The sequence below is a fragment of the Sus scrofa genome, chromosome 1, assembly GCF_000003025.6.
Source record: "Sus scrofa isolate TJ Tabasco breed Duroc chromosome 1, Sscrofa11.1, whole genome shotgun sequence".
Classification (NCBI taxonomy): Eukaryota; Metazoa; Chordata; class Mammalia; order Artiodactyla; family Suidae; genus Sus; species Sus scrofa.
The window spans coordinates 81,996,380-82,140,558 of NC_010443.5; the positions used below are offsets into that span (position 1 = coordinate 81,996,380).

Below are 144,179 nucleotides of genomic sequence, written 5' to 3' on the forward strand. Positions count from 1 at the left end.
GGTTGCAGATCCTCTACTTGAAGAACTCAGCTGGATGGAGGGTGTTTCATCCGCCCAGGCCTAGGGAATAAGGTAAATTAAATTTCCTCTTGGGAGCGTCATATAATTCATTCAGTTTGCAGGGTTCATTGCTTTTGGATTTAGAGTAGTTTGTTACCACCGCGGCTAGTTAAGGCGAGAACTGCTTCTAAATAGGTGATTTCCTCCCTTCTTTCTGAGAAGAGCGTAAAATCAAAATCGGTAGAAACGGAGTAACAATTTTGGAAAAGGCGAGGGGAGTGGGCAACAGCCCGGGTAGAAAAGATCTCAACGCTTTCCTCTCCCCGAACTGTCCGGATGCATCGCTCCTCCCCTCGGGCCTCCAAAATGTTCTTCAGTTGGGGCGATTCTAGAATCGAACCCGAAGCCTTTGGGATCTTTAGAAACTAGAGCAAGTGAGCAAATCTGAGTCAGAGAGGCCTGGCAGGGTAGGGGTGCGTGGAGTCAGGGCCGGGAGGAGGGGAAGGCCGAGCGTTGCGAGTCCGGGGCGAGGAGGAGGGGGAGAAAGAGGGGCGGGCCGGAGGTCGGGGTCCCACAGCGGGCGGGGTCCCAGTTCCCCCTTCCCCATCCTCGCCTCCCCGGGCTCTGGTGACGTTGCGGTTCCCTCCTCCTTCCAGCAGAGCCTCAGCGCCCGCCGAGTCCCGCCCTCCTCCCCCTTCGCCCACACCCCACCCGCCCGCGCCTGCCCGGCTCGCAGTAGCGCCGCCCGAGGCTGCAGCGGCGCATCCCGTGGCGCTGCGCCCACCCGCACCCATGGCGCGGCGGGTGCGCCGAGGGTTCGGCTCAGAGGGCGCCGGGGACCCGGGAGCCCTGGAGTGAAGGAGGCTGGGGAGGGGTTCCAGAGCCTGGGCCCAGGCTGGAGAGGCGACGCCCGAGAGGACGAAGCCGCGGCGGGGAGCAGTAAGTGGAGCGGCGCACGAGTGGTAGGCAGGGGCGCGCGGCGGGCGCCGCAGTGGGCCCCGCGCGGCGCAACTTGGCAACTTTCTTCCGGAGTCTCGGGTGGGTCGCGGGCCGGGGTGGCCCGGCGCGGGCGAGAGGCAGGCGGAGCCACGTCCCCGACCAGGCGCGGAGCGCCGCGGGCTGGGCGCCCGAGTCCAGCTCGGCTGGGCTCCTGGAGGGCGCGCGAGGCGTGAAGCCAGAGCCGTGGGTTTCCCCGGCGGCCAGGCGGCTTTTCGTCCCTTCCCACCCCTCGAGCGCCTAGCGCAGAGCCAGGCGCACCGGCAGAACCGGGACATCACCTTCAGTGGGTCGGCTTCGGCCGGCCCAGCCGAGATTTCCCGGGCGGCCGGCGGGGCTTCGGTTTCCCTCTGCCCGGTAAGGTGGCACAGCTCTGCGCCCTCCTTTCCCTGCGCTCCCTGCTAATCGGGGTGGCAGTGGTCGTGTGTGGCGATCTAGGCGCTGGCAGCCCGCCTCTGTGACTGCGGAAGCCGGGGAAGAAAGTCCCGAGCCGCCCCCAGACGCTGGATTCCAGAGCCGCCGGGCTCCGGCGACACTTGGAGAATTTGTTGGTAAAATCTCACTCCCAGGCAGCTCCTGGTGGTGGAGTCGAGGGGCTGGGCGGACGAGGGGGGTGGGGGTGGGGGCTTGACTCACAGGCTGGGAAGCTCTGTGAGACCTGCCACATGGGCTCAAGATCTGTCACGGCTGCAATCTGAGCTAAGTTTGTGACCGGAGAACTTTCTCATTTTCATCGCTCATTGGAGGCATCAGCCTCCGCTAGGACTTGCTGGCATTTCAGGCTGAAACCGAATCCATGGCTTGAAACTAGGAGGTGAACCTCATTTACCTGGAATTCCTTAGAGCAGGAAATTACACTTTTAGTTTCTATGGTTCTCCATGTGATAAAGTTCTTTTAAATAGTTGTTTCGTTAGTCATGGACTACAGAGTCATGGTTTAATTAGTATTACATTAAATTGAAGAATGGCCGTTCTCACTGAGAAACAGTTTGAAAATAGTTTTTTTTTTTTTTCCTCCGGTATTTTATTTTTCACCTTATAGAACGTAACCTTTCAGGAATTTACTTTTCTTCAGTTTTTTTTGAAAAATTTCTCAATAGGAGTTCCCATCGTGGCTCAGAGGTTAACGAATCCGACTAGGAACCATGAGGTTGAGGATTCGATCCCTGCCTTCCTCAATGGGTTAAGGATCCGGCGTTGCCATGAGTTGTCGTGTAGGTTGCAGAGGCGGCTTGGATCCTGCGTTGCTGTGGCTCTGGGGTAGGCTGGCAGCTACAGCTCCGATTGGACCCCTAGCCTGGGAACCTCCATATGCTGCAGGAGTGGCCCTAGAAAAGGAAAACAAACAAACAAACAAACAAAAAAACCACAGTAAATGATGACCTCTATGAAATAAAATGTGATATACAATATTTTATAGAATATTCAGACAGTACTTCTAAAATGAGATCCCAAAAATGTTTGTAATGTGCATGGGAGAAATAAGATACAGGATTATTAGAGTATTTGTGTATCATATGCTACTTTTTTTTGATAATGTCCCCATATGGAGATATGGGCTCCTTTTATGATGTAGGTAAGATGTGTTCCAGTAAAAATGGAGAAGAGAAAATACTGAATTTGATGCCTCCATCATCTAGTGACCCTTCTCTGTGGGTTCAGCAAAAGGTGCAAGACAGTGCTAGCTGCTAAGGAGACACACAGAGGGGTTTAACTGCTCTTGCTCTCCGGAAGCTATTAATGTACAAAGGGAGAAACCATAAATTAGCAACACCTGGGAGTTTGAGCTTGGGCAGCTCCTTTTTCTGCGATTGATGTACTATGTCCCTATCAGTTTCATCAAGTTTTCCTTAAATACAGTGGCCTGCATGGTACATTTAAATATTGATAGTACAGTTACCAAGTAAGATGGGATTCTTGAAAAAAGAAAAAAGAACTTAGATAAAGAGGGAAATTTGCAGCAGAACACAGTATAGACCTTTGTCACCGTGGGGATTATTAGGACCTTCGTGGTCCTGCCGGGTAGAATCTGTTTGGAATTCCTCCCTCTGAGATTAGGGGACTGGCTATTTATTACAAGACACTAGGTAAAAAGTTAGGTTTGCCACATTAGGGCAGAACCATCCTAGTGCCTCATGTTTGTGTGTGCATCTGCTTTAGTGTTTATAAAATTAGTCTGCAAATTAGCTATTGACAGGTTTTCAGTGAGATTTGTTGTCCAGTCCAATATCCTTGAGAGGGCCTAGTGATCATCCAGGAGGTAAAATTCTTAACTTCACTGATGTTGCCTCCTCCTTCCCAATACCTCAATCTAAAGATGTTCTTTTAGTTTCTGAAATAGTGTTTAAAGACCATAGATGAAAAGGCATTCTGCAACTCAACAATAAAATCTTTTGTTTATACATTTCTTAATCTACTATTTTTGTAGTAGAATATTCTGGTACTTATTTCTGTTTGGCTTGGATTACACTGTGTTGCATAAAAGGAATTACATGATTTCTACTCAATATTATGATTTTAGCAAATGATGGGAGAGCAATAAAGATACAATGTTTAAATTGGGGTTTTAATATATCAGTAACTTCAGTAAAGAAATTGGTAGAAAACTAGCATTTTGTAGTTGCAGTATGTATTAAAAATTACTTAATCATTAGCATGTTTGAGTCCTAAATACAGTAAATATTCTTATTCTTTTTCACCCTCCTCCCCCATTAAAAAAAAGGAAGAGATACTGTTAATGTCCTGGGAAGTGTTTGTGGCAGGTCTTGGGGAAATTGAAAACCTCTGATAGAGGGAAGTTTATCATGATAGTGGATACTTTTATTCCATTTATTGAGACGGGCTGGATCTTTACTGCTATGAAGGCATGGGTAGGGCAGAGAGTCCATGCCCCAAAACGCTGGATACAGTTGCTGAAAAATGCATCCAATCAGAGGACAGACCAGTTCTTATTACTGTATTACATACCTTAGAATTTTCTCATTTTGGAATTAACATTATCTTCCCCTACAGTGGTTTGTAGAATAAAACTCTTTGGGGGTCACCAGATTACCAGTAGCTATTTTTTTGTTGGTTTGGGGTTTTTTGCTTTCTTTAGGGCTGCACCTGCAGCATATGGAAGTTCCTAACCAGGGGTCGAATCAGAGATACAGTTGCTGTCCTACACCACAGCTACACCAGATCCAAGCCGCGCCTTTGACCTACACCTCCGCTCACAGCAACGCCCAGATCCTTAACCCACTGAACAGGGCCAGGGATCAAACCTGCATCCTCATGAATCCTAGTCGAGTTCATTAACCACTGAGCTGCAAAGGGAACTCCACCAGTAGCTATTTGGATGACACAATGCAATCCTCTAAACCTAGAGTCAGTGCCCCACATGGCATTTAGGCCAGTGCATAAGCCCAGAGTACCAAAAAGAGAAGTTATTTTCCAGTGAAATTCATATGGTGAATTAAGGACAGAATGGGAAGTCGAGATTAAAGCCCTAGATTCCAGAGGCACTGATGCTAATAGTTTGCTATTTGCTGATAGCAATAATTAGAAATGGATGAATTTCAGAAAGTCTTGTCAACACTAAAGCCAAACTCTAATAGCAAATTCTTTTTTAAAAATTAAACGTTGAATCATGTGTATAATATTTTAATTAATTTTTCTTTAAAGAAAATCTTTCCATATATGTTAGTAAATAAATGCAGTCCTAGGTTCTGACCCATCTAACTTTAGTGTTTCACAGCTTCTAGTTACATATGAAAAAGTGGTTTGGTTAGGGGATGGTGGAGAGAGATTGCAGGAAAGAATCATACTAGAAAGAAAAGTAGAAAGTGTTGGGTTGGAATAAAGAGGGGCCATTAGGAAACTCTTGCTTATGAATTCGTATGCATTTAGACAGCTGAAGGAAGGAGTCTTAGCTCATACAGCTACATGAACGCTTGCATTTTAAAACTGCCTAGTAATTTAACATTCTTTTTCAAATAATTCTAATATTTTGATATTTTAGCCTAGGAAATGGAGAGTGATATGGAGCAGGTGTCTTATACTCATTTTAGGGGTATAGAAATGGAAATACTGTGAAGGTAAGAGAAAACTTGTCTATCATTTACAAATAATTAGTGCCTACCTTATGTATGAGGTGAACCTAAATAGCATATTTAATTCTACTCTGCTCCATTCATGTTGTTAAAGATGCCCACATTTCATTTTCCTACAGATCTAATTTATTATCCCTTTTACTACTCATTACGGCCCATGAACTGTCAGCTGCCTGGAATGTTTATGTGCTTCCCAGGCTTCTGTAAATGGACTGTTGTACAGACCAAAGCTACCACCTCCCACTCTGCCTGTCTCTTCTCATCCTCATCAGGATTCCATCATGAGGCCTCTTCTAAGTCCCAGGGGTCCTAGTTGGCTTCAGGTCTTTGGTGCTTTACCAGGAAACTTGTTGCTTCCTTCTGCATGTCTGTGTATTTCAAAATCTCCAATCTATGGAGTGTGTGGATTTCAGGTCCTCTGTCAAATGTCTAGCAGAGTATAAACCTGCAGGAGGTGGGTGTTCAGAGTTAATTGAAGATCACACACACACGAAAAAGAAGTATGGTTTTACTTTGGAAAGAGAAGAACAGATTGTTAAGGGCTTCTTGAATGGAGTGGTGGGTTCAGTCCTTAATTCCAAATGACACTGAATTTTCATGTGCTTTAAGATTACCCTGGATTTCCTTCTAGGTTTTTTTTTTGTTTGTTTGTTTGTTTTTGCTTTTTAGGACTGCACCCATAGCACATGGAGGTTCCCTGGCTAGGGGTTGAATCAGAGCTGTAGCTGTTGGCCTACACCACAGCCACAGCAACACCAGATCTGAGCTGAGTCTGTGACCTACACCACAGCTCAAGGCAACGCCGGATCCCCAACCTACTGAGCCAGGCCAGGGATCGAACCCTCATGGATACTAGTTAGGTTCATTAACTACTGAGCCACGAAGGGAACTTCCTCCTTTTAGTTGTTTCAACTCCCTTGGGATATTCCATAAACACAGCCTTGGTAAGTGTTGTCATCTGATGTTAGTAAACAATTTCTGAAAGAACAGGATTTGCCTCTTGAGTAATATGGAGTAAACATCCTGATAATAAGCATGACTTTAGCATTTTTCTCATGTGTAACAAACTTAGCTCATGAGCAACAGGCATTTAATGCAAGCAGAAGTTATACCACAACCAAGTTGACTCAGCATTTCATAGCTCTTAAAAGGAATTTGTAAAGGAAATGGGCTCACCAAGCTTGTGGGTCTATAATATTTTTATTAATGAAGTACACAGGCAATATAGTGGCTTTACTGTTGGAGTCTAATGGCTATTGCCAAAAAAAAAAAAAAGGAGGGGGGGACATTTCTTAGCAATTCCTGAGGTGGGAGTTAGCAACATGAGGTTAGATATATAAATTTTAGTGTAAAATGTTAGTAACTGCAGATGATGTTGTGAAATTACTCATTTAAAGAAATAACAGACTACAAGTTGACACCTTCATTTAGAGTATTCCTTTACATTGTATTGAAAGTGTTATTGCTTTTTTTTGGTCTTTTTGTTTTTTAGGGCTGCACTGGTGGCATATGGAGGTTCCCAGGCAAGGGGTCGAATCAGAGCTGTAGCCACTGGCCTGTGCCAGAGCCACAGCAACACAGGACCTGAGCTCCCATCTGTGACCTACACCACAGCTCCTGGCAATGCCAGATCCTTAACCCACTATTCGAGGCCGGGATCAAACCCCAGTCCTCATGGATGCTAGTTGCGTTCGTTAACCACTGAACCAAGACGGGAACTCCAGGTTATTGCATTTCTAAAGTAAGCTCACATCCAGAAAGTTGGATCAGTGATAAGAAACTCAAGATTGCATGATACAAATCATCAGGTAGTTTAAAAATGTTGCAGGTCAAAGTGCACTCAAGACCTTGACACCCAGGAGCGCAGTAGTGAAGACGTCCTGACTGCAGGATAGCACTGCTTACCTTCTTTACAGTTCGGTCAGCTTTTCTTCTGGAAACAGTGCTGTGTTTTTGCTGTTTGGATGGATCTGAGGACAGACTATAAGTAAGGGATTTCTGGAATTCCACAAATTCTGGTCAAGAACTTTTCTTGGGGCCTTGGCAGTTGGATGATATCATTCTAGGAGCTACCAAGGGGGCCAGGCTCACTAGCCCCGTGGATAATCAAGCTGGGCCAGCTGGATTTAGGAATCACCTGCAGTGTTTACACTTCTCCCATGGGGTGGGGGGGGAGGGGGGTGGCAGGAAGGGAAACAGAGCCTGAAAGGGAATGTCGAACAGCTGTTTTCCATCTTCCCTGAAGAAAAAGAAGAGGAAATCGACTTACAGCAAGCATCAAGAGGGATTTATGCTAAATACAGGGAAGTTTTTCTGAATGTTTTAACCTTCAGAATGGCTTTATGAAGGAGGCCTTTGAGTTCTTGTCTGTTTAGAAAGGTTTAAGTGAGGTGGTCCAGCAGGGAGGTTAGTGTTTGTCTTCTGGGGTTCTAATTTCATGACTTCTGCTCATCTGGATTTGAACATCTTAGAAATTAAAAGTGACCTAGTTGTACGAATGTAGAAGAAATGACCAGTTTGGGTGTTGGAAATACAAGTTGTCTATAGTTTTGACTTCGTTCTTAGAACCAAGTATTTATGAACTACTTATATATTGATCTTATATAAGATTGCTTCAACCTTTCATTCTGGAAGCTCCTCTCCTCTGCTTAAGCTATATTCTCCCCAAATAGGTCACTTTTCTCCATATTTCTCTTTTATTTTAGAAAATTCTTAAAAAAGAAAAAAAAAAAGACTTGGCACCAGACTGTGGTGTTCCACTTGGACTTTTAGTAATATATTTTACATTTCTCTGCTCCATTTTTTATGGTAGAAGGAGACTGGCAACGTGGTCCCGTGAATGTATGGGGCATTCATTAGCTGTGTGGTCAAAACATACAGAGGTTGCCCATGTCAGAAAGAATCTGGAAACGTCTCTCATATTCCAGACTTCTTAGAGCAGTATTTTGGGTTAAAGTAATAATGGTATTTCAAGAAACAGAATGTGAACTTTGTTTCATTTTTGCATGGGAAGATAGAATCTCTGATAGAATTAGTTGGTGGTTTCAGGCCAGTGTTTTTTTTTTTTTTTTTTTTTCTCAGTAATAAACTCAGGCAGGACTTAAGATGTAATTGTCTTCAAAGCAGGTTCATATTGTTGCTGCAGAGGTGTTGGAAAATGCACACACAGCCAATACTGTGTCACTGGTTTTGGGGGATGCCAAGAAGTGGGCCCAACAAGGTCAGTGTCTTAGGCAATTGGAATTAAATGTTTCTACTTAGTTTTTTAGCCTGTAGTTTTAAAACGATGTTGAAGTGCTTTTCGCAATTACCTTTCTCAAAGGAAACTGATTCTTGGAATCACTGCAAAGCCTGCCCAGTTAACTTAGGTAAAAGTGTCTTTTGCTGTCTCCCTTAGTTGTGAAGTTAATTTCTTCCTCTTTCTTTACCATAAGTCTTCTACAAGTTAGAGCTTGTTGGTTTTATGAAAACCCAGGAGCAGTAGAGTGCAGAATAACTGAGCAGTAGCTTTTGTGCAGTCGTTCAGTTTGTCCTTTCTTCAACTCTAGTGTGAAATTTTAAGATCCACCTTTTTGTCTAAGGAAACTCATATTGTTTAGACAGGATTCATCCCCTTAATCATGTACCCTGTTTGGGTTCTAAGAGTTTCCTCATTAGATTTTTTAGACTTACTGTGAATCGCATAGAATTATTCCGTATAAAATCCAAATTGACAAGCAGTGTTTGAGTATCTACTGTGGAAAACTTAAAAATTCAATTTTACCTCTACTTGTTAAATTGAATCTGGGCAGTTTTAGGTTAAGCTGGACCACTTTCAGTCTCTCTTTCTTGGAGAAGAAATGTGTTGGCAGTATTTATAGTACTAAATTGCCATAAAATGATAAATCCTGTGCCTAAAGAAGTTGAATGGTACTAGCAGTGTTAGGGTGGTTATGTAACAGACCCTTCTTTGTGTGGTTGCAGTTTTTTTTCTTGTTGGTGAAGCCACTGAAGTTTGGTTCAGTGATTGCAAGTTTTAGAAAAGATAAATCTGTGTTACTAGGAATGAATGCTTTGATATAGAACTTTTTCCAATGTACTTTTGAACCTGGAGAGTCGGATGAAAGAACAGTATACTCTCACGGTAGAAATACTGAAAGGGTTTAGTCACTCAGCAAGTATTTGCCAGGTACTTCTGTGTTTGAGGGGACGTCTGGGTGGAGGCAGAGAGGAGCGGCAGGCAAAAAAACAGGACATGGTTTCCAGCCTTTGGGAGCTGTAATATCTGGTTGGAGAAGGATAACTGAGTGTGAAACTTTATGAGCACTATTGAGTGTTGAACAGAGACAAATGCATGCAGCAGCATTGCAGGAAGAAAGACGCCTGTGAGGATTGCACGGACAGAGAATGCTCAGCTAGGAGGGGAGTCTGAATTGGGCCTCTGAGGATTTTATGCCAAAAAGGGGAGGGGAAAGAACCCAGCTAAGCAAGGCAAGAGGAGTGAGCAGAGGAATGGAGCGGCTGCCAGGTCCAGGTCGAGGAGAATGTCTTAGAAAAACCATGGGGATTCCCTTACCTCCTGTAATGACATTCTTTCTTCCTTATCTCCTTCATATAGTCTATCAGTATTTTCCACAAATATTTTTGGAAAGCTTGTGTTGCATGTAATCATTGGTACATGACCTGATGGGAAAGACAAAGAGACTGAGACCCCCTGCCTCCAGGAGCTTATACCTGAGCAGGTGAAATCTGCCTCAAATCCCTTTGGGATCCAGAGGACACCAAACAATAAATGTGAGAAAAGAAGATCACAGGTCCTTCAGATCACTCAGTATGCATGTTATTAGTACTCAGTACATAAATTTGTAGAGATAATTAAAGCTGTAACCATTCTTATTGACCCCCTTTTAGGGCCCAGTCCAGTGAATTCTTCCTTCTTCAGTGCAGCCGGAAGTATTTACTTCTCTAAATTACAGTAGTACTCTGTCATTCTATGCCAACTTCCTTTTTCTTTATTGCTTTCTGTAAACATTATATTTCCATTTTATAAGATGGCATATGCACTTTCTTGGTCAGCAGCGTCTCTGAATTTGCAAAGAATAATGAGAAATGCATATAAGGGGCCACCAGGAAGACCACTTATGGCTGGAGATGCTTGGGAAGGCTTCATAAGCAGTACCATGTCCTAGGAGGTCGGTGCAGAGCAGGTAGAGGGAATCTCACAAAAGAGAGTAACAGTGGGAATCAAGGACACATAGAACAGTTGTTGTGCTCAAGCAAGGATGAGGAGATAAGTGGGAAGGGAGAGTTTGTATAGGGAGGAAATGAGTGGCAGTGTTGAAAAGATAAGCCAGAGGTAGGCTGTAGAAGCTCTTAGAGGAGGAAGTGGTTCATTTTGCTGTGGGAATGGAGGCTCTTGAGTAGGGAAGTGACGTAATGATGGTGATTAATTTGGAAGGAACTTTATGGTTTATAAAGACAGTTATTTCATGGGTCATATTGGCAGGCTGCCTGGGTTTACCTCCTGGCTCCTTCACTTTCTGTGTGACCTTGGGTAACTTGCTTATTCTGTCTGTGCCTCAGTTTCCTCAGCTGTGAAAAGGGGATGATATGAATATCTCCATGATGGGGCCATGGCAAAGATTAAATGAGTCACTCTTGTGATGTGCTTAGCATAGTCCCTGGCACTTGTAAGCTCCGTATATGGTTACTGTTTATAGCAGCCTTTAGTGTGGATAGGAAAAGAATTACTGTCCCTACTTTAGAAATGAGAAAATTGTAGAGCCAGGAGTCTGTATAGTTTGTTAGGGCTGCCTGACCATCAGTTCAGACATAATTGGCTTGTTCTGCACAGCCTGCATGGTCTCCAGCAGTCAAGTAAAACTTTTCCTCAAAAATTGTTTCCCAACTAGTAACAGTTTTATAGACAGATCTTTAAAAACTCATCATGAGACATTTTGAGCACAAAATAATAGGGACAAGATAGGAGTGAAAGGAAGAGTAATTCATTAGAAAGCATCCTTAGTCTTCTGAAATCTCTACATGAAAGAAACGTTGGCAGGGCAGAGGATGTTTTTAAAGGTTTCTGAATAAAAGCACTCATAACACCTTTATGTCCAACCATTAAATCATGATAATAATCATTGAGAATGTGGATAAAAGTGGGGACAGGAAGGGACTCACTTTAAATTTCAAAACATAACAACCTCAGCGAAATTCTTAACACTGAAGGGAACAGCCACCCAGCAGAAGGGGAGGCCTGGCTGGTCTGGGCTTGAGGAGAGAGGGGAGGGGTGGGCTGGACGTTGTGAGGTGGCATTTAGGAAAAGACTATGAGAAAACTCATTTGAGGGATGTTGGGAATCAGCATGGGAGGCCCAGGGAGTGGACTGCGGTGAGAGGCAGGCCAGGTATGTTAACAGGGGCTTGGTGGGCGTGGGGGCATTGCGTACCAGCCTCAGCCTGGAGCAGACACGGAGCTTTGCACCTGAGAGAGCGATGGGAGGGCTGAGCGCAGTGGCCACTCTCAGAAAACTCTGTAATATTCACTCTCAGCAACCTTGAAAGGTTCAAGCACTGTAGTACCTTTTATTTCCAAAAGGTTTATCTTGATACATAAAAGATTTTTTTTTTTTTTTTTTGCTTTTTGTTTTCGGTCTTTTTAGGGCCACACCTGTGGCACATGGAGGTTCCCAAGCTAGGGGTTGAATTAGAGCTGCAGCTGCTGGCCTACACCACAGCCACAGCAATGCTGGATCCATAACCCACTGATCGAGGCCAGGAATTGAATCCATGTCCTCATGGATACTAAGTTGACTTTGTTACCCCTTTTTACAGTGGTAACATTGGAAACTCCCATAAAAGATTTTTATTGTTTCTTTTTATGTAGTTATATTTATGTAACTATCTAATTATAGATATAGTTATGTCTGAGTAGTTTACATAGTTCACACATTAATTATTCTATAAATTTTCTTTGTTTCTAAGTGCTAGGCACTCTTCAGTGTTGAGGATATAGCAGAAAGCAAAGTGCCCTCTTGAAGCTTACATTCTAGAAGGGGAGCCAGGTGTATGAAAGAAATAAATAAATTATATAGTAGATTAGAGGGCTGTAAGTGCCACAAGGGAAAAAAACAAACAAACAAAAAACAAAAAAAAAAACAGCCCCAGAAAGGAGTTAGGGAATGGTGGTGGTTGGGCATGGTAAGGGTATAACTTAAATAAGCTGGTTCCATCCAGCCTCACTGAGAAAGTGCATTTGAATGAATCCTTGAAGGAGGTGAGAGAACAAGCTATGGGGATGCCTGGGAGTAGCTTTCTGGGCAGAGGAGAGAGCACACCCATGTGTACAAGAACAGCAAGGAGGCCACGTGGCTAGGATGGGGAAGGGGATGGGAGAGGCATAGGACGTGAAGACAGAAGTAACACAGCCAGGCTGTGTAATGACCTGAGAGCTACTGTCAGTCCATTGCTGCTGACTCGAAGTGAGATGGGACACCACCGAGGGTTTTTAAACACTGTGGTGACACAGTCTGAATTAGGGTTGAAAGGATTGTTCTGGCCCGTGTTGAGAATGACTGCTGGAGGTGAGGGTGAAGGCAGAGAGACTAGTTAGGAGGCTGTTGCAGTAATTTGAGCAAGTGTATGATGCAGCTTAGGCTGCGATGGTGGTGGCCAAAGTGGCTGGATTCTGGACGGATTTTTGACGGTAGAGCCAACAGAATTTGCTGATGGTCTGGATGTGGAGACGGGGGCGGGGGTGGGGGGGAAGGAGGGGAAGTTTGGGTCTGCTTGGTTGCCAGGAACAGGGCCCGAGACGGGGAATTCTGAGAAGGCTAGTGCCTGGTTTTTTGGGTTAATTACATCTCTGGATCACTGTCTTACACACTGAGTCAGTGGTATTCTGAGTTTTGATTATGATCATAGGAGGGCATTTGGAAAGTACTCAGGGATGTTGATGCCAAAGAACCATGATCTGTGTGACAGAAATGAGAATCAACAAATGTACATGTAAAAATGTTTGAGAATGTGAAAGGCAGCAAAAAAAAGGGGGGGGGTAAAATTTATCATTGGTGAGTATTTAAAGATTGAAATAATGGGAGAATACTTGAATGTAAATAAGAAATGAAAAAGAACTTTGTAAAACTTTCCAATAAATGAAATTTTAATTGTACTCCAATGAACTGGAATTGCATGTTTAATGCCAGCAAATTACTTTCCTATGAAAATCTTTTAAGGCTTTTGCCTCACAGCAATGTATTGCATTTTTAGACAGTATCTGTAGCTTTTAAGTGGCCTGTAAGTCCTTGGCTTCAACAGCAACATTTTTGGACAGGATCATTTTTTCTGGGTTTAAGATGGAAAAATATCAAACGTTGAGAAAGATTTGGTGAAAAGTATCACAACGTTTTCTTTTCTAATAGGACAAAGTATTATGGTAAGACTCTCAGAATTCTAACAGGAATTTAGATGATTGAACTAAAAGGCCAGAGAGTCCCCAAGACCACTAGTGGGCTCAGTGATTCACTAGAAGGATTAAAAAACTGTTATAATTGGGAGTTCCCGTCGTGGCTCAGCAGAAATGAATCTGACTAGAATCCATGACACTGAGGGTTGAATCCCTGGCCTCGCTCAGTGGGTTAAAGATCCAGCATCCGCGTGAGCTGTGGTGTAGATCGGAGACGTGGCTTGGAACCCTTGTTGCTGTGGCTGTGGTGTAGGCTGGCAGCTGTAGCTCTGATTCGACCCCTAGCCTGGGAACTTACATATGTCTCGAGTGTGGCCCTGAAAGGCCAAAAAAAAAAGATATGTGACAACACATACCAGCCAGGGACGTTCACTGGAGCCTTGGTGTCCAGGGCTTTTATTGGGGTTTAGTCTTGTAAACATGCAGCGCCCGCATGACTGACTTCAGTTGTTCAGACTCTAGCCCCCAGAGCAAGGACAGGAGCTCATCATGAGCCACATCGTTAGTATAACCTTTCTGATGAAACAGGTACCACATGGCCCAGGACCTTCAGCATACAACACACTGCTATCAGGAGAATATTACAGGGGCCCAGAACTCACCTCCCATGAGGTGGACAAGGGCCAGTCCTGAAGATAGGCCTTTCCTGGAAATGTGTAGGGTTTGAGCAATAGTTTGCTGAGTACCTTTCTTGTGTAACTTGGTAGGACCTTGGATGTAGTACTCATGCTTCTTAGAGTCATTATCATTAGAAGGTAAACTTAGAGGACCTTATGCTGGGGAAGATAAGGACACACAAAATATACATCGTTTTAGCTAAATTCATAAATGACTGAACCAGAGTAGATCTCCAAAAGGTTAAGTGTGTTTTGTGTGTGTTTCCCTGCAAATCTGTAAATGATGTTATGATACATCGCACAGAAGTTTGCAGATACTGGGCTAAAAGAAGAGAGGAACTGACGTGCAATTCGATGGCATTGACTGGAATCAGGAAAGAGGCGGAAAGGAGGAAAGGTAGCCTAGAAGTTGATGTTGAGGCAGAGGAATTGACTCATGAAACTCTTGAGACTAACTTGCCATCTGCAAGCTGGAGCCCAGGAGAGCTGATGGTGTAAGTTCCAATCCAAGGGCAGGAGGAGACTGATGTCCCAGCTCATTTGATCAAGCAAAAGAGGGAGATGGAGGGAGGGGGAGAGGGGGCATCGAGGGAAGGGGGATGCTCCCTCTGCCTTCTCGCTCTGTTCAGACCCTCACTGCATTGAATGAGGCTTATCTGTATCTGAGAGAGCAGTTTATTCTGTCTATCAATTCTAATGCTAACTCTTCAGGAAACCTTTCCACAGACACAACCAGAAATAACATTGAACCAACTATCTGGGCATGGCCAGTCAGTGGCGAGTCAAGTTAACACATAAAATTAACTATCACTGCTGAAAAGAAAAGAAATCGCATCTCTCAAAATTGAAGGGGAAGATTTGGTTACAGATTTAAAGGTAGTTTTATTGCAGTTCCCATTGTGGCTCAGTGGTAGCAAACCCTACTGGTATCCATGAGGCTGTGGGTTTAATCCCTGGCCTTGCTCAGTGGGTTAAGGATCCAACTTTACTGTGAGCTGTGGTGTACGCCGGCAGCTGCAGCTCCAATTCAGCCCTGGAATTGGAAACTTCCATATGCTGCAGGTTCATCCTTAAAATGAAAAAAAGAAAAAAAAATTTTTAAATGGTAGTTTTATCCACAAATTCAAAGAATTACATTACCAACTGAACGTTAATGTATAATGCAGGAAATATAAAATATATTTCAATCAACATCAGATTTAAAAAAATTTAAATTCAGGAGTTCCTGTTGTGGCTCAGTAGGTTAAGGACCTGATGTTGTCTTTGTGAGGATGCGTGTTTGATCCCTGGCCTCGCTCAGTGGGTTAAGGACCTGGCATTGCTATAAGCTGTAGTGTGGGTCACAGATGTGGCTAGGACATGGTGTTGCTGTTGCTGTGGCATATAGGTCAGGAGCTGCAGCTCTGATTTGACCCCTAGCCAAGGAACTTCCCTAGGCCACAGGTGAAGCCATAAAAAAACAATAAAAATTTAAAGTCATAAGTTTTTTTATCTTTTAAATTTCATCAAGATGGATGTTTCTATGTTTAGGATATTTTTTTTGTCTGTGTAAGCACATCTGTATCAGCATGGTGTTATCAGTGAGCTTTATCTCTATAACATTTGGTGGATGAGGAAATACTATTAAACTTGGAAAGGTCTTTTCTCTTCAGACTCATTCACTTAGTAAGAATATGTAGCCTGAAAGTTATAAATGTGCAGTTGAGCAGGAAGAAGAAAGATCAACTTCTTGGCTCAAATCCTTTACGTTTGTCAAAATATTTGGTCTCTTTCAGCTCTTTAAGAATCTTCAAGGTTCTGAATATACTGGGCGTTGTACCTATTTTAAAAATAAGCTTCTGTGAGTGATGGTTTTTGAGCATTTCCTCCCGATGTCACGGTGCACTTCCTCTCCGTTGAACTGACCTTGGTGTTCTCCTTGACAAGATGATGACAACCGCTAGCATTTAGTGAACGCTTTCTAAATCCCAGGCACCCTTTTAATGCTTGAAGCTAACTTAAGTTCGCAGAAACCCTGTGAAGAAGGTTTATTTTATTCATTGGAGAGGAGGAAGCAGAGACACAGCTGAGGATGTGGTGGGATTCTAGCCCTGGAAGTCTGGCTCCAGCCTGTGCTCTCAACCACCAAAAGGGTCCAGAGAGGAATGATAAACAGCATTTGGGGGGAACACCTACCCAAACGTGTTAAGTACTTTATAGGTGTTATGTCATCTAATCTCCCAACCAATCTGTGAGACAACTAACCATTTTTATTTTCATTTTAAGTAAGGGAGTAAGTTTAGAGAGTTAGCTTGTCCAGGGTCGTGCAGTGGTGAAAAAAAGCCACCCTGACCCCCGGTGCCAGCCCTCTTGCTACCTCACCCATTCGGCCTCATGGAGCTACGGCAGGAAGAAAATTTTTGCTTTAGTTTTCATAGGCGTTTCATGGGGTTTCGTTTAACTGTTGTTTGAAACTGTATGAGTTTATATTTAGCTCTTGGCTTCATTATTTTTATTCATCATCTTTTCATGCTTTATATTTCTAGACAGTAATGCCAGAAAAGAATGTTTTCATGGTTAAAGCTATTGCTGAGAAAGCCAAAGCTGATTTTTCAGACCCTTCCAGAAAATCTTTGATTATGTAATGTTTAGAAAAATTTTGAAAAAAATTAATGGTCTTTTGGGGCAGGTACAAGAAGTTAAATAAACTGCTTGAGACTAAGGGAGAATTCTTACTCACCTTTATTGGCAGATAGTAATAAAGGTACTGCAGTTTCAAAAAGATCATCAGAAACACCAGTTTCTTAGATTGTTATCTAATAGTTATTTGGGGCAGAGCTTAGCTTTTCTTGTTTACTTTGTGTTTTCCTACCTAGTTCACTTTGTAGATTAATAGCTGCTCAATAGATAGCTGAATTACTTAATATTTATAAGAAATTCTTACCCTGGCACATATAGATAGGGAATTGATATTCCAATTCTGAAAAACAATGCAGTGGGAAACTTAATGTGTGTAAATTACTACTTTAAAAAGTTTTTCTCTTTAAATTTTTTTTTTTTTTTTTTTTTTTTTAAGGGCTGCACTCTCGGCATATGGAAATTCCCAGGCTAGGGGTCGAATCGGAGCTGTAGCTGCCAGCCTACACCACAGCCATAGCAACACTGGATCTGAGCTGAGTCTGCAACCTACACCACAGCTCACAGCAGCGCCAGATCCTTAACCCACTGAGTGAGGCCAGGGATCAAACCCATGTCTTCATGGATATTAGTTGGGTTCGTTACCACTGAGCCACGATGGGAACTCCCGGATGACTACTTTTAAAGGATTCAGAATACCAAAAAAAAAAAAAAAAAGAAAAGAAATGTACTTAGTTATATTTGCTGTTAAGTTATTCTGAAAATAGTATCAAAGTAAAAAATTCTGAAGCCAATTTTGAAGGAGCGCACACCAGGCAAAACCCTCCTCCTGCATTATGCCTTGAGGTTGACAGCCACAAACTTACTCATTCAAGTATCTGGCAAATGGGGAGTTACCGTCGTGGCGCAGTGGTTAACGAATCCGACTAGGAACCATGAGGTTTCGGGTTCGGTCCCTGCGCTTGCTCAGTGGGTTAACGATGCGTTGCTGTGAGCTGTGGTGTAGGTCGCAGACGAGGCTCGGATCCCGCGCTGCTGTGGCTCTGGCGTAGGCCGGAGACTACAGCTCCAATTGGACCCCTAGCCTGGGAACCACCATATGCCGCAGGAGCGGCCCAAGAAATAGCAAAAAAAAAAAAAAAAAAAAAAAAAAAGGCAAGTATCTGGCAAATGGGAGAATGGTGCCTTCAGACTTGACACCAGGAAGTATCTGTGGCCATTTGAAACATAATCTAGATTAGTTATCCTTCTCATATAAGGAAGTTATACAGTTATCATTGTTGTGTAGGAAGAAAGTGAGCTGTAGATTACGAGAAAAGGTGGCGTCTTCACAAAGTCCTTCCTGGGGAGAATGTAGAAATGTTCTTTGACTGCACAGAGCTGCACTTCACTTATAGACCTGACCTAAAGTTTCTCCAAAGTTGAGTGGGAAGGTGATGAACACCATTATTATACATAGTGCGGTTTTGCTGTGTGGGTTCACGGTTTTAATTACTCCCTTAGCAGTGTGAGTAAATTCTTGGGGGCACCAAACATTATAATTTCATGTGGATTTTTGTTTGGAAATGACTTTGGGAGGAGATAGATTTTATTCCACCCTACAAATGAGGGAACAATAAGCCCTCAGTAAAAAGAACTTTCATTTTGATTAAGAGCCTTTGGGTTCCTTTCTTTCTTTCTTTCTTTCTTTCTCTCTCTCTCTCTCTCTCTCTCTCTCTCTCTCTCTCTCTCTCTTTCCTTTTCTTTTCTTTCTTTTTGCTATTTCTTGGGCTGCTCCCGCGGCATATGGAGGTTCCCAGGCTAAGGGTCGAATCGGAGCTGTAGCCGCCAGCCTACGCCAGAGCCACAGCAGCGCGGGATCCGAGCCTCGTCTGCGACCTATACCACAGCTCACGGCAACGCCGGATCATTAACCCACTGAGCAAGGGCAGGGATCGAACTCGCAACCTCATGGTTCCTAGTCGGATTCATTAACCACTGCGCCACAACGGGAACTCCCGAGGCTTTGGTTTTTAAATTTTTCTTCTTTTGGCTGCGTCCACAGGCTTTACACATTAGGGAGTATAAATGTAGGAAATGATTGTGGAGTACCCAAACTGTATGTTTTCTTAACATTTGACATATTGAAGAATAATATTAGATTTATTTCATGACAAAACGTTACCAAGGACATGGAAGGCTTTATTTTGAAATTGAGGAAACAATATTTAAAAAAAAATTTATCCTAATTTTATGATTAATAAAATGGAGATAGGAAAGTCAGGAGAACTTTAAAAATATGTGTATTCTGTTACCTAAAATATGTGGAAACAGTGAAGTAGTATGTGTGAGGCCACAGCAAGATGTTTCTCAAATACTTAGAAATAGATTTCTTTGAGAGTTAAATCCTGAAATAGACCAGAGAAGGAAATATGTACTCTGCTAGGATGTTAGTGCTCTAGGGCCATTAGTTTGCCAAAAACCTGATTGGAGGACTCAGAGGGAGGGAACTTGGGTTTCCATGGAAGCACGAACAAGGAGAAGTTGTAGTTGCTAACTTCTGCAGGGTCTACACATTTTCCAGGGGAGAGGGTTCAATATTAGGGACATTCAGTTGTCTGATCTGCTGGGCTGTTTTAGCCCTTCCTGGATGAGGGTGCATTGGGTTCTAATGTGAGAGGTTTAACTGCCCTATCAGATGATCACCTTTGGGCCCTGGCCTCGCTGTCAGGTTGGGTCACCTGGAACAGCTACTGTTGGAATGAGCATGGTGGGGATGTACATTTTGCTCTTTCTTTCTAAATATCATTTACAATTCACATTTAAAAATGTATCTTTGGAGTTCTGTTGTGGCTCAGCGCTGCCGTGAGCTGTGGCATAGGTCGCAGGTGCGGGCTTGAATCTGGTGTTGAATCTGGCTGTGGTGTAGGCCAGCAGCTGCACATTCGGTTTGACCACTAACCTGGGGAACTTCCATATGCTGCAGCTGTAGCTGCAGCTGTAAAAAACAAACCAAAACAAAAAAAACATCAACTCTGGCATTGGCAGCATATGTCCTCCAAGTACTCATGCACCCCTTCCTTACTATAAACTTGTGACTAGGACGTATCTCCCCAGCCAGAGATTGTCTTTTCCAGCCCTTATTGTATTGCTGAGGCTTTCTTTCTGAAAGATGCAGTAAGAAGCGGTCGCCTTTTATACACCAAGACTAACTAACTGGCCTTGGGAAACAAACTCAGATAATAGTTTATTTGGTGTTTATGCTTCTTTGCGGGCAAACTCGCCAACAAATACTTGAAAAATCTCAAGGGTTTTCACATGCTTCCCTTTCTAGTGTGCGTTGAGCTTACTAGGAGTGATTCCTAAAAGGGGAGCATTGTGTTGGAGTTTCAGTAAAGCCTCTAACATGTGGCATGACCTTGACCTAGTCAGTTGACATCTCTGGTTCTCATTATAATATTTTGTTTCTTTCAAATAAAATATTAAAGGGGGTAGGTTAATCTTGCATGTGTGAAACATCTTCTCTTTTATTAAAAATAACATTTATTGAGCTCTTCATGTCACGTTCTATGCTAAGTGCATCCAGAATATTTAATTGCCCCAGGAAGTTGGGATCATCTTTTGGATGAGAGAATGGGGCTCTGAGAGCAGAAATCAGTTGATTTAAACTAGTAGGCAGGAGTTCCCTTCATGGCTCAGCAGGTTATGTGAGGATGCGGGTTCCATCCCTGGCCTTGCTCAGTGGGTTAAGGATTCGGCATTGTTGCAAGCTGTGGTGTAGATCACAGATGTGACTCGGATCCGGTGTTGCCATGGCTGTGACATAGTTGCGGCTGCAGCTCTGATTCGACCCCTAGCTGGGGAACTTCCAATATGCCATAGGTGCAGCCGTGAAAAGAAAAAAAAAGAAAGAAAAAAGGCAGCAGAGCTGGGATTTATAATCATGTATGCCCAACTCCAGGCCCAGAATGTTAATCATAATGCTATACTTAGACGTGGCACACATAAGAGTGTTTTTAACCCATCTTAATTTGGGATATGGTTTACTTTCTATACAGTGACTTCTCACTTCCATCCTTATGCTTTCTATGTTTATAAAGCCAGGAGAATTGAAAGAACTTTTGTACTACCATGTGTTTCATTTATAAATAGTCCCAGACTATTTTGGAAACCTACTTCATTTTTCAAACTCGATATGCTATTCTAGTTTTCAATTCTTTTCCTTCTCAGCAGACTCTTTCTGTGCTTCTTTGTGCAAGGATGGCAAAAATGGAACCTTTAATGTTGTTGATGTTAAAATTTTGGCTGAAGGAAAGAACCATGGTTTATGATTTAAGAGATTCAAGTTCTAGTTCTGCCTCTGAAATTTAGGCTAAGATATTGTTAGCATAACTCTTTTTTTTTTTTTTTTTTTTTTTGTCTTTTTGTCTTTTTAGGGCTGCACTCGAGGCACATGGAGGTTCCCAGGCTAGGGGTCTGATCGGAGCTGTTGCTGCTGGCCTACACCAGAGCCACAGCAGCACGGGATCCAAGCCACATCTGCGACCTACACCACAGCTCATGGCAACACCAGATCCTTAACCCACTGAGCGAGGCCAGGGATCGAACTCGCAATCTCATGGTTCCTCATGGAAGCCACAAACCTCATGGATTTGTTTCCGCCGCGCCACAATGGGAACTCCTAGTGAAACTCTTAATACTATTTTACCATGGTAAGTTATTGTGAAGGAAAGATCAAATATATTAAAAGCATTTCACACAGAATTTCTCTGTGTATCAGCAATTATAATAGCTGCAGTGGATTGTTGGAATGAGAATTAAAGCAAAACAACTTTAGGCTTATCATTGCTTTTTGAGGACCTACTTAATTAGAATTGGGCATCTTGTTAAATCATTTTTACCTTATTTGGCTTGGCTGAAGCATAATACCAATTGGACTGCTGCAGCTGTATGAAAGACATATAGGTAGAGAAGTGATTAAATTGCTACCTGAATTATCTCGATAATACTGTATTCATTTTGTTTTTGTCTTTTTTTTTTTTTTTTTTTTTTAGGGCCACATATGGACCTAACCTTCAGCACATGGAGGTTCCCAGGCTAGGGGTTGAATTGGAGCAGTAGCCACTGGCCTACACTACAGCCATATCCACATCAGATCTGAGCCATGTCTTCGACCTACACCACAGCTCATGGCAACACCGGATCCTTAACCCAGTGAGGGAGGCCAGGGATTGAACCTTCGTCCTCAAGGATGCTAGTCAGATTCATTTCCACTGAGCCACGATGGGAACTCCCCAATAGTGTATTCATTGATTAAGTCAAAATTGAGGAATGTTTTGCTCTCTAAGCTATGTAGATTGAGGCAAAAGAATGGGAAGGAAACCTGGGTTAGGAAAATTGGTGGAGGAGAAGGGAAAATAAAGACATTCAGGGGAAACCAGGCTTAATTGGGTCATTGAGAACTGAATTATGGGTAAACTGTATTATTAAGCAGTAGCTGAGGGTAGGTAATTTTGCCATTCAAAGTGCCATGCTCTTAAACTGGGCCAAGTGCAGCTTAAGGATTTAAGGAGCTGACATTGCTCTGCGTTGTTTGTGGCACAATGAACTAGGGGGAGAATGGCTTGAGAGATCATCCACAAACATATGAAAGTACAAACTTATTTGTCCAGGGTGTGTGTGGTGTGTGTGTGTGTGTATGTTTTGCAGTAGGGGGAGCAGAGAGTCCAGGTTGATCATTTTGGTAAACTCATTAGCCTTTAATGGCCATTGTTTCACAGATGTTTTTCAGCATCTTCCAGACTTTAGTCATTCAGTGCCACCTTCATCAGTTTTTTCCTCATTCATTTATTTTCTTTTTTTTCTTTCTTTCTTTCTTTTTTTTTTTTTTTTGTCTTTTTAGGGCCACACCCATGGCATGTGGAAGTTCCCAGGCCAGGAGTCCAATTGAAGCTGTAGCTGCCGGCCTACACCACAGCCACAGCAACACTGGATCCTTAACCCACTGAGCAAGGCCAGGGATCGAACCCTCATCCTCATGGATGCTAGTTGGGTTCAGTAACCACTGAGCCACAACGGGACCTCCTTACTTTTCTTTTTAATGTACTCTTTTTTTGCCGTACCCACAGCATGTGAAAATTCCCCAGCCAGGGATCTAACCTGAGCCACAGTGGCAACCAGAGCCACTGCAGTGACAATGCTGGGTCCTTAACCTGAGGTGCCACAGGGGAATTCTTAACTTCTCTGTATTTTAAATAAGAACTTTATACTTCTGTTGAAATCTCAGATTTGATATGATAGTTCTAATTTTTCCTAATGTACATTTACAAAATAAGTATATAAAATTAGAATGAAACCTGTCCATCTGTGGTCTACCCAAAATTATCTTGAGAAATGTTCCTTTCATCTACTTTCACTCATTCTCTTTACGAAATGCTGAAGGTAGAAGGTTAAAGGAAAAAGCCAAGCACTGGATATAGGAGCTCTCCTATGGAATTTTCTAGACAGATTTGAGATGTTTCCTTTTGAGAAAGTCTACCTTTGGGTTAGCCAAAAGCAAGTTTGGGTTAGACTTTGTTTCATGTCTTTCCCTCTTCCATTTTTTTTTTAAACTACTAAGTATTTTTTAGGCTACAGAACTTTCTAGGCCATGTGAGTGTTTTTGTTTCCTGGCAGAAATTTTTTTTTTTTTTGAAAATTCTGAACTTGCTTTGGCTTCAAATAAAAGGGAATAAGGTTTCTCCTTGCTCATTTTAGTGATGAGATTCACTCTATCAGCTCCTAAGCCCCAGGTTCAGCCAGTGACTATGAGCTGCTTTTTATATGCCAGGCAGGCACTGCTAATCCCTGTGACGCCAAGAAGAAGCCACGGTCCCCTCTTTTGGGAGGTATGGTATAAACAGCTGAAACAGTCCAATGTGATACAGGTATTTGCCAGAGACAGGAGACACAAACTCTTGGGGTAGATCAGCAAAGACCTTAATAGCTGATAGAGCAGGGAGGGCTGGGCATATTGAATGTATGCTATTAGGAAGGTAACACAATTTGTTCCACCGTAAGTGCCATGGTCTTTTCTTCTCAGGCAGTCATCATAAATGATGTTTTGGCAGAATTTCCGTGGGTTCTGCACTGGCCCATGTGTTCCGACAAGAATATTTCAAACGTGCGGTAACTCACAGCCTCGCTGCCCTCACACCCTCACATGAATTTGAAGTAATAACTAGGAAACTTCAGTAACAGTTGGCATATTGAGATGGCATCATTCCCAAAACAACATCTTAATGAGGTCTGTGCTTCAGGAGCAAGCCTTCTTGTTTCAGTAGACTCAGGCAGGTCCTGTGTAACTGGGAGCCAGGTGGCAGAAGTGGCTGCGATCACAGTATGAGGCAGTCCTGCATTATGAGGGTCGCTCTGGAGCAGCCCTGACCATCTCAGGGACTCCAGACCTGGGTAGGAGGGTGGTGTATGCATAAGGCAGGAGACAGATCATAAAACCAGGCAGCCTTGGCCCCTTTTAGGGAGTGTGTGTTCAGATGCTGAGATGGAGAGTCTGGTCTCCACGTGGCATCTAAGCCATCCCTCCATAATCCAGGCCACTGCCAACCACCTAGAACTTGAGCAACACGTTCAAAGACTAGCAGTTGAGAGAAAATCTTCAACTCTAGGCATACAGGAGTCAATTAAAGGAGAAACTTCCAAGCCACCCTCACCCTGGGTGTCTAAAACCTCCACAGTGCCAATTACACTGATGGCCGAATCCAGTCTTAGGCCTTGGGGGATTTAATAGATGTAGGCTTAAAAAAAAAAAAAATTGGCATACGTGTTCTCTGAAAAGAGCAAAAAATAAACCCTGGGGTTGGGGTGGTGGGGCCTGTGTATTACTTCAGACCCAGCCATGTCACTGTTGCCAGAGACCGCACCCCTCTTCAGACATAACCACAGAAGACTATTGCTTTTGGCTGGGTCTCTGACCTTGAAGGGTCCAGCCAACTGCCTGGAAGATTTGGGTGCTAGACATAATATGGGTAGAGTCCAAGCGTTATTTCTATTTTATATATTTTATTGAGCATGGCTGTATTAATTTTTTTATTCCCCACAAGTTCTGCTCTTGAAGGAAATCTAAAATGCTTCACAAAATCACTGCCACCGAGTTTTATATAGTCTAAAGCTAAAGCACGTTCAGAAATATAAATAATAGTACAGTTTGTGGCCACATATGCAAGTGACACTATCTTGCCTTTCTCTTGGACATACACCAAATTGAGAATGTGGATTGTTCTTCAATTTGTGTTAAATCCTTAGTTTTCTTTCTTCTGAATGTGATGAGGCAGATTTTCCTTGGAAAAAGAGTTTGCATTCAGCTGGGGAGATTGATTTTTCGCCATCAGTTTCTCCCTTTAATAATTGAAAACTACTGTTCATTATTTACATAAAACTGTCTTTTTCTGGTCTGCTTTCTATAACCTTTCCCCTCTAAAGAATTTTAAGAATTGCCTGACTTTCCTCTGGGGGATTTTATGCCTGCTTTATCCCAGATGTGGGACACAGACGAGGCTGAGGTTTTTTTTTTTTTTTTTTTCTTTCTTTTTTTTTTTTTTTTTTTTTAAATGTTCCTACATTTAAAAGACATTCTTTTAACTTGTGAGCAGAGCCGCCACTGAAAAGAAAGATTTTCAAGAAAGTTAAGTAGTTAAGGAAATATGTGAGCTTGGTTTAAATGTCTCACTTACTGAATGACACCAGAATCCCACATGCAAAATGAAAAAACAGACAGTAGTATCAGATCATAAGGGGAAAATGCACACGTGTTCTTTCAGCCTTTTAATTCTGGATTTTATTTTCTGAATGAAGGCATGTCAGTCTCTAGTCCCAGCAGTCCTGTGTCTGATCTTGCCCGGAACGCCTGCAGATGACAGTCCAGAGGACACATGGGCTTAGCAGATGTTCACCCTGCTTTTGTCTTCCTCCTCCCCACCTTCTGCTGACACAGGATATTTAGCCTTCCCCAATATTTTGTCTGCTCCCATTCTTATAGATGCCTTGATCCTAATCCCTGGTTCAGAATGGAGGGTGTTAGAGAGAAGGGAGAATTGAGAGTGAAGGAAGCTGTATTAAGAAAGAAGATTTTCTTTTTTGCCTTTTAGGACCTCACCAGCCCATGGAAGTTCCCAAGCCAAGGGTCCAATTGGAGCTGTAGCCACTGGCCTACACCACAGTCGCAGCCGCACGGGATCCGAGCTGTGTCTGCAACCTAAACCACAGCTCAGGGCAATGCCGGATCCTTAACCCACTGAGTGAGGCCAGGGATCGAACCCATATCCTCATGGATACTAGTCGTCTTTGTTTCTGCTGAGCCACCACAGTAACTCCAGATTTTCATTATTTTTTTCCTAGCATTCATTCCGATTCCCAGACGACATTTCAACACCAGCTTTTGGTTATTGTGGTTTTCATGTTAACATCCAAAAATACCATAAAATCGAAAATTTTTATGTGAGAAAAATGTGAGAAGAATGCCAGGAGAGTTTTTCTTCCCTACATGAGCTAAGAATACCGTTGTTCCCAAGTTCAGAGTTCTGTTTTCCACAATGAATACGTGTCCGAGGTAGCATGTGTAATTAATTAATGAAACGGTTAGGTTTGAGTAAGTTTCGTCCAAGTTCAAAATTTTGTTTTATTTCTGAAAGCTCTCCACTCGTAGGTTTAATTTTCATAGTAATCCAGGTCGGTTTTCCTTCTAAGCCAGGTCTCTACCTGCCATAAGGTTCCTCCTTCACCACGGCCCCCTGGTTGACATAGGCTTCTCTTTTCCCTCCTGTAGGATCTTTCGAAGATGGTTTGGCTGCCTTGGAGATTGAGAGATCTGATGCCACGATGAGGACTCACACACGGGGGGCTCCCAGTGTGTTTTTCATATATTTGTTTTGCCTAGCATCCGCCTACGTCACCGACGAGAACCCGAAAGTCATGATCCCCTTCACCAACGCCAACTACGACAGCCACCCCATGCTCTTCTTCTCCAGGGCGGAGGTGGCCGAGCTGCAGCTCAGGGCCGCCAGCTCACACGAGCACATTGCCGAGCGCCTCACTGAGGCCGTGCGCACCATGCTGTCCAGCCCCCTGGAGTACCTCCCTCCCTGGGATCCCAAAGAGTACAGCGCCCGCTGGAATGAGATTTACGGCAACAACCTGGGGGCCTTGGCAATGTTCTGCGTGCTGTATCCTGACAACATTGAAGCGCGTGATATGGCCAAAGACTACATGGAGAGGATGGCAGCGCAGCCTAGTTGGTAGATTTTTGTCTTTTTCTTCTTACTGCATTAACTGTGCCCTGGCGAGAAATGAATGCATAGTCAGATGAAACCTCAGAGGCCAGATTTTCCCATCGTGTGTGTGTCTGGGTGTGTGTGTGTGTATGAGAGAGAGAGAATGAAAGGAGAGGGGTTACTAACTGTTAGTGGCCTTGTGGTCAGTGGCTTATGAATGGTCCCTGGTTGCAAAAGACCTAGTAACTTCCATGTTTAAAGTTAGGAGGAAAATATTTAGACATAACCTAACCAAAGGAAAAATAATTTGCTCTATTGAGTAAATAGCATCATCTTGATTGTTAAGATTTCTTCCTTCCTTGTTTAACCACCAAGTGACCTCAGACAGGTATTACCACCATCTGGCCTTAGGTTCAGTTTGAGCCTCAAGTGGGTAAAACCTTTTGCCATCAAGAGATCTCAACCAATTAAAATTTATCGGCATTTTTGGACAGTTAGGAACTAAAGTAAATGGATAGGATTAACTGGCGATTGACGTTTATCTTGTTTAAGATCTTATCCAATAACCAGCAAATTGCCCAAACCTGTAGGAAAACCAACATCAAGTAGTATAATTATGTGAGGAATTCTAATTATGTCATAATTTCCTTTCAGAAGTTTCAAGATTTGAGCACGAACTTCCTGCCCCTTCTTAATTAGCTAAATTTATTTTACTTGTTTATAATTATTGTCTCTACCTGTTTCTGAAAGTTATGGGATGGATTAACTAAACTAGGGATTCTGTGGGTATTCTTATTAAATCTATGTTTTAATACACATTCATGGTCCAGTTACACTAAAAAAATTGCAAGGATATTTGGAATATCCTCTTAAAATTCCATGAGCTGATACTTGTCATGGAGTTGGAGAGAGCTCTTTTTTTTTTCTTTTCTTTTCTTTTTGTTTTTTTTTGGCTGTACCCATGGCATATGGAAGTTCTCTGGCCAGAGAGTGAATCCTAGCTGCAGCTGCAACCTACACCACAGTTGTGACAGTGCCAGATCCTTAACCTACTGTTCTGGGCCAGGGATCAAAACTGAGTTGTTGCAGAGACAATGCTGGATTCTTAACCTGCTGTGCCACAGCAGGAAATTTGAGAGTTCATTTTTAAATGCTTATAAAAATCAGAGAATGCTTCTCATTTTGTGATGAATTATATCTCACATATATGATATAGGAGTGTAGCTTGCAAGCATCTTGAATTCTGCCATATGGTAAATAAATTTAATTCTTTTCCAGTTTCTGCCAGTATGGTAAAGAATGTTTGCTTATGGGGCTTGAAGGATTTTCTGGAATTTCTTAATTGAAAAAATTATGGAAGAGTTGGCCTTAAATCCATATCAGAGCTTATTTTTTTAGGGGTTATCATTAGATATGTATAATCATTTTGAAGCTTATAATAATTTAGATTGAAAAGGTTGAAAACCATTTCATTTGGTTTGTTGCAAAGCTGAGCCAGGTTTGCCATAGATTCTGTTCTTGACTCACCTCATGCTATTCCTAAAAGAAATATTACACCAAAATTCTACATCAAGAAATAAAAGAAGTGTGAAAATTGAATATCTGAACTGTAGGTTTCCATTATCAAATGTGTCTATAAGGGTATTTTTAAAGTTTTGTTTTGTTTTGTTTTGTTTTAGGTAGATAAGTAAAATTTGACAGATTAAGATACTGATGAAGGAGTTCCCATTGTGGCTCAGTGGTTAACGAGTCTGACTAGCATCCATGAGGATGCAGATTCAATCCCTGGCCTTGCTCAGTGGGTTAAGAATCTGGAGTTGCTGTGGCTGTGGCGTAGGCCAGTGGCTACAGCTTGTATTGGACCCCTAGCCTGGGAACCTCCATATGCTGCGGGTGTGGCCCTAGAAAAGGCAAGAAGACAAAAAAAAAAAAAAAAAGCAAAAAAGAAAGAAAGAAAGAAAAATATCCAGGCATATAAATACCAACTTGAATGAATGCTGTCACTAGCGAGGATTAGACCCCTATGATAAAAGAAGGAAAATAAATAAAATTATTATTTTCGTAGTTTCTACAAGTTCAGAAATACTGGTTATTGGACGTGTGTAGAAATTTACTAGAGGACTAGTACTTTATTCATGGCAGTATTGATAAACAGAATTATAACTCTGCCACTATCCAGTAACCCAGAAGTTAGTCTGTGATTTAATAGAGCTGAATAGTTAACTTCTTTCTCTTGACCTCTTTGAAGCTGAAGGTCAGAAATTGAGAATTTACCTTGACCTGGTTTCTTGTTCCAGAAGTGATCCTAGCATAAAAAGTCGAGCTATTGAAACGTTTTGTCTTGGCAAGTACTGTTACCAGGTTGTACTTTTAAATGATTTTATGGAAGCTTTAACTTTTTAAGAGCTACTACACCCAGCCCCTAGACTCTGAAATTTTTATTAAATTGTAGTTGAACATAATCAAATCACTTTTTGACAATTTGAAACACTGCTAAATGTTTTCATAGTTCAACCATCCCTATTTAAATCAATTATGTCATGTATATGTCCCTACTATGCCCAGAGAAATGTACTGTGGGTATTGTCATTGTCTTAGGATATAGTTTACATATGTTTGGTTTCAGGGCAAAATAAAAGACTTACTGTTATGTGTAAAAGAGATCAACAATTACTATTGTGAAATTTTAAAAATGGTTTCATCAGCCTCAATGCATTTGCCATATTTTGTGAGGCTCCTTTCTACTCTTTTGAAAACCAGTGACTAAATTCATTTACTTATTCAATTAACAAACAATTTACTGAGCATGTGTTATGTGTCATGCACTATGCTAGGTCCTAGGGATTCAGTGATGAAAAGATTGCCTAGTAAATTTAAAATTTGCACCTAGGGTAAAGACTGCTAACACTGGGTATTTGAAACCTAAGATGGGACTATATCCTCTGCTCAGAATTAAGTATAAGGATCACTTAATAGGATGTTCATTAGTTTTTATTGTTAACTTACTTAAAATTTTGAGGATTAAATGAGATAGTGTAAAATACTTAGCACAATTCCTGTCACACAGTAAACCTTCAGGAAATAAGAATAATGACAATATTGATAATCATTCTTGTTGATATTTGCTTAGTACTTAGACACTGTTTAGTTTATAATTTGGTATATGTAGGCTCTAAGGAAATAGTATTTGTTTGGGATTTATTTGGAGATTTTACTTATCTTTGTTCAAATTCCTCTCAAAACTAGAACATCTGTTTAACTCATAACATGTTCCTTTTGGCTTGTTTCCATTAAAACTCTCAGCGATACTCCCCTGGGCCCTTTTTCTTAGCATATAAGAATCTGGTGGTAACAGCAACCAAGATGGCTTAGGGGAGAGTAACAAGGATATGTCTTTTGTCTGATATTAAAAAGAAATACATCTGAGATACACATGCATACAGATTTATTAATGTGGTTCATTTCATTTGAGTATTTTGTAAATAAAGAGCTAAAAGGTCACATCTATAGAGTCACTTATTTAAGAATCTAGGGCTGTTGGAAAAATTAAATGGCGAATATTATCTAATTATTTACTGATCTTATGGTATCCATCTGATATAATGTACCACAAAATAGAAAGGAATCTCATAGCTTGATAATGATGATGGTGGTGATTAAAAAAGAGTAACATGAAAAACTTTCCTCTTTTAACATTATAACACTATGTGTCAACAAGTACCCAGACGATTGGGTACCATAGAAACATGAGACATATCTCCTTTTGCAGTGATGTCCACATTCTCTCTCAGAAGCTCTCTCGCTTCTTTGTTCTTCCACCTTCTGTTAATGTCATATTACAGTAAAAATAACAGTAATTTAAAAGGATATTATTTTAACCTATATATAAAATTTCAGGAGTTCTCTTCCTGGCTCAGTGAGCAGTTAATGAATCTGACTAGCATCCATGAGGATGCAGATTCGATCCCTGGCCTTGCTTAGTGAGTTAAGGATCCGGCATTGCTGTGAGCTATAGTGTAGGTCACAGACACAGCTTGGATCCCAAGTTGCTGTGGCTGTGGCATAGGCCAGCGGCTGTAGCTCTGATTTGACCCCTAGCCTGGGAACTTCCACATGCCACAGGAAAGGAAAAGAAAGAAAAGCAAAAAAATGAAATAATAGTAATAATAAAAATAATAAATAAAATGGCAAATTATTTTCAGCATCACCAATTATGTCTTTTTTTCCACTCTATATCTCATCTTCCCAATAAAAGCTACAATTTAGGTTATAGTTGGCTCTCTGTCATGTAGAAGCTTTATTAGAACTAATTTATACATTGGAGAAAGTTTAATGAGCTGAGTTCATAAGTCTGGAGCAGGTAACGATAGAAAATGCATTTTATTATACTTAAATTCATTTTTAAATACCCTATCACCTAGTCATTAGAGCAAGTTCTCTGTATGTCAGTTGGCACATGAGGGTACTCTCATATATAAATGGTTGTTTTCTGCATTCAGTCCTTACATAGTTAAGAACTCTATTGGATTCCAAATAACTAAAAATTCTCCAGCACTTTTTTTTTCCCTCCAGGAGCTTAGCTTTAAGGTAGGAAAATAATAAAAATAGTTCTTAGTAGAGATTTAAAAAGATTTCCAAAAAGCTAATCTTTGGAGTTTTTGGAGTCAACTTCACATTGCTCTACTGTCCTAAATTTTTCATTTGTTTATATATTTTATCTACTTATTTATACCTTTTTTCTGATATACCTTTCTCCCAAAAGATTAAGAAAACAACATGCAGTATTCACATGAGTAGCTGAGAAAGAAAGTAGGAAAGAAAAAGAAAAAAGGTTAGGGACATCAGCTGGACTAGCACTGAAACAGTTGCTGATATGCATCTTACATCCCATAAGTGGGCCACATAGGGGCCCTGAGGTTTCTTTTTTTTTTCCTTTCTTTTTAGGGCTGCATCTGTGGCATATGCAAGTTCCCAGGCTAGGGGCTGATTCGGAGTTGCAGCTGCTGGCCTACACCACAGCCACAGCAATGCCAGATTTAAGCTGCATCTGCTACCTATGCCACAGTTCATGGCAACGCCAGATCCTTAACCCACTGAGTGAGGCCAGGGATCGAACCCTCTTCCTCATGGATACTAGTGGGATTCTTAACCTACTGAGTCACAAAAGGAACTCCTAAGGGTTGTTTTGTTTTGTTGTAATAGCAATGAAAGTAGGCTGTTTGTTTGTTTTGAAGTATAGAGAGTGTCCATGGGATTAAAAACAGATTCTTTTTTTTTTGGTTTTTTGTTGGTCTTTTTGTCTTTTTGCCTTTCTAGGGCAGCTCCTGTGGCACATGGCAGTTCCCAGGCTAGGGGTCTAATCAGAGCTGTAGCTGATGGCCTACGCCACAGTCACAGCAACGTGGGATCCGAGCCGCGTCTGTGACCTGCATCCCAGCTCACGGCAATGCCGGATCCTTAACCCACTGAGCAAGGCCAGGGATCAAACCTCATGGTTCCTAGTCAGATTCATTAACCACTGAGCCACGACGGGAACTCCCGGCAAAGACATTTTTAGATTAATCAAGTAGAGGGAACTCCTAAAAACAGATCCTTTACTCTGTAGGGGTACTACTCTTATCTTAATGATCAGAAAGAAATTTCTCCTGGGTTTTTTTTATTCCAGACTAGACTGAGGGCAGGACCAGGGCTGTTTTGCTCATGCATGTACCCTCCACTACTTAGCATGGTATCAGGTAGATTTCTGCCCAGGGAATGAATGCTGAGCCCTTTAGCATCCCTAGATGGAGGCTCTCCAAAGTGAAGTTCTCTACAACCAGGGTGGGCATATGGTTTTGCCCCAGGCCACTTTCTTTCCCCTAGTCTAGCCTAGTCCTTCAATAGAATTTTGCATATGTAGAGAAATGAAATTATTTCTCTCTGGCAGCCTCTGTGATCATTGTGTATCTCAGTGAGCTCATGATAGATGGGTGGTGGTGAACTTAATGCTCCACTGCTCTGCCAGACCTTATAGTGATCTTCTATAGCTAAAAACAAAGCAAATTTAAAAACTCACTGAAGTGATTATTAGAAAACACTACTGGCCTTGAACCACTTAAGAACAGTACAAGTAAGAGGACCATACTTCATTTACTATGGAGAGGTGAATACATTGAGCAGAGGCTTAAGATAGGATAGTGACAGAGTTTGCTGTTCAAGATGTATTGACAGCATGTGATTAGCCCGTATACATTTCTGGGCAATGGGGCTTTTCCAGGCTTGCTTCTAAACATTGTAAAGCCTGGGGAAGGGGCCCAACATACTGGTCCTTGGATAAGAGCTGCACTTGCATCTTAATTCTTCTGTTTTATTAGCCTTATGTCCTTTGGCAGGTTTTTTTAAAACCTCTGTGAACCTCAGTTTCTTCATCTGTACATTGAGGATGATTCTTCCCCTACAAGCCATTTTGTTCCAGGATTAAATGAGATGATGGATGTAAAGCCCTTAGCACTGTGTCTACACAGTTTTACTAAAATGTTCATTTTCATTCAAGTTTCTTCATACGCAGTATTCCATTTTACCCACTCTCACTCTGGAGTTGTGTTTTTGAGAAGTGTTTATTTTGTATCATTCTTCCCCCCCTTCTTTATTGTATTTTTGCGTACTTATTATCAGAAAATAAATCACCAAGGAGAGAAATTACTTCACTCTTGCCTTGGTGCCAATCAGCTGCAGGAATTCAGAACTGGTAAGAGAAACAAAGAAAGTTGAACTTTTGGACAGGGAAGTAATGGTAATTTTATTTGCACCAGACTGTGTATTAAATCCTTGCCTGTGGATTGCAAACTTCCGAAGAGTGAGATCTGAGGGTGTATTTGCAAAATAAAATATGAACAAAATAATAAAGAGGAAAGAAAGGAGAAAGAAAAGCCCCTGGCATAACAAAATGCACCAATCAGTTTCAGTCCTGTGTATTCCGAAATGAAGAGCGTGCCTGCTTTTCTCAGCATAGCCTGCTGGGCTCCAAATGCAGTTTCCTACAGCTGTTTCACAGGCTTTTTACTTCTTTAAGTTGCACATTAAGGCTAGGAATCAAAGAGGGGGAGGATGTAGCTGGGCCCCAACATGTGGAGCCATAGCACCATAAGTAAAAAGATCAGGTTTTCCTCTCCTGACCTTACAGTAGAAAAGACCGGGAGGTGTAGCCCTGAGCACACCTGGAATCCATTGGATTCAAGGAAACAAACCCAGTGGACTTGTGAAACAAATGCTGCCTCTCAGAAAATACAGTCCCCAATTCCCCTGGCTTTTTCTCTTTCATGCTTTCCCTTGCTTCTGCCTTTCTGCCTCCCTTTTCTGCCTTTTTTTTCTCTCTGTTCCTTTCATCCTGTGATCTAAAGAAAGTGACTGCTTGTACTGTGCTGCAGATCCTGGGAAACAGAAGGCTCAAACTGATGACAGCAAGGCTTTGGGGGGAGGATCAGATTCTTTGAAATGAACAGAAACACATGTTTTAGGAACCTAGCCGAAGGGAAATCCCTTCTTGAACGCCACTTAGGCAGGTTGTTGCCAGCATCCTTCCAGATGAAGATATAGGGTAAGGATTGGTGTCAGGTGACCCAAGGCAGGAAGCAACAGGTGCTTTGGGAGAGGCCAAGTCAGATTGTGCGAGTTAGCTCAGCATCTCAGTGGGTTTTCATACACAACCAGCAAACTGTTCTCCATCTACTTCAAGTGCGGGTGAGGAAACTTTTAGTAATGCTTCTTTCTGTCAACAAATTTGCAAGACACCACTAATTGAAAAGAAATCCAAAGGTTTTTTTTTTTTTTTTGTGGGATCTTTTTGTGATTCTGACATTCAGTATTGGTACAACTCTCAACTGTCTCTGTGTTGAGTAATGCTCTTGCCTGCCTCAGCCTTTGAGTGTCATTTATTGCCTTTTTAATAAAAACTTCAACATGGGATTTCAGAGTCATCTGAAAGAGCTGTGCATAAGGTCAGAGGAATCCTCATCCAGTTTCTGATGGGGTTCTAAGTCTGTGCCCCTTGCCCCATGTGTACAAAGATACAAATATGGTGAGTTCCACACAGTCTTTACAATCTGGCTCTTATATTTTTTCTAACATTAAAAACTTGCCAGACACGTTGTTTAAATTTTGTGCATTCCTTGTCCTCTATCCTGAGAGAAAATCTTCATTGCAAGTGCTGCATATATGTCTATATCTATTTCAATTATGCTTTATTATTATTTTTCTTTTATTTTCTTAAAGTCTAGTTGATTTATAGTGTTATGCCAATTTCTACAGCATAGTAACCCAGTCATACATATACATTCATTCTTTTTCTCATACTATCTTCCATCATGTTCTATCCCAAGAGATTGGATATAGTTCCCTATGCTGTAAAGGGCTTTTTTTTTTTTTTTTTGCTTTTTAGGGCCGCACCCATGGCATATGGAGGTTCCCAGGCTAGGGGTCCAGTCATAGATGTAGCTGCCATCCTAGGCCACAGGCACAGCAATGCAGGGTCCAAGCCTTATCTGCGACCTACACCACAGCTCAGGCGATCCTTAGCCCATAAGCGAGGCCAAGGATCAAACCCACAGTCTCATGGTATTAGTCGGATTGGTTTCTCCTGCACCACAATGGGATCTCCCAGTTTTATCATTGTTTTTTTAAAGGTGGCTTTTATCTATTAAGTGAAATACGTATTCAGTTCTAATACCACTTAAGATGTCAGGGCTTGCTGGCGTTAAGTTCTTCCTGATGCTATATAGATAGATATTTATAACTCCTGGAGAACAGAAATGACATGAGCATGTCCGTGGAGTCTCTTGTAAAGCTAGGTAGTTCTTTTTACCTTAGTTATCTTCAGAATAGCTTTCTATTTCATCTCCTTCTGCCGCATCCGTCAAGGGAACATATTTTAGCCATATTTAACACAGTCTCTCTCAACAATCATTCCTTTTTTTTTTTTTTTTTTTTTTTTCCCTCCAGTGTCAACATGTGGGCTAAGGATAGCAGGAGGAGCCATAGTCAAGGGCCAGATCATTGTTTATCCCACATAAGCCTGTGGTTTAGAAGCTTTGTGTGTGGATGCCTTGGAGGAGAGGAATCAGCCATGGAGCTAGGTGGAAGCTTATGATATTAGTCTAGGGAGGAAATGAAGACCACAGTTAAGCCAGTGAGAGTGGGAGGAAGAAGGGATGAAGAGATACTTAGGACAGAATCGCCACAGAGATTGATTGGATATGGGACACTATATTTCAAAGTATGATTCTTTCACCAGACTCATGGATATTCTTAAAAAGACAGATTCTTGGGCCTGGCCCAGACTCAGTGAATCACAATCATTCGGGGTAGGCCAAAGAACCTGCCCTTTTAACGAGTCTCCCATGTTCTAAAATTTAAATAATGAAGGGAAGGGAGGTATAAAGCACAGGTCTTGGTTTTTATTTTGGGCAAGTGGCTGCACAGTGATGCCCAGGTGATAGAGGGAATATAGAGGAGAGAAGAGAGTTCACTGTTTTATGTGACTTTTCTTCTCTCCACTTTGTCTGTGTCACTTTGTTGACATCACCAACTATGTAGACAGATGAATTTCAAAGCCCACGGCCTGATTATCATTACAAGAGCTCATAGATCCCCTTGGAAAATATCTTGGCATATATTTATTAGTATAATTTTTAGGTCCTGGCCACACCTGTTAATTTTTATGCATTCATCACCTTCCACTTTCTCTGTTCTGTGGCAGTTACTCCTTACTTACCTCCAGCTGTTTTTCGCCTCCTTCCCTTTTATTCAGTGCTTCACTCTTAGTACTCCATGAATGCATTTTCCATTGATGGTGGTGTCATTGTTGCATGTGGGTGAGCCCTTCAGGAAGAAGAAGTGGTTTTTTAAAAAAAGAGAAAAAGGTCAGGAGTTCCTTGGTGGCTTAGCAAGTTGAGGATCTGGTACTATCACTGCTGTGGTTCTGGTCACAGCTGTGGCAGTGGTTTGGCCAGGAAAGGCCAAAAAAGAAAAGGCAGCCTCAGCCCCCATCCAGAGCTTATGGATTCTTGAAGCGTTTTTATTTCCTAGTGTTTCCTTAAAACACTATAATTGGAGTGTTTTAAGCTTTGTCCCTATAGGCATTGATGTCCATTCCCAGTGGTCCACATGGTCCATGTGTACTGGCATTTTCAACTCTGCCCTGAGTCTGGATGCTAAGAAGTTTACAGACCAGCCCTAAGCTGAGCTTTCTGCTTCAGGCTCATCTGCCCTTTTCCATCCTTCCTTTCCTCCAACCCTACCCAGACTTCAGGATCCCATTTAACTGTTTAACTTCTCCTTCCTCCATAGCATTTTCTCTAGCCACTTATCTCTCTCAATTCTCACAGGTATTATTTTTCATGTGACTGGTTGGTCTGCAGTGGTAACGTGGTTACTTACATGGCTCTCAGATCAAGAGTGTATATGCCTTCACGATTCAGCCCAGAAAAACTTCTTTGTAGCAACCTCATAGATTCCAACTTCTACCCCACCCCTGGCCAGTGTGGTTCCAGTGTGCCAAGGAATCCATGCAAAGCTTTTACAGGATGTTTTGCCTGTTCTCTAATTCTGCGAATTCTATCATCTGTTTGCCTCCTCCACTGGCACAGAAGCTGATGGAGAGAAAGTAGCACCATTATCATGTTGTGCCTTTGTGTCCTGAGAGCCACCATGGTGGACTGACCACCAAGACACCATGAATTATTTGAATGAGTGAATGATCCTGTTTAGATTGGTGGTCTAAGCTTACCAAGAGCAGAAGTCACAAATCGGTGTACAACTTTGAATTTTATTTGGTGCCTTGTGTGCTATGGGTTGTTCATATTTGTCTGGCTTCGCTTTCACTCTGAAGACGTACCTGTTGTCAACCTGTCATCATAGAGGTGTTGTACCTTTGACCCACTTGGACCCTGGCAGGAGATATTCAGGTTTTGACATCTCCATGCATAGTTCACCATAGTCTCCATACATAGATCACCTGTTCTTAGTTCCTCCTGCACCTGGTATTTGTCCTCCCCAATCTCTTGAATTTCAGTGTCCATCATCTTAACTTGTATGCAGTATTCATGGGTGCTCCCTGTCAGCTAACCCCCATTGAATTTGGTTTTTATTCATTTTAAAGCCACCTGCTTCTATATTTGAAATGAATAGTAGTGACATGAGTGGTGGGAGGTGATACTTTTACTGGAATTAAGATCAAGGACTGTGGAGCCAGATTGCCGGTTTTCTAATCCCATTTATGAGCCATGTGACTGGAACTTGTTACTTGGCTTCTTGATGGCTTGGTTTCTGCAGCTGTAAATTGGTGATAAATATAATACTGACCTCATAGTGTTTAGAGTATTAAGTGAATTAATGAGACAGTAACTGGCATAAGGTGTTAGTTATGATTTTTATCTTTATTTGCTTTTATTTTGTGTTCTTGTACATTGATGCCAATAAAGGCCATTTTCATCTGTAAATAAATGTGTGCACATATTCAGTTTGTATAAGTGTATTGTGTGCTTATTCTGTTCTAGGCATTGTGCTAGGTATTGGGATATAAAAATTTGAAGGGCAAGTTATACATCTTGCCTAGAGTTGTTCATCTCTGGAAAGTATGGACTCATAGACAATACTAATGCAGATGATCAGTGCTGAGATTGAGAAAGTACAGCCTGTGATGGGATGACGGAGAGGTACCTCAGCCAACATTGGAGAGTTGGGAAGGCTTTTTCCTCCTGGGGCCTGAAGGACAAATAGGAATCAGCCAGATGAAGGAGAAAGAGAGCATGTTTGATTGTTCCAAGCAGAAGTAACTGATGTTCAGAGGCCATGACATAAGGAAGCAGAGTGCTTTTGAGGAACTGAAAGTTTAATAGGGAGAATACAAGCAAGCATTAAGGCTTTGAGTAGAGAGCCTTGTCCACCATGTGAAGGAGCTTGGACTTTTCTTTGCAAGAATGATGGGGCTGTTGAAGGATTTTAACAAGGCAACAATGTCATCAGATGTGTGTGTGAACTTCATTGTTAAATATAAGTAAGACTCCCTATGAACAAATGTGTGGCTTGGTAAAGTATTTTAATGGAAACGCCCTGGTAACCACAGCACAGCTCCAGAAATAGAACTTTGCCAGCCACCTGGAAAGCCCCTCGGGGGCCCACTCCCAATAACAGCTCCCTCTGTCCCTACAAAAACTACCCAGAGTCATCAATCACGCCCTTGTGTTTCTTTATAGTTCATGCAAGTGTGCATCCCTAAATCCCTAGGTGCAAGTTTAGTCTTGCCCATTTTTTTAAATGTCTTTCAAGTCTTTTTTTTTTTTTTTCATCCAAAGTTTCTCTTCCATTCTTTATTTTTGTTACAACTTATCTGTGAAGGAACCTGGGCCCTTTGACCTGCTCAGATTCCTGCAGTCTAGATGGTGTTGACTGCAGGATCAAGATGCAGCCCAGCGAGGCCCCCCACCTTTGATATTTCCTACACACTGACAGCAGGGTGCCCAGGTTTCTCTTCCAACACGGTTTTGATCACTTTGACCTAAGCTGAGGTGGTGGCTGTCTTCTCATCAGGAGACGCACAATGGCAGCTGGTTTTACCACGTGGCAGGTTTGTGTTTTAGGAAGACTCTCTGATCACATGTGGAGAGTAGATTGCAGAGGTCAAACCAGGAGGACCAGTTAGGCTTCTTGTGTTTATCCAGATGAGAGCCTGGAAGAGGGGCTCTGAGAATGATTTGAGAATTAGCATGTATAAGACTTGACAGTTATATTTGAGGATCAAGGGACAAAGAACTGTCTTTATGGAGAGGATGGTGGGGTCTTTCAGTGCAATTCATAACTCATGGAACTGTGGGGGAATGCTACTAAAGAGTTTGGTTTGGGATCTACAGCGTTTTTAAAGTGCCTGTGGACTCAAAAGGCGATGTTGAGGTTGCATGTCTCAAGCAGTATTTTTAGCTACCTCCTGTTTGCCGGACGTGAACTGTAACTTAAAAAAATGTTGTCATAGGAAAAAAAAAAAAGATTTACCCAATATAAAATATGTTTTCAAGTAAATCAACTATAATAGAAAAAAGAGCTAAAAAATAAATAAAATCTACTTTCAAGTGTGACAACATAGTTTCTGTTGATGATAGGAAAATGTAGAAGGGAAGTTCAAAGAAGGTCAGATTTAATTAAAGTAGGCTTACCCTAATAAATGAATGAATAACAGCAAGGAGAATGAGAAGAAAAGAGAAAGTGTTCATAGGACATCACAGCCACTTGGGTGTCCTCAAATCACTTTCTGGATATGAAGCCAGAAGGAGACATGCAAGCAGTGCTCCTAGAGGAAAGCATCAGCTTGAGTGAATTATGCTTCTGAAGTTTAAGGGGGAAAAAAAAAAGAATCTTGATGAGATGTGGATGGCAATTTTGAACTTTTAACAAATGAGCATTTTGAGTTCTTTCTGTGATTCATTTATAGGAAGTTCACTATTCTAAGGGGAAAAAAATCTAAGGAAAAAAAAGATAAGAATAAATCCACACATACTGCTAAAATTTTATATTAACTTTATTATCTTCCTGTCCTAAACTTTTGCTGTAATTTTGAAAAACCATGTGGAGTTTACCATTTTACTTTCTTTGGAGAACCTGTTGACATGGGAAAGATTTTAAAGTATTATTAAAGCCAGTTTGACTCTTTTGCTCTTTGCTTTTCTGCCATAGCCTGTCACTTGGTTAAAGAAGATGTGATTTGCATTCACCCTTTGGGGTGGGGTCAACTTGTATTTTCAGTACAACAGACAATTCTACATCTCATACTTGGGGAAGTGTTTCATGCCCATGGCATGTTGAAGATAGCTTACAAGTTTGGCTTGTACTTTAATCTAAATCCACTTGCTTCATTAATTGTTTTATGGCAAATAGCCCAACCTCCAGATTTTTATGGTTCACAAAGAAAAATCCTAAACCAACTTCTTCCACTTTAAAACTGTGTTCCTAGAACAGGAAATAAAACCAATGTTTATTTATTAACAGGGTGCTGTTCAGGCATTATTTCATTATCTCTCTTGAAAATAAATGGCTTCAAAGCTAAACAAATTGTTTGGGGGAATGAGAAATGTTTTCTTGTTGTTTCTCTACACAGTGATAAGTTATTTTTCATCCTCAAATGCAGAGTGTGGACCCATTTGATGTTTCACATCTGCCTCTGTCACACACCATCTTCTGCCCTCTTTGAACGTTCTGATCGTCTCTGATGGTCTGGGTCCTTTCGTGATGATCTCATGATGGAGTTTCCCTTATGGCTGGTTCCAGATCCTCTGCTGGAAAGTGCTTTGTGAAAGGCAGGTCTCAACCTAGCTTCCCACGCTGAAGCAGGCTCTGGGCCTGGGTCCTCTGGGCCTGCAGGATGCATCTGATGGGTTGCCTATTTGGTGGTACATTTACCTTTAAGACAGAACTTTCATACTTTTTCTTGACCTTGACCCACAGTAAGAAATAAAGTTTACATCACAACCCAATATACACATAACTTTTTCTCTGCAGATATCAATATATAAGTCGAAGTTGCAGGGATCAGCCCCTGCTTTTAAATCACACTTTGCTCTATGCTATTTTCCATTCTATTGCGTGTCATTAAATTCTACTAAAAATGTACTGGTCACAACCCATTATATTCATTCCACAATCTATTAATAGCTTGCAATTTATAATTTGAAAACTCGGCTGAACATTCTGATAAATACATGATTCCTCTTCAGAGAGTCCCTTTTTAATACCCTCTTCTTGAATACCTCCAGGGACTGCTTAACTCTTTGAGGTGGCCTCTTTATTCCATAATTCTAGTGTGTAGAGTCCTTGTTCCTAAAATATATTAGGAAGCATCTTTTTTTCATTAGGAAACAGTGCAAGTCTGTGATTAATGTCTGTATTTCAGGTTTCCAGGGCTGAGTGGAATAAATTCTGCAGCCCATTATTTCCAGTTGGCACCCAGAATAAAGTCAACCACAGTTCATTCACTGTTTTAAAAAGGCAACCTCAGCAAAATCTTGAAAAAAGCATATTGTAAAAGAGAAAAATTCTGATAAAGCATTAAAAAAGTGGGAATCTTGTGTAAATATTAACCTTACTGAGAAAACCATAATAGAAAGTAAAATATTGTTTCGTGTATCCTAGCACCTTAAGGTTGGCCTCATTTTGGTTTTGATATTTTCATACCCTCAGGGTGGCAAGATTTAGCAATTTGAGTATGGTTTTTGCCAATTTAAAGTGTCCCTTGCTTTTTTAAAATTTTTACATCTTTAAAACATTTTTATTTTTTGCTTATTTGAGCCGCACCTGTGGCATAGGGAAGTTCCCAGGCTAGGGGTCAAATCAGAGCTGCAGCTGCTGGCCTAAACCACAGCCACAGCAACATGGGATCCGGCCACATCTGCCACCTACACCACAGCTCACGGCAACACCAACCAGATCCTTAACCCACTGAGCAATGCCAGGGATCAAACCAGCATCCTCATGGATAACTGTTGGGTTCATTACCACTGAGCCACAATGGGAACACCCATCCCTCACTTTTTAAGTCGATATCACAGGTAATTCTTCGCCCTTTTGCATGCATGGTAGTGTCAAAATATTAGAGGATTGCATTGAAATAAATGGGAGTGCCCACATGTTCAGCAACAGCAGGAAGATGGTGAATACCAGATGGCCATGATGGCAAGTCAGAGTCTTTGAAGTTAGTGTATTACTGCTAGGGCAGCTATAACAAAATACCCTAGATAAGGTGGCTTAAAACTAACAAGTTGGTTATCTCACAGTCCTGGAAGCTAGAAATCTGAAATCAAGGGATCAGCAGGGTTGGTTCTTTCTGGAGTCTTTGAAGAAAAACTCTCTTTCCAGGCTCCTAGCTTCAGGTGGTTGTTTGGCATCCCTTACCTTGTTGCTGTATATACTCATCCACCTCTCACGCATACCATCCACCACCAGCACATACAAACTTCTTGTCCCTCCATCCTTCCAAGATAGATATATTGTGATTTTAATTGAATGAATATTGTGTTTGCAGATTTTAACGGGGCAAAAGCTGTCGACAGCTGAACCATTTCATATGATTACTTTTAATTTGTATACAATTTTTGTTTTCTCTAGGGTTGTTAACAGCCTTTTTGTTTTATTTGCTTAGTTTTCTATATGTTAATCATTAGCTACCAACCAGACTCTCACTCAGTTATGTAAATCTTTTAATCCATTCAAACAAGATGTTCTTAATGACATTCTAAACAGTTCATCCTCTTGAAGAGATAACTACCAGAGCCTTTAACTGGCTATGATCTAGGTCTATGGTAGATCTATGCTATATGGTCTAGATCTGCTGTATAGCTGTTGACTTTTTCTCCTTTTCTCTCTTGTGGTGGATCCCCTGAGCTATGAATCTCATGTTGTCTTTGGTATATATCCTAATTTGGGTAGAGAAATTCTCCACTGGTTTCCAGAGGAGGTATTCATGAGAGGTAACATGTGAAACCTTGGGTGTATGCGTGTGGTTATTCAACTCTGGTGCTTAAATGGTAACTTGGCTAGGTATGGAATTATAGTCTGGAAATTGTCTTGAGTTTTGGAGGCATTGTTCCATTGTCTACTAGCTTCTCCTGTGCTGGTGAGATGTCTGGTCCCATTCTGACTCTTGCTGGTTTGAACAAAACTGATTTTTCTCTCTAAAGCTTTTGGGATCTTTCTTCATGTCATTTCATTTTGGTTTGAACAAAACTGATTTTTCTCTTTAAAGCTTTTGGGATCTTCATGTCATTTCTTCATGTTATGAAATTGCAGGGTGGTGGTTCTTGGTTTGGGATGTGTCTGTTTTCATACATGTTCTGTGCACTCAATGGACCCTTTCAGCCTGGAAACTCATCCCCTGTAGTTCTAGGACATTTTATAGATATATTTGAATTTTTTTGGCCCTTTGTTTTTCTTTGTTTTCTTTTTCAGTTCTTTTTTTTTTTATTCAGATGTTGAGCCTCTTGGACCAGTCCTCTAATTTCTTTTCTTTCCTCCCCTCTTTTCTATTTTATTGTCTCATTTTCTGCCTTCCTGAGATTTCTTCAACTTTCTGTTAGCTTTTCTGTTAATCTTGTCTTCCTCATGTCTTGTTCTTCATTTTCAAGAGCTCCTTTTTGTTTTGAAAATTTCTTCTATCTCTGTGATTAATTTCCCTAAAGCACATTTATCATTTGGTTCTTTGGGGCCTCTTCTTTCCTATCTGGGATTTCCTTAAACCTTTAAGTCCTAGATAATGTGTAAGAGTGGAGTTTTATGTTAATTTTCTGTTGTTGCTGTAACAAATTACCACCAACTTAGTGACTTAAAACAATACAGACTTGGAATTTCATAGGTTACAAGTCTCACACAAGTCTCAATGGGCTAAAATTAAGTTGTTGGTAGGACTACATTCCTTTTTGGATGTTCTAGGTCAGAATTTATTTCCTTGGTTTTTTCTGGTTTCTAGAGGTCACATGCATTATTTTGCTCTTGGCTACCTTCCTTCATCTTCAAAGCCAGCACCATTTCATCTCTCTGATTTTTCCTTAATAGTCATATCTCCCTTTGGCCACAATCAGGAAAGGTTCTTTGCTTTTATGGACCCATGTGCTTAGATTGAGTTCACCCAGATAATCTCCCCCTGCCCCCCCACCACACGGTCCTTAGTTTAGTCACATTTGCAAAGTCTCTTTTCTTATGGAAGATTGTATATTCATAGATTCTGGGATTTAGGAGTGGACATCTTTGGAGGGACCATTATTTATTTTTTTATTAGTGATGAAATCTTCTTACTAGTAATTAGTCTGTTCAGATTTTCTATTTCTTTATGATTTAGTTTTGGTGGGTTGTATATTTCTAGTAATTTATTTCTTCTAGGTTATCTAATTTATTGGTATATAATTGTTCATAGTAATTTCTTATATCCTTAGTATTCTGTTATCAATTGTAATGGCTCCTCTTTCATTTCTAATTTTATTTAATTCAGTCTTTTTTTTTTCTTAGTCTAGCTAAAGCTAATTTTGTTTTATCTTTTCAAAAACCAATTCTTAGTTTTATTAATCTTTTCTATTGTCTTTTTAACCTATTTCATTTATTCATTGTGTCTTTAGTATTTTCCGTCTATGGACTTTGGTCTTGGTTAGTTCCTCTTTTTTTCTAGTTCCTTGAGGTGTAAAGTTAGCTTTGAGATCTTCTTTCTTGACGTAGGTATTTATTGCTTGAACTTAGCTGCATCCCATATGTTTGGTATGTTGTGTTTCCATTTTCATTTGTCTCAAGATTTTTTTAATTTCCCTTTTGATTTTAACTTTTGATACATTGGTTATTTAGGAGCATCTTCTTTAATCTCCACGTATTTGCGAATTTTCCAGTTTTTTCCTTGTAATTTATTTCTTATTTCATACTGATGTGATTAGAAAAGATGCTTGCTATGATTTCAGTCTTCTTAAGTTTTTTAAGGCTTGTTTTGTGACCTAACATATGATAGGTGCTGAGGAATATTCCATATAGGCTTAAAAAGAAAGTGTATTCTTCTGCTATTAGATAGAGTGTTCTGTATATGTCTGTTAGGTTCATCTGATCTAATGCGTAGTTTAAGTCCAGTGTTTCCTTACTGATTTTCTGTCTTGTTGATCTATCCATTATTAAAAGTGGAGTAGTGAAGTCTCCTTGACTGTTATTTTGAACTCTCTTTCAGGTAAATCACTCATCTCCATTTTAAGATTAATTTCTAGAGATTTATCTTATTCTTTTTTGGAACATAGTGACCTGTTTGTTCATTTGTATTGAATCAAATTCCAAACATAGCATTTCATTTCAGTATTTATTTCTGACTGATGTTTAGTTTTAAATATTTGAACATTTACGTGGTTCATACGGCGCAATGTCAGAATCATATTACAAATCACACCATCATAAATAACCATATGCATATATTGTTTTGTGTTTGTGGAAATGTATCTTTGAGGTAGATTACTATAAGTGATATTACTGGGTCAAAATAGAAAATGTCTATAAAATTTGTTGGATGTTGCCAAACTCTATCTCATAAGATTTGTACTACTCTGCACCCCCAACAGCATTTTAAGAGTGTGCCTCCAGTTTCTCTACAGCTTTCCCTAGAGTGTTTGTCATACTTGGGATTTGTACTGATCTGGATGTTAGATTATTTGTATATTTAAATTTCTTTTAAAATAAATAGAGATGAGAATTTTGAATGAAGGATGTTTGCTTTTCTTTCTTTCTCTTTCTTTCTTTTTCTTTCTTGTTAACTCTCTTGTTTGTCATTTGGTCATTTTTCCAATGAGATTTTGATCTTTTTCTTAAATTTTATGAGCCTTTTGTATGTTACAGTAAGTCTAACTGTATTCAAGATATATGATACAAATATTTTTCCCCAGTTTGCTCATGTTTACTTGCATTCTTTTTTTTTTTCCCTATGCAAAAGTTTTTTTTTTTCCTTTTAAGCTTTGCATGGCCAAAATGATCTATCTTTTCTTCTTTTGCTTCTTGTTTTCAAATCATAGTTGGAAAGTCTTTACCTTTTTCAGGTCACAAAGGGATTCATCCATGTTTTCTTTTAAGATTTATTATTTCATACTTTACATTTAGATGCCTATCCCAAATGCCCTTCTGTCTAACTCAGAGTAGGTCTACTCACTATAGCACTTTCTCCTGGCTGTGTTCTCATTGCAAAGTTGGTGAATTTCTTTAAAAGCACAGTGATTTTGGAGTTACCGCTGTGGTGCAGTGGGATTCAGCAGTATCTTTGCAGCACCAGGTCACAGGTTTGATCCCTTGCTTGGCACAGAGTGTTAAAGGACCAGGCTGCAGCTGCAGCATAGCTTGCAACTGTAGCTTAGATGTGACCCCTGGCCCGGATCCCTCAGGGCAGCCGAAAAAAAGAAATAAGAGGGGGAAAGACAAGCACAATGCTTCCCCTCACCAGGAAGAAGTAAAAACAATTCTGAATTTAGATAGGATTCCATTTTTTTTTAATGGCCATACCCATGGCATATGGAGGTTCCTGGGCCAGGGATTGAATCTGAGCCACAACTGCAGCAACGTCAGATCCTTTAGCCCACTGTGCTGGGTTGGGAATTAAACTACTTATACCTCTGCAGCAACCTGAGCTGCTGCAGTTGAATTCTTTTTTTTTTTTTTTTTTTTTTTTGCTTTTTAGGGCCACTCCTGAGGTATATGGAGGTTCCCAGGCTAGAGGTTGAATTGGAGCTACAGCTGCCAGCCTATACCACAGCTACAGAAGCGCCAGATCCGAGCCATGTCTGTGACCTACACCACAGCTCATGGCAACACCAGATCCTTAACCCACTGAGCGAGGCCAGGGATCAAACCCATGCAGTCAGATTCTTAACCCACTGTGCCATGGCAGGAACTCCTGGATTCTATTCTTGGGTCTACCATTTAACTTAACGAGTAGTTAATCTTGAACCGAGTAACTTTCCTATCCAAATACTGCTTCTACAATCTGTAAAATGGGGATGTAATGTGAGTTTTGAAGATCTAGTGAAGTAAAATATGTAAAGGGCTTGGCACACACTCTGGGCTTAATTAATATGAAGTACATCCTTTCTCTTTCCTCCCACCTGTAAATAATTAATTTTGCTTCATAATGCAAATGCCGCTCCAAAGGCACCTGATCAAACACCTGGAACATGGACTCCAAGCTGCACCAGAGTTTAGTTCAACATGCCCCTTGGCTACCTTGCTACCATCCAGAGGCCCCTAAATCGAGTTTCTCTATATTCTAGGCTTACTCTGCTCTTCCTGGCAAATTACTGTCAGGGTCCCACTGTGCTTCACAAGCAAGGCCATGTGGGTTAGAAATCCACTTCCTTAGGCTAAATGCTATAGGAATTACTTACAAAATTTAACATATTACTGACATTTAGCATTCATGGTTAGTCTTCACATTTAACTTACAGAGGGAAAAAAGATGAATCACAACTGCCATTAGTCATGTTTGTAAAAGCAGTGGTAACACATGCCTCTGCTAACTTACTGGAGGTTGTTTCCAAGCACACAAAGGCATTTGGTTGAAAATTGAATGTCTTTCTCTCTGATTACTGTCTTCAGATTTAGATTTTAAAAATTAGAATTGATTTAGATTAGATTTTAAAGATAGAATTGACCTTATTAGATTTTAAAAATAGAATTGACCTTATTTTGGCACATTTTGGTGATGTGCCCAGGTACACACTGGAGGCAGAGGTATAGCTATGTGCAGTAGGCACAGCTGCAGTGAAACTGGCAGTGTGAAGTTGGTGCTGCTTTACCCTATAAAGTTGTACTTGGCAATTTCTGAAGAGTTCATTGCTGTGTTCTACATTTAAATCCTTTTTTTTTTTTTTTTTTTTTTGGCTTTTGCAGCATATGGAGGTTCCCAGGCAAGGGGTCTAATTGGAGCTACAGCTGCTGGGCCTATACCGCAGCCACAGCAATGCCAGATCCAAGCCTCATCTGCGACCTACACCACAGCTCACAGCAACACTGGATCCTTAACCCACTGAGTGAGGCCAGGAATCAAACCTGAAACCTCATGGTTCCTGGTCGGTTTCATTTCCCCTGCACCATGACAGGAACTCCATACATTTAAATCCTTGATTCCTTTAAAGCTTATTTCATTTTCTTTTGAATTTATATTTACATAAAACACCTAGTGTCTAAAATAAACCAGATTTCTAAACATGAATCTCACACTTGATGAATTAACTAAGTAAATATTTTATGGAGTTAAAAAAAACTGTGTGATCTCAAAATGAGAAAAAGAAGGATTGTTTTGAGTTCTGCTTTTTTGGAAAGGTTTTACAAACAATAGAACCTTATTTAAACATGCTTTTGAAAACCCATAGACTTGCCTAGGATCAAACCATGACCTTCAAAATAAAGTTATATATGGATACTTCTGGTATAAAACTGTTAAGCTATAAAAAGTGCCTGAAAACAAGGCTGAAAACTTTAACAGTATTATCAAGGGAGTCTTGAGTTGTCCCACTGTTTCTAGTAATTATATTTTGTATTCTGTTTATTCATTTAAAATAAATACCAGTGATCTCTTGACACCTCTTAGATTTTTAAATACAGAACTTGTATTATTTCAAGTATTTATTTTAATAGTATTTGTGTAAAGGAAATATATATAGTCTGTGAACCTTGTAATACTAAGTATTAATCTTTTCACAGATAACCATTTTCTATAGACTATATATCTATTAAACTGTAGGAAAATAATTTTAAATATTTGATCATTTTAAACTCAAACATATGCAAATAAAAACAGATGCTAACAATGTTATGCTTTTTAAAATTGGTTATTTCATGAAGTAAGCTATCAAATTTTAAGCTAACAGATCTCTTAGATTGTCTGCTGTTGTACTCTGTACATAATAGATAATTCAAATCATTTATGATAATGGAAGGGGCCTATCTATGTCACATTGTTATAAAAATTTGGGTTAATGAAGCTACTAAACTTTGAAAAGACTTTTAGGCCTCTTTTCTTTTTACAGCCACAACTTGAGTCGTGGCAGCAGTTATATATGGATTTATCATGTTATAACATGATAAATCCTAAGCCTTTCCCCACCAGCAGCCTGCACCTCAGCCCAGGCAGTTAATAGTTCATTTCTGTATTTACATCATTCTGTTTCACTTAAATTCACTTAAGCTCATCTCTGGAAATATTCTAGGCAGCAGCTTTTAGAATTTTGGGACTTAGAACTCTTTTACACTCTTAAAAATTAATGAGGGTATCAAACATCAAGAAGCTGTCTGATCAGGCTATACTTACTGAAATTTACCATACTAGAAACTAAAACTAAGAAATTTTCAAAAAACATTTATTCATTCATTTAAAAAATAAGTCCATTTTGTATTACCATTTATAACCCATTTTTAGGAAAAAAAAAAAAAAACTAGATTTTTGAAAACAAAGTATTTAGTGTGAAGGAGGTCACTGTTTTTACATTTCGCCAGTCTTGCGTGTCTGCTTCTGGATTCAGTCTCTTGCAACGCAGTGTTTAGGTTGAAATTTGTGAAGAACATCCAGCTTCCCACAGACATGTGACCGAAAAGGGAGGAATATTTGAAGAGTCTTTTCAGATAATTGTGGATAGTCTTCTTTGATACTATTTCAGAACTTGACAAGCAAGTTTTGTAAAAGTTTTCTGTGCAATGTGGATCATAGAAGTTAGTTTCAGTGCAGAATCTGAAACCACATTAGTTCGTGAACTCCTTGTAATCTTTTAATTGGTAAAAAAGAAAATCCAGTGGTATTTTTTGCACTTTTATCTGTGTATGGTTTTGTAACATCACGCCTTTTTCATTTTGGATGTTTGCTGAGTTAGTCCCATCTTCCAAATGTTGACGTGTTTAATTGTGCAGTATAAAACATAAATCACTTGTTGTCATTGACCTCATCAGGAACGTCTTAAAGTATTCATAGGCTTTTGAGCTTATAAGAGCAATAAAAGTTTTCCAAAATTCTTTTTTTTTTTTTTTTTGCTTGAAAGCTCAAGTTTTGTCATTGTCAACAAAAAGCTTTTAGTTTTCCTTGAATTGGCAGGCTTCCTTGTTTCAAGAAAACGCCCACTTAAATAAGTCAAAAAAACTATAATTTGTCAGTTGATCATTCTATCTTGTAAAAGTGATGTTTCATGAAATAAAAAGAGCTAGTTCATCTCTCAACTTAGTGCACAATTTTTTTTCCTCATGACAGTTCCTCATTTTCCTGTTCAGTGCTATTTACATACTTCCCATTTCATCGCACAGGGTATGAGAAAGATATACACTAAAAAGGTTGAGATTTTAGAAAAGTAGTTATTTTTATCACCTTATCAAGGATATTCTTAAGTGAAATTGGCTTTTTTTAAAAATTTGACTTAGAGTGTATGGCAATAATACAGACTCATCCAAGGATTACTAGAGCAGTTCTGTCTCTGCGCCTGGATTCTAACTAAAGTTTTTTAACCCACTAGTGCCTTTGCACCATCAGTGCAAGTATCAGCATATAACACCTTTTTATTATTATGAGAATAATTTTTATTTATGAATAATTTTTACTTTATATCTGAAGCTGGGAGCAAATTTAGATAACCTCTTAGAAATGTAGCTGTTACAGGTTGGATTTCATAATGGTATAGCAATGCATCTGATGGTACCATGAAGTTGCATTTTTTTTTTCCTTCAATTAGTGTGCTAGTATTTTGTGGAATTAGAAACTGCTTGGAATATGCAACAGTATGTGGGAGCTTGGAAATTTTCTCAGAAATTGCATAGTAATATTTCCCAAAGAATGAGAATTATATTGTGTTCTATAAAAATAAGGTCAGAGTCAGGATTCAGAAGATGGTAACCGTTCATTGATGTCAGCCTTATCAAGGCTATGTGTACATGCTGTCTTTTGTTTATAGATGCACGTAGAGGTGGTGCAGAGACCCAGGGCTGAGAAACAAATGACTTGGATTCTCTGCTTGGGTCCCCAGTCACCATGAGTCAGTGAAGATTGTGTTTCTAATACCCTGGCAGTGAGCTTGCACTGGAAATTTTTTTTTTTTTCCCTAGAAGTAGGAAATTAATTCACACTCTTCACTGTTTATGACCAGTATATGCACTAGCAAGCTGACTGGCAAGGCGGCTTTCTCTGTAGCCAGTTGGTGAGGAAGCCCATCAACTTTAGTCATTTTAGAACCAGGCCGTATCGCTAGCACGACTAACCAAACACTAAAATTATTGCTAAATACCAAGGGATTCTTTCCAAATTCCTGATTTCTTCATGATCACATACTCATTGTCAACAGCGTGGCCTCGTTTTATAGGCGTGTTCCTTCACTTCTTTCTTTCTTCCCCCAAATATTTATTGAAAGTCTCCTGTGTGCCAGACACTGTTGTAGGACTGGGGAATATCCAGTAGTGAATACAGCAGAGGAGAAAAGATAACCCTACACTTGTTGAACTTAAATCCTAGTAGAGGGTATGTATATGTACACATACACATATACATACTTCAGTGCTAAGAGGACAGAAAAGTGAGAAAGTCAGTGAAATATTGTAGGTTGGGGAGTGATGCTGAGAGTCTGACAGAGTGAACAGAGATGGTTTTAGTAAAATTTCAGGTCTTTAACATAAATTCCTAAAGGAGGAACACAGTCTAGAAAATGTAGTCTCTCAGGACATTTTTTTTTTTTTTGCCACACCCACAGCATGTAAAAGTTCCTGAGCCAGGAATCAAACCTGCACCACAGCAGTGACCCCAGCCGCTGCAGTGACATTGCCAGATCCCTAACCCACTGAGCCACAAGGGAACTCCAGGACATTTTTAAGTATCCTTAACCTCAGGTCTATGGGGTTTGTAAGGGAAAAGTATTGCATCTTAATTTTCACTGTATCTAACTGAACTTTTAGCATGTTTTCTAAATCAAAAATCTGGATAACCAATTATGGTAATATCAGGAGAACCAGTAACTTTGAGACTAGTACCTATGAGGATGCAGATTTAATCCCTGACCTTACTCAGTGGGTTAATGATCCAGTGTTGCCATGAGCTGTGGTATAGGTTGCAGACGTGGCTTGGATCTGATGTTGCTGTGGCTGTGGTGTAGGCTGGTAGCCATAGCTCCAATTCGACCCCTAGCCTGGGAACCTCCATATGGTGTAGGTTTGGCTCTAAAAAGACAAAAACAAACAAAACACATATATCACAGTTTTTAAAAGTATCTGTAAATACCTGTACTGATAGTTATATTTCAAAGTAATACATTTCTTAGTACCCCTCTGTGTCATATCTTATGAGTTTTAAAACATACTGAGAAAGAGGCTAAGGCTTCACTGGTTTGTCAAGAGAGCCTCTGGCACGGAAATGTTAAGCTTTAGCTTAATCCCTAATTGAGAGCTTTCTTCCACCTCCCGCAAGTACAGCACACCCTTCATTTGTTTCCCTCTCTTAAAGGTTACTCAGATACATCCTGAATTCCATAAAACTGTGATTGTGAAAGATCCTTTGTAGCTTCCTGCTTAGTGCCGGTCACATACTGTTAATGCACTTGCAGAGTAATACAGCAAGTCAAGCAGAAATCTGGCTTCCTAGAAGATGACAGTTTACCACTTACCAGATTAGCTTTTGGACTTCACTGAAAAGTTTCTGAAGGACCTGAAAGGCAGTGCAATTCATTATGTGGTAAAGAATGAGGTATAGGAATCTGACTTAGAATCAGCTCATTTCACTCACGTGCCCCCGCTTTTTAGCCGCTCTCCTCATTGTGGCATTGACCACATGGGTCAGTCTGGATTGAGAGATCTAAACTATACCCCATGATCCCTTCACCCAGACCAGCCTGTGGGAAATAAGATAGGGTGTGTGTATATGTTTCATTGTTTTAGCTCAGCAGCCATAAAAGACAACTGAGAATTCTAACGCAGGTACAAAGGGGAAGATGCATGCTAGTTAAGTGAGTATTCCAGAGATTTTGCTCCGCTACTACATGTTATGTGCTTTAGATCTCTTTGAATATATTCTTCTCATCATCAAGAGTTAAAAAAAAAAAAAAGTAAAAATTCTTTACATCTTTTTTTTTTTTCTTTTTAGGGCCATATCTGTGGCATATGGAAGTTCCCAGGCCATGGGTCAAATTGGAGCTGCAGGTGAAGCCACAGCAACACAGGATCCGAGCCACATCTGTAACCTATGCTGGATCCTTAACCCACCGATCGAGGCCAGGGACAGAACCCACATCTTCATGGACACTATGTTGGGTTCTTAACCCACCAAGCCACAACGGGAACGCTCCAGATTCTTGACATCTTGATGTTGCCAGAAGCTGGAAAGAGAAAAGTGTTAATTCAGCAATTTTCACATTATACAAACTTTATGCTTGTGTCTTTTGTGGAAGGAAATCTATTTTTGTGTCATTAAGCCTCTTGGACTGTCTCTTTACTTGTGCCCTTTTGTTTTAAAGAGTAGACCCTTAAAAAGCATGCTGAGGGCAGTGAGCCTAATGGCACTCACTGGCGTGGCTTGTTTTTCTTCACAGGTTGGTGAAAGATGCCCCTTGGGACGAGGTCCCTCTCGCCCACTCCCTGGTTGGTTTTGCCACTGCCTACGACTTCTTGTACAACTACCTGAGCAAGACACAACAGGAGAGGTTTCTTGAAGTGATTGCCAATGCCTCAGGATATATGTATGAAACGTCCTACAGGAGAGGATGGGGATTTCAATACCTGCACAACCATCAGCCCACCAACTGTATGGCCTTGCTCACTGGAAGCCTCGTTCTGATGAATCAAGGTGCGTGTGGACACAGATGAGGGGAGGCCCGAGCCAACAGCCGTCATAGTTACCAGGTTGTGAGCCAAGATTTTATATAACTATGCCAAGTACATGTTCCTACTTGGCTCCTAACTGAGCCTGTAAGGTGAAGTCATACCTAGGGCACCTGTGGGAGCGTTAAGAGACATCTCTTTCCTCATCTATGCTTGTTACATTAGCCTGCGGGTGGTTTAGTGTGGCCTTTGATTGTCCTAAGCCATATCCTGACAGCCCAGGGTCGGTGGTGTATGCTCTTTTTTCCAAAGATTATTGACAGTGAAGGCAGCCAGCTTGTATAGAGTTTTTAAAAGCTGAATGGGTGGTTTGTTATTTGAACTAACTATTCCTCACACACAGCTGTGTATCATTACACCACTACTTTTTTTTTTTTCTCCAAAGACTTTAAAACAATCTCTCTAGATTATTCAGGTCAAATTTGGAATTGGCTTGCGGATTGTATAGCTGCTTTGCCTTCTTCCCCGTATTACATAATTGATAATATCACATATTCTTTGTTCTTGTATCCCTGACTTAATTACAGTCCCTGTGGCAGTCTATAAATGACTAAATAAGATTGAGTTTAAGAAAGAAAGCCCTAAGGTCATAGTGAATTATTAGACTCTTAAATATATACTCGTGGAGTTCCCATTGTGGCTCAGCAGGTTAAAAGCCCGACATAGTGTCCGTGAGGACATGGGTTCTATCCATGGCCTTGCTCAGTGGGTTAAGGATCTAGTGTTGCCACAGGCTGTGGCACAGGTTTGCGGATGTGGTTGAGATCTGGTGTTGCTGTGGCTGCAGTGTAGGCTTGCAGCCATAGCTCTGGTTTAACCCCTAGCCTGGGAACTTCCATATGCCGCAAGTGCAGCCCTAAAAAGAAAAAAAATTTTATACACACACACACACACCACACACATATATACTCGTAACTGGCAAATCTAAGAGTTTAACTCTTGATTATATTCCCCATAAGCATTAGTAAGCCTGTTGTTATAGGTTATCCAGCATCAGAGTTTGCCCAAACCTAGCTTTCTCCCTTGTCCTAGCAGCCATCACTTTTAATTAGTTCTTAAAGGAAAAGAAACTAAAATTAATTGAACATAGAACATGTGCTAATCCTCGTCTGTATTTTATTTAATTCTCATATCAACTATATAAGGCATCTGGGATTTGAACCCAGTTCTTTTTTTTTCTGGTCTTTTTTGTCTTTTTGAGGGCTGCATTTGCGGCATATGGAGATTCCCAGGCTAGGGGTCTAATCGGAGCTATAGCTGCCAGCCTACACCAGAGCCACAGCAATGCCAGATCTGAGCCACATCTGCGACCTACACCACAGCTCATGGCAACACCAGATCCTTAACCCACTGAGTGAGGCCAGGGATCGAACCCAAAACCTCATGGTTCCTAGTCAGATTCGTTTCTGCTGCGCCACGGCGGGAACTCCTGAACCCAGTTCTAGGCAAACTCAGACCTTGTTGTCCTTCCACTGTATTTTATTGCCTCTCTCTGAATAGAAATTCAATTTACAGTAACTTAAGGAAAGCTTGATTAAGAGGATGAATTTTTGTCTTTTTAAAAAATTTTTTTATTAGAGTATATAGTTGAGTTACAGTGTTGGGCCAATTTCTGCTGTACAGCAAAGTGACCCAGTCATACGTATATCTACATTCCCTTTCTTATATTATTTTCCATCATGGTCTGTCCCAAGAGACCAGATAGAGTTCCCTGTGCTACACAGTAGGACCTCATTGCTTATAAGAGGATGCATTTTTATGCTAACTCCCTTTGCTCTCAACTCTCACAAAAATGAACCAAATTTTAGAAGTCAAAAGGCAAGCCATGTGAACACCTATCATCAAACCATTTATAAATTTAAAGGTCTATGAAAAGACAACATCATGAAGTGGTGTAAAGAACCCTGGAGTGAGCTGAATCTCAGCCCAGGGCTGTGGGTTTTAGTCTAGTTTTATTCCCTTAGATAAATTTTTAGTTCTTTACCAGCAGGACTAGTGCTTATTTCTTTATTCTTCACAGTAGATAAAATGTTCCAGATAATAAGCAGGCACCTCAAATATTGGCCCAAATTGGATCCAAATTTTTATTTTCCTCTGGTGGGTTTTACATGCATGGATTTTCCTATGCATGTCATGGGTTACCCTGGGATATACCCTTCCAGAGCCATTCCGTAAGGAGCACACATGTTTATAAGAAGATGGAACAGAAGAAGGAGTGAAAGCACTGATCCTTCACATCTTAGTTAATACTCAGACTTCCAGCCCCAGTTTTATTGACAAACTCACTCTGACTTTTGGAGCTACCTCAGCCACACTGTTCCAATAATCCCATGTTCTCAGACCTGTCTTGTAGGCACTGACTAAGGTGGCTTAATTAGTATTCATAGCTCCCTCTGGACCCCGTCAAATCTCAACAGTGGAGGGGGGTGGGAATTAGAATTTTCCTCTATTCCACTAACCCTGCCTCAGGCTTGGTACCCAGAGCCCACAGGATCACATGTAAGTGGTTTATAGTTGGAAAGAAGACAGGTATGAAATGTTTAAATGATTACACCATACTTAGAATTGTACCAGGGAATGAAATAAGCAGTATCATGAAATTATGATTAAATACCAAATGAGAATATCAAGTTTGAAATCGTGATAACAAGATTCTTTAGGTGAGTTTGAGATGGTTCATGGAACTTTGAAGGATCGGCAGGATGTGGATAAGTGAAAATCATGAACATTCCAGGCAAAGTATATGAATGATGGAAAAAATACAGGGCAGAGTATCAATGACAATATCAGTACCTCATATTGACAGATCTGAAATTTACAAAGGTGTGCATTGCATCCTCTCTCCTGAGTAGGGTTGTTATAAGGAAAGAATAAGAAAAATCAGGCAATATCTGGGGAGCAGTGAGTAGCAGTCCCGATTTTGTTAGTCGCATTGATGTTTGGAGATAGGGGATGCAGAGAGGAAAGAGATGAAGGTGATTGAATTTGGAATCCTAGTGATTAGAGAATGGAAATTAAAAACCATCCAGAAATCAGACTGACATGTCAGGTATGGAGCTGGGTGGGAGGAGCTTTTGTATAAGTAATAGTAACCTTTTGCACAGCAGAGCCTGGGACTAGTGCTGCCCTCTTGAGATGAGGGTTGGGTCTTAGCCTGGTACCTCGGATTTAGGCTCGGGGTACCCAGTGCTTAGGAGCCCTCATACCTAACACAACTAGTTAGGCCACCATAGAGCCTTCAGCATCATTGATCACACACATGTCCATGGGAGTGATACAACAAAAGACCACTCAAATTAGGAGGGAGTGAGCTTAATTTTATCCTTAGGGGTTGTGTGTTTTAAATGCAAGCAAACAAAACAAAACCTAAAGACCTAGGTTCAGATCAAAGTTCTAGTCATCTTGAGTCATGTGTCAGAGGTCTTGGGCAAGTCAACCTTTCTGTAATTTTGGAATAAAAATGCATAATTGAGTTGTTAAAAGGATTAAGTAAGATTATGTTCAGTGCTCTGTAAATTTTCAGTGTAAGAAAATGTGAGGAATTGTTATTGTTGCGAAATCCTGGTCTCACAAGAATTACAGAAAGCATTTTTCAGTCAAAAGGATGTTATAAAAAACTTTAGACCTTTAATTTTCAGTTGGGGAGGTTGGAAAAGGTGGCAGGTTGAAGAAGTGCTTGAACAAAATCGTAGAACTTATGTTTGGCAGATTTGAGACCCTCGGTTGATTTTTGCTACCTTTAGATTGTCACTCCAAAGGTCTCTCCACCTCGCTATGCTGCCTTTTCTGATTCTGTGGAATCTAAAAGCACATAGAGGGAGTTCCCGTCATGGCTCAGTGGTTAACGAATCCGACTAGGAACAATGAGGTTGTGGGTTCGGTCCCTGGCCTCGCTCAGTGGGTTAAGGATCCAGCGTTGCTGTGAGCTGTGGTGTAGGTTGCAGACGTGGCTCGGATCCCGCATTGCTGTGGCTCTGGCATAGGCTGGCGGCTATAGCTCCGATTCGACCCCTAGCCTGGGAACCTCCATATGCCGTTGGAGCGGCCCAAGAAATAGCAAAAAGACAAATAAATAAATAAATAAATAAAAGCACATAAAGGATGAGATATTGTCTTTTAAGAACAGAACAAATTGGAGACTCCTCATTTAGCATTTGCATTATTTTCAGTTTATTACAAATTCTGTAGAATAGTGGTGAAAGTGTTTGTGAAGTGGTAAAACTTCAAAACTATTTTCAAACAGTATTTTTTAGAAAAATGATAAGTCTCAATATACAGATCTTTTCCTGCAGACAAAAAGTATGTGCAGTTTGTAATCTTAGATGTGATGTGATTTCAGTTTATTAAAGATTATAAAATGATTGATACTTATTTAAAGGTTTGTCTTTATCTAATAAATGATCTGTATTTAAGAACTCCTGGGAGTTCCTGTTGTGGCTTAGTGGTTAACAAATCTGACTAAGAACCATGAGGTTGCGGGTTCAGTCTCTGGCCTTGCTCGGTGGGTTAGGGATCCGGCATTGCCCTGAGCTGTGGTGTGGGTTGCAGACGTGGCTTGGATCCCCGCGTTGCTGTGGCTCTGGCATAGGCCGGTGGCTATAGCTCGGACCCCTAGCCTGGGAACTTCCATATGCTGCGGGAGCGGCCCAAGAAATGGCAAAAAGACAAAAAAAAAAAAAAAAAAAAAAGAAAAGAACTCCTGAGGGTTATAGACTCATCAGAAGCCTGGATTAGCAAGATGTTATATTTAGAATGTTGGTAACCAAGAATTTTACAAAATGCCATTAGTTCTGTAAACTAGTCAGATAATTCAGAGGGTTTTGTTTTGGCCATGTTTTTGTTTATGCTTTGTTACAGCCTTTATCATTGTTTCTGTGCATTTTCATCTTTCAGGGTATCTCCAGGAAGCTTACTTATGGACCAAACAAGTTCTGACCATCATGGAGAAGTCTCTGGTCCTGCTCCGAGAGGTGACAGACGGGTCCCTCTATGAAGGCGTTGCATATGGCAGCTATACCACTAGATCACTCTTTCAGTATATGTTTCTTGTTCAGAGGCACTTTGACATCAACCACTTTGGCCACCCATGGCTTAAACAACACTTTGCATTTATGTATAGAACCATCCTGCCAGGTATGATAAAGCCTCAGAAGTGGGAAAACATTAAACGATTGTCATTTTTTTCTGATTATGAAGATAGGCTAAGAAAAGAAACATGCAATTTGAGCTATATTAAGACTAAAGGGACTTTTTAATCAAAGAGTTATTCAATTCAAGAGTTGTAGATGCCAAGAACATTTGGGGAATTAGTATGAGAATTCTTAAGTTTAGGTGTTATAAAGTTTAGAGCATAATAGATCAAGTAGAATTTATAGCTCCCACAGTACTTTTATTTTTGTACAAACTTGAGGACATATATAAACTCATTTTCATGAATCTAAACAAAATATAAATACTTATGATTACATGTTATTGTCCTTTATGTATGCTCCTCAATCCTATTTTATTTGTTTTAAATTTTTACAGTGATGTGCCAATTTCTACTGTACAGCATAGTAACCCAGTCATACATATATAAACATATATACATAGCATAGTGATATGTGTGTGTATGTATATATACGTACACACACACATACAACACATATATATACATACACACACACACACATATATACACACACACATATTTTTCTCATACTACCTTCCATCATGTTCTGTCCTACAAGATTGGATACAGTTCCCTGTGTTGTACAGCAGGACCTCATCGCTTATCCATTCTAAATGTAATAGCTTGTATCTACTAACCCCAAACTCCATGTTCATCCCATTCCTTCCCCTTTCCTCCTTGGCAACCACAAGTCTCTTCTCTATGTCTGAGTCTGTTTCTGCAAATTTTTTTCTTCCAAACTATATAGACATTATTCAAAAGAAAGAGTGTACCACATCTTTAAATTGGCATTTTGGTATTCTCTTTAAATATTTTATTGAAATGAATGTGTAAGATATAGAATGATAACCAAAAAATGAATTTCAGTGAAACTAATTTCTTGTTGCTTTGTAGCTTAGACTTTTAAGAGGAATGGCTCTCGTGTGTGTGTGTGTGTGTGTGTGTGTGTGTGTGTGTGTGTATGCATAGGTATGTGTATGTGTCTATATGTATATATAAAGAGTTTATTCATTCTAGGACAGCCTATAACTCTCCTTATTTCTAAACAGGACTAAGGTGTTAGAAAAAGTTCAGGAGGTAAATTTTCATGAAGATGGGTTTTTTTTTAGTGGGATGATTTAGACCTAGAGCAAACAATCCAGTTTTTAAATCTTTTTGCTCCGATTGTATACACATGAATTGGATAGAATCTTTATTATTGGACTAGTTATAGAAAAAAAATACTTCAGAGCAAAAGAACTATGTTAAGATTTAGTTTAGACTCACATTCAGAATCCTGTTGTTTTATCGCTTATTCTTAAATAAACAGGAGAGGCCTCTTTTATCTTTAGTTTGCCTCGGTAAAGGCCATGTAAAGCAAGGAACCTTCAAGAGGTCTCTGTTCTTTGTCATTTGATCTGAGATCTAACAGCCAGCTACATAGGGGATTGGGTCTTCTGTGAGCTGTGTATGGGCTACTTCCTAAGCTGGAAAAGGCAGTATGGTCACATCTAAGAAGAGAATTCATATATTTGTGTCAATTAATTCCACAGCATTTATGGAACATCTGTGTGCCAGGCACTGTGCCAGGCAGGGAATTCAAAGAATGATAAAACATATCTTCTGCTTTCAGGAAACTCCCAGTTTAGTAGAAGATTCAAAAAATCACTTTTTATAGAGTTCCCATTGTGGCTCAGTGGTAATGAACCCAACTAGTGTCCATGACGATGAGGGTTAGATCCCTGGCCTTGCTCAGTGAATTAAGGATCCAGCGTTGCCATGAGCTGAAGTGTAAGTTGCAGATGAGGCTCAGATCTGGCATGCTGTACCTGTGGTGTAGGCTGGTAGCTGCAGCTCCAATTCAGCCCCTAGCCTGGGAATTTCCATATGCCGTGGGTGCAGCCCTAAAAAGCAAAAAAACAAAAACAAACAAAAAAATCACTTTTTATAATAAGATTTACTTTGAAGAGCATTTACTAAATGGGTAGAAGCAAGAATATTAGCTGTCAATTATATAAATACAGTCATGGTAGCATTCTTAGAAAGGATTCTGTGTCAAATCAATCTGTTCTCAACATTTCTTTATTTTTCTACAATGGTTAGAATAATCTCGTTATGATTATTCCTGCTGACCCAAAGTTTTCTCCCATCCTTCTTTTTCAAGAATGCCTGGAGCATATCCAGCCTTACCTGCTTTTGTTTTTCTGACCCATTCCAGTGTGATCTTTGCATTTTCTCTCTTTTCTTCACCTTCTAATAGTGTATCCTGGCAGGAGCTTCTCTGGGAATTGTTGTTTCCTTCCTCAGTTTCTCCTCTAAATTGTATAACTTCTGGATTGGATACCAAATTGAAGCATCTTATGTTATTGTCTGCCCTAGAACGAGGGATGAACTGGGGGAAAGCTAGCACTCATTGCAGGTTCAGGGACACCCACTACAGGTTAGAGAGCCCATTGATCTATGCAGTTTCAATTGCATATAACACGCACATTGGAAAATGAGAAAGGTGGGCAGTGTGTGTAAGCATTAATAGTTGTTTCCATTACCAATGACAAGTTGCCACATAAGCCATGCAGACTTGTGCACAAGGTTTGTAGAAGACACTTTGAAGGACTCTAACTTAATTGATCAGAGGTAGAGCATGGGCATCATGGTTTCGTTCCTTATTTTTATCCAAGAAACACAATTGATCCTAATTTGCCAATAAGGATGGAAAATCATTGTTAAGACCTTTACGGAAGTATATAATTTTAGACTGATCTTAATTCTGTCAAACTTCTTTCCACAGGGTTTCAAAGAACTGTGGCTATTGCAGACTCAAATTACAACTGGTTTTATGGTCCAGAAAGCCAATTAGTATTCCTGGATAAGTTTGTCATGCGTAATGGCAGTGGGAACTGGTTGGCTGACCAAATCAGAAGGAACCGTGTGCTGGAAGGCCCAGGAACGCCGTCCAAAGGGCAGCGCTGGTGTACCCTTCACACAGAATTTCTCTGGTACGATAGCTACACTGTCTTGGCTTTAATGAGAAGTTGTACCCAGGGGGACAGTGTGCTCGACTTTAAAAAGAAAAACTAAAGTCCTCTTTAACCCTTTCTTCATTCCACCAACGTACCCCCAGCTTCAATTCAGGTCATATCACAGTTTGGAAACTCTGTTTGACACATTTTCTTCCATTTCAGATCTAATTACTGTTTGTAGTTTTTGCTTTTCTTACATTATAGGTGTCCTAGGCTCATGATCTTTCATAGATAGGCATATTTTCATTTACATCATTTTCAAAATCCTGTAAAGAGAAACCATGAAATTTAGACTGGGCTATTGCATAATCACACCAAAAAAAAAAAAAAAAAGTAGCAAAGTATTTTGTTTTGTTTTGGTAAATGGAGCATTATAATCTTCTAATAGCAAAGCTGTTACTAAATTTTCAAAACTATTTAAAAGTGTTTGACAATATTTGACAGTTTTACTTTGATAATAAAAGAACCATGTAATTTTTTTGCCTTAATCTTTTAAGCCTAGAAGGAGAAGCCAGGGTCTCTCCTTTTTAAAGTACTGCCAGATATATTGTTGGCATCCAATAAATTAAAATAAAAATTACAGGGAACTGGTTAATCATTAATCCCTAATGTCTTTTCAAGCTACTGAAATTTGCATTCAACTCCAAAGTAAGCTTCTGTGGTTTGATTGCTTCTTTTCATTTTTTAAAACAATTTAAACAATTAAGAGGAAAAAAAATTCATTAAGTAGTAACTGTCACAGTTTAGCCTGCCATTTTAAAAACTCTTTTCTCAGGTGAACTACATATAATAATATGGTACCGTTCCTGACTCCTTTTAGAGGTATAAAATAATTACTTAATAGTGTTTTAACTTACCCATAAATAACCAACCAAGAGAATTCCATAAACCTGACTGTAAGCGTCAGATTAATGCTAAGTCTATTGTGGTTCAGAATCTGCCTTTATGGGAATATGAAAACTGGCCAAAACTTAGAGAAGGATGGTCAGTTCAGCTTATATTTGGATTTGTTAAATCACAATAATGAAGCCAACATTATATGGGACCAAAGTAGAGACACAATTTCTGATGTCCTGAAACTGAGACTTGGGAATGACAGATGAAACAGCCCAAATCAAATATCAGTAAGATCAATTTGAGCATAGGTGACTTTAGAAAAGTATCTAAGAGCGGATGTCAGTCTACCTTTCTTCCCTTGAGCAGCAAATCATCGAACCTGTCAAGGCTCTTGTCTCAAATCACCAAAAGAGAATAGTCATCTTCCTTATTATTTTCAGAAATTTTCTGAATCAAAACCTGTGTTCTAATCACTGTGAAAGTTTAATGTTAATTATATTACTTTGATAATGCATAGTTTTCATAAAATAAGAAATTTATTATCATAAAACCATGAAACCATTACACAGTTCCCACTGTGGCACAGAGGGTTAAGAATCCCTGTGGAGGCTCTGGTTCAATCCCTGACCTGGTGCAGTGAGTTAAAGGGTCCAACTTTGCAACAGCTGAGGCATAAGTCGACGCTGCGGCTTAGAGTCAATCCCTGGCCTGGGAACTTTCACGTATCATGGATGTGGCCATTAAAAAAAAAAAAACAAAAAAAAACCCAAAAACATGAAATCATCTGTAGATTAAAACAAAACAAAACCTTTGGACCTGGGTGAGGAAGTGGTAGGCACAACCATAAATCTTCCATCATTTCCTGAATTTCATCCATTTTTATTCTTAGCAGGGGTGTTGATGATACATTTTACCCAATATGTGAAATTAATTCTATTTAAAATTTTTTTTTGGAGAGAAGGGTACTCTACCAAACTTTTCAATAATGTAAGTTGTTTGCAGAGCAATACTTCCATACTACTCAGGGACTGTTAGAGTCTAAATCCTAACATGCTATTTCCTACAATAGGAGCCCCTCCACTAGTGCTTGGAATGAGCTGCTTAATTCTCTGAGCCCCAGTCCCTTGGCTGGCAGCTCTGAAATCACAAAGTGAAGAGAGAGTTCATGTAGTGATTATCAGCAGCAGTTGTTTCAGACTCAAACCCTTCACTGTTGTAAAAATACACTCCTCTCCCATTCACCAGGGACATTCCCCTACATGCTGATTAAATATGGGGGTTTTCAGAAATGTCCCTAATACAGCAGCCAGGGCTCTGGGTAGTGTTTGTATGTTGGCTCCTGCAACCATGTTACCCCTCGACTTCTCAGTTGTGATGTGTTCCTTTCATGTCTATCAGAAAACCATTGAATTTTTGAAAATTAATTCTTTTCAGGTATGATGCCAGCTTGAAATCTGTTCCCCCTCCAGATTTTGGCATCCCGACGTTGCATTATTTTGAAGACTGGGGTGTTGTGACTTATGGGAGTGCGCTGCCTGCAGAAATCAATAGATCTTTCCTTTCCTTCAAGTCCGGAAAACTTGGGGGCCGTGCAATATATGACATCGTCCACAGAAACAAATACAAAGACTGGATCAAAGGCTGGAGAAATTTTAATGCAGGGCACGAACATCCTGATCAAAACTCGTTTACTTTTGCCCCCAATGGCGTGCCTTTCATTACCGAGGCTCTCTATGGGCCAAAGTACACCTTCTTCAACAACGTGTTGATGTTTTCCCCAGCTGTGTCCAAGAGCTGCTTTTCTCCCTGGGAGGGTCAGGTCACAGAAGACTGCTCATCAAAATGGTCTAAATACAAGCACGACCTGGCAGCTAGCTGTCAAGGGAGAGTGGTTGCAGCCGGGGAGAAAAACGGGGTGGTTTTCATCCGAGGAGAGGGTGTGGGCGCTTATAACCCCCAGCTCAATCTGAAGAAGGTTCAGAGGAACCTGATCCTCCTGCACCCACAGCTCCTCCTCCTTGTGGATCAGATACACCTGGGAGAGGACAGCCCCTTGGAGACAGCAGCAAGCTTCTTCCACAATGTGGATTTTCCCTTCGAGGAGACGGTGGTGGATGGGGTCCATGGGGCTTTCATCAGGCAGCGAGATGGTCTCTATAAAATGTACTGGATGGATGACACTGGCTACAGTGAGAAAGGAACATTTTCTTCAGTGACGTACCCTCGGGGCTATCCCTACAACGGGACAAATTATGTGAATGTCACCATGCACCTCCGAAGTCCCATCACCAGGGCAGCTTACCTCTTCATAGGGCCGTCCGTAGATGTTCAGAGCTTCAGCATCCACGGAGACGCCCAGCAGCTGGATGTTTTCATAGCCACCAGTGAACATGCCTATGCCGCATACTTGTGGACAGGTGAGACCACTGGACAGTCAGCTTTTGCACAGGTCATCGCCGACCGTCAGAAAATTCTCTTTGACCGGAGTTCAGCCATCAAGAGCACCATTGTCCCTGAAGTGAAGGACTATGCTGCTATTGTGGAACAGAACGTGCAGCATTTTAAGCCTGTGTTCCAGCTGCTGGAAAAGCAGATCCTATCTCGAGTCCAGAACACAGCTAGCTTTAGGAAGACAGCTGAGCGTCTGCTTAGATTTTCAGACAAGAGGCAGACTGAGGAGGCCATCGACAGGATTTTTGCCATCTCGCAGCAGCAGCAGCAAAGCAAGTCTAAGAAGAACCGAAGGGTCAGCAAACGCTACAAATTTGTGGATGCTGTTCCCGATATTTTTGCACAGATTGAAGTCAATGAAAAAAAGATTCGACAGAAAGCCCAGATTTTGGCACAGAAAGAACTGCCCATAGATGAAGATGAAGAAATGAAAGACCTTTTAGATTTTGCGGATGTAACATATGAGAAACACCAAAATGGTGATGCGCTGAAAGGCCAGTTTGGACAGGCTCGATTGGTGACAACTACTCACAGCAGAGCCCCGGTCCTGTCTGCTTCGTATACCAAGCTGTTCCTGATTCTGAACATTGCTATTTTCTTCGTCATGTTGGCAATGCAACTGACTTATTTCCAGAGGGCCCAGAGCCTACACGGCCAAAGATGTCTTTATGCAGTCCTTCTCATAGATAGCTGTATTTTATTATGGTTGTACTCTTCTTGTTCCCAATCACAGTGTTAGCACTGAAGCTATAAAGTGCTTGATTGTTTTGTGGTCACAAATCTATGCAAAAAAAAAAAAAAAAAAAAAGAATGATTTCCCTAGTTTGTTATTGGATTTTTTTTTTCAGATCATTTTAATAAGAAAGCAGGAACATGGAGAAATCAGTGTCGGTACAGGCAAAGAATTTATCAAAGGAGTAAGAGTAGCTTGGTTGTCACATGGTGTTTCTGGAAGTGTTTGGCTTGGCTAATGGAGCAGTCCATATAATACTACTCTTAAAAGAACAAAAAGTCTCATTTTAAGTAATATTTCTTCTTAAGAGAAAAAGGCTTAGATAGAATTGGATTTTATTAATATTAATTTAATGCTATTAGCAATCTCCAGATACTATTTATGGAAAGACCAAAGTACACAATTCTGAGTAATACAGAAGAAATTTTAAATGGTGTAGTCATGTTGAAAATAAATGTTGATGAGCCCTGGTATGGTGGTATCAGCTTCCTTGGAGAGTAGTTCATTAGTCACGTGAATAATAATATCTGCATATTGGATTGCTATTCAGGTAACATAGTAAAATGACGCCAGAAGATTGTTAAAAAGTTGAGATATATTTCCAGTAGAAAACATATATCTCTGAATGAATATTTCCTTGATGATATTGGTTTCTACACATACATAATTGACTGCCTTTATGCATCCATTTGCTATTCAATAAGTATGACAATTATAGGTAACTTAATTTTCTATTTCTTTCTGTGGAAAACTGTTGCAGACCTAATACCTAACTTCAAAACAAAATATTTTCTATCCTGACCATTGATTTAAATACCAAAGAAGATGGGGAAGCTGAAGTTTGGATATGATTCTTATGTTTTTTATTAGAAAACTGTCTTCAAGTTTATTTTACTAAATAAACATAATAATTATGATTTTTCTACAGTGTCTTCTTTCTTCCATCACATTCAACATGGATTCAGTGATTTTGAAATCTTTGAGGAAAAAAAGTTTATTTTTAAACAAAGTAATATTTGAATTGAAAAAGTAATTTCTTGGCCTCTTTACCTTTTTGTTGTTTAAGCATATTTTAAATACTTCAAACAAAACTTCTGATATTTAAGTAATACCAAACTTCTAAAAACATAAAATTTTCAGATTAATTTTCAGTTAAGTCCTCAAGAAGTAATAGCAGCACAGACTGCTAGAAAAACACATTCCACAAGTTTGATGCTTCAGCCTAAGAAGATGATATACTTTAAAGGATTTTAAGAGTGAATTATCTTACATTTAACATATTTGAGTCTGACGTATTTCTTCCTTGGAAACAGAAGGTATGTTGGCTCAAGTTTACAGTAAGAACACATCCACTGATTTATGAGTTTAAGGTAATAATGGCAATCTTTTGCTTGTCCTTTTAGTTCACAGAAATGCTGATAAGTAACAGAAAATAAGAACTGGGAGAAACTTATGAACCTCTTTTTGCGGTTGTAATTTTGAACCGTCTTACAGAAAGAAAACACAAGTCTGTCTGACTCTTCACTGGGCTTCACTCATTCTACTGGGAATCTAGAAAATGACTTCTGAGGAAGTTTTCTTTTCTTTTTTTTCTTTCACAGAAGATGTCTCTGGGGAGGATGTCATTACACACTGTTTAAAAGAATAATGTTTTCAAAAGAATAATGCTTCCGTTTGTCCTGCATGGATGCTGTTTCGGGGCTTTAAACTTGCTTTATGTGACAGATTCTCCGTTTACTTAACCTCATCCGACATTCCTCTCTTCTACTCTTTCTCGTTCAAAAAAGGATGAATTGTCTGAAGTGATCAAAAGCAAATTTTGAAAAAAAAAAAAAGTAAATTGCTTTTTGAGATTACCAAGCAAACCTGATCTCAGACCCTACAATTCAGACACGCTTTCTCATAGAGATGAAAATTGCCAGTGAGTTCCAAGTCCAGCTTTCCTTTTGTGTTCACTGAGTTAGGCAGACAATAAATTAGTCCTCAGAGCACGATCTGTGATAACACAGTAGCTCATTTTTAAAGTAATTTTAAAACAATAGGCATTACCTATCTTTAAAACAAAGTTAGGTAAAGGTTTTCCTTCTAATGAGCCTTGTATTTATTCCAATTGAAAAGAAATTTCCACAGCCAATGGCTGAAACAGGTTTAAAAAAAAAAAATGCAAAGACAAATCATAGCTCTTCATAAGAGACATGTTTTATATCAGGGACGGGATGTGTTTGAATAAAACTAAAGAAGTCTTTGTATCTTCATGAAAAGCAAGCCATGTTAAGTCTCTCTTGAAACTGAGTAATTAGTTATGGAATCTGTTTCAGGGCTGCTCTCTGTGAAAGGAGTGTTTCAGATTCATTGGATAATATGGGAGCTGGGAGACTGGCAGGATTTTTAGTTCTTGTCTTTAGGAAAATTAGGGAATTATTAATACACAGGCCTTGTCCGTGCATGGATGAAGCATATTTCCTGAACCATAACTAACTAGTTTTTTTCCTTTTTTTTTTTTTTAGGGCTGCACCGTGGCACATGGAGCTTCCCTTCAGGCTAGGGGTGGAATCGGAGCTGCAGTCTGGCCTAAGCCACAGCCATGGCAATGCCAGATCTGAGCCCATGCCTGTGACCTACACCACAGCTCATGGCAATGCTGGATCCTTAACCCACTGAGCAAGGCCAGGGATCAAACCCACATCCTCGTGGATGCTAGTCAGATACTTTTCCGCTGAGCCATGACAGGAACTCCTGACTAGCTTCTTAACAGCCATGATAGAGGAGACTTCTCATCAGCTGAGAGAAGAGTATTTTGAGATCATTGTTATATAACTGTTAATAAAGTCAAGTGGAAGACATTCTCTGATTTTTTTAATTGTTAGTCTATTATATCACCTAGAATTTTTTTTTTTTTTTGTCTTTTTGTTGTTGTTGTTGCTATTTCTTGCGCCGCTCCCGCGGCATATGGAGGTTCCCAGGCTAGGGGTTGAATCGGAGCTGTAGCCACCGGCCTACGCCAGAGCCACAGCAACGCGGGATCTGAGCCGCGTCTGCAACCTACACCACAGCTCACGGCAACGCCAGATCCTTAACCCACTGAGCAAGGGCAGGGACCGAACCTGCAACCTCATGGTTCCTAGTCGGATTTGTTAACCACTGCACCACGACGACGGGAACTCCTAGAATATTGACTTTAATTCTTCCACAAAGATTTTAGTCATAATTTTGAAAAGACTAAATATTCCTTGGTTACTACTTCCAAGGAAGACAAATATTCCAAGTTTACTAGTAAATAGTTTTAGCAAGATACTATGCACTCTGAATAATATTTTAAGAATAAAAGTTTGTGTTGTAATTGAATGTTTTTAAAAACTTCTTGATAGGTCACAAACCACCACAAAGGCATTGGAAATTTCTCCAAAATTTTTAAGAGAAAGCAAATTATAAAATGTTAGATTTGTAAGTTAAAACATAAATTAACGTTTTTCCTTAGAAATAGGAAGCAGTATTGAACTGGACACTTTTGAGATTTAAAGGAGAAGCAAAAAACAGATCCCGAGACTGTTTTAGGAAAACTAGGACATACCGTAACCTATATGATAGTCATAGACTGATTCAGGAAATAAAAGGAGTCAGGATATGTATGAAGGTCTGACTTGAAGTTTAGTGCTACAAATGAACTTGAGATGATCTGATTAAGCCCCCAGAATCCACTGGTGAGGAAACAAAGTCTATTATTTCCTTAATTCCTGTAATTACTTCATTTCTGTTGGCAAAGCCCACTGGCTTGATTTTTCCTCTTTATTTTCATGTTGAGAAAAGTCAGTTTCTGTGGCTTATTGAGCTTACTGTCCAAGATGAACTATTTTTCCAGCAGTGTTTCAGCTAGATCTATGCTTTATGCTATGTGACATCAGTGAAACACTGACACATTTTCAGGAAATGACTGAGAAAAATCATGGTCCAAATATGTGGTTTGTGGTTGTCTACTTTAATAGGTTTAAACTCTTTTAAACAAGATACAGTTACCGTGTGAAGAATCAAAGTCAACCAAGTGACATTATGACTTTCCTCTTCTTTTTCTTGGCTGTGCACTTTCTCTTTGTTGGTGTGGGGGGGCGGGGGTTCTTTTTTGTTTGTGTTTGTTTTTGCATAAGTTATCAACATACATGATTGGAAAAGTTAAATTATTTTTAAAATATCTACTCTGGGAGTTCCCATCGTGGTGCAGTGGAAACAAATCCGACTAGGAACCATGAGGTTTCAGATTCAATCCCTAGCCTCACTCAGTGGGTTGAGGATTCGGTGTTGCTGTGAGCTGTGGTGTAGGTGGCGGATGCAGCTAGGATCTGGCTTTGCTGTGGCTCTGGCATATGCCAGCAGCAACAGCTCTAATTAGACCCCTAGCCTGGGAAATTCCATATGCTGCAGGTACGGACCTAAAAAGATAAAATAAAATAAAATAAAATAAAATCTCTAAGATTCATGCTTCCCAGAAGTAATCAATTTCTGACTATCTCAACTGTTGGGTCCATTATGCCTTTATTTATGTTACAATCTGAAACTTCCTACCAATGAAAAGACAATTTAGCTCTTTTATCTATCTCCCCCTTTTCAGTCTTGTTTCATTCACCCCCATCCTTCTAACAGAGCTATCATGATTTTTGGCTAAATCAGTATTCAATATTTTTATGTTAAAACTATGACTCAAATCTTGGACATGAAGAGTATTCTAACGCCTCCTTTCATATACAACTTTGGTTTCCCCAGAGTTAAAGAGTTAGTGATTTTTTTTTAACTTCCTTAGTTGTTAAGCAACCTCATTTTATTTCCAAACTTTCCAGCATAAGCATGAATCTCTGTTCTGTGTAATTGGTAGTTCTTTTTGTTTTTTGTCTTTTTAGGGCCCCACCTGCCGCATATGGAAGTTCCCAGGCTATGGGTTCAGTTGGCCTATATCACAGCCACAGCAATACTAGATCCAAGCCTCTGTCTGTGACCTATACCACAGCCTACACCACAGCTGGCCTACATCACATCCACAACAACACCAGATCCAAGCCTCCGTCTGTGACCTATATACCACAGCTGACAGCAGTGCCAGATCCTTAACCCACTGAGCGAGGCCAGGGATCAAACCTGTATCCTCATGGATACTAGTCGGGTTGGTTACCGCTGACCCATGACAGGAACTCCTGGGAGTTCTTTTTGTTCTGGGGACCCTCCTTGCATGGTGGATGTCTTCAAGTCGCCTCTCTCCATCATTCTGAGAATCCTCTATGCCTCTTTTCCGTGTAAGTCTTTTGTTTCCTGGACCCTATGCTTTCCTTTTTCTTCATTAACGTCTTGTTTTGCTGGAGCATGTCCTCCTTGAGATTCTCCAGAAAGGATGCTCAGGGAGTAATATTTTGCCTCCTTTCATTTCCAAAAATATTGCTAAATCCCTCCTTTATTTGATTGATCACTTTGACAACAGTTCTATCTGGAAAAACTTTTCTTTGGAGTTGTGAAGGCATGCCTCCACAACTTGACTTTCCAATTTCTAGTATAGCCGTTGAGAAGTCTGTTACTGAGTTTTCTCTTGGACATAATTTTAACCTCCCTGGTTAGTTGATTGGAGGGATGCTGGAGTAGGGGGTTGCTTAAGAGGCCTCAAAGTGTGTTCTCAAAGTCAAGGGGAGGAAGGGGCTGGAGGTCTCGCTGTTTGGAGAGTAGACACTCATCTAGTCTCTGATTACAGTGCCTCCACTTGGTTGCTCTGTGTCTTTAAACCAGAATCCCTCTTCTCAGTCTCTTCATGGAGTCAAAACCTAATCATCTGCTGAAGCCCAAGTGAACTCTGCCTGCTGTGGTTCCATTTTCCACCCAGTGCATCCCCACTCTTGGAGGCACCTGCTGCCAATTGTTGAGCATCCTTGCAGTTCTGCTAAGTGAACTGGCTTGTTTCTGTCAACTCCAATCCCATTTTCTTGCTGTCTTGGATTTCAGCCTTCTGCTTAGTTACCATTCATTCATCTTTTCTCAGCTTCCATGTTCTTGTTCTAGTCTCCATTCATTCATTCTGCAGATTTTTTGAGTACCTACTATGTGTGAGGCACTGCTCTAGTGCTTAGAATACTACCTTAGCAAATAAAATAAGGATCCTTCTTTATTGGTGCTTATATTCTAGGGATGGGTGTGGCAAATTAGCCTAATTCATAAGCCAATTATATAATCTATTAAAAGATAGATAATGCTATGAGGGGAGGGAAAGGCCAGACAAGAAGATTGAGAAGGGGAGGGTGTAATTTTAAATAAAGTGGTCAGAATAGGCCCTATTGATGTCTCCATTCCCATTCTCTTTTTCATTTAAAAAAATCCTTTCACAGTCAATTTAGTGGAGTTTCTGGAAGAATCAGATATGAATTGGTATCTTGAATCCCATACGTTTAACTGGAAGCCCCACATCTCTTTTGAGGTGAATTGACAAATAATGGTGACAATAACGTGTTTATTGAATACCTCCTATGTGCCAAGTACTGTTTAGGGCTGGAGATTTGGTAGAGAACAACAAAGAAATAAAACCTGGCCCTCATTGTAATTTATTTTCTGATATGAGTGAGTGGGTGAGCAGGAGGGGAAAAGAGCAACAACCACAACAAAAACAGTCTGTTAAGTAGTGGTAAGTATTGTGGGGTATCAAGCCAGGAGGGGATATAAAATGATGGTGAGTTGATATTACTCTATAAAAAGTGGTTTCAGATGTGATGACCTATGGGCTGGAATTTGAAAGGAAGGAGGGCATGGACCATAGGGACCTCTAGGAGAAGAGCATTCTAGGCAGAACAGCAGTTACAAAGGCCCTGAGGTCAATATGTGCTGTGTTTCAGGAATAGGAAGTCAGTGTGGCTGGAGCAGATGGGACCAGGGGAGAATGGTGGGGAGCAAGATTTGATTAGATCAGTCCTCCTAGGTCATAGCAGACTTGGATTTTGAGGTGGAAAGTTGCCGGAGGAATGGAGTTGAAATTAACTGACATGTGGCCACTTGAAGGAGGAACAAGAAAGGAGAGGTGAGTCCAGGAGCTTGTATCCTTTCTAAACATCCAACTGGAGAAGTAAAGCCTTGGGTCCAGGAATGGGCTGTAGCTGAAGTTGTAGTTCTTGATGATTTCTTCAAGGTCAAATGGAAAATAACCAGCTGGTTAAGAGGAGAAGTATGTTCTGGGTAAATGGAATAGCATAAAGAAACAAAAGTATGAAAAAGCAGGTCTGGCTTGAGAGTTCATCCCGGCTGGTGTGGTTGGCTCACAGGGCATGCAGTGGGGAGTGGCGGAAGATGAAAATGGAAAGGAAAGCAGTGAGGAAGCATAGCATACAGGACTGTGTAGAACATGCTAAGGAACTTGAACTTTGTTCTTCTGTGAGGGCTTCTCATTTTTTTTTTTTTTTATGCTTCAGCCTAATTGAGGGACACAACAAATGCCCATGACAGGACAGCATGGTGTGGTTTTCATCAAGTGGGGTATGTGGATGAGGGGCAAAAAGGACTTGGGTGAGGGGAGGTCAAGGTGTTGCATATCCCAGTTCTAAAAAGTCCTTGAGATGGTGCGAATACACTCTCATTTCCCAAACTTTTGTTCTCGGACAGGGTTTCCTGCTCATGGGCAATCACCACAAGCAATGGGGTACCACAGAAGGATTTCCTTTTTGAGTAATCAGACTTGCATTTTAGAAAGACAACTTTAGCTTCAACAAAGAGGATGGACCCAGCAGGGAAAATATTGGGAGGCTATTTCCATTGTCTAGGTGGAAGATAATCAGCTCCATGGACTAAGTCTGCAGAGGGACTATCTAAGGCCCAGCTTCTAGGCAAAACATGTGACAAAAGAATGTATATTTTGTGGGAGACCTGGTCGAAAGATGAGGACTCAAGGGTCCTCAGGATGTGTGTGTCCCATTTACCATGGAAGAGTAGGTTGCCTGCTATAACTCTGCCCCAATCACATGACTATCTCTTACTATCTTCCTACTATTTCTATCTGCAGCCTGCCTGTTCCAGGAACTTCACCTAGATTGGTGTGGCTGGAGTGTAAGATGCGTAATGGAGGGTGGTAGGAAGGTAAACGGAGGGTGGGGGGGAGGAGGTGTTCTTTTCTACCCCCTCCATCAATTAATTAATTAATTAATTAATTTGAGTGTAGTTGATTTACAGTGTTGTATCAATTTCTGCTAAACAGCTCAGTGACCCAGTCATACATAAATACATACTCTTTCGCAGTTCTCCAAAGAAAACATGAATGGCCAACAGGCACATTAAAAAATGTTCAACATCATTAATTATTAGAGAAATGCAAATCAAAACTACAATCAGGTACCATCTTACATTGGTCAAGAGGGCCATCATTAACAAGTCAACAAGTAATAAATGCTGGAGAGGGTATGGAGAAAAGGGAACCTTTCTACACTGTTGGTGGGAGTATAAATTGGTACAACCACTATGGAAAGCAATATGGAGGTTTTTCAGAAAACTGCATATAGAACTTCCACATGACCCAGTAATTCCATTCCTGGGCATCTATCCATACACAACTACAATTCAAAAAGATACATGCTCATAGCAGCACTATTCACAATATCCAAGACATGAAAACAATCTAAATTTTCATCAACAGATGAATGGATTAAGAAGATGTGGTACAGGAGATCCCACTGTGGCTCAATGGTTGATGAATCTGACTAGAAACCATGAGGTTGCGGGTTCAATTCCTGGCCTCATTCAGTGGGTTAAGGATCCGGTGTTGCTGTGAGCTGTGGTGTAGGTCAAGACACAGCTCGGATCCTGTGTTGCTGTGGCTCTGGTGTAGGCCGGCGGCTATAGCTCCAATTAGACCCTTAGCCTGGGAACCTCCATATGCCCTGGGTGTGGCCCTAGAAAAGACAGAAAAAAAAAAAAAAAAAAAAAAGAAGAAGATGTGGTACATATATACAACGGAATACTACTCAGCCATAAAAAGGAAAAAATATTGCCATTTGCAGCAACATGGATGGGACTAGAGACTCTCATACTGGGTGAAATAAGTCAGAAAGAGAAAGACAAATATCATATGATATCACTTATGTGTAGTCTAAAATATGGTGCAAATGATCCTATCTACAAAACAGAAACAGATCCTGGACATGAAGAGCAGACTTATGGTTGCCAAGGGGGAGGGAGAAGGAAGTGGGATGGATGGGGAGTTTGGGGTTGGTATGTACAAACTATTAAGTTTAGAATGGAGAAGCAATGGGGTGCTTCTTCACAGCACAGGGAACTTTTTTTTTTTTTTTAACTAGCACCAATTGTATGAGCATTTTAGTTATTCCAGACAGGGGGAATACCATCTAAACAGGAAAAGTGCTATTTCTTCTGCATGTCTTACTGGGAAGTCTTTTTTATAGAAGAATCATATGGTTTGAGTGGTGAGTCCCAAAGGAAACACCAATGATTTGGGATGGGTCTTTGAGGCTTTGGTTTAAGGTAGGATTTCTTAAGGCAAGAGCTTCTAAAAACACTTCAGTCAGCCCAACACTTTCCAAATTAAACAGTGAAAAGTGATTTTAGTATACATTTAGGAATTATTTTCAAAAGAAAAAAGTTTTCAGTGGTTTAGACACTTTTTTCTTTCAAAGAAATATGAATAACAGGGTATTGGAAATTTCTGTCTAAGGGGAACATCTTATTAATTTCCCCTACCTTCCATCCCCTCCCCCATTTTTTTCAGCATTTGTTATTTACCACTTTTAAAATTGTGTCCTGGATGACAGACAACTGGTAAAATAAAAGTAATTCCCATTTAGTATTTTCCTGTGCAGAAACTCTTGATTTCTTAGCTCCTTAACCCCACTCTGAGGAATTACTTTTACTGACAGATGGATGGATCCATGCCATTTATTAGAGTTCTGAGGAAAATTCTTGAGCTTTTAATATATTTAAAGCTGTGTTCTTAATATAAAAAAGGATGGAAGAGAGGAAAAGGTGATTATTTGGAAAGATGAATTCACAGAACTCTTAATCAAAATTGAATATAAATTGCAATAACAAGTTAAAACTTTGCTGTAATCGAATAGCGCCCTTGGGGAGCTCACACTTAGGAGACATAAAAACCACTGCTCCATCTGACTACACCCTCAAAGGGCAGAGCTTATGTATACATCGTGTATACATAGTGCTTGGCACACACATGATCATTCAAAAAGGACTTGATGACTTGACTGTCTGAATACATGAAAGGAGCACCAAAGACTATGGCCTCAAAAGGCCTTACCATATAGAGCTCCAGCTCTCACAATGTACCAACATGCTAAATCCCAGAGCTCTTTCAGCACTGTCAACTCTGGGCCATGCGGTGGCCCTCAAAACTAAGTGTCCAGGACAGAGTGCAGGAGAAAGTTGAGGTACCCATGGTGGTTTCTATAGGGCTGTTGCAGATCCGGTGCATCCAAGTGGGATAAAAAGCCCAGACACAAAGGCACAGCTTAAAATAACACATTGTTCACGTGGGAACTTGTAAACCATCAGAAATCGACAGACTGTTGCCAGATCACAGGAATTGCCCGAGTTCACGACATTTTGCAATCCAGCAAGCCAGGCTATGCCAGCTCAGCTGATTGCCTCGAGAACTCAAGACAATGTGGTATGGGTAGCTTGGCTGGGAGGGTTGGTTATTCAGCTGGCTTTACAGCCACACCTACCCACGTGGAGAGTCACACCTTGGCATCAGGCTTCCTGAGAAAGACTCTGGCAAGGGGCATATCTCATATAAGTTATGGCATATTTTCTCTATTTCTAAATAGAGCATCTGTGTTACCTAGCGGATGTTTTAAGAGCCTTATAGACAATGAGAGGAACTTTGTGAATTCACTACTGAGGAGAGGTCCTTCCTTATTTAAAAAAATAATTTCAATGCCAAAGGAAGAAGTAGGGAATGAAAGAGTATTTGATAGTCCTGTAAATTAAATCTTGTTTTTTAAATAGGATATAAAAAGCCCATGCGTTAGGCTTATTTTATTAAATGTGCTAAGATTCTTGAAAACATTGCCTAGTCCATGTTTATACCACTATTATGTTAAAGCATACCAGATGGCAATGATAATGACAGCCATATCTCTGAAACCTACAGAGCCCAAGAATTTTGCACATATCTGCATATCAACTCTATAAGGATGTAAAGGTGATACTAGCTATAGCACCATCTTATAAATTAGGAACCTAGGCCCAGAGAGGTTAAGAAATATGACCAGAGACACACAGCCAGCAATTATGATGGGCTAGTGCATGAAGCTCAAAATAGAATGATGTCTTAATATTTGCCTTTAATTATTTGGAATGTTCAAAATGCCACATTATAATCATTTAAACTATTGATATGAGCATAGTGATATCACAACTATTAAAGTCTCCCTGAAAAATTTTACCTTTAATCCTGTGAAACTGAAAAGAACAAGCAATTTTTTCTCTGTCAAAGTAAGTTTTTTAAAAAATAAGATAGACTGAAGGACATCCCCATATTTTAGAAATTATTGCAACACCATTGTACTTTAGGATTCTGCAGAATGGCTTATAGAGAGTATAAGATATACCATCAGTGCAAAATCAGACTTCTGCTCTTTGTTTCTAGTCTTATCTTGCATTCAAATTGTGAGTTGTTTTGATTCTTTCACAGTAGAAGAGCTTCATACACATAAAAACAGACTATTTACTGATTACTAATTTATATCCATCTTTAATTTAGTATTGTTTTCTGGACCACGCCATTAGTCATAGATCTTTGAGATTTTTCAGGTGGTTGAAATGAATGAAGTTATTGTAAAACTAGTATCATGCTTTCAGTTGGCCAGCTAATACTTTATATAAATAGCCACTTTATCGCCCTATCCTAGGGAAGACAAAGATTTGGCTGAAACAATTATTAATAGATATGGAGATGGAGAAGAGGCTACAAAGTATTTACAAACAACACATCTTTCAGACATTCAATTGTTTGTCATGCCTATTGAGTTTTAAGCCCCAGCAGTACATGGAAGAAAAAAATGGAATTTTGTCTTCTATTTTGGCCATTTAAAAAATTCTTTGTTTTTCACCTTGATTGAATTTGTCACTTCTTGGTTGGGAGTTTGTATTTTTGGAGATGATGACTATTTCTTTTCTTAGTAAGCTAGAATTGAGTCTTATAGGATATTAGAGTTGAAGGGGATCTGGAGATGATCTAGTCCAACCCTCCCATTTTACAGTTGAGGAAACATCTCGTTTGGCATTTCTTCACCTTAGTGCAGGGGAAGGCATCATCAATGCCTGTTTCGACTTTTCCACTGCCAGTTGGACCAACCCTAGGTTGGGGAATGAACAAGTTTACAATGCTGTCAATCTGGTTGTTGGATTATTCTTCCCCGAAATAATTTCAAGTGAGTTACAGACTTAAATGTTCGAATTACGAATTACGCTTATTTCAATGAATGAAGATGGCTGATAGTTTGCTTCCTAAACATCTGATTCTTTTCTTTGGTTCTTGGTTAGGTGAGCAATCAAGTGTTAAAGCCCCGCAGAGCACAATAGCCTATTAGGTGGTGAATTAGCGCCCTCTAGCACATTGCTGAGTCACCACTGTTAAAAATCTTCTAAAGTGGAATTGTGAAATGAAAATGTTTAAGTTCTGTGCTGGGTTCTTTATATAATCTTACTTTAATTTTTAATACAAAAACAGTATGACCTAGGTTGAAACACAAAGCAAATATGCAGTGAGGTGAGGGCTACTTCAGATCTGAAAGGAGAGTTGTGGACTGGAAATGACTGACGTTATTAAAGGATATGGTGATGGATACGATGTCCTGGAACTCTGACAGCTCCCAGTTTAGTAGGGGATTAAAAAAATCCAGAAGGGGATGTTGTAATAGACACACTGATTAAGAATTATTGCAGAAGTTCCCACTGCGGCTCAGTGGGTTAAGAACGATGCTAGTATCCATGAAGATGCGGGTTGGATCCCTGGCTTCTCTCAGTGGGTTAAGTATCCAGTGTTGCCACAAACTGTGGCATAGGTCACAGACGTGGTTGGGATCCAGTGTCACTGTAGCTGTGCTGTAGGCTGGCAGCTGCAGCTTCAATTTGACCCCTCGCCTGGGAACTTCCACATGCCATAGGTACAGCCCTTAAAAAAAAAAAAAAAAAAGATTGCAGAATGATAGATAGATTAGATAGATAGATAGATAGATAGATAGATAGATAGATAGATAGATTAGATAGATTAGATAGATAGATAGATAGGATGTCATTCAAGGCAGCATAAGAGCAGGTGAGAGGGCAGAGAATTGAAGAAAACTGTGGTGTATAAGTACAGGGAAGTTGGGGGCTCAGTGCTATTGGAAACTGGGAATATTGGATGAAGTGGGTGACTATGGCTAGAGCAAGACTCAGAAGAGCTTCTGTGTCAACATAGGGAGTGAGGAACTTGCCCTTGACAACTGGGAGCATTGAGGGTTTTCAATAGGAAAATAACATAATTGGATTTCTTTTCCTGCCTTACAAGTTGAGATAATGTAACTTATTGTCAGAAAACTAGTGAAACAAACATACCTTGTGAAGCATACTCATAAAGCAAATGCTTCTGTTACTCTGACCCTGGTATAGAAAAATAACATTGTGAACACCCTACCCCACCCCTCTGCCCCAGTCCTAATCCCATTCAAGCCCCGAAGACAATAACCACTTTCCTTGTGATTTATAGTTACTTCTTTTTCTCTATAGTTTTGTCACATGTTTATACCATCAGAACGTACAAAAAGTAGGAACTCCCATTGTGTTGTAGTGGTTAACCAATCCGATTAGGAACCATGAGGTTGCAGGTTCGATCCCTGGCCTTGCTCAGTGGGTTAAGGATCTGGCGTTGCTGTGAGTTGTGGTGTAGGCCAGCGGCTATGGCTCTGATTCAACCCCTAGCCTGGGAACCTCCATATGCCGCGGTTGTGGCCCAAGACATGGCAAAAAGCCCAAAAAAAAAAAAAAAAAAAAAAAAAAAAAGTACAAAAAGTATAGTTTCCTCTGTTTCTGAACTTTTTTTGTTTGGTTTGGTTTGGTTGCACTGGCAGCATGAGGAAATTCCCAGGCTAGGGATTGAACCCACGATACAACTGCAGCCCAAGCCACAGCAGTGACAACACCATATCCTTAACCTACTCTACCACCAGGGAACTCCTGTTTCTGAACTTTGTATGAATGGAACCATACTGAATATATTTTGTGTTTGATTTCTGTTGCTTAACATGTTTTAAAGATTCATCATGGGGAGTTCCTGTCGTGGCGCAGTGGTTAACGAATCCGACTAGGAACCATGAGGTTGCGGGTTCGATCCATGCCCTTGCTCAGTGGGTCAAGGATCCGGCATTGCTGTGAGCTGTGGTGTAGGTCGCAGATGCGGCTCGGATCCCACGTTGCTGTGGCTCTGGCGTAGGCTGGCAGCTACAGCTCTGATTAGACCCCTAGCCTGGGAACCTCCATATGCTGTGGGAGTGGCCCAAGAAATGGCAAAAAAGACCAAAAAAAAAAAAGATTCATCATGTTTATTGTCATTGTAGTAGTATTTATATACATTGCTCTATAGTGGTCTTTTGTTTGAATATTTCATAGTTAATCTTGTCTGCTGTTGTTAGCTATTTGTTCATTGGTTTTATTTTTGTTTTTTAAACCAGTTTTTGCCTAATACAAACAGTACTGTGATGAGATTCCCCCCTCCCCCAATTCATATGTGTGTACAGTTTCTAGAGTATATCCAGATTCATTTTCAGGAAGTTAACTCTGCTAAGACTGTGTGGCAGAAACTAGAGTGGGATGAGGTGACGAGGGCCTGTCCACTTTCAGTGAAGGTGGTGTGGGTTAGTCTAAGCAATGGTCCTCAGGCAGAATGAAGCTGCACAGGAAGTGGAGTGGCACCTGCAGGAGATCCTGAGTTTTCTAGCTTGAAAAACTGATATCCCTAACTGATATCGAAATTCTGGAGGGGAAATAAGTTTTAGGGAAAAGGGGGTTCTATTTTTGAGTTTGCGGTGACTGCTGGACTTGTAAGTGGACATGTCCCCTAGACGATCACAAATACAGATCTTGAACGTGGGAAAAGAAGGGCAGGAAATGAAGACTTGGAAATCCTAACACAGTTGGTTGTCAATGTCCAGGGAAAGGAAAATAAGGATAATTGACAACAATTTTGAGCACTGACTATGTGCCAAGCACTGTTCTAGGAATGTTACATGTATCGCTTCGCTTTGTCTACACCATAACCCAATCAGGCAGATGATATTATTATATTCTCGTTTTATAGATGACAGAGAAGAGGCACAGAGAGGTCAGCTGGCTTTCCCAAGGTCACACATCTCGTCAGTGATGGCACGACGAGGAGATTATTCAGGAAGTTTATGTGGAAAGGACTGAACTTTAGTGAGTACCAATATTAATGGCTGGGAAGTGGCGGAGCCTGGGTAGGAGATTCAGGTGATGTCATAGAGTTAGGAGGAGAGCCACGAAAGTGTAATTAACAGTTACACTTAAATGAACTTAAGGGTAGGACTGCAGGTGCCCAGTTCTGCTGGGGGAGGTCAAGTCATGTGTCAAAGTAGAGTCACAAATAGTCAAGCTCTGAGTCTAGGTATCAACAAAACCTATTCAGGCTTCGTTCCTTGCTTTCAAGAAAGGAAGTGAAACCTCTTTAAGGCATCTAATCATAAAACAGAGAAAAGGAGCTATTTCCCATTGGCTGCTGCCCACAGCCGAAGTACAAAGAAAATCCCTCCCTTAAGTGATTCAGTTACTGTGGGTGTGGGAAGATGGAGAAATGGGAAAGGTAGTGGGGAAGCTGAGCACTAGGCACCAGACACCTCTGCTGAGTAAACGAACTGAGCTAAGCGGAAGGAGGACAGGAGGAAACCATGGGAGAGTCTGCTCTGCCCAGACCTGCAGCTCCACCACCCTGCACTGTGGCTTGCTGACTCTGGTGACAGTGGGTGGCAGTGGGTGTCCAGGTGGCCTTGCAGCTGTAGCTGGGACCTGCCCCATGGCCTCGTCTTCTCCCTGGGTTGCCTTGTTCCTGTCTGGTAGACTTACCCACTATTTGTCACAAGGTTGGCAATTCAAGATGCATTATATTATTCTGAGCTGGGTAGCACACCAGAGGGGCTCAAGCTCCAGGCTGAATAAAGCAGGTATGGTGCTGACTGCAGTAAGAGCAGAGACATCCATGTCTGCTTCTCATTTGTTCTTTCCTTGATTTACTCATTATTCCCACAAATATTTATTGAACAGCTGGTCCTATGCTAAGACCTGTGTAACTGGAAAGGGATTACATCAATGGTCTTTACCTTCATAAAATGGATAATCCTAGGTGGGGAGATGAAAAAAACATAGTAAGCAGCAAAGAAAAGATTATAAAATTGTCATATGTAATAAAGAAACTAAACATGAGGCTAAAAAATGTTGAGGGATGAGTGGAGGAATTGGGAAAATTCTGGTCATAGAAGAAGTTGTAGCCACTTCTCATGTTCAGTTCTCTTTGCATTCTTCTTCTTTCTTCTGTGGTTAGTTGGAGCCTTGTGACTAGTTCTGACCAGGTATTGGTTCCTGAAAAGGGTACTTTTGTAATTAAAATCATAGGGATTTTCTTTGTATTCCAGCTGTAGGCAGCAGCCGAAGGGAAATAACTAACTCTTTTTCTACATTTTATTATTATATTTCTTAAAGGTGTTTCACTTTTTTCCCCTAAAACATGTGGCATTAGCTTAGCAGTCCAGTGGTGGACAGCTTGGACACTGATCTTGGAGGCTAAAGAGGGAACAATTCTTACATGGTTGTCGATAAAAACAACTCCTGCATTAACTTGGAAATATCACATTGCTTTAAAAATATGTGACTCTGGGGAAAAGATCGGAAAACAATGTTTCTCATGTATGTTCATTGCTACTGGCTAAGTTTCAGAAAGGCTTTATAAGCTCAAAAAGGAGTTGGTTGATTTGTAAACAGAAATGAACAGAAATAGAGATAATTCAGAAAAGACAGGTTTTAGACTCCAAACACCAAGAGAGAAATTGAAGAAGTCTTGAAAGACAAAGTCTGTTAAAATAAACCCATAGAAAGGCCAAATTAAAAGTGTGGTCTCTACACCTATTGATAGGAACTTCAAGGCAAAGATAAAATTAAGATATTCATTTGGGAGGAAGTAGGATGGATGGGGTGTTTGGGATTGCTGGATGCATTTAGAATGGATAAACAATGAGGTCCTACTGTATAGCACAGGAAATTATATACAATCTCTGGAGACAGATCATGATGAAAGATCATATGAGAAAAAGAATGTATATTGTATATATGTGGATGACTGGGTCACTATGCTGTACAGCAGAAATTGACACAACACTGTAAATCAACCATACTCTAATAAAAAATAAAATTAAAAAAGATATTCAGTTGGATCATGAGCAAGGACATAGGTCAAAATGTCCTTTTCCCACAGAAAACCATAATCTCATGTTTACTCAGGGAATCTGTAATGGCAAGATACAGACAGATATATCTATGTATCTAGCTATCTCCATCTCTGTTTGTATCTATACCAATGTCTGTGTCTAAAGAGAGAACAGAGCTAGCAAGCAAAAGAAGGTAGTAGATCTGAGAAGCATGTTTTGAAAACCATCCAGTATTTTCCTCTTGTCCTCTTACTGATTTTTGACACCTTTCAGTTCTCAAACACTCAGTTCTTTACGGTCTGTGTTCTCCAAGCACAGTCAGTTTCTCACTAGTATTTATGACTTTCGGCAACAAGTGATGAGTTATTAGGATTCCAGGTTCAGGGAGCAACCCTTGATATAAGTAAACCCTGTGTGCAAAGAAGGAGAAGGAAGAACCAGCCACTTCCCAGACTGGTTCCTTAGACTTTCATTATATCGAGACATTTAAATTAATTTTTTTTAATTGTAGAAGTAACACGTGCATGTTTAAAGAAAAATCAAAATCTTACTGAAAAGACACAAACTCGTGGACATAGAGAACAGACCTGTGGTTGCCAAGGGGGAGGGAGTGGGATGGATGGGGAGTTTGGGGTCAGTAGATGTAAACTGATGCATTTGGAGTGGATAAGCAATGAGACTGTGCTGAATAGCACAGGGAACTCTATCTAATCACTTGTGATGGAACATGATGGAGGATAATGTGAGAAAAAGAATATGTGTGTATATTTATATGTATGACTGGGTCACTTTGCTGTGTAGGAAAAATTGACAGAACATTGTAAATCAACTATGATAAAAAAATCTTCAAAAAAAAAGAAATTAATATTTCCCAAAAAATCAAATACTAAAGAAAGATATACATAAAGTCTCTTTGCCTACATTCACTCCCCTGCCCCTTCCCCCCAGCTTTCAGAGGTAAACAATTGACAATATTTTGAATCTTGCAGAATACTATATGCATCTTTCCTTTTTTTACACAAATGGATTTGACATGTAGTGTTTTTGCTTGCCTTTCTCACTTATCACATCTGCTCTGGCTTTTCAACCATACCAACACACACAGATGGACCTCAAGCATATGGATCTGCTTTGTGTTATTCTATTGCAAAGAAGTCCAACTGGACTTTTTCTTGATTGCGAATGTTTTAAATATGTGGCATATTTCACATGACTTTTTTTTTTTTTCTTTTTCTTTTTTGGCTGCCCCAAGGCATATGGAGTTCCCAGGCCAGGGATCGGATCCAAGCCCTATTTGCCACCTAAGTCTTAGCTGTGTCAACACCAGATCCTTAACCCACTGTGCCTGGCTGGGGATCAAACATGCTTCCCAGCGCTCCTAAGACACGGAGGATCTTGTGCCATAGCAGGAACTCCTTACATGATTTATTCCTTTAGAGAGGATCTTTCAACAGTTTAAATTCTCTATTAAACTGATTTAAATTTTTGAGGTTTTGCAGTAGTGATGTTTATACTTTGAAGAAAGTCAAATTTTCTCTTATTACATTATTTTCATTTTCTTAATCCTAACTCTTTAGTCTTATTTGTTATTCATTCATATTATCTTTGGAAATTCAAATCTTTGGTCATCATATGAATTTTGGAAGGAAACATTCAGATCATAGCACCATCTGTAAAGCACAGGAAGAAAGAACAGGAAATGCCCTGGGGACAGGGCTAGTTCATGAACTAGCAAACCGAATTTGAGTGCAGGGGAAGTGGGTTTGTGATGAAGCAAAGTATAAATAGCCATTGTCAGTGATACTTTATCCCACATTAAAATCACCTCTAAGATAACTATCTGAATTAATGGGAAAGCACAATTTACTAAAATTCCTAATAGACATAGGTTTTAAAAACCATGGAAGGAAAACTAGGACCTTTAATAGGCTTTTATAGTATCAGGTGATAATGATGATGGTGACAACAGTGATGACAATGAAGACTGGCCACATCTAGATACAGAGTTAAAATAATCATCTGCTGTTAAAAAATATTTTTTTTGGCACGTGAATCAATGAATGCTTACATTTCATGAGAGGTTTAGGAAATTCATGCTAAGAAAAGGGGGAAATTCTGTCCAAAGATTATTTGAAATGTCATGGGATTGACATTTGACAAATGACACTCTGGTGCTAAGGAAAAGGTCTGATCTTTCCCTCATTCTGCTTTATACTTCCAGAGGAAGAACTTTTATAAACACTCAAAAATCTAATAATAACAAGTCCCAGGTTTTCAAATGCATGACTTAATGCAAATAATATATTCTGTCAATTATAACATACACAATTATATAATTATCAATTATAACAGAAAGGCATACTCTAAAGATGAAGAACGTCAGACTTTCCAAGTTTCCTTGTTATTTTGGCATCTAAAGTGTATCTTGCACCGAGTGAATACTTAAAAGATATATGTACCTTAATTTGATTTTCATCTTCTGGGTCATGGGACCAGAACTGACACTTTGCTGGAATCTAGCAGTTGTATTCCAGGCAGCACCAGACCATCAGTCTGTTACAGAGTATAATGTTTGAGAACCAGTTCACTTAAAAGTGACTGCAAGGAACTTTCAGATTCACAGTATGAAGGTGCATTTCCTTTCAAGAATTTCTTTTGCTTTCTTCTCCAAAAAAGGTGTTTTGTGGTTTCTGAAACCAATTTCTGATGATGATAATGATAATGGTGAGAAACAAAGTACTATTATTTAAAAAACAAAAACCCATAACCATTGGTTTTCCGATGTGTTTAACATGAGAATCTCACACTCATTTCTTAAAAGCTAAAGTAAACTAGCATTAAATGATAGGTTTTCAGAAGCGAAAATGTCTTTCAAATATTATTTAGTGTACTCTCAGAGAAAAAAAATTCTTGAATCTTCTCGAATTACTATGTTACTATTGCCACTAAGGGCTGATCTGAGCTAAATCCTCTCAGAACAGAGCTGGGTATAAAGGGCTGGACAATCTTCGACAGACCCAGACCTAGGACCACGCACTGCTCCAGAGGTGCTGTGGATGAGTGTTTGGGCACTAGGCTCAAATTCAGGTATTGGGAGGAAGTTCCAGCTGGCAGGCAGCAGCTAGACCCTACTAGCTATGGAAACCTGTAGTAAATACAGAATGAGCATCAGTCTCAGGGAGATCTGTGATTGGAGATGGGAAGTGGTGGCAATCCCAGGGAGTGGTGTTTGGAGACCCAAGCTGACAGGGTAATAGATGATGATGCCACTCAGTCTGTAATGAATTTGGGGGGTGGGATTGTAAACTGCATACACTGGTCTATAAAGCCCTTAAGCCTGACCTTCCACATGTAGCTCTGCCCTCGTGATGTGACATGCCACCTTGCTTCTTACCCTTAACACTTTCATCGCTCAGGCTGTCTTTCCAACCACAGAATACTAAGCTCCTTTACAGCCAGAGCTTTTGTCATTCCAGTTATTGCTTCAATGTCCTCTCCCCAGAGAGGCTTTCTCAGCATACTCTCTACCCCATGAGTCCATTTTAATCACCTGTATAACCTTGACATCTTTCTCTCTCAATTTCTATATCCTCTCCACTAAAACACAATCTCAATGATAGCAGGGTGTCTGTTCGTCTTGTTCCTTGTGGTACCCAATAATACTAGGTGTTTTTATAGGTACCTAGCATATTCTGGGTGCTTATTAAACATTTAAATGAATGACTGATCAACAAGCAAACTAATTAATCACTGGTTCACAAAGGAATTACTCTGGTTGGGAGAGTAACTAAAAATAATTGAAACCAAATCCTTGACAAGGGCTGGGAAGAAGAGAAGGCTGTCACTTGCATAAAGTCTTAATAAATGAAGAGAATGAAAGTAGATAGCAGGACTGATGTGACAAAGGAGGTCATGCTGAAGAACTTGAACCTTGCTGGAGAATAAACTATTGGAAGTGGTGGCAAAAGCCCAGCCTTGGTTGTAGTAATTGGAGAATGTCAATCCTCCCTCTTGTTTTGAGAAATGTGGGAGAATAAATAAACTTCACTCAAGAGAATGGGAAGGTACATTTTAGTTAAGTGACAATTAAGGGAGATTTGGATAAAGCCATCCGTCCAAACTTTGTGGACATGGTGGGATTTGTTCACGATGGTGTGTGGAAAGGGTCAAAGGGGAGGCAACAGCTGAGGAGTAAAGTGGCAGTAAAGAAGAGGGCAGCAGTAAGAAGAGAGTCACCCAAGTGAAAAAGGAAGGAAGATTTTTTGCAGATGTGCGACTACAGAGATGATCGTCCTAGCAGAAGTGATTTGCCTCAAACACGTAACTTTGATGCAAAATTAGAGGAAGCTGGCAGTACCTGGTATAATCTCAGAGCAATGGGCCCCTACTGTCCTGCATGACAAAAGGACCCTGATCTGGGGATCTTTGTAAACACTCACACAGATAGAATAGCTATTCACTACAAGAGATGGAATGGTGGTTTTGTGCCAGCACTGGTGGTCGGAGTTGCAACCTAAGAAGGCAAGTTGGATTAAAGAAAGAAATGATATGTTTCTCCCCCTTTCTCTAACAATTCACTGGATTTGGTAGGCTACTTACTCTTCCCAAATAAATAAGGCAAATCGAGTGGATGGGCTAGAGCAGTGACCAGTTCACTGGCACACCCTTGTGTATAAAGGTGCTTTGTAGAGGCTACTCAAGTTACTTGTCTCAGTCTGGGAAAGTGAGCACTATAATTCTGCTTTTACAAATGAGCACGCTGAATGATAAAGGAGCTAACTTATTACACACACATACACACACAAAATGCCCCTAACTTCAGAGCCTATGTTCTTTCAAGTACACTCTAGAACCACAGATTAAGGCTCAGTTTCACGGAAGTGGTTACAGCTTGTGTCAGAAGAACGCTACTTGGAGAAAATTGAAAACGGAGGAAACAGCATGTTAGATGCAGCTGTGATGCTGTAGCTTGAAATTTTTTGGGTTCAGTTAGTGTTTCTTGAACAACCACGTATCCCCCTCCCCTGCCGATCAACTTGGGGGTCACTGAGTAAGAATTTGACACTCTTCCATGCACTGCTGGTGTTAGGACATACCTTCAGGGGGCGGGGGGCGGGGGCAGAAGTCAATACAATACATTCAGGCTAATATCCTTTGAGAGATCAGGCAGAGGAGAGAACAGGGGTAGTTCTGTCCAGAAGGGGGACAGGAAGGACATAGACAAACTAGAATTTGGGCTGGGCTTTGTGGTTAGTTTATAAAAGAGAAACTGGAAATTTGTTCTTGAATAATGCTTCCTGTAAATGATAGGGGTTTGCGGCAGCGGGGGGCGGGGGGCGGCGACTCTTTGGTCTGACTGGGAGTTGGTTTAGAATCCAGGGTGGCTGCAGTGATAAAAATCCAGTATTTTTCCCAGTTTGCCCAAATGCAAAGTATTCTATCCATTGGATGACTGCGTAGGGTCATGAAAGGTAAGGAAAGTCCCCTGGTTGCTTATCAGTTGGAAGTAAACAAAGGTTTCAACGGAACAGGGCCTATCTTCAGGCAGTCCCTGGGGAAGGGTCACCAGTACGTCCTCTTCTGGGGGCGGGGGTTGGGCACCAGAGAAGTCAATGGTGCCTGTGATTGGGTCTGCCACAGCTAGTTTGGCTGAAATAAGAAAGCGAAAGCTCAGTCCAGAGAAGCCCTATTCCTTTTTTCGGAAAAAGCTGATTAGCAAAGCACAGGAAACCCCAGACCCCAAGACTCCCCAAATCATTCCAGGAGCTGGGCCGCGAAGAGGCAGAAGCCTCTGGACCTGTCTCTGGAGCCCTGAGATAGGAGCGCCATGGAGAAGTTTCGGACGGTGCTGGACCTGCACCTCAAGCATCACAGCGCGCTGGGCTACGGCCTGGTGAGCCTGCTGACCGCTGGCGGGGAGCGCATCTTCTCCACCGCGGTGTTCCAGTGCCCGTGCAACGCCGCCTGGAACCTGCCCTACGGTCTGGTCTTCCTGCTGGTGCCGGCGCTGGCGCTCTTCCTGCTGGGCTACGTGCTGAACGCGCGCACCTGGCGCCTGCTGACCGGCTGCTGCGCCCGGCCGGGCTGCGGCGGGGGGCTGCGGACCTTTGTGGTGTGCGCGCAGCTCAGCGCGGCCGCCGCGGTTGCACCGCTCACTTGGGTGGCGGTGGCGCTGCTGGGGGGCACCTTCTACGAGTGCGCGGCTAGCGGGAGCGCGTTCCAGGCGCGGCGCCTGTGTCCCGGCCGCGACTCCCGCTGCGAGGTCCAGATGCCGCTGGTGCCCTGCGGGCAAGCCCAGGTGCCCGAGGTGCAGGAGTTGCACAAGGAGCTCAAAGCCCAGTCGCAGGTCAGGCTCCCGCGCTGGACGAGGACTGGAGAGGGGCAGGCTCCTGGGGGGAGGGAGAGGTAAAATCCGTGCCCTTTCTCAGACCATCCACACCTGGAGACAAAGGAAGAGGACTATTGGCGTCTGAAGAGCCTGATAGGCGAATACTGAAATAAAAGTAAGGAAAAGGAGGAAGGCACTCGGATAGTGTCAGGCACCCAGTCACTCTGTGCCAGACGCCGCGCTGGGCCCTTTACTTCCCTTATTATTCTCTAGTGTCTTTATAGGAAATGCACTGAGTCTGGGTCAACTTGTTTGTCCAGCCAGAATTGTTACAATAAAATGGGTCTGCTTGGCTCTAAAGCCTTCACCCCATACTGCTTCTGGGCTGGTAAAAAGGCTCTTCGAAATGAACGCTTGTTTCTTTGGATTTGCCCAGATTCCACGTTTTGAGTTCCAAGGGAGGGACATATAAGCTCTTCCTTGGGTCCTCAACGTGACCTGGGGAAACACTCTTTTGTCAAGCAAGCAGTTGTATGGAGGGGCTGGAGAGGTCACTGCCACTCCTTTCTCTTAAGGGATTAAGACCTACAATTGTTGCTCGTTCTTCAGCATCGTATCTCTGAGTAGTTTGAACTTTTATCTGAGAATTCAAACTTTTCTTTAAACAGGGTGACTAAATTGCCATTTTGTTGTGTTTTCCTAAGGTGCTGGGCTGGGTCCTGATAGCAGTTGTTATGATCGTCCTCCTGCTTTGTACATCCGTCACCCGATGCCTATCTCCAGTTAGTTTCCTGCAGCTGAAATTTTGGAAAATCTATTTGGAACAGGAGCAGCAGATCCTTAAAAATCAAGCCACAGAGCATGCAGCTGAATTGGCCAAAGAAAATATCCGATGTTTCTTTGAGTCCTCACATCCAAAGGAATGCAACACTCCAAGCATTAAAGACTGGCAGCAGATTTCATCGCTATACACTTACAATCCAAAGGAACAGTATTACAGCATGTTGCACAAATATGTTAACAGAAAAGAGAAGAATCAGAGTATCAGATCTTCCCAAGGAGATGCAATGGTTCCTATTTTTGGCTTTGTAGATTCCACTGGTATGAACACTACTCCTAGTTTATGACCTTATTAATGAATGAGAAAAAAGTTACTTTGAGTTATTGATTCATTAAAAAGTAAGCATTAGTATTGTTTGCCTCCTTTTTCGTCTTATACAGATTGTGGAACATAGAATATTAAATCAAATAAAAATCTCTCTATTATGTTATATTATAAAAAAAGAAGCAAGTTTAAGTGGTTCACTCAAAGGGACAAACTGAAACTAGATCGGAAGTTTTATATCCCTAGTTTAGGGTCTTTTTCAGTAAATAATAATGCTTTCAAATAAAAGAACTGAGTAGCAAAAACAGCAAGAGAACAGTTGAACGTCAGACCTTTCTTTTAGGTTGTTTGATGTTAACTTGAAATTTCCTTTCACCCAGATAGCACATTGTTTGGAAATTTAAAATACTGGCATGTTATGGTTGTAATATGGTTAATGAACAAAAATACAAAAAAAAAAAAAGTTAGGAAAAGGAACGTAATTGAAAAAAATACAAAAATTGAAAAACGAAGATAGTTGTAGGCATAACTTGCTTTTAATCTGTAGGATCAGAGAGACCATTTTAAAGCTGTTAATTATGGTAAATTTCAAATAAGCACAAAAATAGAGGATGGTGTTATGAACCCTCCTGTAGTCATTATACAGCTTCAAAGGGCAGAGATGTCAGATAAAACCCATACTATACAAATAAATAGAAACACAAATTGTGGTGTGATTTAGATTGAGGGGGATGGGCTTGGGGAGGTCTGGAAGAAACTGAAATCTGTAGGGTCAGAGAAGAGCATTTCAGTTTGCAGAACAGTTAAGTGCAAAGACTGAGATGAGGAAGATCTTAGTACAGTTGGGCCCCTTAAAGGTGAGTGGAGAAAATGTGCAAGTAACAGACCGTGCAGCCCCTTGAAGTCATGCACGGGATTTTGATTTTCAAGCTACAAACATTTCAGGAAAATTGGTCTGCTTTTCTCATGGGAATAGGAATGACAGGGGGAAGAGGAAGGGCCAAGGTGGAAACAGAGACTATTCAGGAGGGGATGGGGAAGTGGGGGGACTAGACTGGAGTGAACTTGAACTGGGTTGATGGTGATGAAGGTAGACAAAGAAGAAAGATTCAAGGTAGACTTTGCTTTGACAGGATTTGTTGATAAAATTTGTATTTTATTTGTATAGATAAAGTTCTGTTGCCTAATAAGCCAGGACTTTTCAGGGGATATTAGATTGTTCTTCCTGCCCTCCACGCCCCCCAATTTATGGTTGTTATGTACATTTTAAAAAATGATATTTGAAAACTTCAAACTGTAAAAGAGTTGAGCACGGATCACATGTGACCCTTCTTCCTCTTTTGGAAGACACTTGCCCCTGCTTCTTTTTGCCCTTTGTTGTGCAGAGGCCATTAAAAAGCCCTAGTCAGCAGGGCTGAATATCCTGTTGTGGAGAGTCATGTATTGCAAGAAAGTTGACAGCAGAAACTGCACAATCAACTTTTTTCTATCCCTACTGAATAATTTTGCAATTTATATCATGCCTGCTTTCACTTTTGCTTCCTCTATTTCATTTTAAAAATTTCGTTTTTATATTCTTCCCCTCAATACTTTTTCTTTCCCTCTGAACTACTATTTACACTTATGTATAGTATCATATTATCTCCATTTTATTGACTTATGCCGCAGTTTCTCTTGTACAGTCTTTAAGTATATATGCTTAAAAAAAAGATGAAGAGTTTCCGTGCGGTGCAGTGGGTCAAGGATCCGGTGTTGTTACTTCTGTGTCATAGGTTCATTCCATGGCTCCAGAACTTCCACATGCCACAGGCATGCTCCCCCCGCCCTCCAAAAAAAAGGGAAGATAGTGGTAGAGAACAGTGTGAAGTTTTCAATGTACTCTTCCTAGAGGAAGCTCTATACTCTATGTCTACAAATATTATCATGCTGTAAGTGTGGTTCAGCAACTTTTTCTGTAAAATATCCTTGTTCCATGTGTATATATATATATATATATATAATTTACCATCTGAAAAATTACTGTATAATAGTCTACTGATTAGTGGGATATGATCTCTTTTTTATTAAAAAAATACACATGCACATATATATATGCACACATTTATAAAGTATATAAGGATAAGTACAAAATTGTCAAATTTGGTCAATTCTGAGGATGATAATGGGTCAGGGGATTTTTTTTTAAACTTCACACACTTTTATTCTTTGAATTTTTAAATAACAAATAATAAATTTTAACTGTATAATTAGAAAAGATTAAAAAGAACCCTAACACTGGTGTAAGGCTCTACCGTCAATAAATTTTGCATCTTTTACTTCAGTTTATTTTCAGGAGTTTGTGGAATACCCATGAAACACATTGATCACACTTATAAGTAAGGAATTGAAAGTTAGGTCACATTACTAGTCGAATGTCACATCGTCAATGGAGGCAGAACTGAAGCTAGGAAATTGACCCTCTCTAAATCATGTGGTTCCAAGTGGCCACTTGGCGGTTTTTACTACTGGGTTAATTTTTTTCACCTTTTAACCCTGGTGCCCATGTGGGCAGAAAGGATACAGATGTCCTTAGTGATCCCCAGGAATTTTCATCTCATTCAGAAAATTGGCAGATGTTGATAGCTAAGACCACTTTGAACAAATAGAGAGATTAGGATGAAGCTCAGTTATTTCATGTGGAAACACGGTCAGCACTGTTTATAGGATGCCATCACTCCTCTGATCCTGGCCCCAAACAGGCCATGGCATGGGCTCAAGTAGCATTTCTATACTCGATGTATATCAATTTGCTGGTTCATTCAATGAATATGATTCTTCATAATTATTTCAAATTTGTGCTTCTCTAAAGCCTTAACCTTAGAAGAGATTCAGACACAGCATATGCACTTAATATTTGCTGGAAAACAGCCATATTGTTCTAAGAGATGATTTCACAATGTACTGAGTACTAGCAAGATGTTGCAGAGCATAAGATTAGGCAATTCTGGAGTTTCTGTTGTGCCTCTGTGAGTCAAGAACCCAACTTGTATCCATGAGGATGTGGGTTCGGTCCCTGGCCTCACTCGGGTTAAGGACCCAGTGTTGCCACAAGCTGCTGTGTAGTTTGCCAGTGTGGCTCAGAACCAGTGTTGCTGTGGCTGTGGCATAGGCTGGCAATTGCAGCTCTGATTTGACCTCTAGCCTGGGAACTTCCATATGCCAGAGGTGCAGCCCTAAAAAGAAAAAAAAAAAAAAAAAAAAGATTAGGCATATTCTCTTCGCTCCATCCAAAGCCATGAATAATAACATCAACACTCAATGAATTGATTAAAGAAGCAAATCCCAAAGCATCTGAAAACAGAATTAGCTCTGTACACAAATGTCTCTGGCTGCAAAATATCTGGGAACCCCTAAATTTTGCAACATCTTCCATCTTATCTTCCAGGTGGCCTATTGTAAATACCTCTTCCTAAAACAGAAGATGGAGAAATGCTCCCTGCATGAGTCAGCCCCAGTAGCAGATGCCACTGCCAATGTTGTCAACAGCAAACTCCCACAGAGTGCCTACCATGTGTCCAGCCTGGGCTAGCCCTGAAAATTAAGCCTTTAGCTGTCCTTCTTTTTTTTTTTTTTTTTTTTTTTTGGTCTCTTCCACTTCATTGCCTACTTATGAAGTTCTCTTATGAACTGCAATGTAAGGACTGTGGAGTTGATTATATTATACTCTTATCTAAAGAAAGAGACCTATATCAAAAAAGGGTTATGATCTGTCAAGACCCTCTGCTATTGGAAGAGAACATAAAAACTTTCAAATGAAAGAAAACTTCTACAAGATCAGGCAATTTATTGTCATTTAAAATTTGTGAGATAGCAAACATAGAGAAGCATATATAAAACATTTACATACAGAGAATAATTACAAGGCAAACATCTGTATAATCATCACAGAGGGGGAAAGAAATAATCCATTTCCAGCACCCCCAGCCATTGTCCCCTTCACAATCCCAGCTGTCCCTGTAGAAATGAGGGTTTGATCATTTCCTTACTTTTATTTATAGTTTGACCAACCTGTGCAGGCATTTGCATTTCTAAACTCTTCTTATTTAGATTTGTCTGTTTTTGAACTTTGTGTGAATGAAATCATCCTCTATGAATTGTTCTTAATGGAGTTCCTGCTGTGGCACATCATGATCCAGTCGGCAGCATCTTGGGAGTACTGGGATGCAGGTTCAGCACAGTGGGTTAAGGATCTAGTGTTGCCGCAGCTGCATCTTGAATCTGATTCCTGGTCTGGGAACTCCACACACTGCAGGACAGCCAATAAAGAAAAGAAAAGGGAAGAAAAACAAAGGATTGTCCTTAGCATGTTCTTCTTTGATTTTTGAGAGGTTAATCCATATTGTGTCTAGAACAACTTGTTTTTTTCAATTGCTCTGTAGTATTCTGCTGCTTGACTATCCACAACCTCGTTACCCATGTAACTGCTGATGGACCTTTGAGGTGCTCCTATTTCTGGCTCTTATGAGCAATGCTGCCATGAGCATTCTTTTGCTTATATTCTGGTATAAATGTGCTGGTGTTTCTTCAGGATATGCTCCTAGGAATCGATGAAAACACGTGGGCATGTACATATTCCAGTGTGCTGGATAATGTGAAATGTTTGCCATTGCGGTAGTACCAATTTACACTACTATGAGAGTTTCCAGTGTTTCTCATTTTGCAACACTGCTCTTTTCAATTATTTACTTCTGTCACTTTGATGACTATGTAATGGTATTTCTCATTGTGGTTTTTTTTAATTTTATAATGTATGGCATATTTTATTTTATTTTTAACCATTTTAATTGAAGTATAGTTAATTTACAATGTTGTGTTAGTTTCAGGTGTACAGCAAAGTGATTCAGCTATATATATGTGTAACTATATATATATATGTATATATATATACACATACATATTTTTAAGTTATATATACATATATTTTTTTCAGGTTCTTTTCCATTAGAGATTATTATAAGATATGAATATAGTTCCATGTGCTGTACAGTAACCCTTGTTTTTCATCTATCTTACATACAGTAGTGTGTATGTGTTAATCCTAAACTCATAATTTGTCTCTCTTCCGCCATTCCTCGTTCTCTTTGGTAATCAGACATTTGTTTTCTATGTCTGTTAGTCTACTTCTGTTTTATAAATAAATTCATTTGTACCATTTTTTAGATTCCACATGTAAGTGATATCATACAATATTTTCTCTATATAAGTTACTTCACTTAAAATGATAATCTCTAGTTCCATCCATGTTGCTGCAAATGTCATTATCTCATTCTTTTTTATGGCTGAGTAGTATTCCATTGTGTATATACCACATCTTCTTTATCCATCCATCCACTGATGGACACTTAGGTTGCTTCCATGTCTTGGCTATTGCAAATAGTGCTGCTATGAACAGTGAGGTCATGTGTCTTTTCGAATTAGTTTTCTCTGGATATATGCCCAGGAGTGGGGTTGCAGGATCATATGGTAACTCAACCATTGTAGTTTTAATTGGCATTTTCCTAATCGTTAAACACTTTGGCACCTTTTCATATGTTTACTAGCCATATATGTAAACATATATGTTTGCTAGGATGTTGGATATCCTCTTTTACAAAGTGCCTATCCAAGCCTTTTGCCCATTTTTGATATTTGGGTTTTCTGTCTTTTTCCTTTTGATTTGTAAGATTTCATTATTATATCATCCACTTAAATCAAAAATTGTTTATTGAATGCCTGCTTTTTATTTTGAGCATATTTTAGGTACTTGGAATACATCAGTGAACCAACAACAAAGACCCTGACCCCCTTTTAATTAATTTTTTATTTTATTTTCCCACTGTACAGCAAGGGGATCAAGTTATACTTACATGTATACATTTTTTCCCCCACCCTTTGTTCTGTTGCAGCATGAGTATCTAGACATAGTTCTCAATGCTACTCAGCAAGATCTCCTTGTAAATCTATTCTAAGTTGTGTCTGATAAGCCCAAGCTCCCGATCCCTCCCACTCCCTCCCTCTCCCATCAGGCAACCACAAGTCTCTTCTCCAAGTCCATGATTTTCTTTTCTGAGGAGATGTTCATTTGTGCTGGATATTAGATTCCAGTTATAAGTGATATCATATGGTATTTGTCTTTGTCTTTCTGGCTCATTTCACTCAGGATGAGATTCTCTAGTTCCATCCATGTTGCTGCAAATGGCATTATGTCATCTTTTTTATGGCTGAGTAGTATTCCATTGTGTATATATACCACTTCTTCCGAATCCAATCATCTGTCGATGGACATTTGGGTTGTTTCCATGTCCTGGCTATTGTGAATAGTGCTGCAATGAACATGCGGGTGCATGTGTCTCTTTTAAGTAGAGTTTTGTCCGGATATATGCCCAAGAGTGGGATTGCGGGGTCATATCTGACCCCCTTTTATTTTCTTTTTATGGCTGCACCTGTGACATATGGAGTTTCCCAGTCTAGGGGTTGAATTGGAGCTGCAGCTGAGGCCTACACCACAGTCACAGCAACACCGGATATGAGCCTCATCTGCAATCTACACCACAGCTTTCAGCAATGCTGGATCCTTAACCCACTGAGTGACACCAGAGATCGAACCCACATCCTCAGGAAGACAATGTCAGGTCCTTAATCAGCTGAGCCACAATGGGAGGTCCACAAGTACATGTTTGATAGTATATTTTGCTAGGAAAATATTAACTTAAGAAAACTTGGTTTGATAAAATAATTGATAATAGTAAGAAATGAACTTGTGTATTCACAAATCACAGATTGCTTTCCAAACTCTGAAGCTCACTTTTCAATGATTTCCCTTGTTAAGTTTTGGGCTCTGTTTAACCAATGCCCTCATGTTCACCATCAACATCTTAATATATTTATTTTCAGTCATTCAAGAAACATGCAAACATATATTAAGAATACCTATTGTGGGTGGGAGTTTTATGATATCATGATTAAGAACTCAGTCATTAGAGACAAAGAGCTACAGACTGGGTGGTGTTTGAACAACAGAAACTGATTTGTCACAGCTTTGGAGGCTGGGAAGTCCAAGATCAAGGCAGCTGCCCTTGGTGAGAGCCCACTTCCTTGTTCATAGATGATCTTATTTGCTAGAAGGGGCAAGAGAGCCAGGGTCTCTTTCGTAAGGGCACCAATCCTATTCACGAGGGCTCTGCCTTCATGACTTCATCACATCCCAAAGGCCTCACCTCTAAACATCATAACCATGGGGATTAGGTTTCAACATGTGAATTTGAGAGGAACACACTCAGTCTACAGCAGTGAGCTGATGCTCTGGCTTAGCCTCTACTAAGGATATGACCTTACACATCTCTCCAAATCCCAGTTTGAGCATTTGTAAAATGTAGAATAATCATATTATTTAATCAGATGATTTTTGTGAGGGTTGACTGAGATAGTGCCCAGAAAATGCTCAATGAACATAATTTATTGTTATTATTGTAGGGCAGGAGGTTGACTAGATTGGAGAAATAAGATAATCTTTCCTCTCAAAGAACTCTCAAGAAATTGGTAGTTAAATAAGTAAACAGTTAACCAATAGATTCCTATTACAGTTATAAATAAAATATACAGTAGTAGAAACATTATCAAAGGGTTATGAGGAAAGGGAAAATAAATTCTGCCCAGGAGTATTTGAAGAAATTTTCATAAAAGAGAAAAGAGTTTATTTAAGGCTTCATAGTTAGAGTCCATGTATCAGGGAGAGACAGAAGAGTCAAGTCCACTAAAAGTATAATAAAGGGAATTCCCATTGTGGCTCAGTGGGTTAAGGTCCTCTTGTCTCTGTGAGCATGTGGGTTTGATCCCTGGCCTTTCTCAGTGGTTAAGGAGCCAGTGTAGCTGTGGCTGTGGTGTAGGCTTGCAGGTGCAGCTTTGATTTGACCCCTAGCCCAGGAACTTCCATATGCCACAGGTGCAGCCATAAAAAGAAGGAAAAAAAAAAAAGAGAGAGAGAGAGAGAGAAAAGTATAATAAGCTCCCAGGCTAGCCAGAGCCTGCCAATGATTTCCCCTTGTGTTATACCCCTTCTCCTATTCCATGAGATGCCTTTTTACTATGTTATTTATGTCCTTTGATACACTTGTTTTTAATTTTGATATAGTACAATTTACCTATTTTTTTTCCTTTTGTTGCCCATGATTTTGGTATCATATCTGGATTTTTTCAAAGATTAAAAGTACATTGTAAGTTCATACAGATAGTTTCCAATTCAAATTCTGGACACTAAGTTTTTAAAAGTTGAATTTATCAAACTGATCTTTTTATTTCCTTTTTCTCATGAGAAAAATTCCAGGTCCTAATTTACCTGATTACTACATTTCTTTATACCACAACACACATCCTAAAGACTCAAAATAATAACATTTCCATAAACAATTTGATTTCTGAGGAAAGTTGAGAATTATTACTTCGTATTTTTTGCTGCTTTTTTGTTCTTGAGTTATATTTCCCTAAAGTTGGATAATCAAATTACCGTGTTTACAATCACTTGAATTAGTTCTTCTCTGTATACTATGCAACTAAGTCAATATGCAGTTAGGTTCATTTATTTAATTTTGCTTTTGTTTGTTAAGAGTTGCTTTTAAGTAAAATGTTTAATTATTGCACAAAATGATTACACAGTTACAAAGTTAACTTTGATTTAAATCACTCAAAGTGCATTTTGAGAAAACCTGCTTTTTAAAGTTTTATTGAAGTATAGTTAATTTACAAGGCTGTGATAATTTCTGCTGTACAACAAAGTGACCCAGTCACACATATCAGATACTTTCTGATACCACAGAATACTGGGTAGGAGTTCTCTGTGCTATACAGCAAGTCTCCATTAGCCAAATGTTCCATCTGCCTCAGTGTGCATATGCCAATACCAAACCTCCAGTCCATCTCTCTCTGCCCTACCCCCTCTAGTCCTCTTTGGTAACCGTAAGTTTTTTTAAAGTCTGTGAGTCTATTTCTGTTTTTCAAACCGTTTCATTTGTATCCCTTTTTTTTTAGATTCCACATAGAGGTGATATCACACGATATTTGTCTTTCACTGTCTAACTTCACTTTGTATGATAGTTTCAAGATCCATCCATGTTGCTGCAAATGGCATTATTTCATTCTTTTTATGGCTGAGTAATATTCCATTGTATATATGTATCACATTTTCTTTATCCATTCCTCTGCTGATGGACATTTAGGTTGCTTCCATATTTTGGCTATTGTAAATAGTGCTGCAATAAACTGTGGGGTGCATGTATCTTTTCAAATTGTGGTTTTCTCTGGATAGATGCCCAGGAGTGGGATTGCTGGGTTGTATTGTAGTTCTATTTTTAGGTTGTAAGGAAACTCTATACTTTCCTCCATAGTGGTTGCACCAATATACATTCCCACCAACAGTATAAGAGGGTTCCCTTTTCTCCACATCCTCTCCAGCATTTATTATTTGTAAATTTTTTGATGATGGCCATCCTGGCTGGTGTAAGGTGGTGCCTCATTTGATTTGCATTTTTCTAAGAATTAGTGATGTTGAGCAACTTTTCATGTGTTTTTTTGAACATCTGTATGTTTTCTTTGGAGAAATGTCTAGTTAGATCTTCTGCCATTTTTTTTTTGACGGAGTTGTTTGTTTGCTTGTTTTTTATATTGAGCTGTAGGAGGCTTTTGTATATTTCTGAGATTAGTCCCTTGTCATTTCCTTCATTTTCAAATATTTTCTTCCATTCTGTGGGTTGTCTTTTTGTTTTGTTTTTACTTTCCTTTGCTGTGCAAAAACTTTTAAGTTTACTTAGGTCCCATTTGTTTATTTTTTTGTTTTTATTGTCATTAATCTAGGAGGTGGATCTGAGACGATATTTCTGTGGTTTATGTGAAAGAGTGTTTGGCCTGTTTTTCTCTAAGAGGTTTATAGAGTCAGTATTATGTTTAGGTCTTTAGTCCATTTTGAGTACATTTTTGTATATGGTGTTAAAAATTTTCCTTCTTTTTCTTTTCTTTTTTTGTGTGTGTGCTATTTTAGGGCTGCACCCATGGCATATGGAGGTTCCCAGGCTAGGGGTTGAATTGGAGCTGTAGCCACCAGCCTACACCACAGCCACAGCAACTCGGGATCCGAGCCATGTCTGTGAACAACACCACAGCTCACAGCAACACCTGATCCTTAACCCACTAAGCAAGGCCAGCAATCAAACCTGCATCCTAATGGATCCTAGTCAGGTTAGTTAGCCACTGAGCCACGAAGGGAACTCTGGTGTTAGAGAATTTCTAATTTAATTCTTTTATATGTAACTGTCCAGTTTTCCCAGCACCACTTATTAAAAAGACTGTCTTTTATTTGTTGTATATTCTTCCCTCCTTTGTCATAGACTAATTGACCATAGGTGCATGGGTTTATTTCTGGGATTTCTATTCTGTTCCACTGATCTATATTTCTGTTTCCATGCCAGTACCATACTGTTTTGATAACTGTAGCTTTGTAGTATAGTCTTAGGTCAGGAAGACTCATTCCTCCAGCTCCATTTTTTATTTTTTCAGGTTTGCTTTGGCTATTCAGGGTCTTTTGTGTTTCCAAACAAATTTTAAAATATTTTGTTCTAGTTCTGGGTAAAATGCCACTGGTAATTTGATAGAGTTTGTATTAAATCTGTAGATTGCCTTGGATAGATAGTCATTTTGACAATACTGATTTTTGCAATCCAAAAGCATGGTATATCTTTCTATCTGCTTGTGTCATCTTTGATTTCTTTCATCAGTGTCTTATAGTTTTCAGAGTATAGGTGTTTTGTCTCTTTAGGTAGGTTTATTCCTAGGTATTCTATTCTTTTTGATGTGATGGTAAGTGGGACGGTTTCCCTAATTTCTCTTCCTGATCTTTCATTACTACTATATAGAAATGCAGTCAATTTCTGTGTATTAATTTTGTATCCTGCACTTTACCAAATTCATTGAGGAGTTCCAACAGTTTTCTGATAGCATCTTTAGGATTTTCTAGGTACAGTATCATGTTGTCATCTGCAAAGAATGACAGTGATAGTCTAGCTTTTATCCTTGTTGCTTCCATCCTGTTCTTACCCTCAAGTGGTAATTTAAAAAAATAAAAAACCTGTGTGTTTTTTGGCCCTGGTCATGGCGTATGGGAGTTTCTGAGCCAGGGACTGAACACTCACCACAGCAGTGACCCAAGCTGCTGCAGTGACAACACTGGATCCTTAATCCACTGTGCCATAAGAGAATTTCTAAAAAATATTTTTGATTTACTTTTCAGTTAAAAAAATGTATATTTATTTGTAAAGCCCCTTTCTTAGATAAATTTTAGTTTACTTTGTACACTTTACCTTCCTTTTTTTGGTTGTTTACAATACAATATATTCTAGAGGTCTTTATGCCACATGATAATATAACATTTCTTTTTTATGGCAGTATAGTGCTTCATTTTGTGGATATACTATAGTTTATTTAATCAATCCTCTATTGATAGATGTTTTGCTATTTTTATTTCTTATTTAATACAAACAATTGAATAGTCTTATGCACATATCTACAATGAATATTTTTCCATATTTGATTAACATTTTTGTGTTTAAAGAAGATACAAATATGTTATCTTTTCCCAAAATTGTTGAATATATATCTCTAGGAAGATAATAATATCTTAAATAACTACAGTACTATTCTCACACATAACATAATTAACAAAATGGCCATTGGTTTTCTGAGAGAGAAAGAAGAGAAAGCCAGTGCTGTGGTGACAAGGACAAAAACCAAGGCAGTGGCAGTGTGTAGGAAAATAGGAAATTGATTCAAGGGATATTTAGGGAAGGAGGTGGGTGTTATTCAGCAAGCCTAGGTGATGTAACAATCACTTCCATTGTGATTCTTTTAGGATACTTCCATTTACTCAATAGGTAAATAAAATATTTTTTGATAATGTACTCACTTGCATTCTACTATCATCCATATAATTTCTAGTTTTAAAGTATATGCCTCGTGAAAAGCAAAACCTTAAGGAGGCAGGCAAAGAACAAATTGAATAATGAACATTTACCCTATTTGTCATAGAGATTCTGACCACACCAGAAAATTTAGGGGCAGCGTAAATATGTAGGAAGGTTATGATCTTCAGCCTAATCTCCACCTTCTTGAACAAAGCCAAGTATGTAGCTCTGTGCATGATTGGTCACAATAGCCTCATGACCCAAGGTGTCTGTAATTAAAAGGGCACATTCCATGTGTTTTATATTGGTATTTTAGAGAAGCTTGCCCTAAAAGCTTGTCATTAGCAATAGAAGGTCAAATGAATAAGATAAAGTGGAGAAGAGTCTTCCAGGATGGGCCAATTAGACCTACGGGCTATTATCTCATTCATTCATTCATTCTGCATATTTTTTACTCAAAAAAAAATACTATCTAGTATTGACTGAGTGTCAGAGACTGTGCCAGGTAGTGGGAGTACAAAGATATGCTCTTTGTGAAAGAAAAACTCACAAAATAATTGGGAAGAAAGGCATATAGGAGAATAGTCAGCATATACGGTAGAGCTGCATGAAAGATACTAAAGAAACCAAAGATTAGTGGTTGGCTCACTCAGTCCAGAGGTGGGGTGGGGAGATGGGTCAGTTGGGGTGGTCTTCATTGAGGGGGTGACGTATGAGGAAGGTTGATGAGTTGGACTTCACTTGATCAATGAGGAATAGATAATATGTCCTAGAAGCTATATCCTATACCAGGAAAATGTCTGAAAACTTTGCACTATCAGATTTGTGTTTTCTAGAGGTCACTTGATTACAGTGTGGAGAGTGAAATGAATGTGGGAAACCAGCGAGGAAGCCTAACTGGCTTAAAGAGTATAGATGAAGAGAGTTCCCATTGTGGCTCAGAGGGTTAAGAACCTGACTACTACCTATGAGGATGCAGGTTCGATCCCTGGCCCTGCTCAGGGGTTAAGGATCTGGTGTGGCCATAAGCTGCAATATGGGTTGCAAACGAGGCTCTTACCTGGCATTGCTGTGGTGTAGATCGGCAGCTGCAAGTCGGATTGGACCCTTAGCCGGGAACTTCCATATGTCTCAGATGCGACCCTAAAAATAAATAAATAAGTAAATAAATAAATAAACTCACTGATATAATTTTATATTACATTGCATCTGATCCTCTCATTTTATAGATAAGTGAGTGAGAGAGAGAGGCCGAGAGATGATCTGCCTTGCCCAGGATCAGCCAGAGTCAGAATCAGCTGAAGCCACCAGAAACAACCAGGACTGTATCTTTAGGCTCCTGAGTCCTAGTTGAGGTCTATTACGTCCACATTATTTACACCAGTTTTAACCAATAGTACCACACTAACTGTAACTTTTACTTAAAATTTGAGTTCTCTGCCAAGCTCAGTAGATTCTGGAGTGCTATATGCTTACGGTCCGATAAAGATTATCATTCATTTAATCCAGTACATTTGAATTTTAAATGTTCTGGCCATGAACAAAATACAGTTTGTATGATTTTTAGGAGATAAAAATGATACCAAAATTTCTAACTGAATAAGTTTTGGGGTAAGAAAGTAGTCTCAAAGAACATTATTTACCTCTCATCTTAGACATTTCCTGGCCTAACCATCAGCAATATTTCATGAGAAGTGGAAGGACTTTGGTTACTATAACCTCTCTAAAAATTAAATGAATGAAAATTAAGTGCTTTAAAAAATATTTCAGAATTAGCATCCAAATAAATAATTTATCTTGATAATTACTAAACCAAGAGTAGTTTCAGGAGGCTGAAGCTATAAGCCAAGACAATATATGAGAAAAATCATATCTATAGTTTCTCAAACATTGGGAAAGTTGTTACAAATGACACTGTTTCTATAGAAAATGCAATACACAGTATCTTGAAACTGTCTTTGTATAGTGAACTTTACATTGTATCATATCATCCGTTTTTTCACAAAGAAGGAATAAATACACCAACTGTGTTGGTGGTATAATTTTTTTCCATTATCACAGGTAAAAGAAATAAACAGATTCTCTTAGGATGGACTATGTAATATGTAGAATTCATGCTTGCTGTCTTACAAGGAGTTATTTGTATATGAAATCTTGTGAACTTGAGATTGAAAATGCATGATTTATAAGCAAAGGAAAAAACAGCTTTAAATCTTAGTGCCCTACATTTCAAATTTCTGGCTGATTTATAAGCCTTTAAATCCCAGGCTATTAAGCATTTCGAAATTTATATGGATAGATATGTTTAGCTAATATTAACTCCTCAACCAGCTGGCCTGTGGCATTTTGCATGCTATTCTTCATTATTTCCGTCTGTATTTTTTCTCATCTAGCTTTTTCAGAAATGTTATTCCTATTTCTGTCACACTGTCACCTTTTAGTCTGTCTTGCAAGAATGTAACATCAGCAGCCAAATGAACCTAGGAAAGAGAAAAAAAACAACAACAGCAGGTTTCCGTCATTCAGGTTTAAAAAAAAATAACAAAAAACTCTGGATTTTTCTGTTTCTTTTTTCAGCTTCATTTACCCCCATAAAGAACTGACTTTCCTTATTGGATGATAAAAAGGAGCTTGTTTTGTGGCTGAAGGGCCCTTTACTGTGTACCCTCCATTGATGGTCTGGCTATGGTCAGCTCCGTGTGTGTCTACAAAGAGAAGGGTGGTTCAGGACAGGCTCAACCTGATTGATTCTGGGGCAAGATGAGGATGTGGGCCCATTTTTGCTCACTGTGCAGGTTTAAACCACGGATCCCATCTCAAGAAGAATACAAATTCCCAGCTCAAAGATGGCATGGACCCAATGTGCCTTGCCAAGCAGAACTTCCAAGGATAAATGGTTTCTTAATCGATTCTTCTCCAACTGACTTGCTGTAAATCATTGTCATTAGCTAAATAACAGAGTCACTTGTCTTAATGACATTTAGCAATCACTTATGGCTTTGAGAGCTATGAAAAAACACCAACTAAATAAATTATAAGTATAAAATTAAACATTGAAATTATAAACATGAATATTTGATGTCCAGGCCTTTTCTATTATAAAGCATTTCTCATCTCTCAGACATTGGAGTAAGCCCTTAGGGCTTACTTTTCTATTCATTAAAGTATACTCACCTGAAAGCAGCGTATTGCTGACCTACCCTCAATAGAGTACCTGTTTGGCTATTTTAAGGCATTGGGCTAAATAAGACAAATAAGAAAAAGTGCCTAGTAAAAGCAAATAATAAGTGAAAAAGCATGGATTGAGTGGGAAATTCATTAATATTATTGAATCTTATCTGATTCACTCCCCTCACTAAGAATCCCTCGGCCAACTAACTTGGATCAGTAAGACCATAGACTTTGGGGTGCCAAATTATCTGCTGGTACAGAGTGCAAAAACCATGTATTTGCTTATCCATTCTAAACGTAATAGTTTGCATCTACCAACCCCACACTCCCCTCCTGATCTACAGTGCAGGGTGCTATATATCTCTTGGATAGAACATGATGAAAGATAGTATGAGAAAAAGAATGTGTGTGTGTGTGTGTATCTGGGTCACTTTGCTATATGGCAGAAATTGACACAACATTGTAATAATCTATTATAAAAAAAAAAACCACCCAAAACCTTGCTTTTGTGATGCTTGCCACTCAGTAGAAGGATGTACACTGCACTTTGAAATGTAGAAGCTAAATTCACCCTCATTTTTCCCCATAAGATCTTTGTGGTTCTTTGTCATAGTTTAACTGAAAATCAATTAAAATAACAAGAAGACTACACTGAAGTTATTTGGATATTTGGGGCCATATGAGGTTGGTGCATATTTGTCATTAGGCATTATATAATCAACTGTTAAAATCTGGAGGCTTCCTTATCCTACTTTGGACTTGGTTTTTTGGTCCATCCCTTTGCCTCTAAGTTTCCAGAACATTTTCCCTCCCCTTTCTTAATTTCCTGGCTTCAAAATAATAGTACAGTAGAAGCATGGAGGATTTGTGTGAATAATACATTTGTTTATGGTTTTACTTTTTCGGAGAACTTTTATTATATCCTTCCCCTAATTATCACAAATAATTGAACATTATATGCATGGTTCATTATCCTTACACTTCCTGTCTTTGGCTACCATCTGGTCTCATCATTCTTAACAGCAAAACTTCTGGAAAAAATGAGACTTTGTTGGCTATTAGAGCTTTCTAAGTTGCCCTTGGCTCCTCAGCTTGACAGACAATCTTCTTCTTCCTCTACTTTCCCCAAACAGCTTTTTTCCCAAAGTCCATTCCTGCCCTTTTGATCATTAAATATTGGGATAATTTTTCAGCTCCTGTTTTATGTAGCCTCTCTACTATCCTCGCTCTTGGGCATCGCTCTCTTTTCTTGACATACTCTCCTCCCTTGATTCTGACTCTGTTCTTTCCTGCTCTTTCTGCTTTCTTTGACACTCCTGCTTGGTATCTTTTGCAGCGTTTGAATTCCCTCTTCACTTAGTCATTATGTTGGGTTGCACCCTAGGGCTCTATCTGTGATTCTTTTCTTCTTACTCTGCAGTCAATCCTTGGCACTCTTTAATAGTTTCAGTGCCTCTTCAGCCCACTTCTTTCTGTGACCTCTGGACATGGATGACAACTGCTTCCTGGATATCATCACATGCGTGTGTGTGTGTGTGTGTGTGTGTGTGTGTGTGTGTGACCTCAATCCCAACAGCTCCCCAACTGAACTCATCACTCTGTCTCTTCCAGCCCCCAGTGTTCTCCTCCTGGTTTGTTCTCTTGGTTAATAGAACAAGCATACCTACAAGTTTCTTAGAACCCTAAATGTAATTCCTGGATCTTTTTCTCAATCTTGTCCCTTCAGGCAACTGGTAACCTTGTGTGAAGTCTGTTCTACCTTCTTCGTGTTGTTCAAATTGGTCTTCTCTTCTCTACTCCTACTGGCAGAGCTTTATTCTGGTTTTCCCTGAGGTCACCATCACTGGCTTCCTAACAGCTCTCCTGCTCCCTTCCTTTTGTACAGGTTAACTTTTTTGACAAAAGAGTGAAATTTCCAAAGCATAAATGTCAAAATACCATTCCCCTGTCTATAAACCTACAGTGGGTCTCTATTGCTGTCAAGATAAAAATCCAAATACCCAATCTTACCCTGAGAATCCTCCTTTTATAAAAATCAGGACTCTGTAAAGAATTTAAACTTCTTTTCTCATGACAATACTTTTAATCTACATGTGTCTCTAACTGAACTAATCTAACTTCCTTATTCCTTGAACCAAACACTCTCTTTGTGTCTTTGGACTTTGTTCTCCTTTTACCTGTAATATTCTTTTCCCCTTATTCCAAGGCCTTCACCTAACTGCTTTTCCACCTTTCAAATGCCAGCTCAGAGTTTCCCTGGGAAAGCTTCCCTGCTCCCCAATTCCACCCCAACCCAGGTCTTCCCATAGTCCTAAATCACACTTCCTCTCACAGTTGACTTCTCTACTGGACAGAAGAATCTTGAAGGGCAGCAACTGTGTCTTGTTCATCTTTGTCCGCTGAATGCCTCTTAACAGATGCTGAACACCGTTATAGATAAATCACTGGATAATTCAGGTGTGGAAGCCAGCCTCCAAAATGGCCTATGAGTATCCCACCTCCCTTGGTAGTGATGTTGCAGCAGAGTTAGCAGCACCTGTTATGATTAGGTCTGCAAAGGGGACCATTTGATAAAGAACTTCATAAAGCCTCCTAGCCAATTGTGAGCAAGGCACAGAGGCCATGTGAATGAGCTTGGAAGTAGATTCCCAGCCTGTCAAGGCTTCAGAGACTGCAGCCCTGACCAGCTTCCTGATGGCACGTGCATTATGCCGTGAAAGGCTCTGAGCCACACAACCTAGCAACACTGCTCCCAGACTTCTGATCCTCAGAAACTGTGTGAGATAATAGATATTTGTTCTTTTAAGCAGGTCCATCCAGAGGTAATTTGTTACATAGCACCAGATACTGAATATACCTGGCAAAATAATGTATGTGCCAGAAGTTCCTCTGGGGTACAGTAGGTTAAGGATCCAGTGGGGCTGCAACTGCAGCGTGGGTTGGATCCCCGGCCAAAGAACTTCCACTAGGGGTAGGTGTGGCCAAAAAAAAAAAAAAAAAAAGTATGTGCTTTACCATTTCCAGGGCTCCTCTGATAATCCCGCAGAGTAAATTGCTGTAGCACAGAGAAGATCGCCCAGCGGGGAGCTCTTCCACAAACTCTGCCAGAGGATTCTTGTCTAGAATCAGGGAAAATTCGTTTCTGCTGGCATTGTTACAGGTCACACTTGGTGTAATTCCCAAGTACATCTTGAAAGCAACCTAATAAATAGGAAAAAAAAATTACAATACTTGATCTAGGACAAACAGCTATTAGTAAGGCACCTGAATACCCTGCTGCAGCCATAGTGGAGTTAAACTTGTGGAGTTTGTAGTCAGAAAGCCTGGATTTATACCCAGCTTTGAAACGTATTGATCCTTTGACTTGTGCAAATCTTAAACACTTTAATTTTCATGGAATAGTCTAAATGACTAGTTTTCTGTGGAAACAATATGGCTTATGAAACAGAGTTAAAGCATTATTTTTGAAATATTTTTCAAAAATAAATATCCTTTAGGAGGGTAAGAAATTAAAATATTACTGGAGTTTTCTGGTGGCAAAGTGGGTTAAGGATCTGGCACTGGCACTGCAGCTGCTCAGGTTGCTTCTATGGCACGGGTTCGATCTCTGTCCTGCGGAAATTCCAAGTGCTGTGGGTGAGGCTAAAAAAATACTGCCCATTATCAGAATAGTAGCATAATATTTACCATGTGAGCTGAGTAAAGGATAAGATCCTGAATTAGAGCGGACCCAAGACACATATGCCACAGCAGGAAGGGGACAGAGCAGAGCATAGAGGGTGCTGTGGGAAGATTAGACGCAAGGGTGTGTTTGGGAAAATGAGGGGAGTCATATCACCAAGGCTGATAAATCTCTGAGAAGGAGCAGGGGTTAGTGTCAGGAGGCACATAAATGAGTCATAAAGTACCTTCTCAAAGAAAGTATGCTTTTTAAAGGGCTTAAAGAATTTTACAAGGGAGAGAGAGAGGAAAGCTAGGGGACAATTTCTCTTATACCTCCAGTTTCACAAATGAGTAACTGGGATTCAGAGAAGTAAAATGGCATGGCTGGGAGTTCCCACTGTGGCTCAATGGTAATGAACCTGACGAGTAGCCATGAGGATTTGGGTTTGATCCCTGGCCTCACTCAGTGGGTTAAGGATCAGGTGTTGCCATGAGCTGTGGTATAGGTCGCAAACGCAGTTTGGATCCCACATTGCTGTGGCTGTGGTGTAGGCCGGCAGCTGTAGCTCCTATTCGACCCCTAGCCAGGAACCTCCATATGCCATGGGTGCAGCCCTAAAAAGCCAAATAAATAAATAAAACGACATGACCAAGTTTGTACTATAATTTAGCTCCCAGCTTCTAGTCCAAGGCACTTTTTTCACAAAATATACAGCCTTGGGATTTAAAGTTTATTCATGGAAATTTGTTAGCTTGATTGTTTTTTTCTTTCAAGTGCTTGAATTTAATTTTTAACATTAAGGGGAGTTCCTTTCGTGGCTCAGCGGTTAATGCACCCGACTAGGATCCATGAGGATGCGGGTTTGATCCCTGGCCTAGCTCAGTGGGTTAAGGATCTGGTGTTGGTGTTGCTGTGGCTGTGGTGTAGGTCGGCATCTGTAGCTCTGATTGGACCTCTAGTCTGGGAATGTCCATATGCCTCGGGCGCGGCCCTAAAAAATCAAAAACAAACAAGCCCCCAAAACATTAAAACAGTGTAATATGGAAGTGGGTACAATTTCCTTATATGATTTATAATTAGAAGTACTGAAAATTTCACCATTCATTCGTTCATGGGCACTCATTGAGCACTGGCTGTCTAGCACAGTGCCTGGCATACAGCGGAGCTCAGTAACTCTTTGGAAAACAAATTATTGAGTAAGTATCCATTCTGCATTTGACATTCTGTTTCGGCCCAGAATACAAAATTTAATATGATGTAGTTCCTATTTAATAAGGGCTCATAGTCAAAAAGGAGCTATAGGTATTAAACAAATCATGGCAACATTATGATCAGTTCTGAAAGTACAATGTTATACATTAGGAAGCCTTTGAAATATTCACAGAGTTTTATTTTTTTATTTTATTTTATTTTATTTTTTATTTTCCCACTGTACAGCAAGGGGGTCAGGTTATCCTTACATGCATACATTGCAATTACAGTTTTTCCCCCACCCTTTCTTCTAGAAATATTCACAGAGGAAGAAGCTCCAACGCTATTCATGAATGTTGAGTGAGCATTTGCCAGGTGGACAAGACCAGGTGTGTGGGAAACTGAGGGGGGAGAGAAGGAACATGTTGAGGGCTTGAAATACCCTGATGGGGTCCACGGGAAGCTGGTAACTATCAACTTGTGGGCAGCAGGGTGCCCCAAAGGTGTGAGTAGACTAGGGGACAACTGGATTTCTGTTTTAGAAGGATCTCCTTGGTGTCAGCATGGAGGATGGATTTAGGGTTGAGAGTGGGGGTGGGCATGAGGTCAAAGGCAGAGATACCAGTCAAGAGGTGACTATGACAGCCTAGGAAAGAAATGATGAGGCCCCTTCTCATTTTGCATTTCATTTAAACTCCAACTCTCCTTGAACTTTTCCATATAAATCTCAAATAGCCGACATCCTAAAATTTGGTTCAAGTCACTAGTCAGAGAGGATGTGAAATGATTCTTCCAGATCTTAAGTCAAAGTTGCCAAATTCCTAGGTAAAAGGAGAAAAATACCATCATGAAACCCTAGGCTTGGAGAATCGAGTTGGCTCCCAATTGGTGGTAGCCCAATTTCTGCTAATGTTGATTGGTCTGGTTGGAAAATTTCTAGACTGTTATTACCTGTAAATGTCGGAATTTCTTTCTGATGCTCAATCCAAGCCACATGAAAGTAACATAAAAACCGAGGCTGTTCACTTTGAATTTACTCTGATAATCTGTGTTCTGGCTCTAGTTTCACGGCCCAATATCCACCAGTAGGAGGCGTTATGGGAACACTGTTAGGAAATATTCATTCCTAAGGAATGACATTGTTTCCTTATCTGGCTGAATTCAGTCTGAGAAGGAGGACTGTTGTTTCTAATGAAGAAAGAGCTCCACCCTCGGCCACTGCCACAGCCGCTCAGCCAATAAATAAGAGCAAAGCATTTTCCCTTTGTGTATGTCCAACATGGATGCTTTTCAGGGGATTTTAAAATTCGTCCTCAACCAGAAAACTGTTATTGGCTACAGCTTCATGGCTCTGCTGACCGTGGGAGGTGAGCGTCTCTTTTCACTCGTGGCTTTTAAGTGTCCCTGCAGCACAGAGAATGTGGTCTACGGCTTGGTTTTCCTTTTTGCTCCTGCCTGGGTGTTACTGATCCTGGGGTTCTTTCTGAACAACAGGTCCTGGAGACTTTTCACAGGCTGCTGTGTGAATCCCAGGAAAATCTTCCCCAGAGGCCACAGCTGCCGCTTCTTCTATGTCCTCGGTCAGATCACGCTGAGTTCCTTGGTGGCTCCGACCATGTGGCTTTCGGTGGCTTTGCTCAACGGGACTTTTTATGAATGTGCCATGAGCGGGACCAGAAGTCCAAAACTCCTGAGGTTGATCTGCAAGGACAAGCCCAAAGAGTGCTGGAACGAGCTTCACAAAGTATCTTGTGGGAAAACCAGCATGACCTCCACGGACAGCGAAGAATTGAAACTGTCCCTGCAAGCCCAGTCCCAGGTAAGAAGGACAGATGTGACTTTTTTTTCCCCAGCCTGAGAGGCTGAAGTGTTCTCTCTGACCTCCGTTCAGCCAGGGCTGAGTCTGAATCCTGCTAGAACATTTTGAAACTCAATGGAAATTAGAACACGGTGCAGCCATTAGACAGTTCTCAGGAAAAGCTTTGTAGAAGTTGGCTGGCTAATAAAATTGTTGCTTGGATTGTCTTTTCCGTTTCCGAAAAGAAAAATAGCCTCTGAGTTATACAGATGGAAATGCTTAAGAACTTGAAAATAATGCCTGGGTTGCATTGTAAACAATGCACGATACTAACACATAATAGGGTGTTAATGGCAGAACTGTAATTAGAAATTATTGCCTCTATCAATTACTTATTTTTAAACTGGTTTTTCAGAAAAAAAAAAAAAAACCAACACATAGACATTCACCTATTAAAGTCCAGCTGAACCAAATGAGCTAAGACCTTTTAAAGTTGCACATGATATAATTAGTAGAGAGATTCCCTTGACTGATTACTGGTGACTTCTATCTCTCTGGATAAACACTGTCAAGGGGGAGAATTTCCTGTATTAAGTGGGTGTTGGCAGCCTTTAAATAGCCTTCAGTGAAACAGGACCATATTCTCCAGGGAGGCTCTGTCCTAAGTTCTTGGTGCTCTAAGCTAAAAAAGTTCTTACATTACTTTAGAAGATCGAGATTTGGGGCATTGTTTTATTTAAGAGAAGGAAATCATAGCTTTACCTAAATGATGCAAAGAAGTGGCTTGTCAGCCTTCCAGGCCCATGAGCACAAATCCAGATGTGAGCCTTGCCCTGGCCTCAGGAAAAGACTGAATTCCTGCTTGTGAGGAGAAGAAATTACATTCCCCCAACCAAAACAAGCAAGAAGATAAGATAAACAGATCCACAGGTTGTCAGGAGTGCTATTTGTTTAAGAATAAACGTGCTGCAAATAGTGTAATTTCACTTTTTCCAATGGAGATCTGCCTTTTCAACAGCACATCAAGGCAAAGTCTTTTTTAAAAATCATACTTTCCAAAATGGGTTGACAGTAGAATCATACTCTTTTCATCATCAGATAAGCCTAAAAATGCTCCCCAAACAAAATCTTTTGTTTAAGAGCATCTTAGATAAAAACATGCCAGGTTCCCAAATGTCTTTCTTCTTTTGTTGAAGGAAGGTATTAATTACAAGTGTCATGATACAACGAGTGATTTCTGATTTGTGTCTTCGGGCACCAGGCTCCATTCAGGTAGTGCCAGATTCAAGCACTTAGCACTGTGTGAGTTCTTCTTCTCTAAACACAGGCATAAGGAAATCATGCACATCCTGTCAGAGCTTAGCCCGGGCACACTGATCTGTTTACTTTGGAGAGGCAGGAGATAGACCTGGGGCTGATTCCTAGGAGAAGATGCAAGAGGCAGGTGGACAAAGGGAGCCGCCTCATAACAGGTGCTGACCACAGCCTGGTGCTCCCAACAGACAAGAGCAGCACACAGTCCAGACCAGCAGTTGGGTATGTGGGTGGAGGTGGAAAATGTGCTGTGTCCTTGGGTGGAGCAGAGCAACAAAATCCAGCTGGGTGGCTCTCTCTTCTTAAGGAAGGTAGGGTAGAGTGGTGGCCAGAACTCCATCTTGGAATTGGCTAGCCTTGGGTTCAAATCCTGATTCCATTCACTTACCAGCCACCTGACCCAGACCTACTGATTTGACCCCTCAGAGCCCCAGTTTCCTGATAGTCAGGGGTTCTAGGGGGTAATGATGCCTATCTTGGAGGGGTGCTGAAAGGGGTAGAGATAATGGACATAAATGGGCCCAGAGCTGCTGGCATCAGTTTCTAAACTGATGAGAAAAACATCAGGGTTTGAGGGAGAAGCTTCATGCAGAATGGGACACTACTGAGGGCCTGGGTGGGAGCAACCACCATGTTTATTTAGGTTTTGGGTACCATGAACTAGGGAAGAACAGGGGGTGCTCAGCCCTCAGGTGAGAGCAAGTCAAGGCAAAGTTCATGTGATGGGGGAGGGGTATCTGAAGCTGATCAAAGAGTTGATAACTCAGCAGAACTGGTTCACATACCAAGGTGAAATGATCTATAGGAAGACCGGCTGCGTGGAACAAGAAAGGCAGAGGTTGAAGAACAGAGGAGGATCCAAGGGAGCCAGCCACAAGTGATCAAAGAAACTGTGCAGACTTTCCCACGGTGGGAGTTGAGCATCACTCATTAGTCATATCCAAGAGAGACCATGAGTTCAGTAGTGCTTAGAAATAGCAGAATGTGCTAATAGCTGACACTTACTTGTACATCTACATCATCTCATTTTAATTCCCCAAATCACTTTCCACAGTAGATAACCCCACTTCACAATTGAGGAAACCGAGACAGAGAGGAGACCCTTAGAAAAGGGAAAGTTGAGTGAATCCAGCTGGTGCCAACCCAGAGCTGGCTTTCGTGTGGAGTCTTCACAATGACCTCCAGAGTCTGGGTCAGTGTTTGGGAACCCTTGGTTTAAAGCACTGGAGCTTATTTGCAGTTCTATTGAGGTCTCAATGCATCCACTGGCAGATATTGTTTCTATGTTCAGAGAGACCCATCTGCTGAGAAATGCTAAATGCCATTTAACTAAAATGCCATTTGAAACTTTGAAAGAGCTTTGTTTGTTGTCCACATACGAAATTAATTCCAATTGCAAAAACTATAATTAGAACGACGAAAAAATTTAGGAGATAAGTTGAGCTGCTTAGACTTCTGTTTTTAAAATTCAGAAAAAAATCCCCAGCTGAACCAGTGTGTATCCAAAGAGGAATTTATTTTTTCCAACTACCAGTTTTCAGAACCAACCAATTGTGAAGGTTTGGAATGACCCTATATTTTTTTCTTGGCTTTTATGCAGGCATTCAATTTTTTAAAAAATCCATCATTTAAAAAAAAAATCCATCCATCTTACTCTTATTTATTTATTTTTTATTTTTTCCTTTTTATGGCCTCACCTGTGGTAGAAGGAAGTTCCTGGGCTAGGGGTTGAATTAGAGCTGCAGCCTATACCACAGCCACAGCAACACCAGATCCGAGCCTTGTCTATGACCTATACCACAGCTTGCAGCAATGCCAGATCCTTAACCCACTGAGCGAGGCTGGAGATCAAACCGGCATCCTCACAGAGACTATGTGGGATTCTTAACCCACTGAGCCACAACGGGAACTCCCAGGCTTCCAATTCTTATAGCTTCGTTTTCTTTATTGTGTTAACAGTTGTTTCACTTCATCATGGATAGTGAGTAAGGACACTTCTCTCATGGAAGTTCTGGTGTTCTTCGCAAACAATGTGATGCAGGAAAAATCAGTCACTTGCCATAGATATGCATGTATCAATGCCTGAAAACACTCACTCAACATTTGTTCAAATAACCCCATTTACTCACACACAGAATTCTTTCTTCTAACAGCTAGTACTATCTGAGGGCTTGGTTTTTCCAGTTATTGGATAATCTATATTTTTGCTCTTTTCTACTTGCCTGCCTTCTGGGTATTTCTTTGCATACCCAAAGTGGCTAGAGTGGAGAATAGAGGTTAGGTAAAGCCATAAAAAAGAGCAAAATAAGGGCACTTGCAGCAACATGGATGCAACTAGAGATTCTTATACTAAGTGGAGTAAGTCATACAGAGAAAGACAAATACCATGTGATATCACTTATACAGAGAATCTAAAATATGGCAAAATGAACCTATGTACAAAATAGAAGCGGACTCCCAGACATGGAGAACAGACTTGTCATTGCCAAGGGGGAAGGAAAGGGTGGGATGGACTGGGAGTTTAGGATTAGTAGATGTAAACTTTTACACTTAGAATGCATAGGCAATGAGGTCCTACTGTACAGCACAGGGAATTCCACCCAATCTCTTGATAGAACATAGTGGAAGATAATATAAGAAAAGGAATGTATATATGTGTGTGACTGGGTCACTATACTACACAGCAGAAAGTGGCACAACATTGTAAATCAAAATATCATTAAAAAAGGAAAACATATATGTTTTATATAACATATATATATATTTGCTTTTTAGGGCTGTATCTGTAGCTCTATGGAAGTTCCCAGGCTAGGGGTCGAATTACAGCTACAGCTGCCAGCCTAGGTCACAGTCACAGCAACTGTGGGATCGGAGCTGAACCTACGACCTACACCACAGTTCATGGGAATGCTGGATCCTTAACCCACTGAATGAGGCCAGGGATCGAGCCCGCATCCTCATGGGTCATGGCCGGGTTCATTACCGCTGAGCCACAACAGGCACTCCCAAGAAAAACATATTTAAAAAACAAACAAACTATCAATAGTTAAGATGAAGGATTTCAACTGAGGCCTAGCAGTAGCTGGGATTAATTTAGCCATACCCTTCCCAATAACAGCATTCCTGCTCCGTGAAAGGTGGCTTTGCTTCCGGTCCTCAATGTTTCTTTCTTTCGAAGATTCTAGGATGGTTCCTGATCTGTTCAGCAGCTTTCTTCTCCCTACTCACCACATGTTATGCTCGCTGCCGATCAAAAGTTAGCCACCTGCAGCGGAGTTTTTGGAAGACATATGCACAAAAGGAGAAGGAGCAGCTGGAAAATACACTTCTGGACTATGCCAAAAAGTTGAGTGAGAGAAACCTGAAATGCTTCTTTGAAAACAAGAGGCCGGATGTCTTCCCCCTGCCCACCTTTGCTGCCTGGGAGGCTGCTTCAGAGCTGCATTCTTTCCACCAAGGCCGGCAACACTATAGCACCCTCCACAGAGTGGTGGAGGATGGTCTGGAACTTAGCCCCCAGGAGGAGGAAACCACACTGGGGCTGGCAGATACGGCCCACAATGTGTAGTCACCCACCATCACCGACTCACCATGTCCACACATCTTTCTGCTGAGTCAACAGCTACCTGAGCATCTCTGCCTTTTCTCATAGGGAGTCTCCCTTCCTTCCTCCCCTCCCCTCCCCCTTTCTTTCTTCCTTCCTTCCTTCCTTATCTTCCTTCCTTCCTTTCTCTCTCTCTCCCTTTCTTTCTTCCTTCCTTCCTCCCTCTCTCCCTCCCTCCTTCTCTCTCTCTCTCTCCCTTTATCTTTCTTTCTTTCTTTCTTTCTTTCTTTCTTTCTTTCTTTCTTTCTTTCTTTCTTTCTTTCTTTCTTTCTTTCTTTCTTTCTTTCTTTCCTCTCTCTCTCTCTCTCTTCTTTTTAGGGCCACACCTGCAGCATATGGAAGTTTCCAGGCCAGGGTCAAATCAGACCTTTAGCTGCTGGCCACAGCCACAGCCACCCCGGATCAGAGCGGCATCTTCTACCTACACTGCAACTCTCGGCAACACCGGATCCTTAACCCACTGAGCGAGACCCGGGATCAAATCCCCATCCTCACGGACACTATGTCAGGTTCTAAACCCACTGAGCCACAATGGGAACTGCTGGAGTGTTTCTTTATAAGACAATGTCACAAAGGGAAGCAGCTTTATAGCTCCCAACTGCAGACAGTGTCAAGTTCTCAAACTGATGCTGAGTGTCTGGCAAGGATGGTGACAAAGATGCTCTTGCCTTGGTTGGGGGTTGGACTCTGTGACTTCATGTTCTAAGATTTTAATGATTGACAGTGAGACTCATGCAAGAAGGTTTGCCATGCTATGTAAACATGGTCATGACATTTGGGGGAGCAGTGGTGACTTGTGTGTAACTGGTATTCTTAACAGACTGCTATATAGCAGGATCTGTGGTGTGGTCAGTGGAAATCCTCGCCCTGTAAATCTATCCTACTGCCTTTCAAGGATGTATGACATTCTACAACTTGAAATTAATTTCTTGGAATCTGAAGACACAGGTTCTCAAAAGTGAGACATTGAAAGATATGATGCCTAAAATTTAGGGCTTTTCACCTGTTTCCTCTATGCACTGAAAGTAAACCCCTGCAATCAAGGCTATATTGTGACTTTTGTGGGCTCTTAGCACTTTTGCCTTCAGGGACCCACTTCTACATTAAAAAATACACATGTGCACATACACACAATCACATGCACACATATACATGCATAAATATTTATGACTGTATTGATATAAGAGCATAGGTTAAGTTAAATTTTTTTTCAGTCTTAAAGTTCATTTATTTCCTTGTGACTTTACAAGAAACTAAAAACACTTTTGTGGGTCCTTACAGAATGAAAATTTTGTATTCTATTATATAGTAGTTTAAATATATATGTATATTAATTCCCTCTAAATCTCTGAGTGGAATCGATATTTAAGGAAGAGGCATCATGTTTTATGCTGTGGCTCACATCTTATGCCATGGAGAGTCCTTGCCTCCTAGTTGGAGAATCCTGGGGATAAAGTCTTTATTACCATGGAACATTATCCCAAATTGGGGAAAGGACCTAATAGGTGTAATACCTGGAACACATCCTTGGGAACTTGAAAGTACAGAATCAGGGTGTGTGTGTGTGTGTGTGTGTGTGTGTGTGTGTGTGTGTGTGGTGGCAGGAAGAGTGGGAAGTAGGGGCTGTGAGGTTGCAGTATTTGAAATATAATTTGGGTTTTAAACATGGCATGTGATAAATATTTAACAACTGGCTCTCGGAAGAAAAAAAAACAAAACCCGATTTGAAGGGTTTGCCAATTTCTATGGTACAGTTTCAAGTTACCAAGGTGATGACACTGAAGACAGAGTTAGCACTGAAGAGAAGCTAAGTATGGGCTCTACGAGCCAGTATAAACTTTCCAATAATGCTTTATACCTAGCATTTTTTTTTTACACTTACTTTGATTCTAGCCAAACCATCTCCAATGCATCTTTGGTGCATCTGAGTTTTACTGCAATAAAATCTAACCATGGTATATTAAATATAGCTCAATGGCTCCACTTGAGAGATGTAGTCTTTTCCCCTTCTCCTTGAATTTGGCCTTAACAAACCAATAGAATGTAGGAGAAGTGAAGTCAGATTGCAGAGCAATTGAAGAATATGCCTTGGTCTCTGGCAATGCTCAGCCTGGCAAAATCCAGCCACCATGAGGAACTCCAATTATCCTAGAAGGCCCGGGCTCTGAAGAAAGCCAAACTAGTCAAGAAGCGGGTGAGGAGAGGAAGAGAGAGTGTGTGTGTGTGAGAGACTACTGGTATGTGGCCATCCCCAACTGTTCCAGTCATTCTAGGTTAGGTGCCAGGCATGTGAGTGAAGAAGTTATTTTGGACATTACAGCCTCAATAGACATGACATGAAGAATGACCATGGAACCCAACCAATGGCCAGAAAAAAGACCCTAGATCTACAGTCCAGATGAAGACATTTCCATTAGTCCAGACTTATGAACCACTCTGTCTGAGGCTGCAGACATTGCAAAAGGATTCCCTCTATGTCCTGTCCAAATCCCTGATCCAGAAAATCATGAACTTAAATAAAAGTGTGTTGTTCTAAGCCATCACATTTGGGAACACTATGAATTAAGACAGCCTGAACCACTAATACATAAAAACCAGAATTTATTGAGAGAGAAATTAGGGACAAATTGAATTTATACATAGATTTGTACAAATATTCTCCCTATGCATAAATTTTTCCTTAATAATTTTTTCCCTCTTGATTCCAGTTAAGCACTCTATTGTCTATGGAATGATCTGATAGATGCTGAATAGGTACCTCTTCAGACTAGTTACATCAATGCCTGAAATTCATTTTTAATGATTTTTGGTTAAATTTGGTTTGAGAGGAACATATTGCTATGGGTTGATTCAGTTTAGAATAAACATATTGCTGAGAGGAGTAGCATATTATTTATCATTAACACGTAGAAAAAAATGAGAGTGGAGGGTCCAGGATAAGTTAGCCTTGAGTAAGCTAGAAAGAGAGGAGTCTTCTAGTCTTACTCCTCAAAGTGTTTTCTTCAGACCATCAGCATCAGTATCACGGGGGAGCTTGTTAGAAATGCAGACTCAAACCCCATCCTGGACCTGTTGAACTAAGCCTGAAGTTTAACTAGATCTTAGCTGATTCCTATGCAACTTAAATTTTAGAAGTGCTGGAGTGGTGGTTCTCAAGCTTTAACACATGTCAAAATCATCTGGAGGGCTTGTTAAAATATAGCTTGCTGAGTCCCTGTCTGATTGTGTAGGTCTGAGGTGATGCAAGATAATTTGCCTTTGTAACAAGTTCTCAGGTGATGCTATTGCTGGTCTAGGGATCATGTTTTGAGAACAATTGCTCTAAAGCACAAAGTAGGTCATGCTGGGGAAGACTGGCTAGAAGAAAATAAGAATCGTGGGGCCTACCCAGATCTGCTGAATTAGAATTTAAGCTGTTATCAACCTGTCTGAGAACATGGAATGACTTCCCATATATTTTCTATTTACTCAAGACTACCTTTCATCTTTTAGGGATATTTTTTGGCCACACCCATGGGATGTGGAAGTTCCCAGGCCAGGGATAGAACTCGCCCAAGTTGCTGCAGTAAAATCGCTGGATCCTTAACTTACTGTGCTACCAGGGAATTCCTTAGGGATATTTAAAAATTTTCCTTATATGTTTTGCAAGTGTTGTGCATTTGTAGTTATTCTTCTTTGCTGCTAGTATAAATGGTTTCTTTTTTCCATGATATTTTCCAAGTAATGGTTATTCGAGTACACGAAAAAGCTATTATTTTATCATAACAATTTTATCTCTATCTTCCGATTTTTTAAGTTATGTTATTCTTTGTAGAGATTTTTAAAATTAGAAAATAACTATTTTGTGGGATTCCCATTGTGGCGCAGTGGAAATGAATCTGACTAGGAACCATGAGGTTTCGGGTTTGATCCCTGGCCTCGCTCAGTGGGTTAAGGATCTGGCATTGCTATGAGCTCTGGTGTAGGTCGCAGACATGGCTCAGATCCGGAGTTGCTGTGGCTCCGGTGTAGGCCGGTGGCTACAGCTCCAATTAGACCCCTAGCCTGGGAATCTCCATATGCTGCAGATGCGGCCCTAAAAAGACCAAAAAAAAAAAAAAAAGAAAAGAAAAGAAATTAACTATTTTGCAATCCCTAATGACATAATGGACCTAGATAATAAATAATGAATTCTAAACCACTAGGAGAAGGTAAGACGGTGAGGATCTTGCAACTTGAAGCCACTCATCTGTCTTAGCATCCCTAATAATAGGACAACCCCATATTATGTGCCTCCTAACACTATGCAATGCAAGAGTAAGTACATAGTACAACTCGTGAAATATTGTTTCCTAAAAAATTAATCCTGAATCAAATCAAATATTAAGATCTTACAACTAGTTTACAGGGGATATAGGCAAAAGAAAGTAAGTTAATTAGCACCATGGGGAAGCAATCAAATAAATCTAGAACATAGGACGTGCCATTTGGCATATGACCCAGTTTTCCACAGACCAATGGCATTAAAAAAAAAAAAAGATTAAAAAAGAAATACAAAACATAGTAACCAAAAGCAACACAAGGCCTTATTTGTATGCCGCTTCAAATAACCAACTGACACAGGATATCTTTGAGATATTTAGGGAAATACAAATGGCTATTAAATGGGTATGAGATGATTTCAGGGGATTGTTCATTTTGATGTATATGATAATAGCATGTTGGTTTACACTTTTTTAAAATGTCCTTACCGGCTAGAGATGTATATTGAAATATTTGTGAATTACCATAATGTCTAGAGTTTTCTTTAAAATATTTCAGCATAAAAAGTGGGAAAGCTAAATGCTGAAACAATAGCAAAATAATGATATTTATTGAGGTTGGATAGTAGGTACATGGGACTTATTACATGCTCTATTCATAGTTGCGTAAATTTGAAAGTTTTTGTAGTAGTTGTGTAATGAAATAAATTATGTGGCCACCTCAGTTCTTTTGCTGAAGTTTTGTCAATCAGCTCCTGCTTGCCTGGAGTTTATCCTCTAGTATTATTCTCAGAAAAGGTACTCAGGAATACTATGCCTGAATTCTTACATTTTCAAATTATGAGCCTATTCTATACTTTAAGGACAGTTTAGCTGGTTCATGCTTTCTCTACTTGAATATCTTTAAGTGTTACTTCACTGCCTTTTGCCACTGAATGTTGCTAGGGAAACATCTGATGCCATCTTTATTATTAAGATGATATTTTTACCTTTATTCTCACAAAATTCTTTCTTCATCTTCAAAGTCCAATAACATTACTAAACATGCTTTCAGATAGGTCTTTTGAATCAATTTTCCCTGCTACAAGCTACACTCTTTCATTACGGAGAGACGTTTTTCTCTTGTTTCAAGAGAATGGAGTTTGTGAATCTTCCGTTTTTCTCCTCGTCACTCTATACGATTTCCAAGAAACCTTATAGTTTTAGATTTAGAACTAAGCTACTGTTCTGTTTGTATTGGAATTTCATTAATTTAATAATAATTTTAAAAAGCTAAGTTATCTTGTGGTCTTGATTCTTTTTCAGCCATTCCTTCCCATCTGCCCACTCACACAAGCAGAATAGAGTCAATATTTGACTTTTTGACATTTGCAGCCCCTCACCTATGAGGTAAATAGCAAGGAGCAGTGGATCCATACATGTACTCTTTATGTGGCAGCTGCAAGGATAAAAATTTTTATCCTTTGTGGGGTTGCTGCCCTGATTGTTATCATGTATTCAACCAATCCCATCATTGCTCAAAGTTCCCAAAGGAGCCTAGACTTCCCTGAGGAGGGATATGGCTCCACTTCTATCATTCACAGCAGTGGCTTCTGACTAAACCTTAATGAAGCCCAAAGTATATACTGGAACATAATGAGATTTTAGGAGAGATTAAAGGGTAAGCTGAGCTATTGAGGCTGGACTTGAGCATGGAGGCTAACCTCAGAAGGAGGTAAGTGCCTGTGGCTTTGTATTTAGACCTGTTTGAGCAGGGTTTTGGTCAAGAGCATTAGGTTAGTTTCATCTCTTTTGGAGGTTAGAAGATTCTTATTACAAGTATAAGATTTCATATTTGAGTTTGCAAAAAACTTAGGCTGCTTCAAATAATATTTTCAAAGTTCACTTGTATGTTAAAATTGAGTTATGCAGAAAGAATACTCGCCTAGCTATAAGAGAGATCATATTCTAAATTTTGCTATTCCATTAAAGAGGAAAGGCATTAAAATTTATTAACAAACTATTATATGCTGGGTATTTTACATAGGCTTTTTTTCTTTTTTTTTTTTTTTTTTTTCCTTTTTTTGGCCGCCCTGCAGCATATGGAGTTCCCAGCCAGGGATCAGATCTGAGCTGCAGTTGTGATCTACGCCACAGCTGTGGCCACACTGTATCCTTAATCCATGGTGCTGGGCTGGGGATTAAACCTGCATCCCAGGGCTCCCAGGATGCCACTGATCGCATGGCATCACAGTGGGAACCTCTACATAGGATTTATATTTAAAATTTCACAAGCATACTGGGAAAGAGATATATTGTTTCCATTTTTATGAATAGCACTGAATACTAAGAATTGTCTTAGATATGAGATGGAGCTTAAATTTGGACCTGAGTTAGTCTGGCTCTTAACTTCTACTACAGAAATGCTGCTCCAGGTTGGTATAACCTCAAGTATTCATTTAATTTTTTAAAGCAAGTTTCCTCCCTTGTAATATTAGTATTGAATTAGTACATCAGCATATTTTCAATTCTGTCATCTTAAATGTTAAGGCCAGTAGCAGATGAGTTCCCGGTCAGTTGGCTTCCTAGTGTCCTTCTGGGAGTTGATGTCTGCCTTCAAGTTTCCTGGCCTTTGTCTGAGCCCCTGGCCTCTTTCCCTTTCTGCATAGTTTTTTTTTTCACATTGGGTTTCTAGATATTTGAAATAGTTTTGAGTTATGCTCAAACTATGCTTCTAGTTCATTATATTAATAAGGTTTCCTAGTTTATTTCTTTTGTTAAAAATGACAACTGATAAAGAAGGAATTTTCAGCAATGGATATTTCATTAAAGACTTAGAACAGTCTTCAGACCTTAATTTTTGTATCTTTTAGGGCCATGTCTTCCTGTCTGTACAAATAGCTCTCTTTTTATAGTTTCAAATTTCCTGACCCTAAATAGCCACACCAATGCCTTTTAAAGGCATTGGGAAAAAAAACTTTTCAAGTTTTGAACTGTAATGAAAACTGAGATTAAATTGGGGAAAATGAATTAATTTACCCAATCACATTCTCTAGGACATTTCAAGGAATAAGATAAGTAAGAAAAATAGCAACTCAGGTGATGTTGAATAATTTGCTTTAGAAAATATCTCAAAATATATGCATCCTCTGGCAGAGTATATAACCTATCAAATGATGACTAGCTGCACTGTAACCATTTTATTATTAGATTTTAGCAGAAGGGATGTGCTTCTGTAATAATAATGATTGCTGATGGTATCAACAAATCGAGATGATTTCTCCCAGGGATTTTGTGTGTATTTATGCCATGGGGGGAAACATGTGGGATAGTATCAGTGTTTTTAAAAGGCGTGCTTCCTTAAACAGTTGGCTAACTGTGAGTGGGTTTCACTGACCACTGTTTATGAACTAAAACATATGAAGTAAAGCAGTTAGGAATTCCCATTGTGGCAAGTTAAGAACCTGACATAGTGACATAGTCTCGAAGATGTGGGTTCGATCCCTGGCCTCACTCAGCAGGTTGAAGACCCAGTGTTGCCGTAAGCTGTAATGCAGGCCTGCAGCTGCAGCTCTGATTCCACCCCTGGCTGGGGAACTTCCATATGACACAAGTGCAGCTGTGAAAAGAAAAGAAAAAAGAAAGAAAGAAATCTATAGTTACATATATGCAGTTATGAACTAGTGTTTCATCAATTTCCATTTTCTTTGGCGTAAAGGTCCTGGAAGACACGGCTTCTCTCCTTAGCTTCTCCCGAGAGAGAAGCTAGTTTTCCCAATCACTGATGGGCTTTGTTTCAATCAACACTTTCCTTGATTAGATCTCTCTAGTGTGTTCCACTTTTTTCCCAATGACCTTTTATTTGATTTGAAACACTTAAAGGAAATAGAATGAGTTGTCCTCTGGAAGAATCTGGACTGAAGCCCTGGAGGAGCAGCAGTCCTCCCAAACCACTTGGCCTCCATAGCAAGGATCACCCTAGAGCACCAAAGAACACAATTTGAAACCCTTGCTCTAAGAAGAGTGGATGCCCACTGAGATCACTTGCAGAGTATTTAAAAAGTTCTGATGCTGGTCTTACTTCCCAGAGACTATGATTTCATTGGTCAAAATTAGGGTCTGGGCATCAAGATTTTGAGGGGAAACACCAGGTGATTCATTGAGCAGTCAGGATTCATAACCATCACCCTGGAGCATCACTGAAAGGTCAGGGAAAGTCTGGACATACTCTTACTTCTGACATGAACAAACATGGATGACACAGAGTGTGGCTGCCTTTCCTGACATGTCTCTGAATCTTTAGGCTCGGATAGAACATGCTTTAGCCTTTGGGGATTTGTTTCCTATAGTATTTTCTCTATAGTTTTCATCTCCTGGTAAGGAATTTCATTGTAAACAGTTCCATTATTGAAATGCTGTTGCTATTTTCAATCCACACACTTAGGTTTGTTTCCTAAGTCCGTCTTCCACAAGTTTCATCCAAGTAAGTTATGCAATAGACATAAAACCAAAAATCTCCAATGGAAAGTTAGGACAGCCTAGACTTCTATGTGTGGAGGTATCTGGAAGACTGAACACTGCCCCCAGAATATCTTTGGTAACAGTGCCATGGAGACAAGATGCCTAGAGAAAGCCGGTTTTCCCATAAGGCTCGATCATGAACTGGGAGTGGAAGATGGACATTCCTAAGTAAGAAGAGATAACTTGCAGAATTTACTGAGCATTGAGCCTTAAGAGATACTTCTCTCTGACTAAAAAAAAAGGAATGTTACAATAACGCAGTTGTTATAAAAGTTTACGGGTCATTTTCCTGCAGGTGCCTTGCCTTCATAATGGAAATCTGTCACAGGTAATGGATGCAGTCTTTTGGGTTAGACCTCATCAGTCTGCAGAATCCACAGGCCTTGTGGTTATGCACACAAGCTTTTCCACAAAAGAAAACATCCTACGTGCTTTTCTTCTTTCACCCCTCCCAGGGGTACAAAGGGGAACAGATCCAGTGTGTGGGTGTTTATATAAGGCAGTTCTTGCCTGCTCAGAGGGGGGAATTAAGCCTAAATGGATCTGTTTGTTTCAACCAGTTTCTTATTTCTAATAATTCAGTTGCCATATTTCTGGACCAAATGGTAAGTATTTTCAAAAGATTTTATGTGTTCCTTTTGCTGTTGATCCTTATTTAAAAAATACTGAGACTTTCATGACTACAAAGGGATTTTCTTTCTTTTTAATTTTTTCCACTCCCATCTTCCCTGCTCAAAAATGTTACTAAAGAGGAAAATGGCCTGACATTCAGCTAACTGTGAGGCCAGCCTTCTCTGGAATGCTGTGTGATGTGTGCTGTGACGTCTGTGGAATTCCATCCGTGTTTATCTAGGGCTCCCACTGATTTTAACATCGTTTGTTGGGAAATGTGGAATAAGTAAAGAAATTCGGTTGGCCCCTACCACTGAATTGTGAGTTAGCATTTGAAAAGTAGTAATTAACAGCAAAGTTAAATGTTCTTGGGAGTTCCCAACCTGTCTCAGCAGTAATGAACATGATTAGTATTTATGAGGATGCGGGTTTGATTTCCGGCCTCGCTCAGTGGTTAAGCCTTGCCCTGAGATGCGTTGTAGTTTGCAAATGCGGTTCGGATCCTACGTGGCTGTGGCTGTGGTGTAGGCTGGCAACTGTAGCTCTGATTTGACCCCTGGCAACTTCCGTGTGCACGGGGCGGCCCTAAAAAGACAAAAAGACAAAAAAAAAAAAAAAAAAAAAAAAAAAAAAAGTTCTATCTAAGCCTATTCATCTGTAATCTGATTAGCTTCCGAGGCTGAGGCTCCCGGCGCTTTAGCCCTGGCCCCGCCCCTGCCTGCTCTGCACTCAGAAGCCCTAGGACCTGGTCTCCAGCTGCCACACCATCTGTTGTGAAAACGACCCTCCAGGTCTGCCCAGACTCTTCTGATCAAAGACGAAGCTCGGGGTTTGACTTCTCCTCACCCCTTCAGTTCCTTGCGGAAGTCACAGGGAAGGAATGCCTGGCTTCCCCATTCCAGGACGTCCATTTCCCATTTAAGTCCTCTGCTTGAGGGTGGGAGGCCTCTACCAGAATAGCTAAATCCTCAAACATCTCTTTATAACTTATTCTAGTATAAAACATTGGCAAGATACCTAAATATTTTAGAATGGGGGGGGTGTCTTTGTAACTACCCGCCTCTGTTGTAAGCACCAGCATCAGTTAGCTGTCTGATGGAGGGGACATTCGTGGTACTCATCCTGGATCCCCTCCTTTCCCACCCTGCAGCGTCAAGATCCCTGGCAGGTTGTCACTGAGTTGTCTGAGGTGGACAGATTGGAGCTGAGTGGAGAGGGTGGCCTCCATTGGTAGGAGAGCTGAAGGAGGAAGGCGGAGCCAGGGCATATTAGCATCAGGTGATGCCCATCACTAGGCGGCGCAGTGCTGTGCTCCCAGTCCTGGAGCGGTGAAAGCAGCAAGCAGTTACCTTCTGAGGGGATCATCGCAGTGCTAACCAGCCCTCCCTCTCAGTGAGAGATTTAATAAAGGGCAGGCGTTGCCTGCAATAAAAATGCTCTCTCTATTTTATGCCATTCAGGCTGCATCTCTTCGTCTATCCCTTTAAGTAAGGAGTGTGTAAAAGAAAGGGATGTGCGTCTGTGAGCCTGGAGGGATGGGGGTGGGGGGCGGGTTTGGTGGTGTGTGAGGTGAGGCAACTTTAAAGCTGAGATTTAAATGTTCATCCTAGTAAAAGAAAAACGCTCAAAGGGCAGACAAAAGCCTCCCCATTTTGAGCACAGGCTTATATCGACGCAATCTGAGTGTCATGTACCGTACTTGGGCACACTCCATTTAGGCTTTCACGCAGAATTGTGAAATACGGTGACTTTGGGGCAAAGTGTTTCTTTAAAAAAGTACCTTGTTTAGAAAATGAAGGAAGCCAAATGTAATCAGAAAAAAAGAAAAGAGGAAAGTAAAATACAGAAGCATAAGGAACAAAACTGTTTTTAAGAGAGAAATACTCTAAAATATACTGATGTCTCTGACTTGAATGGCCTGGTTCAAATTAGTTTCACCTGGCAGTTTTCCTATTCACCTAAAAAAAGTCAGGTCATCTCTGGTAACATTCTCTGGAAAAAACCACAGAATGCCAAGAGAAAAGACTGCAAGAGATTGAGAAAAACAAAAGCAAAAGCCCCATAGGATTAGAGGACCAGAACTTTTATGATTGGTTCCTTTGTAAGAAATTCAAAAGAAAAACCTAACACCATCTAGTGTTGAATTTTTCTTTGGAAAATGTGGTTATCTCTCTTCCACCAAAGCATCCTTCTGAGTTTACTGTTTTGAGAAATGTCTGCCCCTCTCTTGCTAATCGTCTAAAATACGTTAAACTAACAATGTGGTTTCACTTGGACTGCTTCCTAGGGGAAACATTTTTTGGGGGGGAAAGATTTGCTTACTTATTATCTGTGAAATACAGAACAATGACAATTCTCTACTTCAGTTCCTTATATTTAGCATGCTAAATGGAGCACACTACACTATTCTCTACAGGAATTCTAGCCTCTGAAACAGAGAAAAACAAATACCGGCATCAGTGAGGTGAAGGAACTGCGCGGAGTGTTCATGGGTAAATAAGACTCATAAATTACTGCTACTAATTTCTTAGACAGGAAGAACAAGATCTTTGCCAATTACTTTCCCTCATTTGGGGGAAATCTCAGGGTGTTTTTCATACCCAGATGCCTTTCCTGAGGAATTCCCTAAGATATGTTACCCTGTTGCTTTGGCCTCAGATAATGCACAAGGATGGTCAGTCCACAGTTTGGCTATGGGCCTGGAAGTGGCTTAGCATGAAAACTCTACCTGATAGAGGGCTAGTGACTGCCTGCCGAGGCCAGAGGCTCTCTTTGGGGGACTTTAAACCTGAGGCACACAGAGAGAGTCACAATCTGGGTGACTGGGCAGAAGACAAAAATGCCTGGAGAAAAGACATTAAACAGAAGCCATGAGGTAGCAAAATCTGTGAGGTGGCAGATTCCTGAGGTGGAGAGAAGATAAGGAAGAATAGAGCCAGGTGTGCAGATAGCCTGCAAGAGCATTGTAATCAGAGTAGCTGAGTCACTAAAGTGGCAGGAGGTTTAAGTAAGAAACCACAAATGCCTGCTATTAAGATGACAAGATAGACTGAATTTCTGCTCTTTCACGAGGCTTAGCTATTGTGTCCCAGAATAATCTTACAATAAGCCCCTATGACCTGATATAACCCACATATTGGCAGCATAAAGGAGTCTACCTCATGCAGTTTGGCTCCATGATGAGTTTTGGATATATTTCAAATATTTTCCACGATAAATGGAATGACTTATTTAAATGATCAATTTTGTCTCTAGCTTCTCCTCACAATAAAACCTACTGTAAGTGCATCTGGAAATAATGAGGCATATTTTTGTGTAACTAAGAAGTTTTTGTAGATCTTAAAGAAAGGTACAATAATTGTATTTTCTATTCGCCCTCATAATAAACTGGAAGAGCTATGTATCCATTAAGTCAAGTGAAATGTAATATCTAATGATTTGATTACCTATTTTTTTTTTTTTTTGTCTTTTTGCTATTTTTTTGGGCCACTTCTGTGGCATATGGAGGTTCCCAGGCTAGGGGTCGAATTGGAGCTGTAGCCACCGCCCTACGCCAGAGCCACAGCAACGCGGGATCCGAGCCGCGTCTGCAACCTACACCACAGCTCACAGCAATGCCGGATCATTAACCCACTGAGCAAGGGCAGGGATCAAACCCGCAACCCCATGGTTCCTAGTCGGATTCGTTAACCGCTGCGCCGCGACGGGAACTCCTGATTACCTATTTAAATGCTTGCTGTTTGTAATCACAATTGACATCAGTGTAGCAAGAATTAATCTTCCTCTTCTCCTGGAACTTTCCATTCTCATATATATCATGGAGAAAAAAAAGGTTTCAATAAAATTATCAAAATGAGTTCACTGTGTATTATTTAATGACGGTTATTTTCCTGTCCAGGATCCTATTGTAACTCAAATCTTGTTATTGCTGATTTGTTATTGGGAGTAGCCATACACTTTTGGAGCATTGGAGGAATTTCATTGTAGTAAATATTGCTTGAAATATTGCAGATTAGGGTCAGAGGGGAAGGGATAAAAGGCTTTAATTTCGAGATGAATGTGAACCACTGCCCCCTTCTGGACAGAAGAGGAGGAGCAACAGGGTTTAGATAGGTAAAAAATCTTCAGATATTTTCAAAATTCACTTGGACAGGAGTTCCCATCATGGCTCTGCGGTTAACGAACCCGATTAGCAACCGTGAGGATGTGGATTCTACCCCTTGCCTCACTCAGTGGGTTAAGGATCCCGAGTCACAGTTAGCTGTGGTGTAGGTCACAGATGCATCTTGGATCCTGCTTTGCTATGGCGGTGGTGTAGGCTGGTGGCTGTAGCACCAATTTGACCCCTAGCCTGGGGACATCCATATGCTGCAAATGTGGCCCTAAAAAGAGCCCCCCCAAAAAAATTTTCACTTCAACAATATTTAATAAATATCTATAATGTGTTGGGCCAAACCCCAAGAATGCCAGAAATTATCCCTCTCTTTGAAAAACTTACAGATGTGATGGGGAAATGAAACTCCCCAGAAATGAACTGTAACTTCACTGGATAATACAAGAAAGTATCAAGTCACATTTTACATGTATTACCGTAACTCGAGAGAACTTCACATTCTTTTCATTCTTTGTAAAACATTTTTGCCCTAGTTGGATGGAGAATCGAAATATATACAAAAGCTGACCAGCATCAAATTCTTGGAAGATTAACAGGCACAGTAAAATTGAGTGTCACAGACTGATTAAAACATTAAATTAAAATGCAGACTTCCGTTGCTCTATTTTCATAATAAAGATATTCTCAGTAAGGTTGGTCACGAGTTCTCTTACCTTTCCAAGTTTTCAATTTATATTATTCAAAGGAAAAAAATCTCATCTTTGCTTTCCAGAATTTCCGATAAGCACAATATATTGAGTTTCAGTTTTTTAACATAAGGATGAGAATTTCAAGTTTTACAAGTCTTTTTCTATTTGTAATATATGTTATTATCATATTTTTCTCTATTTAAAAAATTCATCTTATTGGGACAGTACCAATGATGTAATGTTTGTACTGAAAAATTATGGTTTCCTACTATGTCCCTCAGAGCAACCATCATAATGACATTGACCTGACAGTAAAAAATTTTCCCAGCTTTGATGAACCGAGTTTGTGTCAGGTCAAGTATTTGCAACCATTATCAGTAACTAGAAGGCATGGATGCTCTGAAGGAGTCTTTGGAAGCTACAATCAACACACTCACCTACTTATGATTATAGTTTCATGTCCAGAGGTTAGCTAGGGAAGCAGTACCTGGAAGATGGCTCCTCTAACAGATATGGCTCCTCTAATAGATACAGCGTTCAGATAAGATAAATGACTTGCTTAAGGTCACATCGTGGGAATGTGGCTGAGCAGGATGTGGACTCTTACATTTTAATCTACACTACATTGGACTGGTTAGACCACTGCTCTGAACCCAAAGAGAATCCAAGCTTCTTATGTGCAGCATATGGAAGTTCCCAGGCTAGGGGTTGAATCGGAGCTGCAGCCCCCAGCCTATACCATTGCCACAGCCACAGGCCACAGCAACGCTGGATTCGAGGCCCATCTGCGACCTACACCACAGCTCATTGCAACATGGATCTTTAACCTACTGAGCAAGGCCAGGGATGGAACCCTCATCCTCAGGCTTTTTTTTTTTTTTTCTTTTTCTTTTTACGGCCACACCTGCGGCATTTGGAGGTTCCCAGGCATGGTCTAATTGGAGGTACAGCTGCCGGCCTACAACACAACCACAGCAATGCCAGATCCGAGCCTCGTCTGCAACCTACGCCACAGTTCATGGGAACACTGGATCCTTAACCCACTGAGCCAGGCCAGGGATTGAACCCGAAATCTCATGGTTCCTAGTCTGATTCGTTTCTGATGCACCACGATGGGAACTCCCACCCGCATCTTCATGGATACCAGTCAGGTTCATTTCCACTGAGCCACAGTGGGAACTTCTAAATTACTTTTAAAAGCAACATTATAATATTTCTTATCAAGCCTCTCCTTTATGATTGTCTTAATGTAAATGATCAAGTTCATCTCCAATTAGCTTCTTCTAATAACAAAACTTTTATCATTAATTCATTTGGAAACCATGAAATATATTTTTGTGTAACTAAGGAGTTGCTTTTTTAGACCTTAAACCAGAGAGAAGTACAATTTTATTTTCTACTTGCTCTTATAATAAACATAAGGAATTATGCCTGTTAGGTTAAACTAATATTTCATTACTACAACTAAAATCAGTTATGGTAACTCTATCACAAATTCCACATTTTCATTTTTCTCAGAATGATGGTCATAGTAGGAAAAAAACCTTCAAAGGTATATTTTATTTTTTATTGAAGTATAGTTGATTTAATGTTGTGTTAGTTTCTAGAGCACAGCAGAGTGATTCAGTTGTGTGTGTATATATGCAGAGAGAGAGAGAGAGAGTTCTAGTTGAAGGTATATTTTATTTTGTCTTTTTGTCTTTTTTTGAGGGCCGCACCTGCAGCATATGGAGGTTCCCAGGCTAGGGGTCGAATCAGAGCTGTAGCCACCAGCCTATGCCATAGCCACAGAAATGCCAGATTAGAGCCTTGTCTGGGACCTACACCACAGCTCATGGCAACACCAGATCCTTAACCCACTGAGCAAGGCCAGGGATCAAACCCGCAACCTTATGGTTCCTAGTCGGATTCATTTCCACTGCGCCACAAGAGGAACTGCCTATTCAAAGGTATATTTTAAAGAAGCAATTATTTTTGGAAAAAGCACTGGAATAAGGTCAGGAGAAATCACTTCTAAGCTGGCTTTTCTTACTATGTGTTTTGGTGACGCCACCTAAGTCTCAGTTACATCATCAGTAAAATGGGGCTAATGAGAGATGCCTTTTTTTACTTCCCAAGCCTCTTGTAGTGGAAAAATAGATAATAGGTGGTAATTACTTTGCACTTTTCTGAAAAGGACTGTATTACTCATGTTTTTAAATGTCACCTGTTGCTGCATATCATATGCTATAATGCTGCTGACAATTTTTATAAATTTTGTCTTATTTAAAACTTATAGTTGGGGGAGTTCCCGTCGTGGTGCAGTGGTTAGCGAATCCGACTAGGAACCATGAGGTTGCGGGTTCGGTCCCTGCACTTGCTCAGTGGGTTAACGATCTGGCGTTGCCGTGAGCTGTGGTGTAGGTCGCAGACGTGGCTCAGATCCCGCGTTGCTGTGGCTCTGGCGTAGGCCGGTGGCTACAGCTCCGATTCGACCCCTAGCCTGGGAACCTCCATGTGCCATGGGAGCGGCCCAAGAAATAGCAAAAAGACAAAAAAAAAAAACAAAAAACCTATAGTTGGGGAGTTCCCACTGTGGCTCAGTGGAAACAAACCTGACTAGTATCCATGAGGATGACAGTTTGATCCCTGGCCCCACTCAGTAGGTTCAGGATCCAGTGTTGCCGGGAGCTGAGGTTTAGGTCACAGATGTCACTTGGATCTGCTGTTGCTATGGCTGTTGTGTAGGACAGCAGCTGCAGCTCCAATTTGACCCCTGGCCTGGGAACTTCCATATGCCGCACTTGCGGCCTTGAAAGACAAAATGAAACAAAACAAAAAAGACAAAATAAAATTTATAGTTGTACTTATGAGGCAATAACCACAAAAAGTAAACTTGCATATAAAATCACATTTTAAAATGCATACAGTTTAACATTGCAGGAAGTTAACTTCAGAATCATCCTATCTCTTTTTTATATAAAAGTAAGACTGACTAAAGACTTTTTGGATCCATAGCCTTTGTCATGAGATTTCTTTTCTAACCACTAGATGGTGCAACTTAAGGTTAAAGCAGGTCAAAGGAACTTGCCAGAAGCCTAGTGACAGAGTGACCATTTGCCCTGTGGAAAAGGCAAACGAGAGAGGGGCATGTCATTAATACCCGAAGTCACATACTTGTCTCCTCCCAGAGGCAGAGGAGTTTAGAGTAAGACCTGAAGTCAACAGATCTGTTCCTACCAGCAGTCTTTCACCAGTCAGCTCGTAAAAGAACCACTTCACTAATACAGGCATAGATTTCTTCACCTCGACAATTGCCTTCAAATGCATCCTCTTTCTCTCTTTCCTTCTCTGGAACCAGGAGAGCAATCATGACTGCTATGGAAACCGTATGTAGGTATACAGTAGGTACTCGGGAAGGGTGACAATGATGTTGTGTCAAAGTGCATGGTCTGAGAGAGCAGCCAAGCAAAAGCCACACCATTAGGTTCTGTTCCTTATTCTGCTATGCTCCATGGGCAGCATGGGACTATGCAGACTTCCTCTGACCTTGCCCCACTTTCCTCTAACACCAGCTCTGGAACTTTTTATACTTGCCTACTCCTCCAAGAGTTTACAGGGATTAATGAGATAATGCTATTGAAGGCCAGACCTTTTAATGGAAGCTAATAATTATAAGCAAAGCATCAGGGAGTGAGTGTATAACTAAGTCTCACCCTGTCTCTGTGTTTAAAATGCTCTAGAATTGGATGTTGCCATTCCCATACGTAAAGGATATTGTCAATGTTCCTGGAGAAGTGAAAATGATTAAGAGAGAGGAAATCAGGCCTTTGAAGGAAAGTAAAGCCAGGGGACAGCACCCTGCACAGGAGAAGGGTGAGGGTGACAGAATATTCTCTTCATGAATAAGCAGGAATCTTGTATAGGCGTGGAAGTGGATCTTTTTCTGGTTCACTGAGGACAGGACAAGAGAGAAGAATTTATACGACATCAGAAAGGTCAAAAAGACATGAAAAATTTAGAGAGGAGATATTTGGAAAGTGGGTGTTGTATATGTTCTTAGTTTTATATTAAACAGATCTGTTTCTTTTAAGCTTATTTTTTTTTTTTAAATATGAAATTCCCAGGCTAGGGATCAAATCAGAGCTACAGTTGCCGGCCTAAGCCACAGCCACAGCAACGTGGGATCTGAGCTGCATCTGCAACCCACACCACAGCTGACAGCAATGCCATATTCATGACCCACTGAGCGAGACAAGGGATTGAACCTGAATCCTCATGGATCCTAGTTAGGTTCATTTCCGCTGAACCATAATGGGAACTCTTAAGCTTTTTTTTTTTTTTTTAAATTGTGGTGGGAACACTTAGCATGAAACCTACCCTTTTAACAAATTTTTAAGTGTACAATACATTATAGTTAGCTTGTACAATGTTGTACAATAGACTTCTAGAACTCATTCATCTTGCTTAACTGAAATTTTATACCTGTTGATTAGTAACTCTGGAGATCAAAGCATGGATGCTCCCCTCCCCCAACCACTGGCAACCATCATTCTACTCTTTGAATCTATAAATTGAACTACTTTGGGTACCTCATATAAAGGAAATTATGCTGTATTCATCATTCTGTAACTGTATTACAGAATTTTTTTTTTTTTACCTTTTAGGGCCACACTTGTGGCATATGGAGGTTCCCATGCTAGGGGTCATAGCTGTCGGCCTACACCACAGCCACAGCAAGGCCAGATCCAAGCTACGTCTGCAACCTACACCACAGCTCATGGCAATGCTGGATCCTTAACCCACTGAGCAAGGCCAGGAGTCAAACCTGTGTCCTCATGCATACTAGTCAGGTTTGGTAACTCCTGAGCCATGAAGGGAACTCCGGGAATTTCTTTCTTTTTAAAAGACTAGATAATATGCTATTTATGTATTGACTACAATTTCTTGATCCATTCCTCCGTTGATCAATTTTTAGGTTGTTTCCACATCTTGAATAGTGTTGCAGTTGAATACAGGAGTGCTAATATCTTTTCAAGATCCTAATTTCAGTTCTTTTGAATAAATATCCAGAAGAGGAATTAGGTCATATGGTAATTATATTCTTAATGTTTTGAGAAACTTCCTTACTGTTTACCATAGTGGAAGCAACATTTTGTATTCCCATCAACAGTGTGCAAGGGTTCCAATTTCTCCACATCCTTAGCAACAGGTGAAAAAAAAAGTGGGGGGTCATTTTGACAAGCGTGAGCTGATATCTTTTTCTTTTTAATGGCTGTACTTGTGGCGTATGGGCTAGGGGTCAAATCGGAGCTGCAGCTGCCAGCCTATGCCACAGCCACAGTAACACTGATTCATCGCATTTGCAACCTACACCACAGCTCCCCACAATGCCAGATCCTTTAACTCACTCTTCGAGGCCAGTGATCAAACCTGTATCTTCATGGATACTAGTCAGGTTCTTAACCTGCTGAGCCACAATGGGAACTCCTGAGCTGATATCTTACTGTGGTTTTGATTTGTATTTCCCTGATGATTAGTGACTGTGAGCATTTTTTCATATCCCAGTTGGCCATTTGTATGTTTTCTTCGGAGAAATATTCTTAGTCTCCTTCTTAATTAGATTATTAGTTTAACTAGCGTTATAGGAATTCCTTATGCATTTTGGAAATCAGTCCCCTCTCAGATAAATGATTTGCACGTATTTTCTACTATTCTGCAGGTTGCCTTTTTCACTCTATTGATTGTTCATTGTGCAGAACCTTTTTAGTTTGCCGGAATCTCACTTGCTGATTTTGTTTTTGTTGCCTGTGCTGCTGATGTCATATCCATGAATTCATTATCAAGACCGATGTCACGAAACTTTTTCCTCTAGTTCATTCCAGGAGATTTATAGTTTCAGGTCTTATGTTTTTTAATCCACTTTGAGTTGGTTTTTGTGTATTGTGTGAGATAAGGGGTCAAGGTCATTCTTTTGCATGTTTTCCTAGCACCATTTGTTGACGAAATTATTCTTTCCCCATTGCCATACTCAGTGGTGAAAAACTGAAAGCTTTTCCTCTAAGATCAGTAACATGATGCCTGCTCTTACTACTCCTATTCAACAATGTACAGGAAATCCCAGTAAGAGCATTTAGGCGAGGAAAAGAAAGAAATACATCCAAATTGGAAAGGAAGAAATAAAATTATCTCTTTTTGGAGATGATATGATCTTTTATATGAAAACCACTAAAAACTACACAAAATAACCATTAGAGCTAATAAATAATTTCAGTAAATCTGCAGAATACAAAATCGGCATACAAAAATCAGTATTGTTTCTATTCACTAACAATGAACTATCACCCCTCAAAAATAAAAAAGAAGAGTTCTCCAGTGGGGCAGCAGGTTAAAAATCTGGCATTGTCACTGCTGTAGTTTGGGTTGCTGCTGTGGTGCAGGATTAATCCCCTGGCCCAGGAACTTGTGCATGCCATGGGCATGGCAAAACCAACCAAATAAATAAATAAATACATAAATAAACAAATAAATAAAAGAAAAATTCCATTTACAATAGCACAAAAAAAAAAAGATGAAATCCCTAGGAATAAACCTAATGAGGCAAAAGACTTCTGTACTGTAAATTATAAAATACTGACGAAAAAAATTAAATAAGGCACAAAACTCACTCTTCTCATATTCATGGACTGGAAGACTTCCTATGGTTAAAATGTCTACCAAATAATACAATCATGCAATGCAATCCTCACCAAATTCAAATGGCACTTTTTTATAGCAATGGATCACAAACATCTACATTATGTATTTCAAATATTTGCTTTCCACTAACAGCTAGGTTTTTTGTTTTGCTTTCGTTTTTTTTGTTTCTGTTTTTGTTTTTTTGCTTTTTAGGGCTGCACCTGTGGCATATGTAGATTCCCAGGCTAGAGGTTGAATTGGAGCTGCAGCTGCTGGCTTATGCCACAGGCACAGCAATGCAGGATTCGAGCCACATCTGTTAGCTACACCACAGCTCACCAAAACGCCAGATCCCCGACCCACTGATTGAGGCCAAGGATCGAACCCGCATCCTCATGGATAGTAGTTGGATTCGTTTCTGCTGTGCCACAGCAGGAACTCCCACAGCTAGTATTCTTGTAGTATTGTCCACAGAAATGGCTTAGTGAAAAATTATTTTATTTTCCAATCTACTGCTTCAGGATTTTAGTTATATTCTGCAAATAGGGAAAGAGAAATTTTTTAAACCTGTTTAGTGGTAGTAAATTCACTACACTAGGGCTGGAAGATCTGAATTTTTATATCAACTCGCCATAAAATATGATTTACTAGCCATAAAATAACAAAAGTAATAATAAAGAGTGAGATAATTTTCATTTGGATTGTGTTTTTGATTATATAATTTTTTTCACATTTACTGTAGTCAATGTTTATTATATTCTTTTTGGGACTCAGTTTCCTTATCTGAAAAATGGGGACAGTAACTCCCACTCTGTCTACTTCACAGATATACTGTAAGGGTGAAAGAGCAAAAATATGATAAATTGCATTTAGAATCACAAATCACTATGTAGAACTATTACTGCCACTCAGTATGTGAAGAGTCAGTATGTCAATGTATAATAATAAGGATCAGGAGTGAAAAGAAGAATGAGATTGACTTAACTGGTCAGTGTGAGAGCCTGGAGGATGTCATAAACATCTCACATCCATGCCTGCTTTCGAGGTTTCCCACAAATGAACTAGGTTAATAACTACATGCCTTCAGATTAAAAGAATTCTGGCTAAGGATGCATTTCCCAATGCATCTTATGTCTAAGGAATCTGAATTAGTGCTGGATGATTCCACGTTGTTTCTCATATATAAAAACTATGGAAGTTCTTGGAACACAGGAAGCTTAATTTTTCTCTGGGGAAAACATTGCTCCACAAATGAGATGGCTATAACAATGTTCTCTGAGAGAGCCAAAGATTACCTCCCTCCATGAAAATGATTATACTATGACATTGGTTTGAGGCATCCATGTTATAATCTTGCCTTATTACATTCCCCTTCTGTTTACCTTCACAAACATTTTTTTTTTCCCCAGTGTTGGACATACACTCCATACCCCATGTGGTCAGAAAAATCAATAGATGTTTAAAAGCCTGGAAGTGTTTATCTTGGTTCACAATAGCTTTTATCTCTGTGCTGAAATAAAATGCTTTTCGATCAGCATTCTCTCTCTTAGCACCTAAAAACTAATACAGATGAAACCTGTTCAGTCAGAGCAGAAAACCAACCAACTCAGGACGAATTAAAGATTTCCAAAACATAGTGCCAGAGCTAAAAATGCAGTTACCTGGGCAATTATGTCGGCAATTTCTGAATAGCTATGGCATCTTCTCACACGCGATCGAGCCAAAAAGTCTTCTATCAGCCGTGTTCCAATGCCATACCCCCTGTGTTGGAAGGAAAGAGTGGGCTCTGAAAATAATATTTGAGTAATTAGCGAAGCCTATCCGTGTTCAGGAAGGGAGTCATCTGTTTAGCACTTGTAAGAGTAGATAACAAAGTCAACCAAACTTGACAAATCAAATGTGATTTGGCAAAGGGCTTTTTATTCTATGTCCCACAGAGCACAGCATCAGGGAACAATACAGTCAAGAAATATTAATTAGTTTCCTACAAGCAAAAAAGCCTGAGGACTCAAGGCTGGCCCCAACTTGACAGTGTAAGTTTAAGTTTAATTAAACTTAAAGGAGGTTGGTGCCTACAACTTAATGTTTCTCATTGACAGCTAACTTTCTCATCATCAGCTGTTATCAGAAACAGAATGAGGGTCTAGTTAACTTGTTGTCTGCTACAGGTGTGGTACCTGGATGTTCATTCTTCTCTGAGCATAGTTATGGTAGGAGAGCAGGTATGTCTGGGCTCTAGAAGAAAGTGAAGAAGTGAATGGGGAAATCAATTTTTGTTGTCATGCTGTTTCAGCAGCTGGAACACTTGAGTTTAATGAAGAGAAAAAAAAAGCAAAGTTCAGAAAATTCACTTTTTATTGGGGGAACAAAAATATCAATGGGACTTGGGAGGAAGTATTTGTATTTTGTGTTAGCTTCACCTCATAGCAAATGGTTTGCATAGTACCTGAAGTACAATTCTGAAAGCATTTTATGAGATGTGATACCATAGAGTAGATGTTTTCATAAGATAAATCTAAAATCTTTCAATCTAGTCAAGAAAATATGACCTTATTGGTGGAGATACAAAAAGACTGCTTTTGCCCAACCACTGGCACGAAATTGGTCTTTTAATTTCATAGCCACATGTACATGGACTAAGGAAACAATATGAATGGAGCAACAGAAGGGCCGAGCAAAACAAAAACACCACAACCTATAGAGGAAGTATTTGCTCCATAGGGTCTAAAAAGGGGTGGGGGGGAGGTACTGGGTGACTAGGGGAGGATGTGGGGGTGTCAGAGTGCTTATTAATTTACTCAATTTATGAGATTATTTGTTTATATTTCTGAGTGGATAGAAGATTCCAACTGAGCTTACTTACCTTTCATGAAAAACACGTTGTGATTCTAGCCAGGAAGTTCACATTGAAAAGACTTTTTCTTTCTTTTTTTTTTTTGCTTTTTAGGGCCACACCCACAGAATATGGAGGTTCCCAGGCCAGGAGTCGGATTGGAGCTGCAGCTGCCGGCCTACATCACAGCCACAGCAACATTAGACCCAAGCCGAGTCTGCAACCTACACCACAGCTCATGGCAATGACAGATCCTTAACCCACTGAGCAAGGCCAGGGATTGAATCTGCAGCCTCATGGTTCCTTGTCGGATTTGTTTCCACTGCGCCATGATGGGAGCTCCTGAAAAGACTTTTAAAGAACAGAACATATATTTTACAGAAAGAAGTGTACCCAGATTAAAAAAAATGTTTCTAGTGTTTCCTAAGTATTATGCAAGTCTGCAGGCTTGGCCACTGGGAATGGGGATGGGAAGCCAGAATGCTGTGGTCAGTGCAAGGTATATACATATGTCTTGCTTTGGTCAGGTGTATGTTTCTGCAAAGTAGGTATTTTATATATCAATTAAAAATGTAAGATGCTCTCAGCAGAAGCTATTAAAGAAATCCAAATAAGAATTATTGTTTTTCTATAGCAAGGCCTTTCTATAGCCTCTCAAAATACATTCTTTAATAGGCCATTCATATTTGTTAAAATGAACACCAAGTTGCTAACCAAAGGTATTTTTTTAATTCAGATAAATGATGCTCTTCATTTTATGCTTCCTGTCCACAAAACAATGCAAATTTAACAGGCTAAATAAAATGACGTAACTTCTGAAAATGCGTTATCATATATTTAAGAGTGACCTATATATAAAATAGCTTAAGAAGCTCCTGTTGGAGTTCCTGTCATGGCCCAGCAGTAATAAACTCAACTAGTATCTATGAAGATGTAAGTTCGACCCCTGGCCTCACTCGGTAGGTTAAGGACCTGGCATTGCCTGAGCTGTGGTGTAGGTCACAGACTCAGCTCAGATTCCTGCATTGCTGTGGCTGTGGTGTAGGCTGGCAGCTGCAGCTCTGATTCGACCCCTAGCCTGGGAACTTCCCTATGCCCCCGGTGAGGCCCTAAAAAGACAAAAAAACAAAAAACAAAAAACAAACCCCCAAATCCAAAAAACAAAAAACTTAGGTGAGGAAGAGCCTCTGACCAATTAAGAAAAAATTGAAAAAAAAAAAAAAAGTATGGAGACCAGAATAAACATAGGACACAGAAAAAGAACTTTCCAGGAGATAAAGGAGAAGCATATAGAAAGGGAGGAAACAGGGCTCAAAAAAAGTCTTTTGAGATTTCCTTAATAATTGTCTTTTTTTTCTGTATTTCAACTGAAAATACAATGAATGCTTTTAAAGCGCTCTAAAATAAAATACTCAACTAAGTTTAATTTCCTCTTTAACCTGTCTAACTAAATCTCCTAACCAGTTCAAATTTTCCAGGATCCATAATTAAGAGGTTCAGGATATGTTGATAGACTTTATTTTAGGCAGTAATCTGATGATCATATAATTATTCTGTAAAGTAAAGGTTGAAGTTGCAGAAATGTCCATTAATAAAGGAGAATAGACTTTTAAAAGGATGGAATATGGAATTCCCTGGATTTGACAACACCTCTGCCCCCAAACTTCATATGCTGCAGGTGTGGCCAAAAAAAGAAAGGATGGAATGGTTTTCCCTATTCAATATATTTTTGAGTGAAGCATAGTAAAAAGTGTTCAAATAATGAAAACACTACATAGAATACAGTAAATCTTTCTTCTACCCATAATCCCCGGTCTCCAAGGTCTCTCAGTCTACTACATATACATAATTAGTAAAATACTAAAACTAATTAGTGGTGGGGTTTTTTTGCAGATTCTTCCATAGATGGTCTATGCCTTGGTAAGCATGTATTTACTCTGGAAGGAATTACATCAGAACAGAAGACTTCTGAAAAGAATCAAATTTGATGATCCACCATATTGCTTAAAGGACAGTTTCAGTTTTACCACATCCTTAGCTTAGAGGCAACTAGCAAAGAAATGGCTTCTAACAAAAAAGAATATGTTGCATGATTGCTATTCCTGGAATAAAAGTCCCTTCCTATTACTTTATACTTTCAGACAGCCCTAAAGGCAGCCTTTAGAAATCATTTTCAGTGCTGAGATGCGATTCATTGAAATAGAAGTGCTGGTGAAACGGAGCAAGAGAAGTCAAAAGAGGAGAGGAAAAGGCAGAGGTCTTTAAGAAACAACACCTCCACAAGAATGAAAGAGTTCTACTCACATTGTGTCTAAATATTTATTCACATCTTCATCTTTTTCATAATCCTTGCAGAGTTGGGCAACCAGAGCTCCATAGGTGAGGACAAAGAGATCT

The 144,179-nt window shown here is 40.2% G+C and overlaps 5 protein-coding genes across 10 annotated transcripts in view; 4 read left to right on the plus strand and 1 right to left on the minus strand.

The window, feature by feature from the left end:
- DSE (dermatan sulfate epimerase) lies at positions 515-67,468 on the plus strand. Of its 5 annotated transcripts, none has more exons than XM_005659399.3 (6): positions 515-939; positions 26,566-27,034; positions 54,073-54,326; positions 59,255-59,494; positions 62,299-62,506; positions 64,802-67,468. In XM_005659399.3, exons 2-6 carry the CDS (start codon positions 26,619-26,621, stop codon positions 66,555-66,557), a joined length of 2,874 nt encoding a protein of 957 aa, XP_005659456.2. In that variant the 5' UTR covers positions 515-939; positions 26,566-26,618; the 3' UTR covers positions 66,558-67,468. The 5 variants fall into 5 exon arrangements, with proteins under 5 accessions (XP_005659456.2, XP_020947224.1, XP_020947210.1 ...); XM_021091551.1 differs by having other exon boundaries at positions 777-962; XM_021091554.1 differs by lacking the exon at positions 515-939 and adding an exon at positions 1,132-1,547.
- On the plus strand, positions 89,402-91,518 carry FAM26F (family with sequence similarity 26 member F). Of its 2 annotated transcripts, NM_001258434.1 has the most exon segments (3): positions 89,402-89,469; positions 89,762-90,344; positions 91,031-91,515. In NM_001258434.1, coding segments are annotated over 2 exon segments (942 nt in total). In that variant the 5' UTR covers positions 89,402-89,469; positions 89,762-89,825; the 3' UTR covers positions 91,454-91,515.
- TRAPPC3L (trafficking protein particle complex 3 like) overlaps positions 104,591-144,179 on the minus strand; it is a 44,449-nt gene continuing 4,860 nt past the window's right edge. The window contains exons 2-5 of the mRNA XM_021091590.1: positions 144,087-144,179; positions 140,611-140,710; positions 109,581-109,766; positions 104,591-105,874 (exon numbers count right to left, since the gene is read on the minus strand). The exon at positions 144,087-144,179 is cut by the window's right edge and continues 5 nt beyond it. Coding sequence (XP_020947249.1) covers positions 105,758-105,874; positions 109,581-109,766; positions 140,611-140,710; positions 144,087-144,179 — 496 coding nt within the window. The 3' untranslated portion in view covers positions 104,591-105,757. The remainder of the gene's footprint in view (positions 105,875-109,580; positions 109,767-140,610; positions 140,711-144,086) is intronic.
- Positions 112,663-123,101, plus strand: FAM26E (family with sequence similarity 26 member E). The gene is made up of 2 exons (XM_021091584.1): positions 112,663-113,239; positions 117,711-123,101. Exons 1-2 carry the CDS (start codon positions 112,691-112,693, stop codon positions 118,098-118,100), a joined length of 939 nt encoding a protein of 312 aa, XP_020947243.1. The 5' UTR covers positions 112,663-112,690; the 3' UTR covers positions 118,101-123,101.
- FAM26D (family with sequence similarity 26 member D) overlaps positions 113,156-144,179 on the plus strand; it is a 44,815-nt gene continuing 13,791 nt past the window's right edge. Inside the window, exon 1 of the mRNA XM_021091581.1 lies at positions 113,156-113,239. The gene's annotated coding sequence lies outside the window, so the exon portion shown is untranslated. The remainder of the gene's footprint in view (positions 113,240-144,179) is intronic.

Bases quoted from the DNA above. Each gene is read 5' to 3' on its own strand.
- DSE (XM_005659399.3), top strand. From the start codon at position 26,619: ATGAGGACTCACACACGGGGGGCTCCCAGTGTGTTTTTCATATATTTG. The intron at 54,327-59,254 runs GTGCGTGTGGAC...TTCATCTTTCAG, and splicing joins CCTCGTTCTGATGAATCAAG to GGTATCTCCAGGAAGCTTAC. The intron at 59,495-62,298 runs GTATGATAAAGC...TTCTTTCCACAG, and splicing joins GTATAGAACCATCCTGCCAG to GGTTTCAAAGAACTGTGGCT.
- FAM26E (XM_021091584.1), top strand. From the start codon at position 112,691: ATGTCCAACATGGATGCTTTTCAGGGGATTTTAAAATTCGTCCTCAAC. The intron at 113,240-117,710 runs GTAAGAAGGACA...TTTCTTTCGAAG, and splicing joins CCCTGCAAGCCCAGTCCCAG to ATTCTAGGATGGTTCCTGAT.
- FAM26F (XM_005659400.3), top strand. From the start codon at position 89,826: ATGGAGAAGTTTCGGACGGTGCTGGACCTGCACCTCAAGCATCACAGC. The intron at 90,345-91,030 runs GTCAGGCTCCCG...TGTTTTCCTAAG, and splicing joins AGCTCAAAGCCCAGTCGCAG to GTGCTGGGCTGGGTCCTGAT.